The sequence below is a fragment of the Acomys russatus genome, chromosome 1 (assembly GCF_903995435.1).
Source record: "Acomys russatus chromosome 1, mAcoRus1.1, whole genome shotgun sequence".
Taxonomy (NCBI): domain Eukaryota; kingdom Metazoa; phylum Chordata; class Mammalia; order Rodentia; family Muridae; genus Acomys; species Acomys russatus.
The window spans coordinates 45,527,517-45,671,695 of NC_067137.1; the positions used below are offsets into that span (position 1 = coordinate 45,527,517).

Genomic DNA, 144,179 nt, shown 5'->3' on the forward strand with positions numbered 1-144,179 from the left:
GTTGTGCCCTCAATTCCTCAGCACACTGTGCAGTTTCTTGTAGGCAATGAACATTCAATAATGGTTTCTTAAAATAAAGAACTCGAGTTTCAGAAGCATTCGGAAGTTTAAACATTAAAAGATACACAAGATGTCAAATTCTTTTTTTATTTAAGTTAACATTTGTAGTTAAAATACAGGAGACTGCCTTAGCTTCCAGATAGGGCTAGCCACACATGTGCTTTAGAATTCCTTGGCATCTGTTCTGAAATGAGCCTTTGAAAACATGTGAACAGGCACTAAGACTAGAATTGAATGTGCTCACCAGAATTATTAGGCTGGTTAAAACTGGAAATAAGTCAACAGAATCTTTAAAGAAACTCCAGCTTATTTTATCTTCTTTGTCTTTTTAATCATAGCTGCTAATAATTTCAGAGATGTATTTTCTAATTTCTTATTTAAATATATAATCAATTACCATTACTATAGGACTAACAGCTTCCAAACCATGCTACAGAATTCCCATAACTGACCCTTAATGACTCATTACTGTACCCATAGATTAGCATATCTACTGTTTGCAGTAGATGAAGAATACCTCAGAGACGCACACCTGGCCATGGTGCAGAGACAAAGAGCCCTAAATGGAGCATCGACGCTGCACCCTCTCCTCCCAAGGCTCCTTGATCACTGGAAGAGGGATGGGAGAGACTGTAAGAGACAGAGGTGGTGAACAAATACAAGGAAACAGCATCCTCTGGACATGACAGAGCAGCTGCAGATATGATCTGAGCCATATGACAAGCTCCAGGGAAGTTCTACCCACATCAAATCCCAGCATGGAGACGGGAGGTGGGTATGGCATCACACCTCTAGCCAAGAACTATTGGCAATTGATAGTTGCCAGGAGAACAAGTTTTCTTTAATAGTGTTGCCACTGATGGGTGAAAAGAAAAGAAAAAGAAGACACAGGATGGGTAAGGAAGGAGGGTGAATCTTGGAGAAAATGGAGGAGTGGGTGCATATGGTCAAAACTCACTGTGCTCAATTCTCAAAGAACTGATAAAAATATAACAACACATTTCCTGAAAGCGATATACTTACTATACTTAATTTGCAAATCAAGAGGTTTTTTTTTAGTGGATATATTTTATCCATGTCTTTCTGTATTTTTTTTCAGAGCATCACCAAAGCTAGTGAAGTACAGTTATATTGGACCAAGTCTACAACAGCTGCTTTGTGTCTTTTTGTGTGTGTGTGTGACCAGTCTTAGATACACATGTAAGTTGCTTTGATCTGATCCATCTGTCTTGTGATCTATTTACCTCATAGAGATATTGGCAAGAGGACCCTACATCTAGAATATATTCAAAGGTAGAATCACAAAAGTAGCAAGCATGTGATGGTGATTTTTGATTGTATGCAAGTCTATGGAGTTAAAGTCGCATTCTTTGGAAAACGGAAGAGTGAAACTCAGTACGGGTCTATGGTGGCATGTATTTCAGCTTTATGGAAAGGCTGGCTCGTTTAAAGAACTAACATGTGTGGATATGGTGTCAAAAGCCAAATGCAGATATATTCTAACAGTATTATCATCAATCTCATCATGTCAGCAGGTCAGGTGGAAGGCCAAGTCTGCACTGGTTCTCTGGAAGCATGGGAACACTTCCTTGGAGTCAGAACGCACCATTCCTCCTGCACTTAGATTAGCGGGAAACGAGGTCCAGAAGTGCAATGAAATAGCTAACTTCTGGCCAGACAGAGAAACACAATTCCAGCACAGGGCATGGCCCTCTGTAGAGGAGACAGCATGACTTTGCAACAGCTTGTTGCCAGGGATGAGGAGTTTTTTTTGGAGATAGTTATGAGGCAGGGAAGGCCCAGTGAGCAAGGAGGCGGGATTAGCTACGCCTCCACTGGCCACATAAGGCTCCGTCCCCTGCATGTGTGTTAGATTTCACACGAGTACCTAGAAAACTATGCCCAAGCTCATCTCATACTAGTGAAATTATAATCTGAAAGTGGGGTGATTTTAAAATGCCAGGGCCTTTTAAAAATGTCCATGATGATTCTTATTTGCAGCAGAGTTATGTGCTACTTGGTTTAAGCATTCACAAAAGGAAGATTGGGCTCCATCTAATCCGAGTTTCTATTTTGAAAATTTAAAAATCAGAAAAAGTTACATCTGATTATATTTAAATACAGACATCATTGACATGGTTCTTTCTAGGGAAATAATAATAAGTAAAGATATTTGATTAAATAATTTACTGATCGCTCTCGAAGGTGAATCGACATTGATAACAAACAGCATAATATTTAAGAAATGAGTAAATACTTTAAAGAAAGATGGTTTGATTGTTTTTATGAACTCTGGAATGCCTGAAAAATTCAAAGTCCTTTAAGCTAAAAAAGGAATATGCAAGTATTGTTATAAGCTTAGGATACATTTAATAGCAAGCATCTTCCTCCATTTAAAAATAAAGGAAAAAACCTGTTCAGATTCAAAATGTAAAATTAAAGCATTTAGAAACTAATATTTTCAGGGACTTATCTTTTAATAATAATATAATTAAAAAAAAAACCATGGAGCACCTCCACAAATAAGTACCTATAATTCTCGTGAGCCTAGAGTGGACTTTCTTTTTCCAATCATTTTGAGCAGTCTATGATGATTCCCCAAGTCCAGGAAGAAGTAAGTGCTGGAGGGGGTGGGGCAGGAAGAAGGGCAGTGGGGCAATCAGGAAAGATGACATTTGCAGGCATCAGAGGGTCCAGTTAGTGACTCCTCCATTCCTGTGCTGGATAAGATGATACTGGTAGTCTTAGGTATTTGCTCTTAGTAAAAGGTCTTACCTCCATTTTTCATATCCATCGCCCTAGAACCATACCAGCAGGGGAGGGTCATGGCTCAGGCTCTGAGTTTGCATTCAGAGTCCGTGCCATCTCAGCTGCGCACTATGTGAGGTTAATTGCAGAAGGCACCCTGAAAGCTAACATGCACTCCTTGCTTTCTAGCACATCCAACATCTGTGGGCACAGAGGGGATGCTTAGAAACATCCTTTAAAGGATGCTCACTCCCTTTTCTGCCAAGAGCTTAAGGAACACAAAGAGAGGCAAAATGCATGGTGAACACATGTGACAGCAGGTGAGATACTCAATACGAGATCTTCAGGCATAATAGGCAAGAATATTCTAAGCTCTTTAAACTTAGACTATTCTTCCCCATCATGGAGACAGAGAAGGGGTTACAAAGTAGCGAAGGAGCCTCACACTGAATATTAACCAAACCATCAGTAATGCCAGCAGTTTTTCCTCCGGTGAAGCGTTCAGCTGGGGAAAGAGCTGTATTTCTGAAGTTCAGTGTTCAGTGAGAGTCCTACTGCATTTTAAATCTAACTCTGATGACTGACACGCTGATTAAAAAGTGTTAGAACGTGAAATTGCTTTTGGCTCTCTCACCAAATATTAAGCGGAGTGCTTCTCCCCTTGTTTGATGCCAAGAACAAGATGTAGGAACCAGTTAAACTGCACAGTCCATCCTTTGTCTCTGCAAACTTCAATCTGGTCAAGGAAGTACTTCTTAGCATCCTCCTCGCTCTTCCCCACTGTGAGGGCATCCCGGATATACTCAATGTCTTCTTTGCTCGTTAGCTGGGGCATTCCTGTCATCAGCATCATGGAGAACAGGATGATGAGCAGGTTCGTGTGGTGGCGCAGAGCCAGATAAGCCCTAACACAGACGTCCTGGGTAAAGGAGAAGGAAAATGCTGTGATCGGTGTTCCAGCTGGAGCTTAAGTGTTCTGGGTGGATGGTGCCTTTTTGGCTGTGAGCAAGGCGGATTTCTAAAGACATTGGGTTGTGCTGGAATTTACATGTTACTGCTCATGCAAAAGAATTCTTTGGGAGCAAGACAGGTCTCTGCTGCACATAAAAAGTGTGATGGAGAACTTAAACTACTTTTATAATCTTGTAAACATAGCAAGTGTGTTCCAGCCAGTGAGCTCAAGGAAAGCCAGCTGACTCAGTCAAGCCTTATGCTAGTTGTTAAGTCTACCTTTCAGATTCAAGTTCTTGCCTAGGAAATTGAAGGTAGAAACACTTGTCCTATCTAAAGAGATCCAAGACACTTTTGAACACCATACTGGAATCAGTAAACTTTGTGTCAGTGAAAGCAATGTTTGCCAAGAGCTAATGAGATCCAAAGAAATGCAGGAAATGTGTTGGATTTGGCTCTGACATTTATTTATTTATTTTTTACATTTGTTGTATTTTAGGAAACAGATGAATTTGCTTTTCACCATTTGATGTTCTAAATTGTTGAATGAACCTAGGAATTTTAATACAAATTCCCAATACTGAGCAAAAGAAAGTGCTTTAAAAACTTATGACTAGCCAAGCAAAGTGGCTTATGCCTGTCATCCTAGCACTCTGGAGGTGGAGGCAGGAGGATCACTGTGAGTTTGAGGCAAGCTTAGACTACAGCATAAGTTCCAGATAACTCTGGCCTAGAGTGAAATCTGCTTCAAGAAACAGACAGACAGACAGACAGACAGACAGACAGACACACACACACACACACACACACACACACACACACAGAGAGAGAGAGAGAGACAGACACACACACACACACACACATACAGAGAGACAGACAGACAGACAGACACACACACACACACACACACACACAGAGACAGACAGACAGACCGACAGACAGAGACACAGAGACAGAAAGACACAGAGAGACAGAGACAGAGACACAGAGAGACAGAGACATAGAGAGAGGGTGGAGTAGGAGGGAGGCAGACAGAAAGAATCAAAGGCGTTTGCAGCAGGTGATGATGAATCATGCCTACCTGTTAAGCAACAGGCTCATTTGTGCCATTGTTTTAAAGCATAGGGAAGGCAGAAGACACTTAGTCTCATAAAGTGAGGACTCAACCTAAACAGCATGTCCTGGAGAGAGCATGTACAGAGAACTAGTGCTAATGATTATAGATATAGTTTATATAAAAACTGAAAAAAGTAAAAAAAATCCAAAACTCTCCTACATCATTCTAGATAGGAATTATGCCCAAACTGTAGTATTTTCTGACTATAACTATATTAACGTTCATTTTTGACTTTTACAAAATGTGAAAATTAATATGACATTAAAATGTAATGCTGTGAAGTACTGGGTATTATAAAACATAATTCTAAGTTTAAAAATGCCCCCCCCCAAAAAAACCAGAAAAGAAAGTATAAAATCAGAGAAGTGGAGATAAAATTATTAGCAGTTATAAATGATATGTTCTTTTCCCTGGAACTCTGATGAAAAGAAAATTCAAATATTATTATAACCAGTTTTTGATAAATTATGTTTTATATATTTGTGTGTGGGTATACATATGGAGGCTAGACGTCAATGCCAAGACACTGGTTGCCTTCCTCAGGCACTCTTAGCTGTATTGTCTGAGACAGTCTTTCACCGTCCTGGGGCTCAGCAATTCATCTAGACTAGTTGGCCAGCAGACCCTCCGCATCCACCCATCTTTACCTTATCAGCTCTGGGAAGTTACAGGCTTGTGCCACCATGATCATCTCTTAGGCGGGTGTGGAGTATGGCGTGGGGAGAGGAGTGGGCGGGGGGGGGGGGGGGAGGGGAGACTTGGGTCCTTGAGCTTGTGCAGCAAGTACCTTCCAACTGAGCTGTCTATCCAGCCATGCAGACTTTTTATAAAACGGATAGCAAGACAGTAAAAAGTAATGTAAATACTGGCCACCAGTTGGCAAGTGTCATGAAAAACAGAAACAACGAATACTGATAACAAGAAGAATGCTATGCCTAGAGCAAACACATCACAGAACCATGCAGAACCCACAGAGAGAAGCTGTAGAATTGAAGTGAACTACACAAAGAGGAACTTCAGTACATGAGAAAACATAGCATGTTTCTCAAAGAGAAAACTCCTTTTAGGGTATTATTTATTATTCTTGGGTTAATCAGTAAGCAGGGATATTTCAGTAAAATGTCTCACTAATTAAATCCAGGTAGGGGTTTTAGCTCATCCTGCATAGCCAGGGTCTAAGAAGACATTTTGAGGTCACAGTAAGGAGAACCTGCGCTCACTACAACAAATATCACAGCATTTTATGTGGCTCGGTGGTTCGGAGCACTGGCTGCTCTGGCAGAGAATCTGAATTTTATTCCCAGCACTCACCTGGTGTTTTACCGCCATCCCTGGTTCCAATTCTAAGATGTGAAAAAAACCCAAAAAAACAAAAAAACAAAAAAACTCAACAAAACAAAATAAACCAAAAACAAGACCCAAAAAACATTTTATGAAGCTGGAGGCGAAAAGAAGGGTGAAACGGTTTCCATTGTTTAAAAACAAGGGCAAGGAATGTTGTGGAACAGAGTGAAACTGTGGAGACACAAGTGAACAGCAAATACAAAGTGTAATGAAGACAAGCTCTGAGATTAGTGAGGGAAAGATCTGTTCTTTGACAAATGGGGTCTGGATAACTGATTCATTATTTGGGGAAAAGAAAATCAAAACTTCACTCCCTGAGACATGCCAAAAGAAATTGCAGATGAATCAAAGGCTTATACGTAAAAAGGGCAAATACTGAATAATTGGGAGTAAGAAGGGACTTTACTGATATAGAAAAAAATGGAGAAATTATAGAAATGTAAACACATATAAGCGATTATTAAGAGGGAATAACAAAGGAAGCATTTACGCAAAGATGACTCCTCAATCCCAAGTACAGGCAAGGATGTGTGACAATTCCCACAGTCAGACCCGAGAGCGGATGACAAGCCTTGAGGAGGGAGAGTCGCCAACAAACAAAGCATAAAGTAAGACAGAAACCGCCACACACACGATGGAGAAGATGTGTCCTCTTAGCTTCTTACAGATAGAACCTGTTCAGCCATCATAGACGACAGGAGGGCATAAGTGTGGCTTTACCAGCAGACCACGTGATAACACAGCTGTAGTCATGACAGGACTCAGCTGCGGTGGTTACAACGCCACATTTGTCAAAACGCAGAACTGTACACCTCAAATAGGTGAAAACCTCTGGCTGGCGTATATGCTCCGAAAGCTCAGCCTTTGAGAGAATCCGTAAGCCTACCCCCAGGTTCTCCCAGGCTAAGAAATTGAACTTTTAAAAAGTTGGGGCACCATTCCCATTAATTTACCTATAAGAGAAAGTTCTTGCGAACAGTGTCCAAGAAGGCAGCAAACTCAGTGTCCTGTGACAGGGGATGGATAGGAAGGCTGAAGGCAGCCAGCTCAGTCACATGTTCAGACTGTGAGAACAGTACTACATGAGGGTCATAAGCATGTAGAAGCATGTTAGGAAGCAGACACAAGAACACAGGTAGCATTTCCCATTTTTGTCAATTAATACACATGGCTTTGTCTGTATCTCCCAGCCAACCTTTCCTTGCTTCTGTGGCAAAATGGCCGCAACCTAAGGGAGAAAGGATTTGTCCTGGTTCATGGCTTTAGAGGGAGAAGCTAAGACAACACCGCAGGAGCTTCAGGTGGCTGTTTGGTCACATTGCAGTGGACAGGAATCTGAGGACGCGGGTTGGAATCAGAAACAGGCGAAACCTTCAAAGAGCCTGTGGCATGTACCTTCCAGCTGTACCTTAAGGGGCTTCAACCCAGGACTAAGTGTAAAGACACCTGCAGGGGAGGGACTTTTCAGTCTCAAGCCATAACACTGTATCATTTGCCTGTGGCACTGTAACCACAATGATTTAGAGGTCAGGCCTGTGTCACACTGGACAGTGGAAGGTGGACATATTACCCTATCTAAGTAAAATGTCATAGATCATTTTGATGCAAGTAAGGCAATTTATATAAAACACAGGCACAGAAGGCTGCACAGACTGAGGGTGCTGGTCGTGTCAGGACCTTTCTTTCCTACCAGGAGTCAGAACTCTTCTGCTCACCACAGAGGAAGGGGCTAATGGTAGCCTGCAGAGCCTGTCGGGCTGTTCCAGCTGCAGCCCAGGTTTTAACAGTCCCCTGGCGGCAGCCCCAGTACATTAGTGCCCTTGCATTCTAAATGATGCCACTGATGTCCGGAAATCATTTTCTTTGCTCATCCAACCCACTGAGGCATTTTAGTAATTACAGGAGCTAAGTGCAGACTTTACCTCAGGCCACAGAGTCATTAATTTGCCAACTCTTGCGATTTTCACACAGACTTGGGTGGGTGGGGCATCTTTTGATTCGGGAGCAAAGCACATTTTGATTTTTAATTATTTTCTATCCTTCTATACACTAGGGGCTCCAGGCAAATCTTTTGCTGCACGAGACCACTATGTGTCAATCTCCTTTTAATGGAAAAAAATCTCCAGAATGGAAATTAAACCCAGACAAAGTTATTGTCACACTAATCCATAGGTGCTCAGCAAACACTTTCAGGTGATGGTAATAGATTCAACTATCCCTGTGCCCAAAGAGATTTACAGAGGGAAAGGAGCAGCTGGCCCACTTCTCTTGAAGACCATCCCACCCTGACATCATCTTCTGGTGTATGTTGAGGAGGGAACTTGGAGCCTTATGCGTGCCTGGCAAGGACCATCCTACTGAGGGCCATTACCGGCCTGCATGACTGACTTGTATTGGTTTTAGTTTGTTCGATGAATCCTAACTTTCAAAAGCAGGCTCTTCTATAAGAAAGAAACCTCTTCCCCCAAACTAACTGCAATGTTCCATACTTGGCAGACATGATGTGCAAGTTCCGACTGGCGGCACAGACTTGGAACTTGAGTGTAGATGTTACTGTCCTCTGTTGGAGGTAGAGTGGAATAGAAACTAACAGAAGGGTCACACCTAGGTGTGTGAATTCAAATTTTGCCTTTCTTATTGACACGCTGTCTTATTGACAATCAGAGAGGTCATATGACGCCTCTGGACTTCAGTGTTTTCATTTGTAGGATGAGTCCAATAGTAACAGCAGTACCAATACTTACGGCTGTGGTGAGATATAAGTGCTGTGTAACTGGTTGACTTTCTTTACTAAATACTATGAAGAGCTGCATCACTGAACACATTTTCCAAGGCTAAGGTCATCCGTTTCTTATGTAGACCATCTGCCAAAAATGTTTCTTAGACAGTTCAGTTAATGGGTATGCAAGTGGGTTATTAGCTTTTGTTTGTTTGTTTTTACGGCACATAGGAAGGGGCTGTCTTTACATTGGCTTACCCAGGAGGGGTACATAGGATGCCACACAAAGTGTATCTACAGGCGCTTCTTTGGGGACCATGGTTGGGTAGTGCTCCACCCACTCAAGCCCCAAAAGTTTCATTTCTCTCCTTTAGACTCAGTGACAAGGCTTGTGAGCATGTCCTGGTCACACTACTTCAGCCCAGGGGACTGTGGTTTGAGTGGCTTCAAGGATATGGCTGGGGAGCTCAGGGGAAAACCCAGAACACAGAAGTTGCTGCTTGTTGAAAGTGATTTTTTTTTCTTCCTGGGCTCAAACATTGTTCTTCGCAACTGCCTTTGAGAGGCTGTGTGCTATGGAGTTAAGAAGAAAGAGAGTCTGGTTTGGGGGGCTTGGTTTTGTGTACTACTTAATGTGGAAAACATTCCATTACCAATGAAGGCGTTGGTGGCACACTCTGCATTAGTAGCTAATAAATAGGTCGAGCCTGCAGAGCACAGCTGCTCTTAATTTCATTGTTGTCTAAATGCCTGAATTGTAGGTTCTAAGCCCTAAAAGGAATGCATGTTTTTATAAGCTACCACCTCCACACATCTTGAAAACAAAAGAATTCATTACCATTTCAGGCCCCGAACCCTGCCTTGATATAGTAACACTCCCAGCTGCTGACTCACTAGCCACTCCAGTCATTAAACCAACTAACCTTACACACCAAAGAGCAGTTCTAGGGTGTTCAAGGTCATATGGATACTTTTTTTTAACAACCCAGACTCTCCATTCCCCCTTAGTGATGAACTGGACATATTCACTTAAGTAAAGAAATGACATCAGAACCATGAAACAGAAACTCCAGGGAAAGATTCTAAGGCTGGGGGGTGGGAGAGGAAAAATATTCATCACTGAACAAAAAAATGTTGCCTCTGCCTGCACACACACACACACACACACACACACACACACACACACACACACGCACACACATACATACATACACACACATTCAGTGTGTTGGCCAACCAACGCTCTTAGTATTTATCTTGGCAAACAGGAAAGGTTGTTGATTCATAGACCTAACAGTGCAGGAAGAAGCACTCTGTAGAAGTCTGAACAGAGAGTGTCTGATCCTTTCCTTGGCTAGTCATTTATTGAGATAGAATTAGTAGTTTCATAACTATGGACTTGAACGAGATTCTCAAAAGGGATATACGATCATCTCTCAAATATTTAGATAAGATTCATTAGGAGTACAAAGGCTAGGATTACATTGTTTTCTTTTAGTCTGTATTAAGAATGTTCTCTTTCTGTGTGTCTGTGTGTCTCTGTCTGTCCCTCTGTCTCTGTCTCTCTTTGTCTCTCTGCCTTTGTCTCTGTCTCTCTGTCTCTCTGTCTCTCTGTCTCTGTGTCTCTGTCTCTCTGTCTGTATCTTCTAGCCTTGTACCAAGGAGATTTGAAGTGATCTATTTGAATATATAAAAGTAAAAATAATGTAACTTAACGGTAGATGAAAAAGGGAAAATATTTACAATAGGTCACAGAAAGAAAAAAAAAAAAAAAACCCCACAGCAACAACCCATAGATCATGTATATTTACAAAGAGTGATTTTCAGCTACATTTCTAGCCAAAGGAACTATCTAATCCAGTTCTCCATCTAATTTTGAGAAGTTAAAGCTCAAACTCAAACCAAACCTTATTTATGAGAAACAGTGCTTTTATAGAAACTGAGACCAATGGAAATTTCCCAAGAGGATTATTGTGGAGAGCTCACTTGGAAGATAATAGAAAACATACCTTATAGCGTTGCTACAGTAGACACAGCAACTCTTTAAAAGGAATGAGCCATCAAGAGGATGGCTTTGTTGACTGAGTAGTATTTAGAAGCCCAACACCCAGGCTCTAATATCTCAGGTGTTGAAGAACATTCATGCTGGTGGAATAACCCATAAATGAATTTACTGGTGCTCCAATGCTATGCCTCTAGCATTAGATTTGTATGCTTTCCAGATTAAATTTAACAGATAAACCAAGTCCTAAGAATCTGAAAACCCCAATGCGAGTCTTCATCTTGGGGAAATACCTTATCAATATATTTGAACTCTTACCCTGTTTTGTATGCATCTACTTACAGGTAACACGGAGAGATGGGAGGTACTTGGCCTTTGTGTTGGGATGAAGGAGGCTGCACCTGACCTCATTAATTGGCCAGAGTGAAAATCCCAAGAGGGAACCCATTGCCAGCTCTGGACATCTAATGTATTAGGTACACTTGTCATCTCCTACTTGACCTATATTAGGCAGTAATTAGGGTAATTTGTGCTTAACCAATTGTGTTCCAAGTGTTATTCTTTGCTCTACTCTTTCCCTCCCTACCAGCCTGGGGTCCTGTTTCAATGGATGTATATTTTCTTTCCCGACTCAGATTCTAAGACACACTCCACAGAGACCTATGTTGCACCCAGACTGGGCAATTGTACTTTTTGTTCTTCTTGGATGCTCCTTCCCCTCCCTGCATCTCAGACAGGATGAAACTAAATTTATCCCTAAAGGGTTCCTTCTAGGAATAGCCCTTTTCTATCTTCCAGGCAGGATCAATTGTTCCCTCTCTCAGTACATTGCTAACACAGAGCATTCCTTAGCGTGGAGTGGTGCCAGTCAGACTTCTGACGCTGCTGTGCCTTTGCTTTGGATCACCTGTGGCCAGCACAATGTTCAGAGCACTGCAGATAACCTGCCCATGTGAGATGGCTGCAAGTTTTCCATACAAAAGCTAAGTTAGGTCTTGGGAAAGATTCACCACTTCAAAATGATAAAGGTTGGAGAATAGTTCTATTTGAAGGGGATTAACTGGGCCCTCGCTTTTTCAAGAACAGCAACTGGAGTCTGTGACCTGGCCCAGTGCCAATGTCCTTCCTGTCTTACACACGGTGAGCACAGCTTGATGACAACAACAGGATGGAGCAGGAGGCTGGGAAGTGCAGTCAGCAGGTAGCAGACATCCACAGGCAGGAGACCTGCCATAGGCAGGAAAGGAAGCCCAAGAGGGGTAATAGGGATCAACAGTCCAAGGATGCCACAGAAGACTGTCTGATGGTAGGGGCTCCTTCATGCTGTGGCTGGGCTTAGGGAGAACAATTGTGTTTCAGTGAAGTGAAGCAAGAAGAAGGCAGCATTCCACCCCTAGAGGGAGGCTGAGGCAGGTGCCTCTGGTGGGGACACTGAGGCAGAAGCAATTAGAACAACTCAGGATCCCGGGGTTCAGCCTGATTCTAGCAGACATGGACTTCAGTCAAGGATCTTCAGGTTCTTAGCAACTTTCTGAGTCAGAGCTCTGTCCTTGGACATGTTCTTGGACCTGTAGGCTGAAGGCCTGGTGCACCCTGATATGGGGACAAGATGGCTGATTTGGGGACAAGATAGCAGGTCTGGGAAACAGGGCAGACTGGTAACATTGGCAAGAAAACTTTAGTGTAGATCAAAGTAACCATCTCTGGGCTTCCTAGGAAATGCTTCTTAACAGTGACATCTAGGGGCAAGTGCCTTTAGGGACACCCCTCAAACTGTCTTCTCTGCACAAATGAATGCGGTTTGGCTCTCTAGATGATCAGCACTAGCTCTCAGTGCCTGCAGCATGCAAAGAACCTCTTCCTTTACAAAGAGCTGGTCTTGGGAGATCAAGTTGCTCATGTTCCATGAAATGAACTTGTATTGACCATGTCCTAAAGGAATGTATCCCACATCCTGTGCTCTGCATATAGATGACTGCTTTGACACTCGCCTACCCACCTCCTCCCCACACACAGAAAGGGAGGAAGAATTCATCTCAGTAAAAAAAAAAAAATTCTCCACAGAAACATGGTAGGTAACACGTGATATCCCCCTATTTATATTATTAATTTCCTCTTAAGGTTTGGTTGTCATTCCTGGCATGGGGATACTACCTGCACACTAAAGCCTTCTAGGTGGCTTGATTTGATGGTGGTTGTCAGTGTGTTAATAGCTCCTTCACTCACACAGTACAAATGCATGCTGAGAATCAGGGCTCTCTGGAGGTGATTTCAGTCTGATTAACTCCTCCCTTGGAAGGAACTGCCCTTCGACCTCTTGCTCTTTCACTCAGCAAATATCTTCCAAGTGCTTCCTGTATCTCAGACCCACATGATAGACACAGGACTCATGCAGCCCTGCTGACATTTGCAAAGGGAGCAGCAAACAGGACAAAGATCTGTGATAGATGCAATGCAGGAGACCAAGTGGGCAGAGCGCCAAAAGACCAGCAGGAAGGCCTGTGCCAGAAGTCTGCCCTTTTGTAGGATATTTTCATTGAGACCTTCAGGGAGGGCAGGTCTTCTTAGTGGTTGGCCAAAGCAGTAGAGCAGCATGGGTTGCTGGGAGACATGGCGGAAAACTGCAAAGTAACGGAGTGTGGGGGCTGCTGTGGACGAGGCTGCAGGGACAGAGATGCACAACACGGGCCTTGCAGAGCACTCAGGTGCTAATCAAAGCGATGAATGTGCGGCATGTGGAAGGTGGGAAGCCATCCTCAGTTTGCAGTTTGCTGTAACCATCCCCCACCCTGCACACCATACACACTCACACACACACACACACACACACACACACACACACACACACACACACACACACATGAAATCTTGGTATACAGTCCAGATAGTCCAGGCTGACCTCTATCTAACCCCTGATTCTTCTGCTCCAACCACCCATGTCTATTTCTTAAAATAAGTTCTAAAGCAAATTCTGACTTACCTACAACCTTTGAAAAGATAAATATGAGTGGTAGGGAGATTATGAAATGCTGGTAGTGTTGTCTCTGGAAGGTGGGATAATGAGGTTTAATGTGATGCTTAAATGAAAATTGCTTTTGGGTGGGCATGGTGGTGCCTTTAGTCCAGCACTTGGGAGACAGAGGCAGGCACATCTCTGTGACCTGAGGACAGCCTGGTCTACGTAGTGAGACTCTGTCTCGAAACGCAAAGCAAATAAACCAAAGGGTTTTTTTTTTTTTTTAATAAAAAAATTACTGCTCAGAAAAATGGTAATATAATTCTTATTAAATAAATAGGAATCTAAATTTGTTTGGCCGTAAGTAAAATTGTGTGTTATATATGTTTATAGCTATCCACTGAAATTTAAAATATAGTGCTATTGAGGCAGGATAGAAAGAGAGAAAATTACAAGGACCTAGGAACAAAGAGGAACTTCTCATCTCAGAGTCTGAAGCCTCTTCCTGCATGACAAGGAAGAATTGCAGCACAATTAATATTTCTTGTGAAGGTTAGTGGCTTACAGGCAGTATTCCTTTCATATGTAGATGTCTTATGCTAAATAAAAGCAATGAACCAGGCTGGATACCCAATGTATGATGATGCTGTCCCAACATCTGCTGACTTTCACTTCACCCATAGTCACACACAACTCAGGAACCACCCTATGATCTCAGGTCCCTGAGCAACCTCAGAGCACAACGGCTTCAAGAATTACAGATCCTATATGTATTTATAACGTCAGTGAAAGTCAGAGCTTAGAGAGGCTCATATCTGTGCTCAAGGACATGTCTTCCTGCCTCTACAGTGAGGCTAGGCTTGGCTACTTCGTGATGCTTCTTTTTTCTACCCTTTATCACCTCACCCCAGTGTTACCATGGCTACTAGCAAACTGCAACCAACACGGACCTCCTAGTGGGGCTCTAGCATTTATGTATCCTCTGAAAAGTTCCCAGAATTCCAAACATCACACAATTTCAGAAACTATCTGCAGCTGGCAGACCATGCTTTTGTGAGTTCATGAAGCAAATCATAGTCAGCTGCTGTGGACAGTCTAAAGCAGCCCCACATTGCTACCCCTGGCATTAAAATGAAAGCACATTTTTATAATATTTCTGTGTTTTTAAAGAAGTCAAAATTCCAGAATTGCCACTACACTACAGCCTTTCCTTTTCTTAACATCCATGCTTAAAAGTCTACATTAAAATATCATTAATAAACCACAACTCTGTTTCATCCTAGTTTGTCCTCAAAATATTTTCTGCAGTGAAGTCAAAGATTTGTTTTTGTCTCAATTGCTGGCCCTAAAAGACGAAGTGAGTGCTGGAAAGATGGCTGGGTGGGTGAAGGTATTGTCCCTGCATATGTGACAACTCGAGTTTGACCCTAGAACCCACATGAAGGTGGAAAGGGAGCACCGACTCCCAGACATTGCCCTCTGACCTCTATACACATGCTGTGGCATGACCACACCCAACAATAACAAAATAAGATAACATTTAAGGATTAAGGGAGCTCCTTAGGCTGACCCACAGCACCGCACCATGCTTCTATCCCTGAAACAGCTGTTAATATAAAACAAGTCACTAATGTATTAAAAAAAAAAAACAACTGTTTGCCTTGTTTAAAAAATACATCTTCTCAGTCAAAGGGAGATGGAAATTGTCATCATTAAAATACACTTAACCCCTGCCTGTGGGAAGGCTGCCCTGAAGGCTACAGATGTTCATAGATCCAAGTGTGAGCTCCAGTTTTGTGTCACTGCCCTAATCACGGCTTGTTCCTAACATTGGCCGCACTCTAGAAGTAACTGATGGAATGACCTCAGGCTGGGCCAGTCTTCTCGGACAGGGGAGAATGGGATAAAGCCCAGCCTTCCTCTTTTGGTTCGACATTGTGATCCCCAGTTCCATGGCCGCCCATGTGTGTATTGTATATGGAAGAGGCTTGCCCCACCCTTAACGAAGAGCGGGCCAGCTCTTCTCTGGCCTGTCTAATGGGTTATTCATATATGCATCGATTAACATCATGAGGCCGAGCTAGCAAAGGGGACTTATCGTGCAAAATGTGAATGTGTACTTTTCCTAGTTTGCCTAAACATGATGACTTTATTCCACCAGCCTCTGAGACATTGCTGGGAGAATTTATGCATGTAGTTCCCGGGGGTAGACAGATAGAAGGACTTTTCCAATTACAAGAACAAAATAAGAAACACAATAAGAATTAGCAATATGAAAGAAAGAAAGAAAGAAAAGAAATGGAAAAAAAAAAAAAGAAAAGGCAAAGGAAGATTTGCCCAAGTCCACAGTTAAGTGATGGAGCTCGGCTGCCCATCTTTGTCAAGCTTTGGAAATCTTGCATGTGGATGACTTCCTGCTTCAGTGGTCAGCTTTTCTCCTGTAAGTGAAGAGGGTGAGTTGGGGGTTGGGTGAGGGGATAAGATGGTGTGAGAACAGGTAAGGGTGGGATTCAAGTACCTCTTTATAACAGGCTACTTCGCTGTCATATATATATATATGTATATATATATATATATACATATATTGCCTGAGATCTTCCTTCAAAAGCAGTTTTTTAAATATTTCCAAAGTTGGAAGACTTGCCTGATGTCTAAACAGGTAGTAAGCGAGCCTCTGCTGTGGTCTGAGATGGGCTAAACATTCTGCATATTTCACTGCAATAATGCTGAGCAGCTGGCTCTGACATATGCTCCCACCATTGCTACAGCCACAGTGCTCCCTATAGATCTAGAGCAATGGGTTCTAGCTTCCCGGTGAAACCCTCCCCCAATAAATTATTTTCATTGCTTCTTTGTAACCATAACTTTGATACTGTTATGAGTCATGATGTAAATATCTGATGTGTGGGATATCTGATATGCAACCCCTGTGAAAGGGCTGTTTGACCCCAAATGGGGTTCAACCCACAGGTTGAGAACTGGTGGTCTAGAGTCAATGGGGCTAATGCTCTTGGTCTGGAACCTTCAGAACTACGAGCTAAATAAAAGCTTTTTATTTATAATATTAACTAAATAAATAGCATCTAGAAAACCCATAAGCAGGTCATGTTCCTTCTTTACAGATGAAGGAAGTAAGGCTCTACAAGGATGAATGACTGTTGTTGCAGACACAGCTGTTAAGCATACTCAAGTCAGTCTGCTACGAAGAACTTTGTTCCCTGTGCTATGGGCAGTATGTAGGTAATACTCAAAGGTGTGTAAAATGCTGACCAGTCTTCCCAAAACACAAGTGTGTAAAGTACAACACAATTCCCAGAGATGTGCATTGGGCGGTTCACACTATATGGATATCACATGACTGAAGGAGATTTGATGGCTTAAGAAACAAGCTTTGGTTACAGAGGATGGAGAGATGTTCTTGGAGCAAAGAGCATAGACTGTGAGAGCCCCACACACAGGTGTTGCTGTGAGACCCCCCCCCCACCAGGTATTGCTGTGAGAGTCCTCTCCCACAGGTGTTGCTATAAGATCCCCAACACACAGGTGTTGCTGTAAGATTCCCCCCCCCATACACAGGTGTTGCTGTAAGATTCCCCCCCCATACACAGGTGTTGCTGTAAGATTCCCCCCCCCCATACACAGGTGTTGCTGTAAGATCCCCCCCCCCATACACAGGTGTTGCTGTAAGATTCCCCCCCCCATACACAGGTGTTGCTGTAAGATTCCCCCCCCCATACACAGGTGTTGCTGTAAGATTCCCCCCCCCATACACAGGTGTTGCTGTAAGATTCCCCCCCCATACACAGGTGTTGCTGTAAGATTCCCCCCCCCCCATACACAGGTGTTGCTGTAAGATTCCCCCCCCCCCATACACAGGTGTTGCTGTAAGATTCCCCCCCCCATACACAGGTGTTGCTGTAAGATTCCCCCCCCCCATACACAGGTGTTGCTGTAAGATTCCCTCCCCCATACACAGGTGTTGCTGTAAGATTCCCCCCCCCCATACACAGGTGTTGCTGTAAGATTCCCCCCCCCATACACAGGTGTTGCTGTAAGATTCCCCCCCCCCCCATACACAGGTGTTGCTGTAAGATTCTCCCCCCCATACACAGGTGTTGCTGTAAGATTCCCCCCCCATACACAGGTGTTGCTGTAAGATTCCCCCCCCATACACAGGTGTTGCTGTAAGATTCCCCCCCCATACACAGGTGTTGCTGTAAGATTCCCCCCCCATACACAGGTGTTGCTGTAAGATCCCCCCCCCATACACAGGTGTTGCTGTAAGATTCCCCCCCCCCATACACAGGTGTTGCTGTAAGATTCCCCCCCCATACACAGGTGTTGCTGTAAGATTCCCCCCCCCCCCCATACACAGGTGTTGCTGTAAGATTCCCCCCCCCCATACACAGGTGTTGCTGTAAGATTTCCCCCCCCATACACAGGTGTTGCTGTAAGATTCCCCCCCCCCATACACAGGTGTTGCTGTAAGATTCCCCCCCTCATACACAGGTGTTGCTGTAAGATTCCCCCCCCCCATACACAGGTGTTGCTGTAAGATTCCCCCCCCCCATACACAGGTGTTGCTGTAAGATTCCCCCCCCCATACACAGGTGTTGCTGTAAGATTCCCCCCCCCCCCCATACACAGGTGTTGCTGTAAGATTCCCCCCCCCCCATACACAGGTGTTGCTGTAAGATTTCCCCCCCCCCATACACAGGTGTTGCTGTAAGATTCCCCCCCCCATACACAGGTGTTGCTGTAAGATTCCCCCCCTCATACACAGGTGTTGCTGTAAGATCCTGCTCCCCACACATAGGTGTTGCTCTGACTTGCTGTTGCTGAGAGGAGCAGGGCTCCTCTCTTGGCTTACTCATTATAAGCAGCTTTTTATCACAAAGGTTTTAAAGGTGAAAAACCATTGCAGGAGCAACAAAGAAAGCTAAAGGGGGCAATCTGCTGGTATTTGGAGTGACATGAGCTCTGTGTGGGTCCATAAGGACATCACCAGCTCCTGGACAAAGTGACAGACTCCTAGGTACTATCACTCACTGAGAACATATATATATATATGCTCTGAGCCACTGTTTGCTGTTGTCATGTCCTCATGTCCTGTCCGAAGCTAGTCAGATCAACTCCACTTTCAAGAGAGTACAACTAAGTGCTTTCTCTTCTCTAGGTAGTGAAATTCTTCTGCTCTACCCCCACCCCTGAAATGTGTCCAGTTTCTGGAAATTGTCTGAAACCCAGCTGAGGGTATGCAGAAATGCACACACCCAAACTCCTAAAACCATGTGAGCAGAGAGGGCAAGTCTGGTCATTACTAACTAGACAACCAGCCGGTAGATCAAAGACATAAGTTACAAAACAGCACATGGGAGTAGCTGTTCCTCTGCAGTGCAAGGATCATGTCATCTCCCAAGATCATGCTGGACTCAAAGGGAACCCTAGAAAAAGCCTTGTCCTTGAGATGTGGAGTGCAAAGCAGACCACAATGAAGGCACACTGAGGAAGGTAGCTACGTGCAGACAAATCAAGGCTAAGGGGGCTTCTGTTTTGTGTTTGTTTTGTTATAAAATAGGTAGGTGTACTTACAGCTTTTCTGAATTGTATTCTTCACAGCTATTAAATTCACAAATATAAAATGCTTTCATTATGTGTTTGAATCTAAACACTCCCAGGTAGATGCCTGTGGGGACTCGTTTGCCAGTAAGTGGAACCAGAGCTCACTGCACAGCCAGCCTGTGGGCAAGCTGATGAGATTACCAACAAAACATAGAAACAAAACCAGCATGTGCAATGAGATTTTTCCTGTTGTACTATGATAATGCTCACAACAGTAGCAAAGCCCACGTGAAGCTCACAATTGTTTGAGACCCTGAAACATACTTGAAGTTTGAGACTTCTAGTCAAAGTCTGGAGTAGATCAATCTCCATGGCTGTCCTTCCTTGAAGCTCAAGAGGTTCTCAGCACCAGCATCACCTCAGGGATTGGTCTTCCCCAGGGCTGTCCTATATGGGACATTTTTACTTGCTGTTTGAGTTTAGTGAGCAATTCCCTGAAAGCATCACTTTGCATGTACTTGGGGGAGGGATGAGCAGAGGTGAAGAGGAGAAAGAGGAGGAGGAAGAAGAGGAGGATGAGGAGGAAGAGGAGGAGGAAGAGGAGGAAGAGGAGGGAGAGGGTCACCATAACATAAGGGGAGGAGGAGGTGACATCTATGGTGTGATTGGTTGGTATTAGCAGTAGGTGTAGTGAGGGAGAAGGAGGTGACATACCTGAAATTTCTGGAAGTGTGGGCTTGTCTTTTTTCCAGAAGTCCCCATCACAAACAGGAAGTCTGGGGTTAGGACAAATGGCACTCTTTCTTTATTAATGCCCAGGAAACTCTTGTAATTCCCAAGAATGTGTCCAAAGTCTATGTGAAATAGGTTCCCTTAAGAGAGGACAATGCCTGGCATCATTACATGGCAGAAGGGATTATGAACATTTTGCTTAAAAACAAAAACAAAACAAAACAAAACAACAACAACAATAAAAAGACAAAACAGAACCTCAGTTTCCTGAAAATGAACTATTTTGAGTGACAGCATTTTTATACTCTTTTATTAGCCTTTGGTGTTTCCTATCTTAAGAGGTGTATGAAAATAGCAGCCATAAAGTATTCTTTGAACCAAGTGTGGTTTTGATAGGTTTGTTCTTTAGATGATACCAAAATGTCATTTAAAAAAAATCCTTGTCTCTAAAATATTCTTAGACAGGTAAATAAAGACTGTCACTAATATGTGCCCATTGTGCCTAAGAGGCTCAATGTCCTCATGTAACTGATGGACTGATGTTGTATTTTGTCTTGCAAGATGGGTGTTAACTATTTACTTGTAAGTAACAGGATAGAAACACCATTTTGAATCTCTTTTGGGTTAGTTTCTACCAGTATTGCCATCATTACCAGCACAGCATTATTAGCTTTTATTTATTTCATCTTTTATCATTTCTGTAATCCACAAATGCGCTACTCTTTTCTGTTAACCCTGTTCTTGCAAAGAACAAGCAATTCACTCTGAGCACTGGTACTTTTTCCTAAACTCTACTCTTTTTTTAAAAAATGTTGTGATGTAGTCTTTCTATGTAGCTCAGGCTAGCCTTGAACTTGTGATCCTTCTCCTTTGGCTTCCTGAATGTTGGACTTACAGGCTACGATACCTGGAAGACTATAAAAATTGGTTCAGGTTTCGTATATGAACGCCTCATGGTATGGTGGCCATTGCAGGCCACTGTCAGAGTAAACCAGTAAAATGTAAACCAGCAAGGCTCAGAGAGTTACAGTGTCTCACACTGGAGGACAGCTCGCATTTTTATTATCTGTTCCAGTTGCTTTTTGTAACCTTTGACACAGTCGGTCCCTCTTATCGTTATCACCTTCTAGAATATACTCCCAAGTCTCTCTGTTTACTTCCCACTGCAACTTTCTCTCTTGTAGGCGTATTTCCTGCCGCTCCTTTCCTTAGGAGCAGTCTGTCTAAAGTGGCCAGGGTCCATACACAATGACTTCTAACTCAGCTCCAGAGTACACCCTTACTCTACTCCAGGAGGACGGGATGGTGGGGAGGCAGTGTTTCACAAGGACAAGTGTTTCAGACAGACACTGGTGATGGCTAGCAAAATAATGTGAATGATTTAAAGTACTTAACTGCACCCTTAGGAGTGATTAAAATGGATCATTTTAACAGTTGATGAGTGTGTGAAATAAAGATTGTCTTCATGAAATAATGACTCTACTGGGCATTGGACCAGTGGCCAGTCATTATATGGGTCTCACAAAAATTCATATATATTTTTCATGCCCTGAGACTCTGTGGGATGTAATGTAAAGTTAATAAAAATCTAAAATAAAATAAAATAAAATCCCTATTCTTACACACATACACACACACACAAAAAAAATAAAATGGATCATTTTACATTATAAATATTTTACCACAATAAAAATTTTTATCCTTACAGTGGGCAAACTCACCTGTTTCTGAGATCATAATGTTGTCGTTGTGCCTGTCACCTATTCCAAGAACAAACGTGGCCACGCAGTAGCCTGCACAGGAGTAAACAAACCTCTCGACTGCTGCCTGAAACTGAGGAGAATGCAACGACTGTTAATTGCTTTCCAGCTACAGAGAGCGGCCCGAATGCCTTCCAGAAAGACAGTGCTCTAGGAGCCATTTCAGACAGAAAGAAGGTTGAATCGGATCTCATTAGTTATGTACCAAGGAAGCGCCGATTGTCACGCTGTTCTCCTTGTATTTTCAATGAAGAGTCACTCAAACACCGTGACATGACCCAAGAATGAAAGGGCCACTGTAACTTAAGTTCCTGCCCTTTCCTTGTGTCACTTGCCCACAACTGTACAGAACTCATCGCAATTTCTGCAGTGATGCTTTGCTTGTGACCACTTAAGGGTATAGATGGTTTCACAAGTCTTCATGTGTAAGAGATTAATAAAGCTCCTAATTATATTCCCTCCACCAAAGGCTGCCAGCCATGCAAATGTGAAGCACTATTCCTGTGCGGTAGAACTCAGACCACCCAGCCAGCCAGTTTGTGAAGGATCAGTGTATACAGTTCTGCAAGATGGACACTTTCAACATCCACCATTTACCAGTGAGAGCCACAGGACTGAACTGTAAATTATCTTGTTGGTATGAAATAATGTATCTTTAGGTTGGACAACAAAAATAGCCATAAGAAGTGCCAACGGACTGTTTCATAGAACCAAATTCTATGCAAAGCCTGATTGGTAATCAAAACTGAAGCAAATGTTTTCCAGTACTAGAACTCTAGGCACTCTGTCTCGCAGAGAAGCTGTGTCACCAGGGGAAAACCCTCAAAACCCCCTCAGGAACAAAAGACTTCCCCACAGTGTTGGGAAACAGAGACTTCCATTAGGAGAGCCTGCCCAGGCCAGAAATCACTATTGTCTGACAGAAGACAAACTGTCTGGAGGGCAGGCCTGGGATGTGGAGGAAAGAGTAAGAATTCACCTTTTCTTCAATAGGGCATTTTTCCTTGAGCCAATGGTTCAGGACTTCATCCTTGAACGCTCCCGTGTTACCCACGGTGCTTTGCTGAATCTGAGCAATGGTTGTAGCATCCTTCACAATCTCAATCATTCCTATGAGAGGAGACACAGAATTCAGTGGAGGCTGATACTGCAAAGTCTTGGCCACATGAAAAGTGGAAGGTTTTTTTATTTGATGCTTTTTTTTTTTTTTGGGCCAAAGGTCTGTTTTCCAGGTCTGAGTTATTTTGTTGTTGTGGTTTGACTGATTGATTTTAGGGACGGTAATAAGAGCCAAGCTCCAGAAGTTGTACGGTCTAGAACCAGGCACTCTATCTAACAGATAAGCTGTGCCCATAGGGGAAACCCTCAAACCCCAATATCCTGACTAAGGAGAGGAAAGAGCCATGTTTGGAGGTTGGTACGTTCCCCTTTACAGGTAACAAGGCCACACATTTTGTACAGTTCTTATATCAGAACCTTGAATAAAAAATAAGTGTGATTAAAACTAAAATGTTAAATGTTCTATAAAAGTACCTGAGTGGAGTGTGTAATAGCTTCAGTACTGTGAATTCTGGAATTTAAAAAGAAGTGACAGCTCTTCCTACCTAATTTTAAATGTTACTTGAGAAAGAAACACTTAGACGGAGCTGCAGTTCAGAGCTGGAGGACAGCAGGAGAGGGAGCGAGTCTTCCCACCCGAGGGCACAGACCTGAGTCAGGTACCCGTGTATCCTCAACATGTTCTTATTGAACGGAGAGGCTCCCGCCAGCCTGAGAGTATCGCCTCCTCTTTGATTATAAGCATAGCTTTCCAGTTATGGATTGGTTGCACTGAGGGAGTGATGTTCTTTCAAAGCTAGCAGAGTGGCACGTGCATCTGCTGATGCATATACATACCTATCTTGTCACCAGTTGAGATGCAACCATATGGCAGAAGGCACAGGTCCAGAGACTCCGTCTCCCAAATGGACTCCATGATGCGTAGAATCTGGAAACCAAAGCACACACATTCCTACTATACACAGATGCTGGCCAATGCACTTTCCTTCTCTCTTAAAAAGCCAGTAATCCTATCTGATTACAGTATATGGGTAAATGTAAAACACATAAGTAATAGCTCAGTGTTCATTGATCAGTCTGATACTCAAAATCCTCCTGTCATTGCAGACCTGTTAACTTCAGCCCCTGGGGTATATGTTGAAGAAAAGCATAAAGAGTTTTCACTTGGGAGGCTTTTTGCCATGTTTCATAATCTATCTTATCAAAGCATTCCACTTTGTTATGTATATTTTCCCACAATAACTATAATGTTCTTATGTAAAATATCTATAAGATCCATGCTACAACCAAGGCAGTGAAATCACTAATGGTGATACTAAGACCAAACATTAACTGGTTGCTATTTATATGTGATTCCTTGTATTAAGCTTATATTGGGACTATTATTGCTATTTCCACCCAGTGGATAAAGGAACAAAGGCATTGAGAGTTTCAGTAAGCAGCAAAAAATAATAAATAGAATAAACAACAATAAAACAATAAAAGAAACAGAAAGTCTAAGTGCAAACTATCTCTCAAAATAAAAGAAACAGCAGAGTGATTGTTTTGTGGCTTTGAACTGTTCATCTTTGAACAATTCAAAAGACTCTATAGGTTTATTTAAAACTAACTTGATCTTTAAAAATATTAAAGGATTTCTTTCTTTTTAAAAAAATCTGTTCTTGGGCAAAAGGCAAAGCAAAACAACTGCAGCAAGGAAACAAACCCATCCTGGAAAAGAAAGCTGAGTACTATATTAGCAATAAGTCAAACCAGAACCTTAAGACAAATTGAGAACGTGTTTTTGAATAGGCTGCCTTTAGCTTAGCATGCTTTGTCTGTCATAAGTAAAGTGCCTTAGGTTTCAGAACTTCACCTCTTCCGTGATGAAGCACTAGAAGCCGGAGATCATAGATCCTCAGAAATCCGAAGCAATGAGGGCGTTGATGCCCCGACCATTCATCCCCTTCCCTCATCATTCAGCTACGTGGCCACCAAGATCCTCATCTTTTTTCTCCTTTGCATCAAATTATGGCTTGAGTTTGTGTATGGGTACCAAAAAGAGATGTGTTTAAGGAGTACGCCTGCTGGTGTGTTGACAGTCTGTGAATAGGAATAAACTAGGTACTGTAGACAAGTCATCCCACAGTCCACGTTAACATGCTTAGAGCGTGATGCTTAAAAAGTGGCCAGGTAAGGCAAGTGTATCTGGCTACTAGGGAACGTTGAACACCCATCTTTGAGAAGACAGAAAGAAATAAGGTGCTCACTAGATGGCGTGTCTGATGATCCACAGCAGCTACAGTCACCAAGAAAAACTTGTCTGTTAAGTACCCTCTGATTGCTGCTTATCTTACGGAAAGAAGAAAGAAAGAAAGAAAGAAAGAGAGAGAGAGAGAGAGGGAAAGGCATGGTTTAGATCAATATAGAATTCTTTCATTAGATAATTGCCAAAGCCCGCACTTCCTTCACGTCAGCCTACCTGTAAGATCAACATGTCTTGGCGCAGATCATCACCGTGTTTAAAGATGATTCCAATGGTTTCATTGGATAGGACTGTAGGATCAGCACATTTAAACTCAAGCCACAGGGGCTTTTTCTTGGAGGCCATCACTTTACACTTTTCAATCTATAAGGAAGTGGTCACATGGTCACATACAATGAATGCACACTGAGGAGGTGCTGGTTCTCTTGTAAAGCATTACTACTATACATAGGGGCAAAGAACTGGCTGGAAAATGATTTTCAATATTTGGATAAAGATATAGACGGTGTTCTCACCTAAACTGCAAATGCTATCTATGTGTGGAAGAACTTCACAACCCTTTGAACAATGGCTCTCAGATTGTACTCCAAGAAACTCCAAGGGTCTGTGGAGAGCCCACGGGATAAAGCTGGTACCATCTTGCCCACCCTACTCCTCCATGGCACACTGGTACTCCCACTAAAAGTGTTTAATTCAGAGCACTTTCATAGTATCTGCATTACCTTCCTAAGATTTAATTTGAAAAAAAGGAGTTCCAGTGCTACCATAGTGTCTGAAATGCTATTACTCCAGAATCAGATGTAGGCCATATCTAACTCAGGGAAACTTAACAGGAAGAAACGGAAAACCTGACACTTGGGCACAGGACTTCCAGGTCCCTCCCCCATATCTAAACAAAGCATGGTGACAGTGGTCGTAAAAACCAGCCTAGACCTTTTATGGGTTTTAGACAAAAGTGAATGCACTATGAATCAAATGTGTAATGTAGAGATGTAGAGATGGCTCAGCACTTAAGACCATTACTCTTGCTGAGGATGTGGGATCAGTTCCCAGCACCCACATAGGGCAGCTCACAACAGCCTGGGATTCCAATTCCAAGGGATCCACCACCCTTTTTTGGTCTCTTCAGGCATTGCATGTATATGGCAGGCAAGCAAAATACTCATACTCATAAAATAAAAATGAATAAAAAATATGATGTCATTTTTAAAGAAAGGCAAACAATTTGAAAGCTGTATTAATATATCATAATTCCTAGTAATATATAAATGATTACTCTGGATTGTATATGCGTTTTCTCTTAATTGTGTTTTGTTTTGTTTTTTTCAAGACAGGCTGTCTGGACTCACTTTGTAGGTGGGGCTGGCCTTGAACTCATAGAGATCCGCCTGCCTCTGCCTCCTGAGTGCTGGAATTAAAAGTGTGCACCACTACACCTGGCTTAGTGATTGTTAATAGAGTTAGACATGTGAAGGAGGTATTTCCCCTTCTTTTCATGAGGTTTAGCTGATGAAGCCTATCTGTCCTCCTGTAAGCAACTAGACCAGAAAAATACATGAACAACTCTTGTCACACATTAGGTGGCAGACAGGAAATCTGTGGCCCCCGAGCAATGAAGGTAACTGTGCTTGCAGGCATCTCAGCTTAGTGCTGGAGGCTCTTTCCTGGAGAAAGCATGGAAAAAGAAAGGCACCATGCAGAGCTCACGGCCTAGCAGTCTAGAGTATAGGAACAGGGGTCTCTGAAAGAAAGTCCAGAGAAGGGACGGAAAATAATAACAGTTAAACAATTTCCAAATGTGGTAGAACTGATGAATGACCACAAGCCCAAGAAGCAACATAGCCTGGTGCTTTATCACAAGAAACCTGTGCCAACACACATTGTAATCAATCCACTGAAAACCAGGGGGGAAAGGAATCTGAAAAGAAATAGGGAGAAAAGGATGCATTATAAATAGAACTTCAAAGACAAAGCCAGAGTGTCATCATCAGGACATAGGCCAGCCAGAGGAAAAATGGTAAGCTAGGAATCTCTGCCTAGTGAAAACAAATGCATAGTAAAACATTTTGGGCTAAGTAAACTCTGAAAGAATGTATTGCTAACAGCTTGCAGGATAGCATGTTAAAGATCAAAGAAACATGGTATTGGGAGAGTACCCAGCATAATAATATGTGGACAAATGTTTAAGATGGCTTAATCTATTTATTGTACATATATTTTTCTTTAAAGAAAAAATATCCTGTGGGGTTTACAATGCATGCAGAAGAGGTGCATTAATGGAGGTATGCCTCTCTAAGAGTCTTACATGCATACAAAGTGGTTTGTTACAGTGTGTGCTACTAACACTTAATCAACGGAAATGATCAGAGAGTCAAGGCACAGGCCCACCTACAATATGGCCAGCTGATACTGACTTGAAGAATTTCTGTTGTATTTCCAAAGGGATGTTAAGTGTCTTGAATTTTCTGGTGGTTGTATGGAAGCATTTATCTGTGAAAAACTCACTGAACTTCACACTATGAACAACTGTTTATATAAAGAATTCACCGATAAGCTGATTTAAAATACAATGGAAGGGCAATTACCCTTCCACTGGGGCATTGTATTTGGGCTTTGAGTACTAGAGATTAGAGAGGATCTTAGCAAAAGCCCATCTGGGGTTGCTCTAGTTTCCTGTGTCTCCTGAAGATGCATTGGGAAGCCCTGGCTCTACAAAGCATACTAGACATTTGCAAGGCATAAGGAACACACAGAGACATCCCACGGATACCTACCACCAGGGCACCTGCTTTCAGTCCAGGATCATAGGGAACTCTAAAGCTCTTGGGGAGATTGGAATTCTGCAGGTTCTCAAGCTTTTGCTTAAGCTGTGAAATAACTGCAATTATCAAAAGCATACAGAAGTTAAGTGAGCACAAGGCATTAACAGGACTATCTACTATCTCAACGTTTCCTAAGGTCACATCTCCTTAGTATTCCATGTATTTGATTTAGGAAGTTGGTAGTAGGAAAAGGGATATAGACCCCCTTTGGGGATCTAACAATTCCAAGTAAGTAAAGTAAGTCATGATTACAGTGAGCAACTTAACTGTAACTGTCCCTTCACAGGCAGAGGACATATGTTAACGCATGTGGAAACTCCTCCAGTCACAAGCATGTGCTGAGAGCAAGTCTAAGGAATAAGCACTGCCCTCGTCTTTCCAGCCAGTGAGACTTTCATCGGCCATGTGGTTTGTGGAGCAGACATCTGAATGCACTGTTAAATAGAGCTGCCTTAGAGTTCTGCAAATTCTCGAAAGAGGAAGTTAGGGTGTGTACCAAAGATGTGGCAACCTCAAAAGTCTCAAACACACAGAGTACAGACTACACACAGCGGCCAGTCCGAATGTAAGACTGTTATTACTACCATTCGTAGTTTGGGAGAAAGGCATGATCAAGGAGCTAGGAAGAAGTCAAGAGGGAAGGCGAGAAATTAAAAACCCTCAAAATCTTACGTCACTGGGCAGGGATGTTTGTCTGTTTTAAGCTGTAATGTTAGATCTAGGTTTATAAAGTGAATAAAAGATATTCTCTAGGTTCAAGTTTCATATACTTTATCACTCCAGAGAAATGTGTCAACAGATTAAAGTGGTATCAACCCAAACCTTATAGGAGTGATTAATTTTTCTAGAGCAGAGACAAGGGGTCAGAAATGGCTACAGAGAAGTGGGGTGTGTGTATGTGAAGGTGACATACATACACCTATGTGGATTATTCTGAGATGCAAACATGTATACATGCAAGCATTTTAAAACCAACCTAACGTCTCAATACTACCTTACAATTCTGATAATTTGAAATCAGTATGCACATATCAAAGATGGGGCAGAGGAAAATATTTGGAAATAACCTCTAATGTGTGAAACTGTTATTGACGATTACCTCTTCCATCCACACATGGTTCTTGAATTCCCCCAAGTTCCATATGCACAACTTCATTGTTTTGGGAATATATACCTTTATGGTCATACACATCATGTCTTATAGAGGGAGTGCTTTAAACCCTCTTACTTCGTGCAGACAAGATGCCAAAACAATGTTTTCTTGGCTGACTTTAGCAAAATACAACTTGAATTCCAGAAAGAACAATCAAAACAGTTATGGCATTTGGAAAGAGAACTGAGAAAATGCAGCCACTGTACCTTGGGAACTGACGTCATACTTCTCAGCAGAGAGAGATTTAATATCAATGGTGACTTTCTGTAACATCTCGATCACCTGGACCTGCTGTGTGAAGTCCTGCAGCATGGCCGAGCCGCAGCCCCTCAGGTATGCTTCCAGGATCACAGCGAACCTCTGCTGGTAGTGTCTGGACTGGGCTATCTCACTTCGCAAGAACCAGAACAAGAAGTGACCGATTCTTTTGTTCTGAGATGGGTACAAGATGGTTGAGATGATGATGACTAATGCTGTAGGTTTACCGGGCAATTCCTGGTGGCCTATACTGTTAGGCTGCTATTAAAGTGGAAGTACTTACTCTCAAGGCACGCTTCAGCAGGAATCTGGCCAGCGCGCTGTCATGGTATGGCTCAAATTTCACAGCCTGAAAGGAAGAGCACATTGGCATTTGAAGGAAGCTGCTCTGCAGTGGTCAGTCGGGAGAAAGGAAACGGGGGAAACCCATGGTTCCACACGAATGGGTCTTTCCAGCTAAGGTGGTGAGAATCTCTCCGACCACTCAAATCCAGTTCCCTGTTTAGTGAACACTGAGGGCAAGAGGAGGTGCTTGCTTAGCATCCTAGAGAAGATAAAGACCAAACTGGGGCTGGAAGCCAGAACTCCTGATGCACAGTGCTGTGGTCTGGGTGCTGACAATGCTGAAGTCGCAAAAGCTTTTGCTCTTAAGTTAGAATGACTTGGGTTATCGGAAGGGGGAGGGGAGAGGCAGACACAGCTGTAATAATTCTTTAAAGAGCAAGGTGTTATGGGCTGGAGAGATGGCTCAGCTGTTAAAGTCTAGGCTCACAATCCAAAAACTTAAGAGTGGTTGTTACAAAGCAAATGGACGGTGGAAACTCAATACTCATCAGAATGCTGTTGCAAGGAAGGGCCAAGTGTGAAGATCCAAAAACCCTGCTGCTTCCTTTTGGGCAATCCCACCTTCTTACTGTAGGTAAGCCACAGCCCCTGCCCCCCACACTGTGGCATGGAGCTGGGTGTCAGGGTATCTATCCCTGATTTTCTATGCAGAACTTGACCTTCATGGTTAGTGTTGGATCGTTTTCACACTGTTGGTTCCGGGTTGGCTATTAAGTGAAATGACAGCTCTATTACTGAAGAAAAATAACAGATAAAATGGGAAAAGTAAACTAAATCTTGGTGGGTGCCTGTATGTTTTCCATATTTTATTTTTCAACAAGCTTAAAAAAATAGCTAACAGTATTGAAAGCAACAATGTTATTTAATCATCAATGCATAGCTTAAGTTAGAAGGTAGGTAGTGTATATACGTCTAAAATTAACTACCTTACAGAAGACATTTCCACCCTCACATATGTTTTTGAGCCTTGAAGTCTTCGCATCTCTCGCTTTGGGTTTCCAGTTCAATCTAATCAATATGATCTTAGTGTTTAAATTTTAGCCCTTCTTTCAAAAGTGCTTCTCTTGGGTGTGGTCAAGTAGGTGCCATAGAGCTGCATCTGAGCCGAGTTCTGAGAATGTGGTTACTCAGTCAACAGGACTTGCTTTAAATGCGTTTGAAGTTTCTAGCCTTAGAGCTGGCCTTTCTTCGTGTTTCACTTCTATAGCAATGATGCAGATCGCAACCAAGAGGCCATTTTAACCAATGGTGAGTCATTTAGCTGGACCTGAAAATGTTTCAAATTGCTGCACAGATGAGTACCACTCTTCAAATTTAAGCCCACAGGTCCAATTTTAATAAGACCAATTGACCTCTTTCACCTAAAAAATTTTCAAGAAAATATTCATCTTGGAATTCTGCAAAGTTTACTTTGGAAAATGACAATGAAAAAAAAAATTGTCAGATCAAGTATTGCCTCCTCAGAACTTTCCCTAGATGTAATAATCAAATTTAAGTGTCACCTGACCACCCCCGCCCCCGCCATTTGCTCATAGTACCCTGGGTTTCCCAGAAACCCTTGTTATAACTTCATAACTTGTTATTAAATACAGTGTGTGTGTGTGTGTGTTTGTGTGCACTGAAGCAAATCTGAAGGTTTGTCTTCTTACTGAAGAAGCTGTTAAACTACTGAATGAGTGCATCTGTGCTGTACACTCCCTTTTCTATCTTAGTTTTTGGTTTTCCTTTCCTTCCCTTTGTCAAGCAATACAACGTAAGTTGAGAACTAAAGTGAGCAGGACGGTCACCCTTTAACAACCCAGCTAAATAGCAGGCATATCGCTGACCCCACAGGACCTCAGAGAGCATCATGGGAACTGAGTGAAACACAGTCTCGTGCCTGTTACAAGAGGGGGGGCTGTCCAGATTCTACTCAGCACAACCAGTTAGCAAAATAACAAGAGCATGCTCTACTCTAGGGCCTATGACTCCCCCAGCAATGGGTCTCTGACCAGGAATACAGTACCAAGCACGACTTTTCCTCCTGTGGAACAGGCCTCAAAGCCATCATGGGCTGTGATGTCATTGTAGTCACCTGCACACAATCTGTGTAGGATCGAAGCAGCCAAACTTCTGCCACGGATGGGGTGGAGGATCTCCAGGCCCCACCTCTTACTGAGAAGCTATTGGCAGTGGGTAGTTGCTAGGAGAGGAAAAATCATTCCCTTCAGAAGATGCGGATTCCCATGCTCTCACGGATGACCCAATACCCATGAACACTTGGACAGTGCCAAGTGGATTTAGCAGATATTAGGGAAAAAGTGACATTAACTTGAGAGGCAGACATATTAATAAGGACAGGAAGAGAATTTGAAGGGAAATAGAGGGTATATATGATCATGTTTCATATAATATGTACCTGTATAAAATTCTCAAGAATTAAAAAAAAACATTTTAAAATTTCTACCTAGATGTTGTTCTGTGAATTGTAATAAGCAGAGGCAGAGATTAAGAATTTATCTAGCCTGTATTATCCTGCTGCTGGATTCATGTAGCATATTTGGAAGCCATAAAAAGAATAAAGCCTGGAGTTAGTCAGCCCTTTAATTCTGGTCCATTTCTTTTTTTAAAATGTATGGTTTTGGATACATAACTTATCTTCTTGTATCTCAATTTCCATATGTATAAAGCACAAATCCAAATTCTAGTCTGACCACCATCACAGTTATTAGTGGAATCAAATGACACAATACACAAAAAACATGTAAATCAGTGGGGCCTTGGCACAAGGAAGCCTGCAACTAGTTCATTAAAATAACCAGTGAGGACAGTGTTATTTCCACGTGGGCAGTTCTAAAATGTGAAGTACAGCACTGGTGTCTTTCAAATACTTGCTGGCAAACCCAGAAAAAAAAAAAAGTTAAAAAAAAAAAAAAAGTCAATGGAAGCATTTACTACTTTTTGGCGTGGCTTCACCAGCGCTAAGCTGAGTGATCATGAAACTGAACAAAGGATATGGGATGACTACTGAGGAGGGTGCCTGTGGGCATGCAAATAAGCTCTCTGAGAGAGCAGTTCCTGCCACCACCACCAGCCCCTACCTGCACCAGCTGGAGAAGGTAATGAGACACGTCATCATCCTCCAAGCTCTCCAGTTTCTGGACTGCAATGGCTCTTACGTTCTCATCAGAAAAGTTGCAGTCCAGGAGCTGCATGGTTAAGCCAACGTCCAAGGCACTTTGATCCCAGATCTCCCTTCTGGCTAACAGCTGGTACGTCTTGGCGACAATTTCTTGCTGTCCCCATTTCACTGAGCTGAATAGCTTAGGATAGGCTTTCGGATGCTTCAGGCTTTCGTATCTGAAATGCCAGAGCAATTCTTTGTCCTCCGCTGTGAGCGGGTTAAGTGGATCTGTGGCTATGATGGCCTCCAGCTGCTTTCGAAGCTGATTGGGCATTTCAGCTCGAACCCTGTCTCCTTCTGGGTCTGGGGTGGGTCGATGTTTAGGCAGGGCTATGGGGTGACAATAGTTGTCCAGGAGGATAGAGATGGACATTGAGTTTTCCTTGTCAGGATTGGTTGCTGATGTGAGCTTGTCAGCATTGAAACTGCCCTGCTCTTCGGCCTTCCCAGATATCTGCCACATGTGGAGCACATAGTCCCCGTGACGGAGGAGGAACCGGTGGTCTATTAACAGTAAGTTCACATAATAGAGAAGTTGGGTTTTGCCCTTGGACTCGGAGCCTGGCGTCTCTGCAGAAGCCTTGCTGGACAGTCCTGGAGTTTTGCAGCAGTAGATCTGGAGGTTCAATAGGGCGCCTTTGGGCAAGTCTTTGATTTTGATGCCAAACTCCAGCCACACATTCCAGAGTACCTCTTCGGTGAAGGGTTTAGGGCTGGTTCTCCTTTGGCAAAGAACCTGTTGCCCGTGCTGGATGTTAGCTTCTACAAACACAGTGAGGTCGCTGTTCCGAGGCAGGACAGGGATATCAATGCCTCTGATCTTGACTCTGAACTTTCGGTCACAGTCCCACAAAGACACTGTGAACACACTCTCGTGGTCCTTGCCATGGATGGTCAGCTGCTCATGGTAGCCGGTGACTCCAGTGCAGTCGTCCACGAGTGGCCATTCTTCCTTTCTCACCTCGTCTAGGGCTGGGTCCGGAGGCGTGTCGAGGACCAGGTGTATTTCATCTCCGTTCTTGAGGCACTGCCTCACCCACTGGAAGTTTTTGAGGGGCGTTTCACCCACTAAGTACTCATCGCGGCCACAGACTCGCAGCACAAAATCCTGCTCACTTTGACTTTCTGGGATATTCATTAGGGACTTCTTCTTGGCCATCTTGGTGAAAAAGCTCTGAAGGATGGTGCCAGGAGTATCATCTGCCGAGACCTTGATGGTTTGACTGGTGGTACTGCGGTGGATGACGATGAAGATGCAATTATTGGCAATCTTTTTTGACAGGTAGTCTGGGAGAGGTTTGGATGTCACCCAAGGGTGCATGGCGTAGAGTTTGGCATCCCGGCCAGCCACCTCAGCCATGCGGGGTGTGACCAGACGGCGGCGGGTGAACTCCAACTCGTCATCGTGCACGTTACTAATGTCAGTGACGTCGTAGCCAATCAGGGAGTTGAGCTGCTTCTGGAAAGCCAGGGTCTCCTCGGAAGGTGCGTGTCGCTGTACCACGTGGATCTGGCCAGGGCTCTTGTGCATCATCTTCCAGTAGCGCAGGCAGTCTAGGGTCTGCACTACCTGGTACCTGTCGTAGATCTCATACCATTGTCCCTTCTTCTGGTAGAGCAGAAGGAAGTGGTCCGGGCTCAAGCGGTGGTAGAATTCCGCGGACACACTGGTCTCCAGTGCACGCAGCCACACCTGAGCTTTCATCTGCTCCACATTGCCGTGGCCAGCCACGTGCAGCAGCGCTGTTTCTGGAGTCTTGCTGATGCGCTGGCTCGTCGGCAGTACAAACTCAATGGGAATGAGCTCCATGGAAGACAGGCTGCCTACTGCGCTGCGCGGCTTCATCCTCCGGCGCCTGCGGAGGTTGTCTTCTCTTAGAACCACGGGCTGTTCATAGTCCTCCAGCTCCATGCCCTATGCAACCTGGGAGTGGAAAAACAGAGCTAGAAGACGCTGTTCCCTGTACATTCCTGTATCATGGCAGGGAGAAGTTGTAGTGGGTTGGTGTGAACACGAGGCCTAGGGGGACCAAGTAAGCTGGAGGCAGCGCTGTGTTTAACAGCACGACTCTCAGCCAGTCGCCTACCGCCTAGGTGATGTGGCCTACTTCACCTCTGAGCTTGTTTCTTTTTGTTTTGTTCTACTTTTCGAAACAGGGTCTCTCTGTGTTGCCCCGGCTGTCTTTTTTTTTTTTTTTAATTTTTTATTATTAATTTATTCTTGTTACATCTCAATGGTTATCCCATCCCTTGTATCCTCCCATTCTTCCCTCCCTCCCCTTTTCCCCTTATTCCCCTCCCCTATGACTGTTCCTGAGGAGGATTACCTCCCCCTGTATATGCTCATAGGGTATCAAGTCTCTTCTTGGCAACTTGCTGTCCTTCCTCTGAGTGCCACCAGGTCTCCCCCTCCAGGGGACATGGTCAAATGTGAGGCACCAGAGTACGTGAGAAAGTCATATCCCACTCTCCACTCAACTGTGGAGAATGTTCTGACCATTGGCTAGATCTGGGTAGGGGTTTAAAGTTTACCGCCTGTATTGTCCTTGGCTGGTGCCTTAGTTTGAGCGGGACCCCTGGGCCCAAATCTGCCTATCATAATGTTCTACTTGTAGGTTTCTAGGACCCTCTGGATCCTTCTACTTTGCCATTCTCCCATGCTTCTCTCATGCTCCGGCTGTCTTGAACTTGCTTTGTAGACCATGCCTGGAATGCCACAGTGATCCGCCTGCCTCTGCCTCCCGAGTGCTGGGATTAAAGGTGTGCGCCACCACACTCGGCTCTTGAGCCTATTTCTTATATGTTGGTTTGGTTATTTACACTTAGAGAGTGGAGGCAGAAGTTAAATAAGGCAGTGTACTTTTAAAAAATCGGGTAATGCGTATATGCCAACATATTTTCTCGTGTGTGTGTGTGTGTGTGTGTGTGTGTGCGCGCGCGCGCGCGCGTGCGTGCGTGTAATGTTTTCATTTAAAAATTGTAAAGCACTACAGGGTTGGAGAGATGGCTCATTGGAAAAAATGCTTGCTGTACAAGTTTACATCCTACCACCACATAAGTTGCCCACCATGGGCCTGTAACCCCAGTTCTCTCTGTCCCTCTCCCTTTCCTTCTCCCTCTCCCTCTCTTCCCACTCTCTCTGTAGGAGGGAGGAGAACAGAGATCACTGGGGCTTGTGGGCCACCAGCCCAGCTCTAGGTTCTGTGAGAGACCCTGTCTGAAAGGACTAAGGTAAAGAGTGTCTCCTTTGTCCTTCGCAGGTGTACTTGTGCACATGCACACATGTGTGCTTACACTGCACACATATACCCCACTCACACACACGTGCACAAAAATATGTAAAACACTCATCTAGCAGTGTCTGACATTTACTGGCTCAAATGGTAACCGCATTAAGTACCCCGAAGTGCACAGGAACATGGGACAACACAACCAAGAACACAGTCCCAGTTTCTAAGGTGCAGTGCAAGAGACCCTGAGTGTCATTTTAGAAACAAGTCAATGTGTTTCCTTTGTTCAGTCTCACACTTCTCTAACCCAGACACTCAATCTTGCTTCATCTTCTCTATTTTCAAACTGTCTGAGCCCAGAATGTTCTCCCTAGTCAACTTCCTGTCTTTTTTCTTTTCATTTTTTTCCTTTCCATATAAGACAGAATGTTATTTCATTCATAAAACTCAAAAATAGCAAAACTGGCAAAGGTTGTAACCAAAGCCACTTGGAGACACACGGAACTTGGAGCATTCCAGCTATCCTTGCTACACTACAGGTGAGGGAGGGGTCCCCATACTTGGATTTCCCCATTGTGAACTTTTAGGTAATTGTAACTGAGCCAGTTGGTTGGACCTGCCTCAGCATTACAGAAGACCTGGCAGAGGACATGATTGCTGCCCTCCAATGGCCTGCTGTTCAGACCCTAAATGATAATTCAGTTTCTTTTTGTTCTAATATTTTCATCTCCTTACCAAGAATTTACAAATTTATTCCCATCATATTTCCCATATATAAGTACTTGCCCTCTACAAAGCGATTAAGTGCAACTATGACCTTTCCAGCTAATGAACCCATCAAGTAATGACTGAAATGCTCAGAGTACTAAGAGCGAAAATTGATTCATAAAACATTTTGATTTTACTATTTAGTATTGCTTCATTGACACAACATTATATTCTAAACCATGTTCAAATATTGAAACAAAACATTTCAGAAAATATCATTTACTCTCTAACTGATGTTAATAAGACCCATAATTCATTATTTCCTGAAAAATAGTGAAGTATTAATTATATGCCCAAAGAAGAGTTTAATTAAAAGCTATAAAAGACAAGTTTCATTGGATCTTAACTTATATTCAATTCTTAGGTCAAGCTATTTATTTATTTATTTACTTACTTATTTATTTACTTTGAGACAGGGCTTCTCTGTGTGGCCTTGGCTGTCCTGGACTTGCTTGTAGACCAGGCTGGCCTCGAACTCACAGAAATCTGCTTGCCTCTGACTCCCAGAGTGCTGGAATTAACAGGCATGCACCACTGCACCCGGTCGGTTAAGTAATTTTTAAAGTCAATCTCCCTCCTCTTAAAATACATTTAAGTTATACTTGGCAAATAAATGGAACCAACTGTCCCACACAACTGTCGCTTTGTAGCTTAAAGCACTCACTTTGGTCTTTTGGTACATTATAGAATAGATAACAGAGAAACCATGAGCTATATTCATACTGACATAGATTTAAAATAAAACATGTCCAAATTTAAGCATACAAGCACAACTCAGGATCTGCCTCAGTGACACCAAGAACTCATACTCTGTCATGATACAAGGTACGGGAGAAAAGAGGCTGACCAAATACTCACTGGTTCTCCTCATGTCTGGGGCTAAGCAGCTTTGTCTTCTTACAAAAACACTGTACGGAATTCCCAAGCATGCACTTGTAAGACTACCGAGCCTGCCCGTCATGGGCTCTGAGGCCTCCCCCTTCCTCACAAACAAAAGCAGAGAGAAATAATGCACCTGTGGGCTCTCGCCGGAACCTTGTGGATACACACAGTCTAGGCTGAGTGAGACAAGGAAACTCGGACGGTCAGCGCTTGGCTCATTGTGAACCCGCAATGGTTCTAGACAAAAATATCCCAGCTGAGAAGGAAGCGTCACTGTTCCGAGTCAGCCCGAGCAAACAACAGACAGCAGCAGTAACTGCTAGAGCCCTGCAGACGACACTGCCCAAGGGTCATTTGTTTACTTTATGAAAAGAAAACAAATTCAAACCTACCCGGGGCACCTCTCGACTCTTCCGCTTTTCTGGGGCTCCCTTCATATCCAGATGCAGAGGAAGTGTTGCAGTTACCAGGAAGGAAGTTTTAACCAAGTTGATTATACATGTGATTGCTCATTTTAAAAGTGTCAGAAATGCATTTCCTGTAGAAGCACACGGAGAGGAGCCGCACAACAGAGAGCACTGTTTACCTTACTGTTTTCTCACCCTGTGAATTAAGTTTTCAAAGACTGTGGGCGACTCAGACAGATGATGAAAATCCAAACCAAAAATCTACCCAAGGAATGAACAAATGAAGTGTGTGTGTAGCCAGCTGTAAGCAGAAGAAAGGGCTGTACAGGCACAGGATTAGATAACTTGTTAAGAGCTGAGAAAAACCTGTTAGCAGCTGAGAGGTCACATAAACCCTGGTGTGTGTGCTCTAACTGTGGACTGGTGGGCTCAATCTGGATGTTTGTAAGAGCAATGTCTGTGAGCTCTCTTCCTTCGAATAATGACTCTCTCTCTCTCTCTCTCTCTCTCTCTCTCTCTCTCTCTCTCTCTCTCTCTCTCTCTCTCTCTCTCTCCCCTGCCTTCCCTCCCTCTCCTTCTCTCTCACCATTTAGGTCTCAAAATATCAAACTGAAAGTTCTGCAGCATGTGTGTGCCAATTGCTGTCTTGCTGGGTGTGCTGATGTGTGCTGGGGGGGTGGGGCTTACTGTAAGCATTGATTACTAATCAGACAAAATAGGAGGAGGTTGCTATTGAGACTTCAGGGAGCTAAAGCCTGTCAGCACCAGGCAGGTAATCCCTGAGAGATAGCTTCCAGTTGCCACAGGCTTGGAAAACATGAAGGAGACTGGTTCTGAAGTCTTTGTAAAGCACTCCTATATTTTCCAAGTAACTTCCATTCCTTCTAGAACCCTGAGCTAACTCCCCTGTCTCAGGCATCTCTACCAGAGCTTATTCTCCCCCACTAGGCTGTCACAGATTCCAGCCTGTCCCCAGGAAGAGCAAGAAGGACAGAGGCAGCCTCACATGCCCCTTGGAAGCACAGCTTCTCTGAACTACTCTGATATCAAGATAAATGAGTCTCTGATCTGTTCTACCTCCTCTCACACAGTCCTTGCCATGACTGATACAGACTGATAATCTGACAGGATCTAGAATCCAGGAGACAAACCTCTGGGCATGGCTTTAAGCCAGTTTCCAGACAGGATTAAGTGAAGTGTGGGGAGATCCGTTGTAAACATGGGTGGAACCATTCATGAGCTGCAGTTCAGGATTGGAGAAAGCCAGCGGAGCACCAGCTGTTTGTCGCTTTCTGCTTCCTGACAGCAGATGTCATGACAGCAGCTGCTCCATGAGCCGGCCACCATGTCTTTCTTGCCACGATGATGAACTGTGCCCTCAAACTGGGAGCCAAAATAAACCCCTTTCTTCCTTAAATTGCTTCCATTGGGTATTTTGTCACAGCGACAGGAAAAATAGCATAGGTGCTTCTGGTCAGCTTTTAAACAGTTGGCTAAGAGTCAACATCAGCAGGTTAAATCTTAATTCCAAGGCCGCCTTCCACATCTGTAGAGGGCGCATCTCAGCCTCCCAAGGTGTATTTCTTTGTAAGAATACTTTCTTGGGATTGTATGTTGGGAAAGTGTTGGTGTCTTTACACATCTCAAGGTAGTCCTGTTTCTTCAAGGGAGAAGACTTGCCAAGATATGCCTCTCCCAAGTATTGTGAGGGCCATGGCAGCAGGTGATGTGAGTAAGATTCTTCAGAGTGAGTGCTGACCTGAGGGGACTGTGAGCTGGCCTTGGCTTTCTGGGCTTCACACACACACACACACACACACACACACACACACACACACACACACACACAATTTCAGAAATGCTGAGACTAAGACTAAGCTCTTGGGTTCCTTTTCTTCGGAGAAGACTATTCAGTTAAGTTCACTTATGCAAATATTGTCAATTCTATGACTAAACCTTCAAATACTTCAGGCTTATTGGTGATTTGAGGTTAAAAGTGCCCTGATCTTCCTCAGTTCCTCACATAACCACTAAATTTTACTATCTGTAGTGAATGTTTTTGGGCAGAGGCAATGAGATATGCCTCATGCCTCCTTTCTTCATGTGGGTACTTTTCCACATGGAGCCTCATTCTCCTAGTAAGGAAATTTTATCTCTAGAATTTTTGGGTCATCAGATCCCCAGGCTTCCTCCTTCTTCCACTAGCGTGTTTCCACTCTGTCCACTCTTCGAGTCTCATGCATCTAGCACTATATTCTGAGTGTAGTCATCAAACAAGTAACAAATGCAGAGATCCTGTCCTTCTACACGTCACCTAGCTATCACAGGAGTGACAAGATAGAAGAGCTTCAAATCAGAAGACACAGTAGGCAGTGTTCATCAAGAAACAGGTTAAGCATTAGTTGTTCGATATAAGGAAGGCTTTCTGCATGTGGTCCCCAGAGATTGTTTACAGCATTTTTGGAGAGGCAGAATATCATTCAGATGCATTTTTTTTTCATCATGCAGAAAAAAATGAGTACATGCAATGTCATTTGTACAGTAGCCCCACCGTCATCCTGGTACCATGAGGGCACTGATTTTTGTGGTATATAATTATTCTTGCTCATTCAGGGGGGGGCTAATATATCAATTCATCTGTTTTAACTTTTTTAATTTGCTCAAATTCACACACATAGACACACAGACACACAGACACACAGACACACACACACACACACACACACACACACACACACACCCTGTTTACATTTTAGGAAGTTGCTAGAAACCTTTAATTTTCCACAGAACAAAACTAATCTAACTATTACCTATATAATATCTTGCACATTTTGGGTGTGAAAAAGGACACATGACTCTGGGAGTCATAGTATAAAGAGGAAGCAAAAATTGTGGCATCTTGTGCTTTGTTTTTAGTGAGAAACACTTTCCCAGAAGCTCCTTTGTTCCCTCAGGTCTCTGGTCAGAGTTTTGGCAAGTGCCCGTCCTTACTGCAGCCAGTCAATAGGAAGTGGGATGATTGTTAAAATGATTTGAGTAGATCAGGAACTGTCCCTGAGTGGCCAGCTGTCCAGGCCATTAGTAGATACAATAGTACCCACTGGAGATGCAGGCTATAATCATGGCATGTGGGCTGAGGGGAGCCACTTCAAATCCCAACAACAGCAGCAACAACAAAACTCACACAGGAAAGCAGCTATTGTTAATCAAATCCCAGAGAGCTATAGTAGCCACGACCATGTGTCTTTGGGACATTAATCACACTGAATTTTCCATTCTTTTAAAACATTTTTCATTTATTATAATTTATTCAGATTATATCCTGAATGTTGTCCTCTCACTTGAATCTTTAGTTTTCCATTCTTATTAGCAAAATGGACCATGAAGTAGACTTTCCTTTGTTTCCTTGTTCAGTTCAGTTTTCCTACCATGCTTAAAAAGCACTTCAGAAGTAATTGTTTTGTAAACGGATTTTTTAAAATCCAAATTCCTTAACATGATCTGTTAGATTCTTTATCCTTAGCCCTTTGCCTCATCTTCAAAATCGCCCCTACAGCTAAAGCCAACTGGTCTCTGCCTTCTACTTGCTAAGCTCCTGCACATCCCAGCTGTGTGTGCAACCTCTGACCCCTCTTGCCTTTCCCTTTTCCCTGCCTCAGTTCCCCTAATTGCCCTAGCCATTAGTTACTGCTCAGGTTGGGTAACCTCCTCTGGGAAGGCTTTCTGGTTTGGCAAAGCACACTGTTTAAGAATATTTTCCTTACAGTAGTGAATGCAATAACAGTAATGCTGACCCCACAAGAGCAGACTCCTCTGACTGTGTGTGTCCTGCACAGTTGTGAGCATTCTGCACATTCCTCCTTGTAGCCCTTCCATCATCCCAAGGAGAGGAGTGCCACTATGGTTTTCACTTACAGAAGATGAAAACCAGGTGCCGAGAGGTCAAGTGGCTCTGCAGCTGACCAATGGCAGTCACCCTACTGCTTTTCCCACGGGCAGCGGTCTCCTTACTCCACTGCTGCCATCCTTCCATCCCCACCAGTCGCTTGATCTCTTTAAGATGAGTGTCTGCTATGTTCACCACTGTTTCTCAGTGTTTGATACAAAGATATATATTTTCGGAATGAATAGTTTGTATTTCTGGAAGGTCACCACACTTCGATGTACATACAAGAGAGTTGAGGGACAGTGAGGGATAGTTCCATATCTTTCAGACCAATCAAAATCCAGATAGTTTCTAATTTCCTTCCAAGAATCTTTCCCAAGGCCCACTATGCACCCCTTTCCAGTGTCAGAACATGGAAGAGACAGTGGAATTAGAAGGAAACACTATGAGGACCCACAAGCCCTTCAGAGCCTTTGTGTTGGTCCCAGCTGACAAATTTCAATGCCATTCTCCTGTTAATGTTGACTGAATTTAAAGACCCCAAACTGCAGTTCCCATACCCTACGGGCAAGTATCTCTTTGTCAAAGCTTTCCCATAGACTCCCCTGGGACTTTGCCTTCAAGATTATCCATAGTGTGCTAAGGGTTTTACCTGCCTGCTTACGTGCACCTCTAAGCCATTTCCTACCTGGCTCTCCCTCACTCACACAGACAAAACTGTAGGAAGGGACTGTAGTTTCCAAATCAGCTATGGTTTCTTCATGAGTGGAGTTTTTCCTATATATGGACATTGGCAGAAGGATGACAGGATGGAGCCTGCTCTCAGAGTTCTGGCAGCATTGTAACAGCAGCTGCTGCTCAAGCCTATGGAAATGTTGTGCTTGCCAAACCTCTGGATTCTCCACTTGGATTATAGCAGGAGTCACAGGCCACTGAAAGGAAGCCAGTCAGACATGCAGCCTCTCCAGGTTCAGAGAAAGAGCTCTAGGAAGTGACTGGGGCTGGGGTTGGGGTATGGGGGATGGTGCTAGTCAAAGCTGCACTTTCCTGGCCTTGAGAAGGTGACAGCCCCTCCATCCACAGCCAGATTGGCCTTCTGCAATACAGTTGACTGTGAGATCCACCCTGAAGGAGCCACTCACTGAGGGGTAAGCTAAGGGCCAAGGCCTTCTCTGTACCTGCTTGCTTTGAACTGTATCTAGGAGGAGTCCTCTTCATGGCTAAGAAAAGTTTGGAAATACTCTTTGTCTATCTGGTCATGTGAAAAGTTCTCTCTCTCTCTCTCTCTCTCTCTCTCTCTCTCTCTCTCTCTCTCTCTCTCTGTCTGTCTGTCTCTCTCTCTCTCTCTGTGTGTGTGTGTGTGTGTGTGTACTTCAGGTTCCCAGAGCTGGCCTCCTGCAACTAAAAACCCTCTTCTCTGTGGTGTCCACCCTCCTTTCTCCTCCCTTCTCCTCCGTCCTTTTCTTTTAAAGTGGTATGATCTGACTTGAAGGGGAAGAGCCCGTTGGGTCAGTGGTCCTGTGGTTTCTTGATGGGATGCTGCCTTCACTGGTGATAAGTAAGCTTCATCTGACCACACTCACAATGGCCACTTTTCTCTATGAGTATTAGACACAAAGTCATTTTACCAGGTCTATTCACTGGCAGAGGCCCAGTCAGGAAGCCACTTCGAAACTTTCTTAAACATTTGCATACCCCCTGTTCTTGCAGATTCCTCTATGAGTCCTTTCTTCAAGTGGGGTAATTCTTACCAACCCTGACCTCTACACAGGTGCTACATTTTATATTAGCTGCAGACCCATGGGGCTAGGAAGGGTATCATGAAGGGAACAGGATTACTTTTGGGCTCATACGGAGGGAAATGGGGGTGGGTGCCTTCCATTCAATGTGTAGAGCTCCACCCACATATCCATTGACGTGCGTATTCATTTCCACTTGTTCATGAATTCTTTTAGCATTGATTATTGAATAGCTTTAATATGCTGGCAAGTTTTTGCAAAGAACTTGAGAGTTAGCAAGACAGTGATGCTTTGGTGTCATTATCACCCAGTACAGGACATGAGATGTCCATGGAGCCACCCAGGGAAAGGGCTAGGGGTGCCAAGCAGGGCTCTGTCATTTTCAGTCAGCCCGTCAGAGGGAACTCCTCAGTAAGGTAGCACAGAAAGCAGGTAGGATATGAGTAGGCAGACGCAGTGGGAAAGAACATTCTGGCAGAGTGACTCATGAAAGACAGCCAATTCTTGAAAGAACAAAGTTCATGTAAGATATTCATAATATAAGAGAAGCAAAAATTGGACTATAGCCAAGTCGCCATGTTTTTTTTCCTTCCTAATTACTGCATTTTTAATCATGTGTCTCTGTGTGGGCCTGTGCTGGATGAGCGAAGCTGCTGGGTAAGGCCAGAAGGTGGTGTCAGATGCCCTGGGGCTGGTGGCCATCTCTAACGCCTGTAAACCACCTGACCCAGCTTCTTGGAACTGAACTGAGGTTCTCTAGAACAGCATATGCTTTCTCTTGGCCAATGAGCCATCACTCCAGCCTAGGTCGCCAGTTCTTGACAAAGCCATGGCAAGAACTGTGGACTTTACATTGTAGGATACAGGGATCCACAGAGTTCCTAGGCTGGCCCATGCTTAAAACATCTATGATGAAAAATGTATTCAAGTTTGTCCAGCCACTGAAAATGTGGCTTGTTCTGAAACTGTGGTCTAATTTAGCATGACACAATAGGTCATTTCTTCTTGAAGAAATAGCCTGGTGTGTCTGGGACCAACTTTTATAAAGTTAGTTTTCCTTTGGTGAGATTTAAAGCCTTTTTGGTGGAGGTTTGTTAAAATTGGCATTAAGGGATATAAAAATGTTTATTTATTTATTAAATAAAACACTTCTTTTTAAGCACATAAGAAAGTGCTATAAATTGATATTTATAGCAGAGAAACATTTTAAGTGGCATTTAAGGCAAATGTTTTTTTTTTTATAAAAATAATTAGCATATGCCTTTCACCATCGGCTTTTAAAAAGAGTAAACATCTTCAGTGTTGGGTAGCTTTTAGCAAAATTAAGTTATACCAAGTTCTTTTTTTTTTTTTTTTTCTTCATGATATCTGTTCCCCTTACCTACAGGGATTTTGTGTGGCTTTTCTCAGAATCTTCTTCTCCTGTCCTTTCTCCTTTTGTCTCCTCAGTTCTGCTTTGAAAATCCTACTACTGTCTGCAAGTTGCAGTATTAGAGGCGGGCAAGATGTCGACCAAGGAAGAGCCTCTCCACAGAAGCATCAAGTTCAATAGCTGCATATACACCAAATGACCTCCATGGCTGCTGAGGAAATCAGGGCCATAGTGCCCACTTCCAGTAGCAGGAAATGAGAGGACACATTGAAGAAGGTGGAAAGGATTGCCTGCATCATCCTTCCTCAGCCATAGACAGTCCAGCATGCCACTTAGGGAGAAGAAGGGAGGACTGAGTTCAGGCTTTGGACTTGAAACTCACCTCCAGGCTGCCCATCAGGGCTTAACCCAATGCTGGGAAGATGTCTGAGACTCAACTACCATCATTTAAACTGATCCATTGGAATTGCATTAGGCCTTCTCTGTTTTGGTAGAAGAGCTGGGGAGGAGGGCATTAAAGCTAGCATATGTTTTGTTTAGGAGCCCAGTGCCAGACCCATCACACTGAGACTCAATGCTCATAGAAACCACGGACAGGGTAGACTTCACAGATGGGGTCTCTCAGTTCCCTTGGTATCACCTTTGTGGTGTCAGGACAGACTCAAGTACTATTCTCATGATTTCTGGCTTTAGAAACAGTCTGGTACATACCTACTCATGAGCTAGATAGACCTCTGTAACAATGAGAATGACCCAGTGCAGTGTCAACACAGTGTCAGCCTCGATGGCTAAGGAAATGTCTGCACCACCTGTCCTCCAGCCTCTAGCATCACTGCTATTGCCAGGTTAGTGGTCCTCACGTGAGCCTTCAGAGTGGCACCAGTATCAGTCAGAAGCCCTGTGTCCAATACAATTGACTCCATTTTCATTCTGTTTCACATCCAGTGGCCATATGGGGACTCTGTGCACCCCAGTGACTGGACAAGTCCTTGAAGCTGTGAGGGTCAGGTATAACCCATCAGGGGTCAGCGTAGCATGGTGAGGGAGTGACTACCTTCATTAACATTGCCCAAACCTCAGGAGTGCCAACATGATGCAAGATCCCCCCTGTGGGCAGGGCAGTCAGCACCAGGCTTTACTGTGGAATGAATGCTAGGCTGATGAAACCTAACACTTGGGCAATAGGGTATTTGCACAGTTGCCACAGGCATGTCATCAGGTTCACACTGATGTCCCAGAGGGTGGTTCTAGCACCCAAGCTGCCATCAGCCTAAGTCATATGGTCAGATGTGGCACCAAGCAGCACCCTGACCCCTTCCAACAGCTTTGGAGTGCCATGTTTAGATTGTGTTGCAACCTGGAATTTTCATGAGATCTTGACCCTCAGAATACTCACCATAGCAGCTCCCACAGTTGGGGTGGCTACTTCTAAGGGCTCCTGTTTTAGTACATTTATCCCCAAAGGCTGATACATGGAATCCTTGGCCTGCAGATGGGGTGCTATTTTGGAAAGCTCTGGGACCTATCTAAAGGATATAAGGAAGTAAGGGCTAGAACAATCCCCTCTGTGTGTTTCTCTGCTCCTTGTCCACTGTGAGGCAAGTAGCCCTCACATCTTTGTTTCTGCTTCTGTGATAGAGACACTAAATGCAGCCCTAATACATTTGAAACTGTGAGCTGGTAAATTCTCTTTTAAGTTGCTCACGTCAAAATGATGATAAGGCTAACACATCAAACCAAGACATTTCCTCACAGAAAAGGAAACCAGATTATCTGTTCTTAGTGCACGTGTCCTTTGCCTTCACAGCTAGCATCTGGTCTAGGCCGTGAGCACCACCACAGGATGGCATGGTCTCGTTGAATACACCCCAAATGCCTGTGTGTTAAAGTCTTGGTCTCCAGCCTATGGTGTTCTTGGGATGTGGTAGGGCCTTTAGGGAGTGTGGCTTAAGGGAGGACACAATAAAAATGTAACAACGAAACACCATCTTACCACAGTAAAAATGGCTGTTCTCAAAAAGATGAAAGATAACAAGTGTTGGCAAGGGCATGAAGAAAAGGGAACCCTAGCATCCCATTGGTGGGAATGCAAATTAGTACAGCTGATATGGAAAACAGTATGGATGTTCCATAAAGGTTAAAAATATGTCTGTCTTATGATTGAGAAATACCACTATATATATCCAGAGGAAATGAAACTGCATGTCAAAGAGATCCTGCATGCTCACGCTCAGTGTGGCACCACTTATAATAGCTAATCTACAGAATCGACCTAGCTGTTTATTAATATATAATAAAGAAAATGTGATATATGGGCCCATCCCAGATTATGCTAATTTTAGGTGAAAAGTCTGAACAAAAGCCATCAATCCCTGAACAGGAAAACCCACCAATCCCTGAACACAAAAACTCGCCAATCCCTGAGCTTCCCCACAAGCTCAGGACTTGAAATTCCACCAATCCTCACTTTGGAAGTCACTGCTCTAGAAAGCTCCGCACTACCTCCCATTAGTCCCTCCTCTTCCTGGATTTGTTCCTCCAATAAGTCTCTTCTGCCTGGTATGACTATGAAAAGAAGGAGAGAGAAAGCAAGGAGGTGGAGCAGGGCTGCGGGTCCTGAGCTTCCCAGCTCAGTTGGGGATACCTTCCCCTGGGAGAGCTGTGTGGTTCCTGGAATTCCTTATCCCGGGATGCATTCCAATTGGGACATTGTCCCACCTCAGAGCTGGGTGGTTCCTGGGCTCCTGTGTCTCAGGATACCCTTCCACTAGGAAGCCTTTTCCCCTCAAAGCTGTGTTGTTCCTAGGTTTCTGAGACTCAGGATGCCCTCCCGTCTGAGCAGGAAGGCCGAAACGACTGACTCCATCCATCATCAGCTGACTCCATCATCATCAGCTGACTCCATTTATCTTCCACTCCTTTAAAAAAGCCAGTGCTTTATATGCTTCTAAGGATTTGTTGACAATGGTACCAGGATAAAACTAGTATTTAAAAGATATAACTGAGGATTAAGTCTTCTTAGAAATGGATAATTGTTGCTTATATTCCAGAGTATGAAAGACATATAATCCCTTTAGAGTCTTAATGCTCAATGACATAAAGTTGAAGCATGTAATAAAATAAGCAAGTGAATAGAGCCAGGACACTTATCTAATCCATTTGGGTTATCACATAACAAAACATCCTGAGCTGAAAACCTTCCAACACAAGTTTATTTCTCATGATCATAGAGGCTATGAGGTTCAAGATCAAGGTCAAGCCACTGGCAGACTGGTAAGGGCTGTGGACAGGTTGACAAATGCTTTGCCCTTAGATGGTGAAAGGGCTAAGGGAGCTCTCCACTTCTTTTATAAAGGTATCAGTCTAGGCTGAGGAGATGGCTCAGTTGGTAAGTGTTTGCTGCCTCAGCAAGACGACCAGAGTTCAATCCTCCAGAGCCTGTGTGGGGAAAAAAGCAAAGCTGAGCAGCACAGAATGCACATAAAACTAGTGCTGGTGGGGGGCAACAGAGATAGAAGGATCTCTGGGGTGTGCTTTTAGCTGTTCTAAGAGTTTGTGAGCTCCTGGTTCAGTGAGAGATCCTGTCATAAAAACTCATGTGTGAAGGAGGGCGCTGTTCTTAAATTATCTGGTGTGTGTGTGTGTGCGTGTGTGTGTGTGTGTGTGTGTGTGTGAGAGAGAGAGAGAGAGAGAGAGAGAGAGAAAGAGAGAGAGAGAGAGAGAGAGAGAGAGAGAGAGAGAGAGAGAGAGAGACCTTCACTCTACAATGACAAATCCAAGAGACCAGTGAAACAATTTTTTAAAAATACTAATTCTGAAAAATAAAATAAAATACTAATTCTGCCAAAAGGGACACCAGCATAGACAAAAGGCAAAGTGACTGGTGTGCTAACTTGTCAAGAGACAGTAGTGCCTGTCTCAAGAAATTTCTCCCCTCTTGAGGACATCCTACTGGGACTCTAGATGAGAGAAGCATGGAAAAATGGCAAAGTAGAAGGATCCAGAGGGTCCTAGAAACCTACAAGAAGAACCTTATGATAGGCAGATTTGGGCCCAGGGGTCCTGCTCAAACTATGGCACCAGCCAAGGACAATACAGGCAGTAAACTTCAAACCCCTACCCAGATCTAGCCAATGGTCAGAACATTCTCCACAGTTGAGTGCAGAGCGGGGACTAACTTTCACACGTACTCTGGTGCCTCATATTTGACCACGTCCCCTGGATGTGGAGACCTGGTGGCACTCAGAGGAAGGATAGCAGGCTACCAAGAAGAGACTTGATACCCTATGAGCATATACAGGGGGAGGAGGTCCCCCTCAGGAACAGTCATAGGGGAGGGGAATACGGGGAAAATGGGAGGGAGGGAGGAATGGGAGGATACAAGGGATGGGATAACCATTGAGATGTAATATGAATAGATTAATAAAAAAATAAAAGCAGGATTATAAAAGAAAGAAAGAAATTTCTCCCCTCTTATCTCCATGAGCTGACACTCCACACAGTTACAGCTTCATGTTTTTCTAGCAGGGCCCCCTTCCCAAATTCTCCATTCTACTGTTTTGGGATGTACAGCCTTATCTAATGAGTATCCTGGGGTTTGAGTTGCCCCTTTTCAAATCATGGGCTCATTGACAAAGAAGATGACCTGCAGCTTCCTCACTCTCACAGTTCTGAGACAAGAAGACACCAGCTGCAGGCTGCGGGAGAGAGGCCTATCCTGCTCACCTGTGACTCTTTGACGAGCTCTCTGCCCACCTCACAGTGAAGCAGACCAGATCAATCTGTTTCTTACACTGTTCCAGAGGGCTTCACCCTCACTCACATCCTAGCGCCCTCCCAAAGGACCTATCCCCTAGCAACGTAGCAGTTAGGATTTCACCAGAAGAGGCTGCGACTGGGGACACAACATCCACTGTGGTACTGTGAGTTTTCCCAGAGAAGGTGATCAGTGATCGGGGAGTTGGGGCGGGGGGTGGGGGGAGGGCGAGGAGAGGCAGAGGGTATAGCTTATTGAACTCAGGAAGTGTTTCATCCTGATGGGCATAAAGCCATTCCAGCAGGGAGACATGACATTCTGGTGAGGTGAGGGAGGATGCAGATGTGTGGCTGTGAGAGAGCAGAGGAGAAAATAAAGATGGCTGCAATTCTGAAAACATTTCACCGCCATTAGCCCAGATTCAAGGGAAATGCTGCTGATTCCCTTGAAATGCTTCATTTACTTCAGTGACAAGCAAACTAGTGCTGGCTATAAATCATATTCAACAATGTTATATGTAAATACATAATAAATGTATATAACAATAATATAATATACAATATCATATATTATTTCCATTAACTCTCCCAAAACAGCAGCTCATTGAACAGTGACTAACACTGATGATCTGCTCATGGAAGTTTCTAGTGTGGTGTTATTAAAACATCTTGGGCACTCACTGCTCAAATATGGTGCTGTCTGTTCACGGAGATGGCAGAGGTTGCCAACTTCATGCATATATATATAAAGTTCAGAAGGAAAACTTTAAATGGGAACAAGGTTCAGAGATTGCAAGAATTCTGAAAATTGTATGCAATGCTAATAAGAGTCCTCACTGGGATACTGTAGACATTACCTTTAGATTCCTTCACCAGTCCTTCTGTGACAACCTTCATGGCACCTGAAATTGTTGGCCATGTTCTCAATTGAAAACACATCAGTGCATGTCTTTAATCCCAGCACTTGAGAGGCAGAAGAAGGTGGATGGATCTCTGTGAGTTTGAGGCCAGCCTGGTCTACAGAGCTATAGTTCCAGGACAGCCAAGGCTACATGAAGAAACCATGTCTTGGAAAAAAAAAAAAAAAGGACAGAGAGACACACACACACAGAGACACAGAGGCACAGAGAGAGAGAGACAGGGACATACATACATACATACAGACAGACAGACATACAGACATACATACATACATACATACATACATACATACAGACAGACAGACAGAGACACAGAGTCCCAGGGCTCTCTGGGTTCCTTCCCTTTTGATGCCTCCATTGAGCCTTCTTCTCTCTCTTTTCTCTGCTGACTCCTCAGAGGGCGCTTCCCTCCTGCCAGCACAGCCAGACACTGTCCCCACCTCAAGCATATTCTGAGAACATCCCATACCTTTGCCTAGAATTAGGACTCAGGTCATCTCTATACGGCTAGTTTTATAACCCCAGGTGAGCATGATTGTGCGCACTTGCAACCTCACTACTTGGGTGATGGAATCAGGAGAATTAAAAACCCAAGCTCATTTTCTGCCACATAGTGATTTTAAGGACAGTCTGGGCTATGTGAGGCCCTCACTCCATTGCAAAAAGCTAAGCGAACAATAGCAAAAACCCTCACCTATCCATATTCCTTGCTGAACATTGAGCCACTTATCTGAAAGTGACCTGAATATGGCTAAGTCCAAAACCAAGCACAGTCTCTCTACTTGCTTGACACTTCGTTTCCTCCCAAGCCTGTTCTGCCTCTCTTGTTTGATGACATCAACAACTGAGCTAGAAGCTGAGAAGATCTTGAAGGTGTCCAACACCCACATTTGTCTCCAGGTTATCCCTAATTGGCTTTAATATTTTCCTGCAATTGCCTCCATGTCTGTATCTCCATCTATCTGATAGCATATCTCATGTTTCATAGGCAATAGAGATACAGAAACATAGAGCTGTAGGAAAATGTTAAAGCTATATTTATGTTTTATTTATATCATTTAAAAGTATATATAATATGTTATATACATATATTTAACATACATTTCATAAATTTACACAATAATTACATACATATTTTATATATTTATATCATATATTTATAGATATAAAGTGAGGGAAATGCTAGAAAGAAAAATAAATCAGTAAGAGGGTACAAAGAGAATGATAGAAGGAGGTTGTCACTTTTAATCAGGTGAATTGAGTAGAAAGGACCTCTCTGATGAGGTCACGAACTCAGCTGTCTGTAGTGAGTGAGGTGATGATCCTGTGAGTGTCTGTGTTCGACTCCTGCATCTGTGTTGCTCCTGCCTGGGTCTAGTCTTACCTGTAGCCTTCAGGATCTGTATTCAAAGTTTATATTTCTTGGTATCTAGTGAGCTCTCACTCCCCCACTCCTTTTCTGCCTTAGAACATTCACCATGACACCCAGTGTGTGGAACTCTCTATGCTCTTCTGAATACGTCATCCTTTTCATTTCCTTAAGAGGTGTGTGTGTGTGTGTGTGTGTGTGTGTGTGTGTGTGTGTGTGTGCGCGTGTGTGCGTGTGCATGTACCCGTGTGTGATTTTTGCTTGAAATGACCATCAACACTTCTGTCTAGACAGTTCTTATATATCTTTCCCAAATCATTGTAAATTACCTTAAATCTATTCTCAGACAATTATATTGCCAACAACAGCAGAGACATCTCTCAGAGTAACCGAGTTTTGCTTCTGATACTAGTATATTTATACACAGGGGGAAAATTAATCCACATCCACTTTGAGGTGAGTTTGTAGAGGATACAGCATTGATTACTTCTGACATGATGGTTATTGATTGATCAAATTATTCTATTCATGGTTGCAATACCAAAATATTGGTATCCTTTTCCCACTAAAGCACCATCAAAATGTTTCTCAGGAATCATCAGGTTTCAATATCAGCAAAAAATTGTGAGAATAGTTTCCCACATAGGGACCATTGCTGAGAGGGTGTGCCAGACAACATAATTCACACCACTCATTAATCAACACTGAGCCCCATCTTTTCTTGGATTTGCACTGTAAGAATACCCAGGCTCGGCCTAGTTTGTGGTTTAGAATTACCGCTTCAGAAAGGCAGGTGGATTAATATAGACTGCCCAGGAGAAACCTCTTAAGATCCACGAATGATAAGGTGAGTCCATGAGTGCTGCTATCGCTTAGCTTGTTCATCCCCTTGAGTGCCATTTTGTTTGCTTCTCATGCTACTGAAAGACAAAATTTGATTTTCAGATTTCACGTACAATTTCACTGTATGTGAAATTGACCTTCAGCTTTCTTCAGGCACTCTTTGTTGGACTTCTGCAAAGTTTCTGCAGACTTAAAAATGTAAGCTGTTGAGTTGTTTGCTGGCACAGGAAATGTCCAGAGTGAATACTCTAGCTGGTCAGCAATTCCTGTCTCTGACTGATGATCCTGGTGGTGGTGGATCACTACAACTCACAGTAGGACCATTTGATGTCTTGCACCCAGCTGAAACATCCAAGTTACAATGGTGCCCCTCGGGCCTGGGAATGTAGCATAGTTGGTAGAATGCTCACTTATCATGCATAAAGTCCAACCTCCAGCACCACAGGAAACCAGGCTTGATGGTTTATGCCTGTGATTTTGTGGTTCCTGTGTGGGAAGTGGAGACAGGAAGGAGGAGGAGGAAGAGGAGGAAGAAGAGGAGGAGGAGGAGAACAACAACAAGAAGAAGAACAAGAAGAAGAACAAGAAGAGGATTATATGGCACTGGGGCAATTTAATGTTCTTTCTGAGTCAATGTGTTCTCTTAAGCTTTAAGAGCCATGGTGTACTTGGTTGTGAGAGGCCTGGTTATTTTTAGTAAGTGTTTGTCAAATTACACGAAGAGCGGATGAAATTAAATCTTGGAGTTATTCTGTATCTTGTGACCTAGTTTCCCAAATACGCCTCCAACAAATTTTAAATATATATATCTTGCTTATAGGCTTCACTAAATTATGAGACTTTTAAGGGTAATAGTAAGATTGCCTATACATTTGAAACAGTTACTACCTACTTCTTGCCTTACTGATGGCTATTTATATATAGCATACATATGTGTAAAGATAGGCAAATATATGTGACATATAGCAATCATCATTTATAATATACGTGTCTTTTTTTACTTTTAGTTCATCATTTGTGTGTGTGTGTGTGTGTGTGTGTGTGTGTGTGTGTGTGTGTGTGTGTGTGTGTATAATATGCTCTTATCATGGAGTGTATGTGAATGTCAAATGAAACTCTGTAGAGTTGGTTCTCTCCTTTGCCTTTCATGTGTTTCAGGGATCAAAGGATCAAATTCAAGTTGTCAGGCTTAAGAAGGAAGTGCCTTTACTCACTGAGCTATCTGGCTGACCTGCTCATAACGTTTGCATTAATGAGAAAATTGTGTAGAAAAAACAGAAACACAATATGTTCAAATTATTTTATATTATTATAAACATTTCCTTCCAAACCACTGCCTTAGTTGTGTATCTCAAATACTATGAAATTACTAAGCTGGCTCACTTCGGTTCTCAGTTTTAGCAAGCTCATACCAGTGTACCACAAGGGAGTTGCAGGCAGTCCCACCTGGTGTCAGAGAAGTCCCTGAGCCTCACTGACTGTGAATCATGTCTTCATGGACCAATAGATAGGGATAGTTCTCTTGAGAAGAAATTCAGTTTAACTGAAATTAAATAAAAGTCAAGGAAAGATATTTTAAACAATTTGAATCACCTGGAGAAGTTTGGGGCTATAATAAGTATCTGGAAAATCATGAATAAATACAAGCCATTGTGAACTGCTGGAGACAATGCAAACCTAGAGATAATATTTGCAAAGCAAACGTGATATGCAGAGCTTGTGCAACTTAATCAAAAATGCAAATGTCTGTGTGTGGCTTTGCTAATGGTGCTCTGAAGAATGCAAAGTAAACTTATTTTACGTACATTTTAACTAAGAAATGAAGGTATCAGCAGGAAGTTGTGAGAAGCAGACTCAAAGCAAATGCATTGAAAATTTCCTGTGTTACATAGTTCTATTGGTAAAAGAGCAGTGCTTTTCAAATCATAAGCTTAATCCAAAGAAGACTTACTCTTTAGCCCTGCTGGTTTAAAATTACTGTTTTTGAAATTACTTATGAAGGTGACCCTTTTCTAAAATGTTCTCTTGGCATTTAATTGTAGCACAGATTCAAGTTGTAAATCTCAATTTGTTACCACTTTGAATAGAATTGAGGGAGATGAGATGGAAGTATCTGTTATTATTGAGACATTTTCAAGGGATAATTGCATTTGTGCGAAATCTCACAGTGTACTCACTCAGTGTTTCAGACCAGGCTCCTCAGAAGCAGGGCAGAACTTACGGGCAAGAGAGTTCTTACACTCTTAAGTCAGACATTGGCTGCAGGTGGCTCAGGATACTCTGTGAGAGCTGGCAAACAGTTGCGGTAGCCCCACAGCTGTGTTACTAAGATGAATTGGATGGGTGGACACTTTGCAACCAAATAATGAAGAAAAGGACACAGAGACATTGCAAGGAGAATAAAACATGGTACAATTGGGAACAAGGACAGAGGACATCTGTTGGGTTCAATAACCACACAGTTCTTAGAAGCTGCATATTCTTTATCCTTGTATGTAACTAGCCTAAGCCAAAAACACTTACAAAATGTAGCATCGGTACTGAGCATGTGCAGACTTCTCTCCTGTCATTGTTTTCCAATCATATAGCTATTCGTATTATATGAAGTACAATAAATAAAGCAGAGACTATGTGTATATACAGGAGGATGTGTGTGGATGGGTATAGGTTATATGTAAAAACCACACCACGTTACATAGGCACTTGAGCATCCTGGAATTTTGATACCTGTCTGAGGTCACTGAGCTAGCCCACCAAGGGATCTAAGGCATGATTGTGTCAGGCACCTTCTCTATGTTGGATAGTTTTCAAAATTCTGGGAATTCAGTGGAGTAGGAGGTTGTGGGGTTTTCCATACTTGTGGGAAGAGGCAGGTGATATGAAAGCAATTTACTACAGGAGTAGCCCACACCAGGGTGATCCGGGCCATGGAGAATAGCACCAGGGGAGGGAAGAAAGAATGATCAGGGTGCTTTGTTACAGAGTAACTGGGGAAGGTTGAATAAACAAATTCTATAAAAAATGCTTCAGGCTTTTATGGGACTCTTCCCTGGGGAAGTATGTGCATTGTGCATTGTTCACCCTGAGCCCTGGAAACTTCTCTCACCAGCGCTAGTGGAAGGGAAGTGAACCTTCAGTGAATGAAGCCTTCACAATAGGTATTCTTGACACAGAGCAACAAACATGACATTTTTTTTTTTATTTTTCAAAGTTTTTTTAAACACATTTTTATTGAAAAATAAAATAATTCATATTACATCTTATTTTCTATCCCATCCCATACATCCTCCCATTCCTCCCTCCCTCCCACTTTCACCCCAATCCCCCTTCCCTATGACTGTGAACGAGGGGGACCTCCTCCCCCTGAATATGGTGCTAGGGTATCAAGTCTCTTCTTGGTAGTCCGCTATCCTTCCTCCGAGTGCCATTGGGCCTCCCCAACGAAGGGACATGGCCAAATATGGGGCACCAGAGATCCTGTGGAAGTCAGTCCCCAGTCTCCACTTAACTGTGGAGAATGTTCTGTCCCTTGGTTAGATCTGGGTAGGGGTTTGATGATGGCTGCACGTTTTGTCCTTGGTTGGTGCCTTTGATCAAGCAGAACCCTGGGCTCAGATCCACCCATCATAATGTTCCTCTTGTAGGTTTCTAGGACCCTCTGGATCCACCTACTTCCCTATCCCCTATATTTTTCTCACCTAGAGTCTCAATAGGATGTTCTCACCTCTATCCCACTTTCCTGGTTCTCAACTTTATATGGAAAAACAAAAAACCCAGAATAGCTAAAACAATTTTATACAATAAAAGATCCTCAGGAGGAATCTCCATACCTGATCTCAAGCTGTACTATAGAGCAATAATAATTAAAACAGCATGGTACTGGCACAGCAATAGGCTGGTTGATCAATGGAATCGAATTGAAGACCCAGATATGAATCCACACACATATAGTCACCTGATTTTTGACAACGAAGCCAAATCTATTCAATGGAAAAAGGATAGCATCTTCAACAAATGGTGCTGGTCTAACTGGATTTCTACATGTAGAAAAATGCAATTGGACCCATACTTGTCACCAAACATGACATTTATAACACCCACATCCACACACATTTGTTTCTAAACATTTAGGTATTTGGGAAAGCAATGGAAAAAGGAAATGGTTTTGTATGTTGTGTGGAGGGGATAACAGCAGATAGAAAAAAATGGAGGGAATGTATTTACCTGTCTTGGAACATGAAAATACCTTTGGTTTTGTTGTTGTTGTTTTGCAGTGGTGGGGGTAGGGGGGGAGGTTGACATAAAGGAGATTAGACTGAAGGCATTGGGCGTACTAGGTGAGCACTCTACCACTGAGCTATCCCCAGCTCTATCTTTGATGTTTTTAATTGAAAATCTAAGACCTTAGGAAAGGTATGTTGTTGCAGAAGTGACAGCCAAGTCCAATATTGCATCTGGTTTCAGAGGTTACTGAACTAACTAAAACTCATAAATGACTGTCTGTCTGTCTGTCAGCTTCTGGATTTATATTTGTGGGGCATTTTACTGAAAAGTGTAATCTTAGATTATTTTCCCTTCTAAATTATTTTCCCAGAAGTCACATCTGGTAAGTTCAGGCAATGATTCCCTTATCTCTCCTTAATTTCTCTCCAGCTTTCGGGTCAGGGAGAGGAACAAGAGGTAGTAGCTGACAGAACCCAGCATTGTTTGTCAGCAGGCACAGCTTCTGGCTCCTTTTTAAATTCTGCTCCATAGGAAATGTTTCAGGTTCTTTCTAGTAGGAAAGGGAGAAGATGGGGTATAGACGAAAATTGTCCCACTGTGTAATTTTTTTCATAGTTAAATTTTTCCAGCTTTGTTTTTTTAAATATATATATTATCTTATAGGATAGTCTATGTTCCAACCACTCTGCAATGAGAGCAGGAAAATAGCTATGGATAATTCACACAAATTAATGCTCATGGCTATGTTCCAATAATAGTTTATTTATAATGTAAAACAAAAAAAAATGAAATTTTAGTCTGGGGCGATAGCGCAATAGGTTAAGGTGTTTTTAAAAATCATCAAATGAAAAGTTATTATCACTACCAACAAATTAATAATTCATAACTCTAAAGTTAAATACCATTCTAAAAACCAAAGTAAAAGGAGGCTGACATGTACTGCAGTGCTCAGCTCTATTTAGTGCTCCTATGACAGAATACTTGAAATTGAGTCATTGGTGAAAAGCCAAAACTAAAACTTACTTTCTCACAGGAGCCTGGGCAGCCAGGACGAAGGCACTGGCAGGTTTGGTTGTCTGGTGCGATTCCTGCTTTCATGGAAGGCAGAGGGTGTGCTAGCAAAATGCAGAGTGAGTCTCTTGTACAGAGGCCACGATCCAACCACCTTTAAAGGCTCATCCTTTCATGAGTTGGTAACTTGCGAACTCCAGTCTGCCCATTATCACATCCTAACCATCTTCCCACTTTGGTTTGTCTAACTTTTTGAAAATAGAAAATTTGCTGGAGGTTTGGGAAGTCAGGGTGAATTGAATCAGTTCTCCCTCAACAAATATTTATTGATCACCTACTGATCATAGTGCTATGCGTACAGTGGTGAAGACTGCACATAAAACTGCTAAGTAAATGTGAATGTTGTCAGAATCGAAAGGGAGTCTTTGTGTCAACCCCAACCACTGCGTCCATACGGGAAGCAAATCTGAGACGTTATGAAAGATGTACTCCAACACAATTGCCGGGAGACGATGCTCACAGGGCTGCTACAGCCATAGCCTGCACACAGACCACCACAACCTCACACAAATTACTGCACAAGGACACCTGTTCAGTAACTGTGTGTTTAATCTTGACCTGACACCACTACTCTTGTCACTAGTCATTGTGCCCAAGGATTGTTGTTTCAAATTATCTGATGCAAGCTTCCTCCTGTCTCTGAAAAGTCCCCCTGCCTCGCCCTCTTTGATAGGCCCATGAGATATCTTTCCATGGCAATGCCTTCTAGTCCCATTTCATTGCCGTTCCCAAATGCTACCATTCTTTGGAAGTTATCTCTTAGAGGGTTTTTAACTTAAATTGACAAAAGTCTACTCTCATGGAGCTTATATTCGAGAGCTAGAATATAGACACTGACGAAAATTTTGGCAAGTGTGATGAAAATAAATAGAGCAATAGGGTGAGGCTTGGCAAACTTTTCCTATTAAGGGACAGATAGTAAGTATCAGGGTCTCTGGCCCTACACTCTCTGTTTCAGCCACTCAGCAATTGAGGCAGGAACTTAACTATGGATAGTACATGAATGAACTCTCATGGCTCTGTTTCAATAATACTTTTATAATGTACAGAAAACCCCTCTGAGCCTGAGGAGATAGCTTAAGTGGCCGTCCTATAAGCATGAAGTACTGTGTTTTATCTCCAAAATTAAAAACAAACAAGAAGATGTGTTCATGAACGCTGATATTCCTAGCCCTGGGGATGGAGAAATAGACATAGTCCAGGGATCATCAGCCAGTTCCAGGTCAACCTCAACCTAAGGCTTGAGGTTGACTTCTGGCCTTTGCTTGCATATGCACATGCCCACATGGGCTATAGTACCTGAACACACATAAGTGCTTGCTCTTGCTCTCTCTCTCTCTCTCTCTCTCTCTCTCTGATTTTACCTGAATGTTGAAATGTTCTGACTCCTGAGGTGGGGGTATGTGCTGCTCTTAAAGTCACCATCCTGCACACCTGAGGGAGAGCATGTTAGCATATGATAAACTCAAATGTAGAGTGTCCTTGACTGATTGGACCACTTAAATTTCAGTTTATTATTAAAGCTTTATGCTAGAAGATTGTCATGCTGGTGACATTTGGACATTAGCAAACACATTAGGCAGGAGTGTTTGTACTCAGGCATATGCATTGGCTGCACTGCTGGAGTTGGATGCTAAGGCTGATTTCATCTACATGAAAGGTCAGCCCTGGAAAACAACACAGGTTAACTTGCTACATAAAGCCAAGAAGGCAGAGTGGGCTATTGGCTTCCATGGAAGACAGCCAGAAAACATGCCTGTGTTTTGGACTGTCCTCCCAAGAGAGCCATTTCCTTGGCACAGGCTAACTTCAAGAAGCAATGAATTAATTTAACAGAAAGAGATGCAGTCAGAGATGATTTCTAGCTTAGATCACGCAGATTACAAGACAGAACCATGAGTGAGTTCTTGCTTTGATAGCCAAGGCCAATTTCTGTTCATTGATTTGATTAAAAAAAAAAAAAAAACCTACAAGAAGGCTTATTTTGAAAACTTCAGTTTCTAGTATCAGCCATCACACTCCCTTCCATCTTTCTCTATTCACACTCCTTGCCAGCAAAACCACAGCCCTGGATGGCTTCAACCTTGCCCTGAGCCTGCTCAGCTGACTGTGGTGGGTGAATAATATATGTGACACCAGCGTCAGTGATGACCATAACTGGAAGCGGTCCTGCAGAGCACACTTCTCTTCTCTGTTCAGTTTTCCCGAGTGCTGATTTCTCCTCCTCCCCTTGCACAATGCTCCTCACTTCCTTTGAACTGAGATGTAACTGACCTCCAGTGACTTGCCCACGGTATAAGTATGTAGTTTGATAATTTTGAATCCATACTTGGAGCCCACACTCTGAATCAAAGTAGAGAACACCACCTAGAAAAGTTCTCTGAGTTTCCTTTCCAGCTAGTCTTTCTCCACTGCAGACACCCAGTCCTGCCAAGCCTCATTCTCTGCTGATGACTTTAGTTCAGCAGTGCACACACTATTCCGTGCCTACTTCTACACAAGTACCAGCGTGTGTGTGTGTGTGTGTGTGTGTGTGTGTGTGTGTGTGTGTGTGTGTGTGTGTGTGTGAAGACATGGTTTCTCTGTGTAGCCTTGGGTGTCCTGGAACTAGCTCTGTAAGACCAGGCTGGGCTCAAACTCAGAAATCTGCCTGCCTCTGCTTCCTCAGCTCTGGGATTAAAGGCGTGTGTCACAACTGCCAGGCTCCAGGTACCAACGTATTTCCAAAAAATGTCCAGAGCCAGACATATTTTTAAAAAAAGAAACATAAAAGACCATGTTAAGCTTTTTAGTTAAATAGCAGTCCAATAAGGGTCCCAGGGAATAGATAGAATGCGGTGAAGAGGTGCTAACGGCTCCTCTAGACCTTGGGGCATGTGGGATGGAGAGGATAGTTAGGAAATAAGAGAGAGAGAGGCACAGTGTTCTAAGAACCTCTGATCATTTGAAAGTGTAAAAGTAAAATGAGAACAGCAACAGAAGACTCAGCTGACTACGAAATACCTGAGCACCTGTGATATGCAATTGGCTGTTACGTACTGGAAGTTTAGCTCTGACTAAGATGATGTACCCATCCCCTGGTCAGATGCAAGGGAAAGGGGGAGCTAGCCTTTACAGTAAGTGGGTTGTTGTTGCTATTATTATTATTATTATTATTATTATTATTATTATTATTATTATTGACAGGGTTTCTCTTTTTAGCCCTGGCTTACCTGGTACTTGCTCTGTAGACTAGGCAGGCCTTGAACTCACAGAAATCTGCCGGTCTCTGCCTCCTGAGTTCTAAGATTAAAGGCCTATGCCAATTCCATCTGGCAGTATGCTATTTAAAAAAAAAGTTTGTATTTCTTGAGATTGTATAATACAATTACATAATTTCTTTCTTCCCTTTCCTGCCACCAAGCCCTCTCATGTGCCCTGCCGTGCTCTCTTTCACAGTCACGGCCTCTATCATTACACACACACACACACACATACACACACACACACACACACACACACACGCGCGCGCGCGCATGCATGCACACACATCCCACATTTCTTTTTTTATTTAAATAATTTATTCAGATTATATCTAAATGGTTATCCCCTCACTTGTATCTTCCTGTTCCCCCTTCGTCCATCTTTCACCCAATTCCCCTCCCCTAGGCCTGGGACAGAAGGGGACCTCCTCCCTCATCATATGATCATAGTCTATCAGGTCTCATCCTGGTAGCCGGCTTACCCTTCCTCTGAGTGCCACCAGGCCTCCCAACCAAGGGGAAGTGGTCAAATAGGGGCACAATCGCTCATGTCAGAGTCAGTCCCTGCTCTCCACACAACTGTGGAGGACACACTGTCCATTGGCTAGACCTGAATAGGGTATCTAGGTTTACTGCATGCATTGTCCTTGGTTGGTACAGTAGTTTGTGCAGCCCCCCCCCCCCCCGGGTCCAGATCTGCTAGTATTGATGGTTTTCTTTTAGGACTCCTGGACATCTGGGTCCTTCTATCTCCCCATTCTCCCATACCTCTCTCACCTGGAGTCCCAGTAGGAAGTCCCAGCATCTGTCCCAATCCCCTGCTGAGTGAAGACTCTCAGGATACATCAATGTTGGGCTAGTGTCCAATTATAAGTGAGTATATACCATGTGTATCTTTCTAGGTCTGGGTTGTTTAACTCACTCAGGATGATCATTTCTAGTTCCATCCATTTGCCTGCAAAGTTCAGGATGTCCTTGTTTTTAATAGCTGAGTAGTATTCCATAGTGTAAATGTACCACAGTTTCTTTATCCATTCATTGGCTGAGGGACATCTAGGTTGTTTCCAGGTTTGGCTATTATGAATAAGGCTACTATGAACATAGTTGAGCAAATGTCCTTGTTGTGTGGTGGAGCAGGGGTGGAATACCTGGATCTTGAGGAAGCCCTATTCCCAGTTTTCTGAGAAAGTACCAGTTTGATTTCCAAAGTGGTTGTGCAAGTTTGCACTCCCACCAGCAATGAAAGAGTGTTCCCCTTTCTCCACATCTTCATCAGCATGTGCTGTCTCTTGAGTTTTTGACCTTACCCATTCTGATGGGTATAAGATGGAACCTCAGAGTCATTTTGATTTGCATTTCTCTGATGATTAAGGACATTGAACATTTCTTTAAGTGTTTCTCAGCCATTCCATATTCCTCTGTTGAGGATTCTCTGTTTAGCTTTGACCTAATTTTTAATTGGGTTATTTGGTTTGGTGGGGTTTAATCCTTGAGTTCTTTATATATTTTGGATATTAGACCTTTGTCAGATGTAGAGTTGGTGAAGATCTTATGTTGTTGCTTTGTTCTGTTGACAGTGTCTTCTGCTTTACAGAAGCTTGTCAGCCTGATGAGGTCCCATTTATTAATTGTTGACCTTAGAGCCTGGGCTGCTGGTGTTCTGTTTAGGAAGTTGTCTCCTGTGCCAATGAGTTCAAGGCTCTTCCCCACTTTTTCTTCTAACAGATTCAGTGTTTCTGGTTTTATATTGAGGTCTTTAATCCACTTGGACTTGAGTTTTGTGCATCATGATAAATATTGATCTACTTACATTTTTCTACATGTAGCCATCCAGTTAGACCAGCACCATTTGTTGAAGATTCTATCCTTTTTCCATTGTATAGATTTAGCTTCTTTGTCAAAAATCAAGTGTCCATAGGTGTGTGGATTTATTTCTGGGTCTTTGATTCTTTTCCATTGATCAACCAGCCTATTGCTATGCCAGTACCATACTGTTTTAACTACTGTTGCTTTATAGTACAGCTTGAGATCAGGAATGGAGATTCCTTCAGAGGATCTTTCATTGTACAGGATTGTTTTAGCTATTCTCGGTTTTTGTTTTTCCATATAAAGTCGAGAATTGATCTTTCAATGTCCTTAAAAAATTGTATAGGTATCTTGATAGGGATTGCATTGAATCTGTAAATTGCTTTTGGTAAGATGGCCATTTTTACTATGTTAATTGTCCCAATTCACAAACAAGGAAGATCTTTCCATCTTCTGATGTTATCTTCATTTTCCTTCTTCAGAGGCTTGAAGTTTTTTTTCATAGAAATCTTTCACTTGTGTGGTTAGAGTTACACCTAGATATTTTATATTACTTCTGGCTATCATGAAGAGTGTAGTTTCCCCAATTTCTTTCTCAGCCTGGTTGTCATTTGTATACAGGAGGACTACTGACTTTTTTGAGTTAATTTTGTATCCAGTCACTTTGCTGAGGGTGTTTATCAGCTGTAGGAGTTCTCTGGTGGAACTTTAGGGGTCACTTATGTACATTATCATATCACCTGAGAATAGGGATAATTTGACTTTCTCCTTTCCCATTTGTATCCCTATGGAGAGAGTAGGCAGCCTTGTCTAGTCCCTGATTTTAGTAGAATTTCCTTGAGTTTCTCTTCATTTACTTTGATGTTGGCTATTGGCTTGCTGAATACAGCCTTTATTATGTTTAGGTATGTGCCTTGTATCCCTGATCTCTGCAAGACTTTAAACATGAATGCCTGTCAGAGTTTGTCAAATGCTTTTTTTTTTTTTTTTTGGCATGTCAGGAGATTATCATGTGTTTTTTTTCCTTGAGTTTGTTTATGTGGTGGATTACATTGATGGATTTCCATATATTGAACCATCCCTGAATCCTTGGAATGAAGCCTGCTTGGTCATGGTGAACGATATCTTTGATGTGTTCTTGGATTCAGTTTGTGAGTATTTTATTGAGTATTTTTGCATCAATGTTCATAAGAGAAATTGGTCTGAAATTCACTTTCTTTGTTGGGTCTTTGTGAGGTGTAGGTATCAAGGTGACTGTGGCCTCATAAAATGAGTTTGGTAATGTTGCATCCATTTATATTTTGTGGAGTAGTTTGAAGAGTATCGGTTTTAGCTATTTTTTGAAGGTCTGGTAGAATTCTGTGCTGAAACCATCTGTCTCTGGACTTTTTTTTTTTTGGGTTGGAAAATTTTTGATGACTACTTCTATTTCTGTAGGAGAAATAGAACTGTTTAATTTGGTTATATGATCTTGGTTCAACTTTGGCAATGGAATCCATCAGGAAAATTGTCGATTTCCTTTAGATTTTCAAATTTTGTGGCAAATAAACCTTTGAAATAGGACCTAATGATTCTTTGTATTTCTTCAATGTCTGTTGTTATGTCTCTCTCTTCATTTCTGATTTTGTTGATTTGGAAAGTGTCTCTTTGCCTTTTAGTTACTTTGGCTAATAGTTTGTCTATCTTGTTGATTTTCTCAAAGAACCAGCTCTTGCCTTTGTTGATTCTTTGACTTGTTCTCTTTGTTTCTAATTTATTGATTTCAGCCATGAGTTTGATTATTTCCAGCTGTCTACATCTCTTGAGTGTTTATGCTTCTTTTTTTCCTAGGCCTTCTAGATGTGTCATTAAGTTGCCAATATGAGATGTTTCTAATCTCTTTATGAAGGCACATAGTGTTGTGAACTTTCCTCTTACCACTGCTTTTAACGTGTCTCATAAATTTGGGTATGTTGAACCTTCATTTTCATTGACTTTCAGGAAGTCCTTAATATCTTTCTTTATTTCTTCCCTTACCCAGTTGTCATTGAGTAGAGAGTTGTTCAGTTTCCATGTGTGTGTAGACTTTTTGTTATTTCTTTGTTGTTGAAGTCCATTTTTCGTTCATGGTGGTCTGATAGGATGCAAGGTATTATTTCAATCTCCTTGTATCTGTTGAGGCTTGCTTTGTGACCTACTATATGGTCAATTTTTGAGAAGGTTCCATGAGGTACTGAGAAGAAGGTATAATCTTTTGTGTTTGGGTGAAAAGTTCTGTAGATAACTGTTAGATCCATTTGATTCATGACATCAGTTAGTGTCATTATTTATCAGTTTAACTTCTGTTTCATTGACCTATCCTTTGGTGAAAGTGGGGTGTTGAAATCTCCCACTATTAATGTGTGGGGATCAATGTGTGGTTTAAGCTTTGTTAATAGTTCTTTTAAAAATGTGGGTGTCCTTGTATTGGGGTAGATGTTTAGAATTGTGATGTCATCTTGGTTGAATTTTCCTTTGATGAGTATGAAGTGACATTCCTCATTTCTTTTGATTAATTTTGGTTGAAAGTCTATTGTATTAGATATTAAAATGAGTACACCAGCTTGCTTCATGTGTCAGCCTTTTACCCTGAGGTAATGTCTATCCTTGTGGCTGAGATGCATTTCTTGAATGCAGAAGAATGTTGAGTCTTTTTTACGCACTCATTCAATTAGTCTGTGTCTTTTTATTGGAGAATTGAGACCATTGATGTTGAGAGATACTAATGACCAGTGTTTTTAAGTCCCTTGATTTTGATGTTGGTTGTGGTAGAGTTCTTGTGTGGTTATGTTTTGTTATGGTGAAGTTATATATTTCTTATGTTATCTTGCTTGTATTTTGTCACTTTGGGTTGGAATTTTCTTTCTAGTAACTTCTATAGGGCTGGATTTGTGGATAGGTACTGTTTGAATTTGTTTTTGTTATCAAATACATTGTTTTCTACATCAATGGTTATTTTAAGTTTCATTGGGTATAATAGTCTGGACTGGAATCTGTGGTCTCTTAGGGTTTTCAGGACTTCTGATCAGGCCCTTCTGGCTTTTATGGTCTCTGCTGAAAAGTCAGCATAATTCTGATAGTGTTTTGTCTTTTTCCTTGCCACCTTTAATATTTTTATTTGTTCTGTACATTTTGTTTTGATTATTATGTGGTGGGACGATTTTCTTTTTTGGCCTATTCTATTAGGTATTCTGTAGGCCTCTTGCATATTTATTTGCATCTCTTTCTTTAAGTTGGGGAAATTTTCTTCTATAATTTTGTTTAAAACATTTTCTGGGCCTTGGAGCCAGGCATCTTCTTTTTCCTCAATTCCTATTATCCTTAGATTTCATCTTTTCATGGTGTCCTTGATTTCTTTCATGGTTTGTATCAGGATTTTTCAGACTTAACATTTTCTTTGATGGTTGTTTCAAGTTCTTCAATTGTATCTTCTACTCCCGAGAGTCTTTCCTCTGTCTCTTGATTTCTGTTAGTGAAGCTTACCTCTGCATTTCCTGTTTTCTTCTCTAAGTTCTCTCATTCTTGCTTTCTTCTGTATGTGTTTTTATCATTGTTTCTATTTTTTTTTTTTTTACAACCACAGTTAACATTTATTTACTATTTCTTCTGTTCCAGGCTGCATTTTTTCCTGCAATATACCCAGTAGCCCCATGGTGTAGTGTCACTGTTATTATTGCTAATTTATGTACAACCAAACTGATGCATGGCGAAATCCTTGTGCCAGTGGTAGAATTGGGGTCGCACGAACTTTTCTGCCCAAGTGTAGCTTGAGCTTGTAGGCTCTCCCTAGATGCTTTTCTATGATTGAATCTGTCATTTTCTTTTGCAATATTCTACTGTAGCCATTGAATGGCTTTTAATAGCATTCATGGCAACCCTTGGTTGTTGAGACGATTTCTGTCCTTAGTGCTGTGAGATCTTTTCTTTCTTTCTTTCTTTTTTTTTTTACTATACACATACAAAAGCAATTTTATTAACTTCTCTCTACGTTTCCAGAAAGTATAATTACATTTCCTATACAACTGCCTTTTGCTTTTTGAAATGTATATTTTAAATATTTAAAACGATGTAATTAGGAATACTTATATAAAACAGTGTTTCTCAACCTTCCTACTGCTGTCACCCTTTAATACAGTTCCTCATGTTGGTGACCCCCCAAGCATAAAATTATTATTATTATTATTATTATTATTATTATTATTATTATTATTATTATTATTATTATTATTTTTCTGTTCTCTTTTTTTTATTAATTTATTCTTGTTACATCTCAATGTTTATCCCATCCCTTGTATCCTCCCATTCCTCCCCGCCCCCATTTTCCCATTATTCCCCTCCCCTATGACTGTTCCTGGGGGGGGGATTACCTCCCCCTGTATATTCTCATAGGGTATCAAGTCTCTTCTTGGCTACCTGCTGTCCTTCCTCTGAGTGCCACCAGGTCTCCCCCTCCAGGGGACATGGTCAAATGTGAGGCACCACAGTATGTGAGAAAGTCATATCACACTCTCCACTCAACTGTGGAGAATATTCTGACCATTGGCTAGATCTGGGAAGGGGTTTAAAGTTTACCTCCTGTATTGTCCTTGGCAGGTGTCTTAGTTTGAACGGGACCCCTGGACCCAAATCTGCCTATCATACTGTTCTACTTGTAGGTTTCTAGGACCCTCTGTATCCTTTTATTTTGCTATTCTCCCATGCATCTCTCATTTAGAGTCCCAATAGGATGCCTTCCCCTCTGTTTCAGTTTCCTGGTAAGTGAAGGCTTTCGTGGGACATGCCCCTTGGGCTAGTATGCAGATATAAGTGAGTATATACCATTTGATTCTTTCTGCTTCTGGGTTAACTCACTCATTATGATCATTTCTAGCTCAATCCATTTATCCACAAATTTCGGGAATTCCTTGTTTTTAATAGCTGAGTAGTATTCCATAGTGTATATGTACCACAGTTTCTTTATCCACTCTTCTACTGAGGGACACTTAGGCTGTTTCCATGTTCTGGCTATTATGAATAAGGCTGCTATGAACATGGTTGAGCAAATTTTCTTGTTGTGTGCTGGAGCATCTTCTGGGTATATTCCAAGGAGTGGAATAGCTGGGTCTTGAGGAAGCCCTATTCCCATTTTTCTGAGATAGCACCAGATAGATTTCCAAAGTGGCTGTACTAGTTTGCATTCCCACCAGCAATGAAGGAGTGTTCCTCTCTCCCCACATCCTTGCCAGCATGTGGTGTTGCTTGAGTTTTTGATCTTAGCCATTCTGATGGGTGTAAGATGGAATCTCAGAGTTGTTTTGATTTGCATTTCCCTGATGACTAAGGAGGTTGAGCATTTCTTTAAGTGTTTCTCAGCCATTTGATATTCCTCTGTTGAGAATTCTCTGATTAGTTCCAAGCCCCATTTCTCAATTGGGTTATTTGGTTTGGTGGTGTTTAATTTCTTGAGTTCTTTATATATTTTGGATATTAGACCTTTGTCAGATGTAAGGTTGGTGAAGATTTTTTCCCAGTCTGTAGGCTGTCGCTTTGTTCTCTTGACAGTGTCTCCTGCCTTACAGAAGCTTCTCAGCCTCATGAGGTCCCATTTATTAATGGTTGACATTAAGGCCTGGGCCGTTGGTGTTCTGTTCAGGAAGTGGTCTCCTGTGCCAATATGTTCCAGGCTCTTTCCCACTTTTTCCTCTAAGTGGCTTAGTGTCTCTGGTTTTATGTTGAGGTCTTTAATCCACTTGGGTTTGAGTTTTGTGCAAGGTGACAAATATGGGTCCAGTTTCATTTTTTTACACATAGACCTCCAGTTAGACCAGCACCATTTGTTGAAGATGCTATCCTTTTTCCATAAAATGGATTTGGCTTCTTTGTCAAAAATCAAGTGACCATACGTGTGTGGATTCATATCTGGGTCTTCGATTCGATTCCACTGATCAACCAGCCTGTTGCTGTGCCAGTACCATGCTGTTTTAATTACTATTGCTTTATAGTATAGTTTGAGATCAGGTATGGAGATTCCTCCGGAGCACCTTTTATTGTACAAGATTGTTTTAGCTATTCTGGGTTTTTTGTTTTTCCATATGAAGTTCAGAATTGAACTTTCAATGTCTTTATAAAATTGTGTAGGTATTTTGATAGGGATTGCATTAAATCTGTAGATTGCTTTTGGTAGGATGGCCATTTTTACTATGTTAATTCTCCCGATCCATGAGCAAGGAAGATCATACCATCTTCTCAGGTCATCTTCAATCTCTTTCTTCAGAGTTTTGAAATTTTTTTCATACAAGTCCTTCACTTGCTTAGTTAGGGTAACTCCTAGATATTTTATATTGCTTGTGGCTAATGTGAAGGGTGTGGTTTTCCTAATTTCTTCCTCTGCAAGCTTGTCATTTGTGTATAGGAAGGCTACAGACTTTTTTGAGTTAATTTTGTATCCAGCCAATTTGCTGAAGTTGTTTATCAGCTTTAGGAGTTCTCTGGTGGAATTTTGAGGGTCACTTATGTACACTATCATATCATCTGCAAATAGGGATAATTTGACTTCCTCCTTTCCCATTTGGATACCCTTGATCTCCTTTTGTTGTCTTATTGCTCTGGCTAGAACTTCGAGTACTATATTGAAGAGATATGGAGAGAGTGGGCAGCCTTGCCTTGTTCCCGATTTTAGAGGAATTTCCTTGAGTATCTCACCATTTACTTTGATTTTGGCTATTGGCTTGCTGTATATAGCCTTTATTATGTTGAGGAAAGTGCCTTGTATCCCCGATCTCTCTAAAACTTTAAACATGAATGGGTGTTGAATTTTATCAAATGCTTTCTCTGCATCCAAGGAGATGATCATGTGGTTTTTTATTTTCAGTTTGTTTATATGGTGGATTACATTGATGGATTTCCGTATATTAAACCATCCCTGCATGCCTGGAATGAAGCCTACTTGGTCATGGTGAATGATATCTTTGATGTGTTCCTGTATTCGTTTTGCACGTATTTTATTTAGTATTTTTGCATCTATGTTCATAAGAGAAATTGGTCTGAAATTCTCTTTCTTTGTTGAATCTTTGTGAGGTTTAGGTATCAATGAGACTATGGCCTCATAGAATGAATTTGGTAATTTTCCATCCATTTCTATCTTTTGGAGTAGCTTGAAGAGTATCGGTATTAGCTCGCCCTTGAAGGTCTGGTAGAATTCTGCACTGAAACCATCTGGCCCTGGGCTTTTTTTGGTTGGGAGACCATCGATGATTGCTTCTATTTCTGTAGGGGAAATGGGACTATTTAGCTTGTTTATTTGTTCTTCATTCAACTTTGGCAAGTGAAATTGATCAAGAACATCGTCCATTTCCCTTAGATTTTCAAATTTTGTGGCGTATATGCCTTCCAAGTAGGATCTGATGATTCTTTGAATTTCTTCAGTGTCTGTTGTTATGTCTCCCTTTTCATTTCTGATTTTGTTGATTTCAATACTGTCTCTCTGCCTTTTAGTTTGGCTAATGGTCTGTCTATCTTGTTGATTTTCTCAAAGAACCAGCTTTTGGTTTTGTTGATTCTTTGGACTGTTTTCTTAGTTTCTAATTTGTTAATTTCATCCCTGAGTTTGATGATTTCCAGGCGTCTACTCCTCTTGGCTGTTTCTGCTTCTTTTTTTTCTAGGGCTTCCAGTTGTGTTGTTAAGATGCTTATGTGCGATGTTTCCAATTTCTTTTTAAAGGCACTTAGTGCTATGAATTTTCCTCTTAGCACTGCTTTCAATGTATCCCACAAATTTGGGTATGTTGTTTCTACATTTTCATTGAATTTCAGAAACTCCTTGATTTCTTTCGTAATTTCTTCCCTGACCCAGGTGTCATTTAGCAGAGAGTTGTTTAGTTTCCACGTACGTGTAGGCTTTTTTTTGTTATTTCTGTTGTGGGTGAATTGTAGCCTAAGAGCATGGTGATCTGATAGGATACAAGGTATTATTTCAATCCTCTTGTATCTATTGAGGCTTGCTTTGTGACCTACGATGTGATCAATTTTGGAGAAGGTTCCATGGGGTGCAGAGAAGAAGGTGTATTCTTTCTTGTTTGGGTGAAAGGTTCTATAGATATCTGTTAGATCCATTTGGCCCATGGTATTGGTTAATGATGTTATTTCTCGGCTTAGTTTCTGTTTCAATGACTTATCCTTCAGTGAGAGTGGGGTGTTGAAGTCTCCCACTATTATTGTGTGGGGATCGATGTGTGGTTTAAGCTTTTTTAGGAGATCTTTTACAAATGTGGGTGCCCTTGTATTGGGAGCATAGATGTTCAGAATTGTGATGTCATCTTGGTTGACTTTAGCTTTGATGAGTATGAAGTGTCCTTCCTCATCCCTTTTGATTAATTTTGGTTGAAAGTCTATTTTGTTCGATATTAAAATTCCTACGCCTGCTTGCTTCTTGTGACCATTTGCTTGGAATATTTTTTTCCAACCTTTTACCCTGAGGTAATGCCTTTCATTATGGGTGAGATGTGTTTCTTGGATGCAGAAGAATGTTGGATCTTGTTTATGTACCCATTCAGTTAGTCTGTGTCTTTTTATTGGAGAATTGAGGCCATTGATGTTGAGAGATATTAATGACCAGTGACTGTTAAGAGTCTTAATTTTGATGTTGTTTCCAGTCGAGCGTTTGTGTAGTTGTGTTTTTGCCATGGGATAGTTATCTATTTCCTGGGTAGTTTTGGTTGTAGCTTGACCCTTTGGGATGGAGTTTTCCTTCTAGTACCTTCTGTAAAGCTTGATTTGTGGATAGGTATTGTTTGAATTTGTTTTTGTCATGGAATATTTTGTTTTCTCCATCAATGGTTATTGATAATTTTGCTGGGTAAAGTAGTCTGGCCTGGCATCTGTGGTCTCTTAGAGTTTGCAGGATCTCTGTCCAGGCCCTTCTGGCTTTTATGGTCTCTGCTGAGAAGTCGGGTGTAATTCTGATAAGTTTACCATTAAATGTTATTTGACCCTTTTCCCTTGCAGCTTTTAATATTTTTTCTTTGTTCTGCATGTTTTGTGTTTTGATTATTATGTGGCGGGCAGTTTTTCTTTTCTGGTCAATTCTATTTGGTGTTCTGTAGGCCTCTTGTATGTTTATAGGCATCTCTTTCTTTAGATTGGGGAAATTTTCTTCTATGATTTTGGTGAGAATAGTTTCTGGGCCCTGGAGTCTGATGTCTTCTCTTTCTTCAATGCCTATTATCCGCAAATTTCTTCTTTTCATGGTGTTCTTAATTTCTTGGATGTTTTGTGTCAGGAGTTTTCCAGATTTGGCATTTTCTTTAATGGTTGATTCAATATCTGTGATTGTATCTTCTAGACCTGAGATTCGTTCTTCCATCTCTTGGATTCTGTTAGAAAAGCTCACCTCTGTGTTGCTTGCCTTCTTCTCTGAGGTCTCACGTTCTCGTTTTTCTTCTGTCTGTGTGTTTATCATTGAATCCATTTTCATTTTCAGATCTTGAACTGATTTTTTGATTTCTTTCATCTGATTTTTTGTATATTCCTGAGTTTCTTCCATTGCCTCTTTATAGGTCTTCAGAGCTTGAACCGTTTTACTTATTTCTTTCATCTGGTTGTTTGCATTTTCCTGCAATTTTTCCAGTTCCACTCTATGTGCTTCTTTTATGTCTCTCACCTGTTTGTCTGCGTCTTCCTGCATTTGATTACGAATTTTATTTGTTTCCTCCATTATCATCCTCATTACTAAGGATTTGAGGTCATTTTCTTGTATTTCCGTTGTATTTGAGTTCTCTGGGTTGTTTTCTTTGGGATAGCTGGAAACTGGAGACGCCATGTTGTTTTGGGTTTTTTTTGCGTATGCTTTTTCGTTGTCCTTTAGACATCTTGCCATCTTTGTTTTTGTTGGGTAGCTTCCAGAGTTGGATGGAGGGTGTCTGACGATAGATTCACTTGTTTTCTCACGATTTCCCTAGGCTGCGAGCTCAAAGCTTCACTGGTGTGGATGTTAGGAGGTTAGCCCTGTTGTTCTGGTCTCTCACAGCCAGTGATCTTCAGCCCCCCTGTGCTGTGGATCCTGCAATTGTTCTGGGTCTCTGAATGAGCGTTGGGTCAGGCCAAGGTATCCACAGCCTTCTGTGTTCCCTGCCAAATCCAGCCAGGAACACTGGGCCTGAACCACGGGCTGAACTCAGCTAGATTCTCAGGGCCTGAACCGTCTGCCAAGCTCAGCTAGGGATTCTGGGCCCAAAATGCCCACAGGGTCCAGCCAGAATTTTTGGGCTGGGACTACGCACCAAGCTCCGCTAGGGCCTTTTGGCCCAAAGTGCGTGCTGTGGTCAGTTATTGACTCAGGGCCTGAACTGACCACCAATCTCAGCCAGGAATTCTGGATTCAAACTGCACACTGTGTCCAACCAGAGTCTTAGAGGTGGTGGAACCGAGCGCTCTGTCCAGCCTGGGCCACAGAGGAGAGCTGCGGCTGCTCTAGTTAGTGCCAGTGGTGGACCAAGTGCTCCGCCCAGACTGTGTCACCGCAGGGGAGCTGCCACTGAGCTGAGGTGGTGCCTGGGGTGGAACTGAGTGCTCAGCCAAGCCTGTGCCACAGCAGGAGAACTGCGGCTGCTCTGAGTTAGCGCCAATGGTGGAACCAAGTGTTCCACCCAGACTGTGTCACTGCAGGGGAGCTGCTGCTGAGCTGAGGTGGCGCCTATGGTGGAACTGAGTGCTCAGCCAAGCCTGCGCCACAGCAGGAGAACTGCGGCTGCTCTGAGTTATGCCTGTGTTGGAACCAAGTGCTCCGCCCAGACTGTGTCACCGCAGGGGAGCTGCCGCTGAGCTGAGGTGCTGCCTAGTGTGGAGCTGTGGGCTCAACTAAGCCTGCGCCACAGCAGGGGAGCTGTGGCCCAAGCTGAGTTAGTGCCTCGTGTAGAATTGCTTGCTGGACTGGGCCAGTACCCGGGACTCTGGGGCCGAACTGTCCGCCGAGTCCAGTCTGGGTCCGAAGGCTCCACGCGACCCAAATCCTGCCCCAAGTCCCCTCTCCCGCAGCAACTCCCACCAGCCACCACACCAATCACCTCCACCGGAAGGTTATGAGCTGCAAACCTCAGCCACCGCTGCTGGTGCCGCTGGTGCTGCTGCCTCTGCCGCTGCTGCTCCGATCAGAGAAAATCCACGCTCCTCCTGTGTGCAGGGGCACGCAGGTCCTCCGCACCCTGGTCCCTCCGAACCGTGGAGCACTCCCGCTGCCGTGATGTTCGGACCTCGGTGTTCCTGGCTCAGAAATCTGTGCACTGGAGCCTCCAAACACGGTCCACACTGCTCGCCGCCATTTTGGATCCCCCCATTGTTTCTATTTTCATCTTCAGATCTTGAACTGTTTTATTGATTTCCTTCATCTGATTGTTTGCATTTTCCTGAATTTCTTCTAGTGATTTCTTCATTTCCTCTCCATAGGCTTCTTTAATGTCCTCTGTTTGGGTGCATCTTCCTGCATATATTTATGGATTTTGTTAATTTCCTCCATTATTATCTTTATTACTAAGGATTTGAGGTCATGTTGTCGTGCTTCAGTTGTGTTTTAGTTCCCAAGGTTGAATTCTTTGAGATATTTGGGTTCTGGAGATGCCATATTGTTTTGGTTTTTGCTGTTATATTTTTATGTTGGCCTTTGGTCATTTTGCCGTTTCTGACATTGGGAGGTAGTTTCTGGTATCCTTCACTGGTCGTTGAGAGTAGTTTGTTGGTGAGTGGTGAGGCCAAGAATTCTGGGGGCACTGCTTGACAAAGTTCCAGTGCCCCAACAACCAGGTGTCCTTAAACCTTGCTTGACAAAGTTCCTGTGCCTGGATGCCATGGATTGAAATTACTCTTAGAGGCTTCTCTTCAAAGGCTAGAATTGAAAACTAGTAAAAGCTGATACTAATAAATACTAATAAGGTCATTGGTGATCGCCTGAGAAAATACAGCTATGCAGAAAATTGAATCTTACATAAAATGTATTCAGAATCATTGTTAGATTATTAATAAATGAGTTTGGTAAATGATTTAGTGGATTTTAGAAGAATTAATAACGAAGAAAATTTTAGGGAAACTTTGAAAGCTAACAAATTATAATTAAAATCACTAGGTCTTTATGCTCAGCTTTGGAAACAAGGAACTAGTTTAGAAAGAAGAGAGATCCCAACCATGCTATTATCAACAGACCTTGGTGCCTACCTAGAAGCAAAAGAAGACCGTTTAAAAATTCTAATGATCCTTCACAGGATTATAATAAAGATAGAAATTGCATTGAAGTAAAAGCTCATAATGAGGTTAAAGAGAGATATTGGAAACAGTCCTAAAGTCCTGATCGTCTTCTATTCTTCACAAAACTACAGTAAAAATAGAAATTGTGTTGATACAGAAGTTCAGGACAAAGTCGCAGAGACAGCCATGTTGTCTCAGTGAACTGCCTGCCCTTCTGAGTAAACATGATAGGCCAGGACTTTCCTGATGTTCTGGAAAGCCAAAAGGACAAGCTGCTTCCAAGTAAAAAGGCTATATAATATTTTTAAATGATAGTTTTATTTTAAATATAAAATAGAAAAAGAGCGGATTAATTAAGGGTCAGAAAGACAAGTTTAGGGTATCAGGTGGAGGGATTTATCTTTGGTCTATTAACTATGTGCCAACTTAAAACAAAATCAAATAGAGTCGTTTTGTTTAATACCTTTTGTACCCATGAGGCTTTAAGATACCAATCATAAGGAAGAAAGTTTTAAGTTAAATGAAAGCTGATTTTATCCTAAAGTTAATTTTTAGTTCTCAGGAAATTTGCTGTTTGCTTGCTTTGTTTCCCTTGTTCCTACATACTTATGTAACCAAAAAGATTTCAAGCTGTGTAATCAATGATTAAAATTTTTAAGGAAATGATTTTGTGTATAAATAAAGCTTACAAGACACAAGTTGTCAGAGCAGGTAAAGCCACTATGGCTTCCTCTCAGTCCCATCTCTCATCAAAAGAATTGAATGGTGTCCCGTGTCTGATTCTTTCTTCCCTCATCACTCTTAAATACACCCTTCTTCAGAGCCTGGCCCTCATCCGGAGCTGGACTCTGGCAAATGTCTATAGGTTGAGACCCCTCACCTGTGGGGATCACGGAACTCTTCCCTGGATCAGGCAGGTGACCTGGTTTCAGCTCCGGGGGTGGGGGTGGGGGTGGGGACTTTGCTCCATACCTTGGCCTCCCCACTAGGCTAGCAGAGCCTTGTGCTGGTGCTCTGCAGCCCAAGGTTCAGTCCAAGATAGTGTAGATACTATATGCTTTTGGATGGGCTTTGGAGACCCTGCTCTTGGTCACTAGGGCCCTGGGACTTCAGTTCAGGCTGCCAAAGAGTACAGGATCCTCCCGCTGCCTTAGGCTTCCACCTGCTTTCGCTCTGGCTGTGGAACCTCAGGTCAGTCCTCCAGAGAGAGTGGGAACCATGCCATAGCCAAGAACATGTCTGCAGCTGCCTGGGACCCCTGCATGGGCGCTGGATACCTCTGTGGACTGGCAGGGTGATCTGAAGTCAGATCTATTCCAGATCCACACTCTTGTCTCCCACCGCCCCCCCCTCCCGGACAGCAGACACTGAGGCTGGTGCTCTGTAACCCACTGTTCAGTCAGAGAGAGTACAGGTACTGCACTGACTGGGCTTTGGAGACCCTACCAGTGGCCACAGGATAGATGGGTTTTTTGTGGACTGGTGCAGGTGGTCTGGGGTCTGATCCACCCGTTCTCCTGGGTCCTCCTTTGGGCCAGCAGATCTAGATGCTGGTGTTTCAATGGCCACAGTTCAGTCTCAGATACCGTCCAAGATACAGAGCACAGCTGCAGTTCTCTGCCAGTCTCTGAGGACTGGGCACCCATCTTCCCTGGACCAGTTGGGTTGCCCAAGGCCAGACCCACCTGTGCTCTGCACTGTCCAGACCCATCTCACCTAGGGCTCTCCTGGTCTTGTGGTCTGTAGCTCCCAGCCCTGTTCCTAGGCTCCGTCCTGCCGCTCAGACACCATACTAGTCAGTGCCACCATCTTAGATCTACCTTTCACCACATTTCTAAATATATGGATACAATCTACTCAGGCCCCGTGTGTGTGTGTGTTTGTGTGTGTGTGTGTGTGTGTGTGTGTGTGTGTGTGTATTATATCTCTACCATCTATCTATCTATCTATCTATCTATCATCTATTGATTTTAGGGCTGATCATTTGGTATTAGATAAACAATTTCCAATTCCCAAGGTGGAATTCTTCCCCAAGGAAGACCATTTCTCCTGCTCTTGGTATTCCTTAGATGCCTGCAGCTCTTTGGCTAGGGTTGAGGCACCATATGGTTTCCCCCTCCATGTTAGCATGCCTATTCGTCTCTTGGTGTTATCCTTGTTCAAGTTTTGTTTAGGAAGTCATGTTGATGAGATCCCATGAGTATAGCTTCTCTGACATTTGAAGGAAACAGAATCTTACAACAAGCTCTCTGATCCTCCGGCTCTCACAATCTTTCCACTTCCTCTTCTGAAATTCTCCTTGAGCCTCAGGTGCAGGAGTTGTTTTGTTGCTCTATCGGTTGAGACTGGGCTCTACAACTCTGCATTTTGTCTGGTTGAGTTTTCTGTCTGTTGTAAAGTGAAGTTTCCTTGTGGAAGGGTGAGGACTCAATTTACCTATGGATATAAGGAAAACTTTATATAATGTAGTTAGGAATTATGCTGGCTTTAAAAAGTAATAGGTATAGGTTCTCCTTCAAGATCCATGAATTCACCAATCCTGAGTAATTGGTTAGGTTTCCAATACCATGCACAATTTCCTTCTTGTTTATTGAGTATTAAATTCAATCAAGGAGCTGTTGGTTGCTTTCAAATTATCCATACCACTATTACACCCTTAGGGTTATTTGTTCCATGCTTGCTATTGTTGTTCATAGACTTCATAGCTGTACAGAAATGTTTGTTGCTTCCCTCTTTGGAAGCTTGCATGGTACCTTCTGGTACCATGAAAACTAGACCTCAGAAAGGAGGCTTTCCTCCACCTGAGGTTGCGGAGGAACTCTGGCCCCTATGTCTAAAGTGTCTGGTGCCTTCAGCAATTTACCTTCCACCTCTGGGGGCAACAAAGGACAATAGCAATATCTTGTACTGTTTGGGGCGTGTCTTAGACAACCCTGACCAACAACTACAAAAACTCTAAATAGAATTTCTCACGCCTAGTGTTGGGTTTTTGTTAGATAGTCTATGGCTCTTGAAGGGAGCATTTTCAGACCAAATGATTGATATATTTGTACCCTGTTAGTCTCTTTCCTGTTGCACCCATCATGGTCCCTTTTTAGTTTCTTGGTTTCTACAGTTACTCAGAGTATGTACTCACATCTGAAAATATGGAGCTAGGAGCCTCTGATGACAGAGAAAGTGTAATGCTTGTCTTTCTGAGTTACTTCACTCAATATTATCTTTTCTAGTTCCACCTATTTATCTGCAAATTTCAGTTTTTCTCTAAATTTGAATAATGTATATATATATGTATATTTCATTATCAATTCATTAGTTGAAGGATATTTAGACTGTTTCCATTTCCAAGATTTTGTGAGTAGAGCAGTAATGAACATGGCTGGGTGAGTATCTGTGAAGTGGGATGTCTAGTCCTTTGAGCATATGCCAAAGAGTGTTAAGGTTGGGTCACATGAGAGATGCATCAAAGATTTAGGTTTGAAACCTGAAATGCTGAAACTATTAGAAGAAAATGCAGGCAATGCCACACAGGATATTGGTGTAGGAAAGAACTTTCTGAATAGGACTCCATTTGCCCAAGAATTAAGGCCAACACTTGACAGGTGGTACTTCATAAAACTAAAATGCTTCTGCATGGCTAAAGAAACAGTAAATTGAGTAAAAATGAAGCCCTCACAATGGGAACAAATATTTGTCAGCTGTAAATCTGACACAGGATTAATATCCAGAGTATATAAAGAACAGAAAATACAAAGAGTCAAAGACTAAACAACCCATTCAAAACACGGGCCTGGGATCTGAACACTTAGAAGGAGGAGGAGGAGGAAACCAAGATGAAGATGAAGAAGAAAAGAAGAGGAGGAGGAAGAGAAAGAAGGGGCAGCTAAGAAATATCTCAATAAATATTCATCACCACTAAAAATTGGAGAAATGCAAATCAAAACAACTTTGAGATTTTATCTTACCCTAGTCAGAAAGGTGCCAGCTCTTCTCAAAGCTCTCTCTCTTATGGGTCAGATACACTGGGGATGTTCTGTTGGATATTGCTCCAGTTTGCTTTCTGTTGCTGTGACCAAAAGCAACCTGGGGAAGAGGAAAGGGCGTATTTAGCTTACAGGTTACAGCTGATCATCAAGAAAGACAAAACAAAGCCCTGGGGGCAAGAACTGAGCCAGAGACCACAGCAGAAGAAATTCCTTATGGCCTTGCTACCCCTGGCTTTCTCAGCTATCTTTTTAATATAGACCAGGCCCATCTACCTCAGGAGGGCACCTTCTGAAGTGGGGTGGGCCCTCCTACATCAATTAGCAATTAAGAAAGTGCTTCAAAGACACAGCCATACAGGCAAATCTGATGGAGACAATTACTCAGTTAAGACTATGTTTTCCCAGGTGTGTCAAGTTGCCAACTAAGATTGGCCATCGCAAACATAAAAATGCAGACCACAGCCCAGTCCATTTCTATTGTCCAGAACGGCTCCAACCTGAACCAAGGCACCTGTCCTGTAGCTGAGCTCACTGAATAGTTCTGCACAGTCCATACCGTGAGAATCCTTGCTACTACGTGGATGCAATGTGAATTAAAATTGGAATTTTGGGTTTAAGTGCTAATGGGGACAGATAGTTTCAGGGGGAGAATTTGAACTGAGGCTTTAGCCTGGGTTTTATGTAGTAGGGTAATGACCAGGGAGTATCCCAGGATAGAGAAATGATTGGCCAGGGAAAGAAGCACAGAGCGCCAGCGGTTGTGGGGGGGGGGGGATGCAGGGGGGAGGGGAAGATCTGTTTCAATCAACCACCTACTTACTTCAAGAACTGCCAGGGCTGTGTCTTTCTTCTGTCTCGGTCTATTCTGCAGCACCCCCGGCCATGCTCTCAGGTGGTACTGCAGAGGACTGAAGCATGCAAAGCTGGTTTTTGCTTTCTGCTCTCTTGTCATGGACTGAGCTAAACTGGCTGGCTTTCTTCCTTCTGTCAGCTCGGCGGTTCTCTGAATCCAAGCAGAAGTATAAGAATTTTTTTTTTTTTGCCACCCTGGCTGCAATTCTGCTGTTCTCACTACTTTGAGAAAGCCACAAGCTGACTTGATTTCCAAATGAAAAGCAGCGCTTTCCACAGTACCCTTGCAGTGTAGCCAGGAGGCCAGCATATGTCCTTAACAGCACCTTTAGCAGCTCTGCAGCCTTTGGGGATGATTGTGTGGCATGCAGGGAGTGGCTAAGTTGTCACAAAGAACTCACATACCTGAACCAACAGTTGCACCTGGGAGTGGGTTCCTACTGCCCTTTCTAGGCCACATGGAGGCTGCCGTTAAAGGAAAAGCAAGTGTTTAATGGTTGGCTTGTCAGCCTTTCGCTATTTCTAGCTGATGTTATGTGTGACATTGAAAGAGGGTAGAAGCATTCATGTCCCTGTGAAGTCTGGGGACTGGCTTCACCATTCAGCAAACACTAATTCTGCCCTACTCTGTCAGTCCATTAAACACTTCCCTGACAGCCCTCGCTCCACAAGTGGGCAGCAGCAGAAAGACCACGGTCAGCTCAGATGGAATAAGATGCAGATGCCAGCATGATGGACATGGTGGTGTGCTGTTGGGCGCTCTTCCAGGAGAAAAGTATCCCAATTCTAGGAGTGCAGCCGGTTATCAGTTGGCAGCTGTGTAAGGATTGCCGCACCCACACCGCCATAGCCACACTGGTCCATAGCCAGTCAGTAAGATTGGGGCAGGTGGAGCAAAGCCTGACGTTTTAGCCAATGCAGAGGAACATCTAGTCCTGCTTCCCACCCTCACTTCACAGGTGCTAACCCAGGAGCATTCCCTAATTGCCATGCATAGCCTTGGCTTATTGAGAGCCTGATTCCTGGCACACTGTGGTTTAAAGTGAGGCCCAGCTAGTATGCTTCCGAGACTCAGGAAGCAGAATCTTAATTCCCTCATTTTCAAAGCCAGAGTGCTAGTTAACAGATTGGCTTGCTACGAATGCGCATAGCTTCATATACGGTGAAGACTAATCCTTCATGAGTATTAAACACCATGATTCCTGGTCAAGTTATCTAATATTTTTGAGTTTCTTTATCCAGAATGTTCAAACATGCTGGTAGCTTAGTGGTAGAGCCCTGGCCTGGCATGCAAGAGGCCCTAGAGTCAATCTCTATATCAAAAATAAAACTCAAAGCTGCAAACAGCGCCACTTACACCTGATAATTTTAGTAAAGATCATCTAGTATAAAGCATGCATATGTCACACACTGAACAGACACACCCCTCCCCTTATCCCTTTAAAAGCATGAGCAATAGCTCTGTACAGTGGATTTTTGTAATTGTCTGATTCCTTTCTCTTTATTGCTCACATTTGATTAGGATTCAGGGCATTTATATTTGAAGGAGGAGTTCTGGATACAGAGAAGAAATATAAGGCCAGAGTGGAGACCAGGGTACGTCTTTGTTCGCTGTCTTCATCAACCCTGTGGTCAATTTCTCCAGGAAGTGCTCTCAAACTGTCCCAGCATCATCCACAGACTTCTCTTACAGCCATGGTTTGCCTTCTCATTTTCCTTACCTTGCTTTTGTAATCCCTAGACTGCTATGTTGAGTGAATCAAAGGTCTCTCTCTCTTTTTTTTTAAATGTACATTGGTGTTTTGCCTGCATGTTTGTCTGTGTGAGAGTGTCAGATGTTGGAGTTACAGACAGTTGTGAGCTGCCATGTGGGTGCTGAGAATTGAACCAGGGTCCTGCAGAAGAGCAGTCAGTGCTCTTAACCGCTGAACAATCTCTCCAGCCCAAAGGTCTCTGTTTTTACACTGCAAGCTTCCAAGAAGCAGAGATGTTGCCTTATTTATTTATTTATTTATTTATTATTTCCTTAAAAAAAACTGTGTAGCACAGTGTGTAGGTTAAATCCCTTCTCAGGAGGAAGCAGAAACAACTACCCTTCCTCCTAAGGTCCCATTGATAAACTGATACACCATTACTCTGAAGTCCCAATGACTTTACTGAGTTTCCTGATAGAGCACAGTGAAGGATTACTTACAAGAATGTGGGGTGTGCCCCCCACCTACATACTCTAGTCCCTTTCAAGGCAAAGAACAGGTGGCAGAGAGTGTCTGGACACTGAGGTGAGGGTTTCATGACACCCCTTGCCCCTTCATCTGGTATAATTCATTTTCAAGAGGGCCCAGCCAAACTCCATAAAATGGCAGTTGTTTGGTGCAGAGGAGACAGATGAAACACTTCCTATAATCCCTCCCTGAGGGTGCTCACTGGTTACTGTTCTGTCATTCCTTGGTGGTCACTGAGCATTGGCCCTGGGATACCCCGACCCCCAGGAAACCAAAACCTGTGGGAGATATTCAAGTCCTTTATTTAAAATGGAACAGTATTTGCTCATATCCTGAGTACACACATTCTATTGTATACTTTAAGACATCACTGCTTACTTATAACACCTCATGCCAGCGAATTCTGTGTAGATAACTCTATACTGCATCATTTATTCAACCATCCTGGCAAGAAAGAAGATATCCTACAGTGATACCTGGGCCCCTCCTTTTGGCTATGAGATAATGGATCTCAAGAAATTGCAATTTCCCCAGAAATCTCACGCTGGGGAATGGGAAAGGCTGAAACCTGGCGCTAGAGGAAGAGATTTGCAGGGGCAGATGGAGCCTAGACAATAACGGGCCAGTGATGGGCAGGACCGCACGCACCTTCAGCAGACCTGCTTAGTTAGCTATCCCTCTGTCCTCGGTTTAAACCTAACCCTCATGTCAAGATCCTGAGGATGGACTCAGGAGTCTCTAGACTTCTTTACTTCTTCTTCTTCCCTTTTCTGTTTTCAGTATTACTTGGTAGTTTAACTAGCCTGTTGGGGACAGGTGGCTGAAACCTAGCTTGTTTCACAGCCCAGATTCTGACTCTTACATCTCCAGAAATATCTAGAGAATGAGAATCGTGTTTTGTGCAGGTACAGCTTTCTCCAACACTTTTGGTCCATGGTCTCTGGAGTCTGAGGAAATTCAGATGCCCACTGTGTTTGCTGACACAGCTGGATTTTGGCCACGCTGAGTTCTCCTGGGTCACCAGGAATAAGCTCCAGGAACCCCTGAAGATAAGGAACAGACATAAAAGCCAGGTTGGGCTGTGTTTTCCCCCTTCTCACATTACTTCTTATTATCTTACTCAGAATTGAGCCCAGATCCCTTTAAAAATTAACCCTTTTAGAAGCTCATGTGGAAAATTTGTCACCCTACCTTCATTACTCATCTGTCTTAAAATTTGAGACTTTCTAATGTTACATACATTGCAGTATTACAGTCTTAGGAACATTGTCTTATGCTGACACCTGCTGGGCAGGTGGAAAGTAACAGTTACCTGTAATTTACCAGGGCCAGGAAACAATTCTCTCACTCTTTCATCACATGCCTTTAGCTCTTTCTCCTTTTAATCCTGGGGGTCTGTGTTAGCGTTTAGGTTTCTGGAGTGTGGGAATTCTATTGACACAGTTATTACACATGGATGTAGTTCTGTATGCGTACCCGTAGAACCACTGTCCCAGTCAAGCCAGCCCTGGGAAAGGTCTGCAACCACTGTTCATGTTAGAGTCACCAACCCATGGGCACAGCGAAGAGCTGTGACATCTGGGCCAAGCCTCTCAAGGACAGAAGCAGCAGCCCGGGCTAGCTATTTTTTTTTTTGCAAGCTCTTCCAGGGAGCCACACCAACAGACTGTTTCAAGTGTTTCGCCATCCAAAGAACACCTTTGTTACAACGTTTCCAACTCCTATTTAAACAGCGCGTCTGAAGACGGTAGTTAGCCAACGTATGTGTCTGTGTCACAAAGTTGTTTAACGAGTACTTGAGAATAAATCTATGCTGTGTTACCTGTGGCTTTGAGAAATAGCCTCTAGCTGAAAAGAAACTGGGCAGTGTGAGTGCCTCAAGATAGGACAGGCCTGCTCAGGGACAGGAAAGGACATGGGGATCGGATCCAGTCAGATCAGATGTGACAGCTGCCTACTTCCTAAGTCCTGATGCTTCTGTGTCCTCACCTCCACATGGGTGAACACCACCACCATGTATAGCGCTTTTGGTAATTTAGTGGCAACATTCCTGGTACATCAAGAGTACAAAGTCATTTCCATTCTTTGTTTCAAACTTAACTTTGTGTGTGTGTGTGTGTGTGTGTGTGTGTGTGTGTGTCTGTGCCTAGATCCACTCTTCCGTTCCATGCTCACAATGGCAGATGCTATTTCTGAAAGGTCCTGAAAGGCCCGAGCTTCCCTCTCTTTCAACTTTCTGCTCCCGACAGCTCCCTGCCACAAATAATGCTTTGTTCTTGTCTTCTCAGACTTGCATTGGACTTTATAATGTTTGTTTTCAGGAATTAAAAGCTGGTCTGGGGGATTTGTTGATTGAACAAATATTTATTGCACTCTTACACAGTAATAGCACCACAACAGAGCATTGAACACAACAGATCTAAATTCCAACTTTTATAGACCCAGGGTAAAGAAATATAGGAAAATAAAACATAGGGTTTGTCAAAATGCTCATTAAGTGTTAAGTGAAAAATAAGATAGTAATGGTGATGGAGAGAGGGGGAAGGGAGGGAAGGAGGGAGAGAAAGAGAGAAGATGAGAGAGAAGGGAAGAGGAATTTATGTGAATGTATGTTTTGGAAAATGGCTGACTCAGTGCTCATGGAGAGCTTTAGCCTGGGAGCCCTGTATCTCTTGTGGTGACATACACAGGTTCAACCTCCACTGAGTTTGATCCTGTTGGTATCGAGGAGGATAGAGGTATGGAGCGTGAACCAGTAAACTCTGCCTTAGCTGGAGCATACACATTCCATCTTCACTCCTGTCAAAGTGAACATGGAAGAGCATGTGGGAAAGGAGTTACTGATATTACAGGATCATAAAGAACAGACAGGCTTTCCTCTTTATCCCCCCTTTATGTCTTATGATAGAATAGGGAGTGGAGACTGTAAATACGATTCTTGCTTGACTAATATGATGAAAGGGCAAAGGAAAAATGGAGGCTGAGGAGAGGAGGTCAAGGAGGCGGAACCATTCTGAAAGACACTTGTGCCCTTCCCTTTAGCTACTAGCGTATAAAAATGAGGAACTTCAACTTCCCCAAGAATCTCCTGCCAAGAAAAGGGAAAGGTTGCAACCCTAGTGCCAGGCAGAGGAGAAGCGTGTCTTTCAGGAAGACAATTCACACAGTTTGGCACTTGTTAGACCACCTCGAGGGACAAACTAGAGCCCGGACAATGAGAGGCCAAAGGGACATGAGCCCATCCCCTGGGAGCCTGGGTTTGAGGACCAGTTATAAGTCAGAGAACCCAAGTCGGTGGCCACAGCAGGAGCCAGGGTGAAAAAAAAAAAAAAAGACTGCTAAGCAGCTAAAGCAACTGGGAGGAATTGATTGGCCATGGTAAGAGGCAGGAGGCTGGGCCCAGGCATGAAGTGGGTGGCAGTAGATGGTCCCATCAGTGGCTAGCAGCTGACTGCATCTCTTTAAAGTCTGATAGCCTGTAGTCTGAGGCCAGTGCATGAAATCAAGCTTTGGAGACACCTATCTGTCTCAAGTTTCTTTGCTGTAGAAAGTGAAAACTGACTATGGCTGCAGCCATTCCTCCAGCAGTGGCTGCTCTATGCTTAGTAGGCTAACACTAAGTTGGGTCTGCCCCAAATGGATATCAGTGCCTTTAGTCCCCCTGTCCCCCGCCCATGTCCTTTCCCATCTCCAGTCTAGAACATAAGCCACATAAGTGCCACAGACTACAAAGCCGAGTGTGGCGAGCACAGGCCCCTGCTCCACGGAGAAAAGGAGCTACTAGGAAGAGGACTCTGGAGGGTCTCTGAGCCTCTCCAGGACAGTCTGTGCAGTGCCCAGAATTCAGCAGATGCACAGCTTACTTAATAGACTCTAGACAGAGTAGATACAAAGTTTACAGGGCCCGGGGAAATAGCTGCTCGACGCTCATCTTCTTTCTTTTGTTTCTTGTTTTTCATCCCTTTCAAAATTACCGTTCTTTTAGTAGCATTAATTTTGACTCTTTTATTTTAGTTTTTTTTAAAAACTTTTGTATTTTAATTTATTTATTTTTTGTTTATTAATTTTTGTGAATTTCACATCATGTACCTCAATCCCACTCATTTCTCCCTCCCCTCATACCCACCACCCGCCTTTACAACTTCCCTCCAACAGAGGGGGAAAAATCTTGTTATAGAAGCTGTAGTGTGTCACAGTGTGTCCCACAGTTTACCCTTTTGTCCACACGTCTTTGCTTGTAAGTGTCTGGTTCGAGACCTCTGGCTTTGGCCACCCTATCTGTATTGGAACTTCAGTGGAACTCCTCTCAGATATCCTGTTGTTGCCTGTGTCATGGAAAGCCTGAAACTTTGGTTCTGTAACACCAGCCCCTTCCTGTGCCCCAGCAGTTCATTAATGGGTAATGTTGGGTTGGGTCAGTTCAAAGCCCTGGATCGGGGCTTGAGAGGTATCTGAGCTGGTCAGCTTGCCAGGCTTTTCCTCTATTACATCCTTGGTGTCAGCTCACCTGCAACAATCCCCACCCCACTCCTTGCAACCAGGGCTGGCTCTGCCCTGCAGTCTAGGTGAAGGATGGAGCCTGCTATCCTGAGTGTTGCAGCCTGTAAGGGACATGGCCAGTTCTCCAACTCTCATGACTCCCAGGGCCAGCTCTACCACCTGCCATAGTTGACAAGGGGGACAAGGAAGGGGAGGAAGGCATCTCTCCTTCCACACCACCTCCCAGCAGACAGGAAACAGGGCTTGATCTCCCATGCTCACTCCATCAGGGCCCTCAGAGGGCAAAGGTCAAGAGTGTGGGCATCTCTTCCTTGCCCATGTCACCGCATGGCAGACGAGTGTCAGGACCAGCTCTCTCATGGCCTTGGGACCTTCTCACCTGTGTTTCCCACCACCAGGATCAACAGCAATGACCAGGCAAGGTACAATGCCAACTCTCCTGAGTGCTGCATCTGATGAGGCCCAGGGACAGCTCCCCTGCTCTCATAACCCCAGGGCCAGGTCTCCTATCTGCCACAGGTGGTGAGAGATGAGGGAGGAGGATGGTATCTCTTCCTCATTCACACCACCACACAAGAGACAAGTGGCAGAGTGGTAAGGCCAGCTCTCCCATGCTCATATCATTGGGGGATGGCTCACCAGAAACTTCTGCAATGTGCAGGTACTGGGGGATGGGGTGGGTGGGGCCCTCTCCTAGTACTGCAGCTGGTTAGGAGTGGGGTCAGCTCTCCTGCATTCATGACACCAGGGCCAGCTCTCCCAGGATGCCCAGGTGAGAGGGTAGGGCAAGTTCTGCACAGCCCTCAGCCATCAACATGTCCCTGGGCAGCAGCCCTTGATGGTAACAGACCCCAGCTGCAGGGTCACACACTCAGACATTGCCTCCAGTAGCAGCACAGGCCAGGACCCTACCAAGATCCCAGGTGGCATCACCTATCACTCACATCAGGCTGTTCCTCACTGCCCTTGGGTCTCGAGTTCTGCCTCTCTTCTTTGTGCTCACACCCTTCTGTTTCTCTTCCTCTTCCATTTCTTTACCACCTACTTGTTCCTCATAGTAGCCCTGGGGTATCTGAGTGTCTCAGGGATGCTATACCCTGCTTGTGCATATGGCCCTGGGCAGCGTTCATGTTGGGCATGGTCTGCCATCCTCGAGGAATATGTGGCACTGGAGACTGAAGGTCATCTCAGGCTAGCTCCTTGTCCAGGCTCTATGGTGTTGGTCTGGTGGTTGTCTCAGGCTTGCTTTTTTCAGGGAGTGTTAGGTTACTAGTTGTTCAGATATGCACAGGTCAGGGCACTGAGTGCACACAGAGCCTCTCTCCTTTCTGTGCACATGTGCCACAACAGCCACACCCACAATGCTTCTAGGGGCAGGATTTTTTTTTTTTTTTTTGTTTTAAAATATTTCATGTTTTAATTTTTTATTTTCCTTCTGATATGCATAGAATTTTATACATTTTAAAAATTGGGGTGGGGGGAATAATTTTCTCTTAAAATTTATTTGACTGTTTTGCTCTTTCCAACCTCACATTTTTCTCCACTATTTTTTTTCTTACTTTGGCTTCTCAACTATCTTTAATATGGCTCATAAATATGGGAAAAGATTTGTCAGGAAGGAGAGGACATTGACTGGAGGTAAGAAGGTATGGAGAAAGAGTATGAAAGCTGTACTGTATACACGTCTGCAGCTATCAAAGAACAAGCTTAATTAAAAAGAAAAACAGTTGTCACATAGGTAGATGGGCATAAGAATCTTTTCACTATTTCCTGGCTCTGGTTTTGTATGGGCCTAACAGTCAGGATTTATCTCCATATCAGCCACTTTTCCCACTTTTCCAAACCAGAGCATCTGAAAGGTCTCATGGTCTGGAACGCTCTGGGTTCCAGAGGGTCAGAAATGTAGAGACTCAAATATGAGAAGAGAGAAAGATTGGCATATAGCTAAGTTATAGCAAAGAGGCTCATGGGCCCTTTAAGCCTGTTTTTTGTTTGTTTGTTTGTTTTTTGTTTTGTGAGCCAGGGCCACACCATTTATAAAATCCTCCATTTCAAATGAACTGCAACAATTCTAGTAACTATGAATTTTGATTTCTGGAAGTAAAACGACATGATTTTCTAGATCAGTGTGTCTCAACCTGGGGGTCACAACCCCTTCGTGCCTTTCACAAGGGTTGCATATCAGATATCCTGCATATCTGATTTACATAAAGATTCATAATAGCAAAATCACAGTGGTGAAGTGACAACGAAAATAATTTTATGTTTGGGGGCGGGGAGTGGGTCACTGAGAGGACCTGACATTGCTAAAAGGCCTATGGCTAGAGTCATGTTGGCAGCCTGCCTCCATAGGAAACAGCCAATCCTAGTCAGAGTCCTTGTAGCTACAGATAGGGTTCCCCCAGAAGCCTTTGAAACAGCCTGCCAGCTCCCCTTTGGGGTTGGCGCCATTTTGTTATGGATGGCTGACCCCTGCATGCAAGCTGCTTCTGCAGAATAAATGCTCCTTGTTTTTACCTACTATTTGAGTCTAGGGTCTTTCTTCAGCAACTTTCACACCCTTACAGTCACCACAGCATGAGCACTGGGAAGCTGAGAACCACTGCTCTAGACCCTTGACCGCCCTGCCCCATGGATCTTAGTAATGGCTACCAGGAAAGATGTTTTCCAACCACTTAACAGTCTTTACCTGACTTCTCACCATTACCCTTAGCAATGGCCAACAGCTAGCTAGAAAAGGAAACTTCTGACCCCCTTCCCCAATGCCTCCTTCTGCCCTGTGGCTACCCAGTTTGTTAGGTGCTGGGCCCTACAAAGACACCTCCGAACACTATGGCTCCTCCTCCCCCAAACAAAGGCCTGCACTCACTCTCTTAGGCCTCTTGTTCCTTTTCTGTTTTTCCTTCTGATGATCTTTTGGTTTTGGACAGAGCCCAGACTTTAGGAAAGAAAGAAACAGCAGCCCCTATGTCAGGGGACGTAGGGGCCTGATCACATGGGGACTTCTGGCTTGCAAAGAATTTTTGGAAAGCCTGAAACAGCTTTAAATGTTTTGCCTTTTTGAATTTTGGGCATTGGAGCCAAAATTCCACAGGAAGTAAGGCCACAGTAGACATGCCCGTGTCTCTTGCTCTTTTGTGTACTCTGCCATGCCTCTGCTGGTGGCCACTCTACTGTATATTACCCTCCTGCAAACTCTTCTTTGTGTTTAAATAAAGGAAGAGGAAAAAGAAAAAGGCAGCAAATGAGCACAGAACCCCAATGCTGGCGGCTGGCAGCCTGTGCTCTGGCCATGGGTGGGGAGTCCATGGCCTCTCACTGCAAGCAGGCACTGCTCTCAAAACTTGGGATTAGGGATGCTGCCATTTTGACCCTCTTGTTCTCATTTTCAAAAGGCACAGCTCTGTTAGCTTAGTGCCCTGCTCTTATGACCCCATTTAACCCTTATAAACCCCAGGCCTTATTTCCAAATATAGCCACACTAAGGATTAGGGCACACACATGAGTTAGGGGACACACAGTCTAGGATATAGCATTAGGTTTCAGTAACTTAACAGGGGTATTTTGCATGTTGTTTTCCAAATGTCACGTTCAATCTTCTCTTTTTTATTAGTGTTTATTCTTTTTTTTATAAAATAATGGGTGCCTTTATGTTAATCTCCTAAATGTACATTATATATTTTGATATTATTCATCTCTTCTCATTGCCATCTTCCATCCAAGCTCCTCTTTCTATTGGTCTTCTCACTCTCCCCAAATACTCTCTGCTTTCAGTTCATATTATTTTAAAATCTATGGTAGATTCTACATATGAAAAAAATATACATGAAATTCTTGTGTTTCTGAGTTTGGCTTATTTTGCTTAATATGGTGGCCTCCACGTCCATCCCTTTCCCCCAAAATGATATTTTTACTTTTTACTTGTAGCCATAAATAATATCCATTCATCCATTCATGAATAATATCTATTCATCTGTTGACAGACACCTAAGCTGATTCTATAACCTGGCTAAATAGTGACACAATAAACATGGACGTGTGGCTAGACTATTGTGTGCTGGCTTAGATGCTCTTGGATACTTACTGAAGAGTAGCATGGTTGGATCATGGGATAGTTCTATTTTTAGTTTTTTGAGGAACTTCTGCAATGGTTTCCATAGTGACTTTTCTCATTTATATTCCCACCAGCAGTAGAAGAGATCGTTTTCCTCCTGAATCCCCACCAGCATCTCCTGTTGTCTGAGTTCCTGGTGATTGATAGCCATTCTGACTGGCATGAGATGAAATCCCAATTTAGTTTTAAGTTGCATTTCCCAGATGGCTAAGGATGTTGACTACTTCTTCAAATGCTTATTGCCTCCTTCCTTTTTAAAAAAATTTTAAGGACTTTTTATTGAATACTTTATTTATTGATTAGATTTTGTGTTTGTTATAAATTCTGGGTATTATTCCCCTGTCAGATATAGAAAGGATTTTCTTCTATTCTGTCTCTTCGCACCATCATTTCCTTTGCTCTGTAGAGCTTTCAACCTCGTACAATCACAGTTGTCCTTTCTTGTTATTTCTTTGTAGACCACTGGGGTCCTATTTAGATAGTCCTTGCCTATGCTAATGAGTTTGCTTCTTGAAATATTTTCTAACAGCTTCAAAGTTTCACTTCCTCTGTCATCTTTGGTCTATTTTGGATTGACTTTTGTGAGGAGTAAAAGACATTTTTTCCATGCAGATATTGCATTTTCCCAGCACCATTTGTTGAAGACATTTTCTTTCTTGCTTTTATTTAAAAATCAGATAGCTTCAGCGTGTAAGCTCATTTATGATTCTTCTATTGGTCTGTGTTTCTGTTTCTATGCTGGTACCTGCAGGTTTTGTCACTATGGCTCTGCAGCACAATTCAAAATCAGGCATTGTTCAACCTTCAGCATTGTTTCTTTACTCAGGATTTCTTTAGCTAATCAGGGTGTTTTATTATTCTTCATGAAGTGTGTGTGTGTGTGTGTGTGTGTGTGTGTGTGTGTGTGTGTGTGTGTGCGCGCGCGCTCTATTTCTGTGAAGAATGTCATTGAACTTCTAGAGCAGATTACATTAAATCTATAGACTGCTTTCAGTAGAGTAGTCATTTCACAATATTAATTCCGATGATACATGAATGAAGTCTTTCCATCTTTTAGTGTCTTCTTCAATTTCTTGATCACACATGTGTGTGATCAAACACACACAATGAGTAAATGTAAAAAAAAAAGTGAAATAAAAAAAGTCATGAGAATAGATATGTGTCTTAGTCAATGTTCTATTGCTGTGAAAAGACACCAAACCACAGCAGCTCTTATGAAGGAAGCGTTTAATTGGGGTCCAGAGATTTAGTCAGTTATCAACATGAAAGGAAGCATGGTAGCATACAGGCAGACATGGTGCTAGAGAGGGAGCCGAGAGGTCTACATCTGGCTCTCAGGGCAGCAGGAGAAGAGACTGTGGGCCTGGTTTGGACTTCTGAGATCTTAAAGCCCTCCCCCAGTGACATACTTCCTTCTACCAGGCCACACCTACTAATCCTTTCAAATAATGCTACTCCCTACGCATTCAAACGTATGAGTTTATAGGGGCCATTTTTTATTCAAACCACCCCATTCCACTTCCAGACCTCCATGCAAAAATACATCAAGTCCAACTTCAAAAGCCCCCACAGCCTGTAACAGTCTTAACACTGCTTGAAAGTCCAAAGTTCAAAGTCTCCTCTGAAACTCAAGACATTTTTTTTTTACTATAACTCCCTATAAAATAAAAAAGCAGATCACCTGCTTCCAACATACAATGGCACAGAATATACACTACCATTCCAAAACTGAGGAAAAGGAACATGGTGAGAAAAAATTGGACCAAAGCAAGTAAAAAACCTGAATAGGCAAACTCCAAACTTTTATCTCCATGCATGATGTCAAAACACTTTTCGTTTTCAACTTTGTTGACTACAACATACTTCTCTCTCTTGAGTTGGCTCCAAACCTCGCCTGCAGTTCTCCTTGTCAGGTATCCCATGACTCTGCCATCTCCTATATTTTGGGGTTTCTAATAAAAAAAACCTAGGCTTTATTTTTACAGCTTCATGTAATGGCCTCTCTGGGCCCCCATGCAGGGACATCTGGAATAGACACCTGGCCTTAGGGACTTTCCTTAGCCATGGAGGAAGATTCCACAATCCCTTTCTTGTATTCTTAAGTCTAAAACCAGAACCAAGTGGCCAAAACTGCCAAGTTCTACTGCTTGCTGAGGCTAGAACTTGGCCCTCTCCTACAGACACATTTTCATCGTCTTTCTGTTTTTCATTACTTCCTTCATGGCTTAAGCTTTTCTTTAATTCCTTTGCACAAGTAGGAAGCTTGTCTGGGTGGGGTCTTGTCCTGAGGTCATCACTCCCTTTATTCCATTTAGTATCAAGCTTTTCTTTAATCTTTTTATCTCTTTGAGAAATGGATTTAGCTCCATTAAATGTCCTGGTGCTCTTTTCTCTTCAAATTGTACATTTTGTAATTTTCCTTTCTCAGGTTGTTCCTTCTCATTATAGATTTGCTTAGGTGTGGTCACTGATAACTATATGACACAGTTAATACTAGGCTGCCTTGAAATATCTGCCAATGCCATTAGTCCAAAACTCTTCAATTTAGACCCAGGCAGTTTTCCCCTTTGTTTTGTTTTTGTTGTTTGTTTGTTTGTTTTGGACAATGGCAGAAATCAGACACTTTCTTTGCCAAACTATCACAAGAATGGTATCTAGGCCACTTACTAATATTCTTGTCCTCTGAAACCTCTTGAGCTGGGCTATCATAATCTACATTTCTCTCAGCATCCCTGTCTTCCATGCTTCTACTAGTATGACACACAAACCATTGAATTGCTTTCTGCCAACAAGCAACATGATCAGGCCTATCACAGAAATACCTCACTCCTGGTACCAACTTCTGTCTTAGGCAATGTTCTATTGCTGTGAAAAGACACCATGATCACAAAACTCTTAAAAAGAAAAGCATTTAATTGAGAATGGCCTACAGTTTCAGAGGTTTAGTGCATTATCAACATGGCAGGGAGCATGGTGGCACACAGGAAGACATGGTCCTAGAGAAGGAGCTAAGAGTTCTGTATCTAGAGCAGCAGGCATAAGGAAGAGAGAGTCTGGGAGTGGCTTGGGCTTCTGAAACCTCAACTTCCACCTCCGGTGACATACTTCCTCCAACAAGCCACACCTACTAATCATTTAAAATAGTGCCACTCCCTAAGCATTCGACTATATGAGCCTATGGGAGCTATTCTTCTTCAAACTACGGCATGGTTGTCTAGTTCCTTATTTTAGGGGAAATGCTTTCAGTTTTCCCATATTTAGATTATTACTGGTCATTATTTTGTCACATATAGCCTTACTATGACACGTCATTTTCTATTTCTAGTGTCCTTAGGGCTTTTACCTGAAAGAGTATTAAATTTTGTCAAGATTTTTTCTGAATCTATTGAAATGATCATAAGATGTTTGTCTATGATTCTGTTTAAGTCCTATATTACATTTCTTTAATTATATATGTTGAACTATTCTTGGAACCCTAGAATAAAGGTAACATGATCATGGTATATGATCTTTTTAATATGTTGTTGAATTTGATTTGTAATTATTTTATTGAGAAATTGTGTATCTATTCATTGGGAAAATTTGCTTATCTTTTCTATTGTATCTTTATTTGGTTTTGGTATCTGAGTGATATTAGCTCTGAGGAATGAGTTTTCAAACTCTCTTCCTTTATATTTGTGGATTCATTTTGAGGAACATTGGTCTTAGCATTTTTTGTTTGTTTGTTTGGTTTGTTTTTGTTTGTTTGTTTGGCTTTTTTAAAGACAGAATTTCTCTTTGTAGCCCTGGCTCTTTTGAAACACATTCTGAGGCCAAGTGCGGTGGCATATGCATTTAATTCCAGCACTCAGGCAGTAGAGGCAGGTGGATCTTTATGAGTTCAAAGGCGGCATGGTCTACAAAGAGTTCTAGGATAGCCAGGGGTATTACACAAAGAAACCCTGTCTCGAAAAACCAAAACAAGAAAAGAAAAAAAAAAAGTCACTCTGTAGACCAAGTTGGCCTCAAACCTGCTGTCTCCTGAGTGCTGGGACTAAAGGCATGTACCATCATGCCAGGTTGGTCTTAGCTATTTTTTTAAAGGTTAAGAAGAATTCACCAGCAAATCTCTACTGTGCTGCTTTGTCATTTTTTGTTTGTTTGTTTGTTTGTTTTTTCTGAGAGACCATATTTCTGCTCTAACATTACTGCTCATAATATATCTATTGAGGTTGTTTACATCCTCTGGGTTTAATTTTAAAAAGTTCTATTCAGAAATTTATCCATGTGCTTTCAATTTGTTGAAATCAAAGTTTTCAAATTATCTCCTCACTGTCTTCTGAATTTTACTGGTTTCTGTTTAATGTTCCCCTTTCCACTTCTAATTTTATTAACTTGTATATTTTCTTTTGGTTATTTTGCTAAGGCTATGCCAAATCTTATTTATGTTGTCAAAGAACTGGCTTTTTGTTTTGTTGATTATTTGTATTGTTCTTTTGGCCTCTGGTTCATTAATTTCTACCCTGATGTTTATTATCTGTTTGTTCTTGCTTTGCAAGTCCTTGAATTGGTTAGTTATTTGCATTGTCTCTGGTCTTTTAGATCAGGCACTGGCAGGAACACTCTTACTTCTTAGAACTGCCTTTGCTGTAGCCCTAAAGTTCTGACAAGTAGTGTTTTCTCTGGTGTTTGAAGTTTCCTGATGACCCAGATCATCCAAGAGTGTATTCTTCAATTGCCACCTTAATGTGCTTTTCTTATAAGCCTGTAGTCAGTAGGGGCCAAGTTCTTTCTCTTGTTGACAATGTACATAGATTATTTAAATTGTACCGATAAAAGAAGAACATTTATTTAGGTTAAAGAACAAATAAAAGATCCCAGCCCACAGCTCTAGCAGAAGACTCCTGCCCTACTGAAGGCCACACAGGTTCTGTGGTAGCACACTGGCCCCTAACACTCCTTAGAGCCCTCCCAGCAGTCGGCAACAGCACACCCTCCCCTCATCTCCATCCTGGACCACAACTATGGAGGAAGATGCCTAGTACTGGCCAAGCCAGTACTAGGAACACCAGAGACAAAGCCAGTACCCAGAACTCCAGAAGTCACACAAGTATCTTGGAACCCAGGGACTACACTGGTATCCAGAACCCCAGAGGCTATGCCTGTTCCAAGGGCCTCAGAACCCCAGAGGAAACATGGGAACCCCAAAACCCAGAGACCACACAGGCTGTCAAAGACCCTTGGGAGATTCTATTTCCATTTTCAGGTCTTGAACATTTTTATTCCTTTCCTTCAATTGTTTGTATTTTTCTAGATTTCTTCATTTAAGGGATTTTATTCATTTCCTCTTTAGGGGCCATTATCTTCCACATAAGATTAGTTTTAAAGTCATTTTCTTGTGCTTCAGTTGTGTTGGAATATCCAGGGCTTGCTGTACTAGGATAGCTGGGATCTGGTGGTGCCATATTGCCCTGGCTGTTGTTGATTGTGTTCTTAGGCTGGCCTTTGGGGTTTGGGTTTTTATAGGGTTAGGTGCCAATTTCTGAGTTTATGTCTGTTGGATTTTTTTTCTCTTGATTTCTGTTTTCTCTCTGATCCTCTGGCCAGAGTGTCCTGTGGTTCTGGTGACCAGCAAACTTTATGTCCACGAAATCTGAGACACTATGAAAAAAACCAAACTTAAGAATAATAGGAATAGAAGAAGGAGAATATTCCCAGCTCAAAAGCCCAGAAAATGTTTTCAACAAAATCATAGAAGAAAAAAAAATTTCTAACCTAAAGAAGAAGATGCCTATTAAAGTACAAGAAGCTTACAAATAGATTGTACCAGAAAAGAAAGTCTCTCTGCCATGTGATAATAAAAACATTAAGTGTACAGAACAGAGAAAGAATATTAAAAGCTGCATGGGGAAAAAGCCAAGTATGTATAAAGGCAGACTTGTTAGAATTACACCCAATCTCCAAGTAGAAGTTCTAAAAGCCAGAAGAGCCTGAAAATGTGTCTTACAGACTCTAAAGGACCACAGATGCCAGCCCAGGCAAAACTTTCAATCACCATAGATGGATAAACCAATATATTTCCTGACAAAATCAAATTTAAGCAATGTCTATCCACAAATCCAGCCCTACAGAACGTATGAGAAGGAAAACTCCAACCCAACAAGGTGAACTGTGCCCAAGAAAACACAAGAAATAAATGAATTCACACCAGTAAAGACAAAAGAAGGGAAACACACACACACACACACACACACACACACACTCCATGAAAATTACTCATTGGTCATTAATACTCTCAACATCAATGGACTCAATTCTCCAGTAAAAAGAAACAGGTTAACAGAATAGATGCAAAAACAAATGGATACAAATGGATCCATCCTTCTGCTGCATATAATAAACACACCTAAACATCAAAGATAGACATTATTTCAAAGTGTTGGAAAAAGATTTTCAAAGCAAATGGACCCAAGAAGTTTGCTAGTGCAGCTGTTCTAATATCTAAAATAAACTTTCAACCAAAATTAATCAAAAGACATGAGGAGGGACATTTCATACTCATCAAAGGAAAACTCAATCAAAATGACATCTCAGTTCTGAACATCTATGCCCCAAATGCAAGGGCACTCATATTTGTGGAAAAAAAAAAAAGACAAAAAAAAAATACTAAAGCTTAAATCACACATCTAACCCCACACATTAATAATGGGAGACTTCAACACCTCACTCTCACCAATGGACAGATCATCCAGACAGCAACTAAATAGAAAAATAATGAAGCTAACAGGTGTTATGACTCAAATGGACCTAACAGATAGCTATAGAACATTTTACCCAAACACAAAAGAATATACTTTCTTTGAGTATCTCACAGATTCTTCTTCAAATAACCATATGTTTAGTCACAAAGCAAGTCTCAAAAGATACAAGAAAACTGTAATAACATCCTTCATCCTATCAGACCACCATGGATTAATGTTAAACTCCAACAACAACAGAAACAACAGAAAGCTTACAAACTCATGGATACTGAACAACTCTCTACTGAATGACTACTGGGTCAAGGTAGAAATAAACAAAGAAATGAAAGAATTCCTAGAATTCAATGAAAATGAAGGCACAACATACACAAACTTATGAGAAACAATGAAAGCAGTGTTGAGAGGGAAGTACATAGTACTAAGTGCCTTCATAAAGAAATTGGAGAGTTCTCATACTAACAATTTAAAAGTACACCTGAAAACTCTAGAACAAAAAGAAGCCAATAGACCTAAGAGGAGTTGACAGCAGGAAAATAATCAAACTCAGAGCTGTAATTAACAAAATAAAAACATAGAGAACAAAACAAAGAATCAATGAAACCAAGAGTTGGTTCATTGAGAAAATAAACAAGATAGACAAATCATTATCCAAACGAACTAAAAGGTAGAGAGAGACCATCCAAATTAACAAAGGGAGACAACAACAGACACCTAGACACTGAGAAAATCCAAGGAATCACTGAGTCATATTTCAAAAACCTTTATTCCACAAAGTTGGAAAATCTATAAGAAATGATCAATTTCTTAATACAAACCACTTATCAAAGATAAATCAAGATTATATTAACAATTTAAGTATACCTATAACTACATAAGGAAATAGAAGCAGCCGTTAAAAGTATCCCAACCAAAATAATCCCAGGGCCAGATGGTTTTAGCACAGAACTCTACCAGACTTTCAAAGAAGAGATAATCCCAATAGTCCTCAAACTATTCCACAAAATAGAAACAGAAGGAACATGGTCAAATTCATTTATGAGGCCACAGTCACCTTGATACCCAAAGCCACAAAAAGACTCAACAAAGATGGATAATTGCAGACCAATTTCCCTCGTGAACACTGATGCAAAAATATTTAACAAAATACTTCAAAACTGAATCAAAAAAAAAAAAACATATCAAAAAGATCATACACCATCATCAAGTAGGCTTCATCCTAGAGATAGAGGGATGGTTCAACATAAAAAAAAATCTGTTAAGGTAAATCCACAATATAAACAACCTGAAAGAAAAAAGCCACAGATCATCTCATTAGATGATGAAGAAGCATTTGTTAAAAAACAAAACAAAACAAAACAAAAACCCCCCACCACTTCATGATAAAAATCTTGGAGAGATCAGGCATATAAGGCACAGATCTAAACTTAATAAAGATAATATACAGCAAGCTGATAGTCAACATCGAATTAAATGGAGAGAAACTCAAATCAGTTCCACTAAAATCATGAGAATGTCCACTCTCTCTGTATCTATTCAATATAATACCTGAAGTTTTAGCTAGAGCAATAAGACAACTAAAGCAAATTTGAAAGGAAAAAGTCAAAGTATTATTACTTGAAAATGATAAGTTAGTATATACATAAGCAACCCCAAAAAAATTCTACCAGGGAGCACCTTCAGCTGATAAGTACCTTCACTGAATGGCTAGATACAAGATTAACTCAAGAAAAAAATCAGTAGCCTTCCTAAATACAAATGATAAATGCACCGAGAAAGAAATTAGGGAAACAACACCCTTCACAATAGCTACATATATAAAATACCTTGATGTAACTCTGTCAGGAGCCATAGGACCTTGCCTGACCTGCCCCAGTGGCTGAGAGGCCCTGCTGGCTGAAAGCCACAGCTGACTGCATACTTGAGATAATTATTCTGCCTGGCTACCACAAAGATCCAGCCTGACCTTGAGAAAGAGAACATTCGGTGTATCGAGACTTCTGTATAGTCGCCCCACTCCACACCTGCTGTCCTTGGGCCTGGCCCAGAAGATTTTGTAACTTTCCACTGCATTCCTTCTCACCCCCGCCCTTTCAGAAGCTTATTATAAATTTGGATACCCCCTTACAATAAATGGCCCTCGATAAGCAAAGTTTTTCCTGGGCTCGTGTCTTTCTCTCGCCTAATTCTTTATTCACAGGTCGCGACCCTCCTCGCCACTCCACGAATAACTGAACCCGCGGGTCGGGAACATAACTCTAACCAAACAAGTGAAAGACCTGTATAACAGTAACTTCAAGTCTTTGAAGAAAGAAATTGAAGAAGATATAAAAAGATGGAAAGATTTCCCGTGCTCATGGATTGGAAAGATTAACATAGTAAAAATGACCATTGTACCAAAAGCAATCTACAGATTCAATGTAATTCCCATCAAAATTCAATTCAAAACATCATTAAAGAACAATTCTCATCTTCACACAGAAAAACAAAACCTCAGGATACTAAAACAATCCTGTACAATAAAAGAACTTCCAGTGGAATCACCGTCTCTGATCTCAAGCTCTACTACAAAGCTATAGTAATAAAATCACATAGTATTAGCATGTTGTTCAATGGAATCAAGTTGAAGACTCAGGAGTAAATGCACACCCAGGAACACCTGATTTTTGTCAAAGAATCAAAAAGCTATACAATGGAAAAAGAAAGCATCTACAACTAATGGTGCTGGTCTAACTGGATGTCTGCATGTAGAAGAATGCACATAGATCCATTCTATCACCCTGCACAAAACTAAAGTCCAGTGGATTAAAGACCTCAACATAAAACCAGATACACTGAACCTGAGAGAAGAGAAAGTGAGAACCAGCCTTGAACACATTGGCACAGGAGACAACTTCCTGAACAGAACATTAGTAATGCAGGCACTAAGATTGGCAATTTTTAAATAGGACCTCATGAAACTGAAAAGCTTCTGTAAGGCAAAGAGCACCTTCAAGGGGACAAAACAGCAGCATAGAGAATGGGAAAAGATATTCACCAACACCGCTTCTGACAGAGGGCTGATATACAAAATATAAAGAACTCAAGAAACTAGAATTAACAAACCACAAACAATCCAATTTAAAAAAATGGTGCATAGACTTAAACAGAAAATTTTCAATAATTTTCTAAAGGCCGAGAAGCACTCAAAGAAATGTTTGACATCATGATCTGTCAGGAAAATGCAAATCAAAATGACTCTAAAATTCCATCTTATAACTGTCAGAATGACTAATATCAAAACCAGAACATGCTGGTGAGGATGTGTAGAAAGGGGAACCCTCCTCCATTGCTGATGGGAGTACAAAGTAGTACAGCCACTTTGGAAATCAATATAGCGGTTTCTCAAGACAATTGAGAATCAATCTACCACAAGCCTCAGCTATACCACTCCTGGGCATATACCCAAAGGACAATCCATCCTACCACATGAGCACTTGCTCAACTATGTTCATCAACTTTATTTGTAATAGCCAGAAACTGGAAACAATCTAGGTGTTGCTCAGCTGAAGAAGCGACAAAGAAAATATGTTACACTTACAGAATGGAGTATCACTCAGCTGTTTAAAAAATGACATCATGAAATTCGGAACCAATGGATGGAACTAGAATAGATCATCCTGAGTGAAGAATCCCAGACCCATAAAAGACACACATACTATGTACTCACTTAAAAGTGGGTATTAGCCAGAAAGTAAAGGACAATCGTGCTACCATCCACAGACCCAGAGAAACTAAGTAACAAGGAGAGCTCAAGTGGGACACATGAATGTTCCCAGGATGGAGAAATGGAATAGATTTTGAGGGTGCACTGGGGGTGAGTGGGGAATGGAAACAGGATGGATCAGGTTGGGGGGGAGAGTACTGGGAGCGATCACTGAAATTGGAGGTATCTTGGGGGAAGAGCTAGATAGCTAGGACAATGGAAACTCCCAGGAATCGATGAGGGTGCCCCTAGATGAGATTCCTAGCAATGGGGGGACACAGTGCCTGAACTGGCCATCTCCTGTAACCATGCAAGACTTCCAGTGGAGAGATTGGGACACCAACCCAGACACAAAACTTTTGACCTACAGTTTGTGCTGCCTACAGGATGGGCTAGGGTAAAAGAGGCACAGAAGTTGTGGCAGTGGCCAATCAATGACTGGTCCAATTTCAGCCCTGTACCACCACAAGAGGGTGCCAACTCCTGACACTGCCTGGAGGGCCCGAATCCAGAGGCTGGATAGCCCAGAGACCCAGGATAGAATCAAACATGACTGGAAAAAAAAGTCAATGAAATGACTAGACTCACAGATTGGCATCTAGCCCAATTGTCATCCTAGGCTTCACCCAGCAGAGAACCATAGCCTGTGCAAGAGGGGGAGAAAGGGTTGTAGGATGAAGAGGGGCCAATGACACCACACAAAACCCCACAGAATTAAATAACTTTGGCTCATAGGGGCTCACAGAGACTGAACTGGCAACTAGGGAGCCTGCATGGGTCTGCCCTCAGCCCTTGGCATGTATGTTACAGTTGTGTAGCTTGGTCTTCTTACAGTGATAGACCAAAGTAACTCCATTTAACTTAAAACTCCCATTTCTTTATTTGAGTGACCTACTCTAGAACTCCAGAACTAAAAAAACCCATAGAAGATACATTTGGCACCAAAATATAGAATACCAATCAGCTGGAAGACAGAAAAGTACTAAAAGTCCGGATGCTCTCCAGATCTCCCAAGAATTATTCCTTAGAAGTTCATTGTCTGTGGTTTGATATTGGACTAGTACCAGACAAATACTAACTAATTCAAAGGACAGTCAATCGGATGCTTGCCAAGCAAGAAACTCACTTACAATCTATAAAAGTTCTTTCTTACTTATACTCAGGGCTCACACCTGATCTGCTGTGTCAGTGATAGTGTGGGCCCAGCTTAAGCTGAAAGCTAAAAGACCCTTGTGTGTTTGGCTTCATATCAGCTCCTAGTGTTTGTTGGGTTTTATTTAAGCCTGGCACAACAACAGGACCCCTAACAGTGGAAACAGAGCCTATCTCTAGCTCTTTTCCTTGTTTTTGGGACCCTTTTTGTTATACTGGGTTGCCCTATCCAGTTTAAGGGAAGGTGCTTAGCTTTACTGGAACTTGATATGCCATGTTTGGTATATCCATAGGAACCTGCTCTTTTCTGAAGAGAAACAGAGAAAGAGTAGTTGGAGGTGGGTGGTAAAGGGGTGGAGTAAGGAGGGGGATGGTATGGGGGAGGGCATGCTGGGAGAGGGACTGGGAGGAGAAGAGGGAGTGGAAACTGTGGTCAGGATGTAAAATATGGAAGAAGAATAAGTATTTTTAAAAAGAACAAATAAATGATTTCTCTAATGCAAATCTAATATTCTGTGAGCATATTAGGCAACTGGCATGATTTAACCAGGTTTAATCTTTCCATTTCAGATGTTAATATGCTGAGTCCAATTCTTCCAAGTACATAATTATATAAATCTAATTGTCTTCAATCATCTTTTGAAAGAAACTACTGACATATGTAGACATGTCCTCAACTGTCATTGTTTGTCCTGCTTGTCACATAAAGATGAAGTGTTCTCTAAAAATAAAGTCTGGCATTTTGCCCCATTTATAAGTCCGTGCTTTTCTTTTTATTTCCTGCTTCATCTAGTTTAGGCCTGTAAGGAAAATGCTTGTAAGTTAAAGAAGACCAGCATAGTCAATGCTCACATACTAAGACTCAAGGCTTTTCTTTTTCTTTTTTCTGTATTGGGGATGGAATCTAGGGCCTTGAGCATGTTAGGCAAGTGCTTTACCACTGAACCACACTCTGAAATTAATTAAGTATTTTTTGAAGGAGAGATTATACTTTCTAGAAACCAAAAGTGACAACACTCTAATGGCTTGTAAATAGCTATCTCATCATCTGGGTCTGTCCATCTCAATCAGTCATCTATCATCTACTTATCTCAGAATTTAGATGATTTTTAATTTTTAATTTTTAATAAAATTCAAATGAGATCTAACCAACTTGTCAGTGAATATGCAATTTAAAATGTTTTGATAACTGTGCACTTTTTGACTTATAACTAAGATGTAATAAAAGAATAAACCAAAGAGTAAAACATTCCTAGGAAATGCCTGGCATCCCATTACTTACTTAGTTGATCAGGCTTTCTTAAGACTTCTGTGTATAAGAGGGAAAACAGAAGTAGAGCTGATACCTACTTCTGTTTAATTTTGACCAGTAATAGATATAAATATACAAACTGATCAAAAAAGATACATCTATTCATTTAGTATTCTATTAATAACTATTCTAATAAAACTACTAGGCTTAAGATTAATCATTTATCAAATTTCATATATATATATACACTTATGTTGATTTTATCAGTTGGGTACTAAATTTTATTGTAAAGTAAATCTATAAAACTTTAAAATTCCAAGAAGACAAGGTATACAGTTTCTAGTTTTCAAGAAAGAATTTTTAAGTAACAAAGGTCAGCATGTAAATTCACAGGAAACAATGCATTTAAATATGTACTTAAAACATGGTATTTATAATATGATAGAAAGATTTTTTTTGCAGTGGTTTAAACTTGTGATTAAAATTTTAATTATCTCCTGAAAATGTGCAAAAGGGGGTTAGACATTCAGTGGGTAAAAGTGATTGCTGCCAAGGCTTTTGACTTGAATTAGGTTCCTGGGATCCACAATGTGGAAGGAGAGGAGCAATTCCCACAAGCTGACCTCTGACCTCCATGCTTGCACTATGCATGGCGTGTGTGTGTGTGTGTGTGTGTGTGTGTGTGTGTGTGTGTATGTGTGTGTGTACCTTCCCCATATGCACACACAAATACGTAAGGGAAATGAAACAAGTGTCCCTAGAGAAAAGAAGAAAATGTGCAAGGTGTGTATGTGGAAGACATAAATTTCTAAAGTTCCTTTAAGAAATTTGAGAGAAAAAAAATTGAAGACCACGGATTTAGTTCATCAAATCTTTACAGTTTTTACAGTTGACAGTGACAGACTTCATGGAAAAGGAGTACAACAGAAAAACTAGTTCATAAAAAGGCAGATGTAAATATAATATTGATAATAATTCTTATGAAAGAAAATAGACTTGAATTTTTAAAATTTACAAAATAGCACATAATTTCCAGTTTTCAGTTTTGACTAATAACTGGAGACAGTCCATTACTTATGAACTTTGCAAAGCATATTAGTGAAGTCAATTTTCTTATGAGTTTAATTATGTTGAAAACTAAAATTCTATTATTAAAGTTATGATTACTTCAGTATGTTTTGCCTCTGTACTCATTCCTAGTGATAGAGGCATGATCGATAAAAAAAGAAACTCCAAAACCAAAATGGCCAGAAGAAAGAAGAATTAATATAAACTGGAAAGAAATGACAAAGTGATTGTATACAGAATCCAGAGGCCTGTCAGGTTTCATTCCCTGAGATTTTGAACTAAGTTACCTCACTGAACGTGGAGATTATCAGTGTGTCTAGATTGACGGGCCAGCGAACCCCTGCACCCCTTCTGCCTCCACCTCCACAGTGCTGAGAGTACAGGCATGCTTTACCTGCAAATTCAGCATCTTTACGTGGGACCCAGGGATTGGACTCATATCTTCATGCTTGTGTGCGGAGTACTTTAGTAGCTGCAGCGCTCTCCAGTCCCAACAAGGAGTTTTGAATGAAACATTTAAAAAAATTCTTTCTCCATATTTGTGTTACAAGGAATTTGAAGAAAAAAGAAAACCACCCTTACCCTCATGTGTAGATGTCATTCACTCTACTGAGAGACTAGATAGTTCAAAGTGGTCGAGAAGAGCTGAGTTCGAGCTTTTGGAGTTGGGAACACTTGCATCTCCTGCTCCCTTGGTGCTTCTAGTTCTTATCTCTTTGGACTTGCCCTGAATCATTCTCTAGGCTCTCCTGGATCTTCAGCTTCTAGGCTACCGTTGGAGGGATTTACTCCTTAACTGTTTAAGTTGACACTATAGATAGGATCTATCATCTATCTTCCTATCTGTCTACTCACATATCTATCCACCTATCCGTCTATCCCACCCACTCACCCACCCACCAACACACTCATCCATCTACCCTACCTACGCATCCATCTGCCCACCCAGCCCACACTACCCACCCATCTAGCCAGCTATCCATTCATCCATCTCCCCACCCACCCATCCACCTCACCTATCCATCCATCCATCCATCCATCCATCCATCCATCCATCCATCATTTCCCATTGGTCACATTTCTCTGGAGAATCCTGATATAAGGATTATACAAGGTTCTCTGAATCCCTGGGTTGAGATCTTGATATTTAAAGTTAGTCTCTGAAGTTTAAAAAAAAATAGGAAAGAAAAAGGAGCAATCCTCTCTGTCTTCTCAAAGCCAGCCACTCCTTTTGGGGCTATTGTCCATAGAGTTTGTTCTACCTGGGTGATCCTACCCTGAAGGTGATTCATATAGAAATTGCTTGCCAACTGCTGAATGGAGGTGAAAAGGAAAAATGACAGACCAAAAAAAAAAAAAAAAAAAAAGCCGCTGGTTGAACAATTGACAAATCTGTCCCATTTCAGTTGGGAAGCCATGGGTTCCTGGAAAAACTCTCCCATCAGGAGGCTGTAGTATTTCCAGGAAACAGGATGGCAGACTGGCTAGGAAAACAGCATGTTGAGTTGTCTGGAAGCTTGCCAGGAATTCAGTCATAGGTCTCCTGGAGCTACAGAGCCAGAGTGATCAGTGTTTATGTGACTGTGATGAGTCCAGGTGAAAGAGGACCAACAGGTTGTCTGGATGGCCATGGCTTTAGAACGGGAGCCACTCACCCAGGGGTCTACTCCTGTGGGCTACAGGGTTGCTATACTCCCTTAATACCTACTTCTAGTTGTTGACCAACAGTTCTTGAATTCTAATGAGTCATCTAAAATGATTGTTTAATAATGTAGATTCCTGGGAACTCCATCCACAGAATCATATTAGTGGGCCTTTCTTGGAGCTGTTCCTAGACTTTGTTTTTCAGAAGTTAGACTGCTACTTAAAGAGGCTAGAGCAACAACAACAAAAAGTCCCCATCACAGGCATTATTACCCTTAGATCCAGGCCAGAGTGTTCTTGCCCATGCTTTGGGCATCTTCTGGCTATATCCTATCCCATGCGTGAGGAATGCGAGGGCTCAAGGGCCTCTGGCTGTGTGTAGCCCAGCAGTTCTCAAACTGTGGGTCACAAGTCCTTTGGAGGTCTCATATCAGACATTTACATTATAACTCATAACAGTGGCAAAATTACAGTTGTGAGGTAGCAATAAAATAATTTGATGGTTGTAAGTCACCACAACATGAGGAACTAGGAAGGTTGAGAGCCAGTGTGTAGACAGTTACTAGTATCTCAGATCATGAGCTGGAAGAGGAGAGAGAATTATTAACTTATTATAAGATACTGGCCTATGTGATTACACAGGTTCAGAACTCCCACCATCTGTGGACTGCTGCGGCCCAGTGACTCTGGTGATATAATCCAGTGTGGGTCAAATGCTCAGGCCCAGAAGTACTAACTGGGTAATTCTCACTCAGGGGCCCAGAGAAGAAACTGGGGAGAGATGTCTTAGCATAAGCAGGCAGGCAGGAAGCAAACAGGGATTTCTGTTTTCATCATCTGATTTTTTTGCCCTGGCCTTCAATGGATTAGGTGGTATATTGGCATTGTTGAGTCCACCCATTCAAAGCTAATTTAGAAAAACTTTCCCTGACACATCCAGAAGTAATGCTCGATCTGGGCACCCCAAGGCTAGTCAAGCAGCCACAAACAATCACCCTCATGATCTCTGTGCTGGCCCCTACTGGTATATGGACTTCCTTGGTCTGACTGTTGGGAAGCACATCCTGCTGGTCAAGAGATGGGCATTTCTTGTATATGTCTATTAAGGATATCCAAGGGTGCAGAAGCCAGGAGACAGGAATGGGTTTTTCCTTTCAGACTTGTGCTGGCTGGTGCCACCTGTTCTCTTGGCCTCTAAATCCCCAGGGCTGTACACTATAGATATCTTGTCTTCATATTCACTCTGTCTGCTGGCTAGCTCAGTCGGTCTTGTGTCTAAATGCTACCCACCCCTCAGTGTTATGTCTCTGGTATTACTTTTTCTGAGCATTAGGCTGGTATCCTATATCCTATTACTTAACTTTCCATTTGGACGTCTAAAATCTCAAATCACCATGTGCATGTTCTGAAAAGATTAGACACCTACTCAAGTAGGCTACCGCAGAAAATATAATAATCATGGACACACCACCCTTAGATCCACACATCTGTCTAGAACATTCCCTTGTCCTGCTGGCTTGACCAACCATCAGCATCCCACAGGATGAACTTCCAGGCTTGCCGGACACATCTTGGGTCTGACCTCTTGGAGTCATTGTCATTTTCTCTCACACCCCACAGGATTTCTGTTCCATTTCTTTAGAAGAGTGCGTGTGAAGTTTGAGTCCACCCCTGTTTTATCACCACCCTTGTGACTTCCCCAACCCACCTGCCATCACCCTGATAAAGCCACAGACTCTAACTAGTCTCCCCATTGCTGTGGGCAGTTTCAGAGGTGGCAGCCACTGTAGTCAACAGGCTGCTCCCATAAGTTCAGACACCCCCTCTTCTAGAACCCTTCAGTGGCTTTTCTTCCTCACTGAATGGGGGATAACAACATCAGGAGGCCACGTGGAATCTTGGAAATGCCTTGACCTTCTGCATCTTCCTCCTTCCCTTCCCTCTTCTATCTTGCACATTGGTCTCTTCCTCACACACAGCAGACCAGAACTGCCCTTTCCTCCTTCTCCTGCTGTGAGGCATGTCCCTGTTATGTTCCTTGGTTAATCAGTGTCCCTCCAGAAGACTGCAAGCTCCAGGATTTGAGTGGTATGTTTTCTCCACAGAGCACAGTACATGTCTAACACCTTATAGGTCCTCAACACATATTTGGTGAGTGAGTGAATGGAGAGTTAGTTGGAACTAGGCAATAAGAGAAAACCAACTCACAAAGGAAGCTGGGCATACTTGGCTATGAGTGTTGGTGTGGGAAAAAAGGACCACCAAGAAACAAGAGAGCATGCTAGAATTTTCTCTGGATATTGTTCAAGACCTTTTAGATAAAGGGTAATATTTGATTGTTAGGGGACCTTAACATTGTTTGCTCTTTAAAACATCTGGGTATGGTGGTACTTGCTTTTAATCCCAGAACTCAGAAAACAGAGGTAGGGAAATCTCTGGGTTTTTGTCCAGCCTGGTTTACAAAGTGGGTTCTAGGATAGGCAGGGTTACACAGAAAAACCCTGTCTTAAAACAACAACAACAACCCCAGCTGGGCTTGGTGGTGGGGCATGCTTTTAATCCCAGCACTCAGGAGGCAGAGGCAGATGGATTGCTGTGAGTTCAAGGCCAGCCAGATCTACAAAAGAGTCCAGGACAGCTAAGGCTAACACAGAGAGACCCTGTCTCGGGGAAAAAAAAAAAAAAAAAAAAAAAAAAAACCTCAAAACGCACAAAACAAAACAAAAAACCCAACACACACAATTAGATTAAAACATATTCATCTTTATGTGTATGGGTGTCTTGCCTGCATTCATGTCTGTGTACAATGTGTATTTAGTGCATGCACATGCCAGTAGATGGGACTTGAGTTACAGACAGTTGCCAGTGCTGGGAATTGAACCCAGGTCCTCTGGAAGATCAGTAAGTGCTCTTAAGCGCTGAGCCAACTCTTCAACTCCACATGTATTCTTCAGTGTAAGTCTGTGACTAAACATTTGTTGCTTTATCAAATTTCTGAATGGCACAGGTTACCACCTCCCACAAAAGCCCTTGTGTCTGCAGAAGAGAAGCAGTTGGGAGGACATCAGGTGGAGTGCAGAAACTGTGAGTAGGCAGACCATGTTGTGGCCCCTGCAAGGGGGCATCTCAGTTGTGACTACGCATGCCAGGGTCTGTGTCAAAATGGGCTTTTAAAAAGCATGCTTTCTGAATGCCTTCTGCTTGGCCTGTGGTAGGAGCAGATTGTGCCTGCAAACCGAAGGCAGTGCAGCAGCCACTCCCATCTAGGGCATCCTATGTCTCACTTGCTTTTGCGAAGCATCACTTTCCCACAGGATGATGAGCTCCGATTTCAGCTGAAGAGAGGAATGAAAATGGCTAATGTCATGGTGCGGTTAGAGAAGCCCCTCTCAGTGAGAATGAGCTGTGAGAATGGGTGCTGCTGATTTTTAAGTGTATAAGTCTCATTTCAGGCTCTGTGGATTGCTGAGAGTTTCCATGAAGTCCACATTGACAGCAGGTGCCATTGGTGGAGATTGGGCAGAGAGAAGAGAAGTCCTTGGGCTCTATGGTTGTCTTGCGCTGGCTCACTTCCTCATCATTTAATCCAACATCTGGATGTTTTGCTTTGGTTTTCAGTGACAAATGGTATGCCATTTTGAAGGATGTTTTCTATGAATGCGTGCGCGCGCGCATGTGTGTCTGTGTGTGTGTATGATATGTATGTACACACACACATACACACACACTATATGCACACATGCACACATATAATATATAGATGTCAAAGGTCAACATCAGGTATCTTCTTATACCCTAGTTTTTGAGACATGGATTCAGCTAATGAGCTCCAGGGAATCTGCCCATCTTGGCAAATCTCCCACTTCTTTTCTTCTCAGCACTGGGGTTACAGAATCATGCCACTGTGCCCAGTTTTTCTGTGTGTGCTGGAGACCCACACTCAGGTCCTCATGCCTGTACAGCTCCAAAAAGGACGTTTACTGGTACTGGTGGAACCTTTTCATCCTGGAGCAGAGATAAAGTTAAAACAAGCTGACTACTATTTATTGGATGTGTTAAGGGATGAGCTTTGCATAAACCTCAGGGAAAAAATAACAGAAGACGAACTCATAAGGGCTAGAAGGGTTGATGGGAGAAGCACAGAGAGAGAACAGGCTGCCTCAGAGATTTCATTTGCACCTTGAGGCTCTACTCACATGCAACACTTGGGTGGGTTTACACTAACCATTGCAGGTTGTTTGTGAGCAACTTTCCTGACACACCCACATGGAATGGCAACCCAAGGGTGGAGGGTGGAGGAAGTTTAGTGAAAGAAGGGATAAGAGGAAAGAAAGAAACAGTAGATCCAGGCAACGTGTCTGTGGATATTAATTAAGTTAATAAACTGCTTTCCCATACTGTTTATTAAAAATACAAATTCAAAACACATGTTACAAAATTCACAATTTTTAAGGCCATTGGTGTCTGGTATGATGTAAGAGAGATCAAGTCCATCTTCACAGTTCATGGCCTTTCCTTAAATTAGTATCTTTAAAATTCTTCACAGACAACTAACAAAGTACAACAGGAGAGCTCCTGGGATGCCACTGTTGGCTTGAGACAGAGAGCCTTTGGTCTGGGAGATTCATGAGTTGATGCAGTCTTTGTGTTCTGACTCTATTGGAACCCACAGTTCAAGGGTGTTTGACACCATGGAGGCAAGAGATCAGAGGACTTTAAACATCCAGAATGAGTGAGGGCTGGTACTTACCTTTGCATGTGCTTCTTGCACCAGCAAAGTTAGGGAGTCACAGAGAGAATGGATACTACTGAAAAGCCACTTCCTAAAGTCTTTAAGCCCCCAGAGATCCAAACACTTGCTCTCACATGGGCATTTGTTTAACTGAAGTCTTTACAGTAAGTACATGATAAGGAATGACAGGAAAGAAACATTGTGGGGGTTCTCAGTAACCCAAATAGAACAGACACATAAACAAACCCTAATGGTGCCACTGACACCTAAATACCTGGCATTTTTCTATGTATTTAGAAAACCTTACATGATGTATACAATATCCAAAGAAATTAAGCAAACCATCAAGGCCACTGAAATTATAAAGTTGGAGAAACACTGAGGTCTGTGTAGTCCAAGTCCTTCATAAATACATTTAAAAAAATTAAGGTACAAAGTCAATATGATGTTGGTGGCAAAGCTAGGCTACAGTTTGACGCCGAATTCTTAGTTGGAGGACATTTATTAGTGCCATGCCAACCCCAAGAACATAGGTGCCTTTGCCAATATTCTATGTAAACATGACTCAGCTGATGGCCACTGAATTTGCATAGGATTAACCTGATCCTGTAGGAGTTTCTGGGGCATGCTTGGCATCACAGAGCTGTTCTGCCTAGTGACAAGGGAGGTGTGTCCCTTGTGCTCGGTATCAGTCACTGTGGGTGGCTCAGGACCTTGGTGGGATGGAAAGGCACAGTCCTTACAAGCATCTTTAGGTGAGGCAGCTCAGTGGGAGCCACTTTTTACGTGGAGAGCACATACTTTATAAATTCCAGCACTCGGCAGCTGCAGGTGGAGGCCTTGGGCAGATGAGGGGATCCCAGACCGCTGATAGCATCTTCCACAAAGAGAATGGCAGGCTACACTGCAGAACAGAAGTGAACGAGGAATCAGAATGTCAGTTTCCCAGCCTTTGTTTTTCTTTTCTGATGCATCACCCCTAGTATTCTGTAAAATAATGATATTGAAAGTTGTGACCGGAGAAGTCTGCTTCCCCGACCCCATTCTATTATTCTTGGGCTTGTTCTTGGCATGTAAGATAGAGACCCATCGGTGGGGCTGCTGAGAAGATGAAGGCCATGGCTATTGCTTTTCCACGGTCTGTGAGCACACACACCACCAAGATGCTGTATTCATATGTAACGAGTGAATTGTTTACTGTTTTACCCATATTTTCTGCTTTTTCATACATATGTAAACAGATTTTTAAAATTTAAGTGTAATATGACATTTATACTGGTTGTTTTGTGTTATGTTCCCTCTATCACTAGCATCTAAGAAATTAACTTTCATTATTAAGTGTGGAAAGCACAGAATGGAAATATGAACGAGGGAAAGCCTAAGAATTCACAAGACCTTGGTTACATTGTGGGTTTCCTCGTGGTAATGTAAGGCTCTCTCTCTCTCAGCCTAAGCCTGGGAACGTGACCCAGACAAGCTTGGGAAAGTGACCCAGAAAGAATTGAAGGCCAGTTTCAGTTTCTGAGATCAAGGTGGCCAACCAAGATAAACAATTTCAACTGAGGTAAACAATTCTCAGAAAAGTACCATCTGGAAATTCTCTGGAAACTCCCCAACACCCCTCCCTGCCAAGAGTAGCCCCCAAGACCAACGACCCCTGCAATAGCCAATAACATTTAGACAAGCACCCTTAGCGACCACCAGGGCCAATCCTAACATAGGGCAAGCAGCCCCTCCTAACCTTTGCGGTTTTAGCCTTTAAGAGTAGCCTGTAACAGTGACTCGGAGTGCCTTCCTCCCGAGTGAGTGCTGAGGTCCCCTGACGCGCGTCAGCAATAAACCTTGTGCTTTTGCATCAACACTGTGGTCCTTGAGTGGTCTCTCACGATGACCTCCTACCCGAGTGGACTCTAGGGTCCAACAGTAATATTACAGGTGCACAATCATCCCTGTCTATGGATATTCAGCAACTGACAGTAGAGATAATTGTGAAGTGGATCTTCTCCTCTGAAGACTGGCATTTGAGAAGTGGAAGACTTATTGTAGGTGACTGGCCTTTCCTTGTCCTGGGAGGAAATTAAAGAATCCAAGCTATGCTGAGATTCTTGGACTCCCAGGTCAATTATTTCCATTGTACCATTAAGCAGATAGTTTAAATTGTGAAAAATGACAGGTGTTTGGTCCAGAGCATATGTACCCAGTTAAAAGTGTAATTAGCTGATGACATGTGGTGTCTGGATAGTAGATGACACTATTAATATGGGTCCCTGGTGCCCATTTCCACATTCTGTTTACTGCAGTGTAGCATTCTCCCTGAGTCTCTATTTATAATCAATTCCTTCCTTCCCCACAACAAATTCCCTTCACATTATTCTCTAGCAATAATATAAAACCAGCATCGTATTTTTATCTTTAACTGTTTACAAATAAAGACAATCCTTTCCTAGGGTGTTACAACATTGAAGAATAAAGGAAGTGTTACAGATGCAAAGGCTGAGTGTTTCCATGAGAGCCATGTTATTTGTCTCATGAAAATAATGCTAATGCTTATTATTTTGACAGTCTCCACTTTTGTGCTTATGCTTGCTTAGCAGCTATAGTGTCCAAAGGCTGTGTGTATGTGTGTGTATGTGTGTGTGTGTGTGTGTGTGTGTGTGTGTGTGTGTGTGTGTGTGTGTGAGGGGAGGGCAGGCAAAGGTGAGGGTCATGCTGCCAGGATCATTGTGCTCTTTACGCCTTCCCAAGGAAACTTTGCTTCTCTTTTCACACTTAAAATATTGTGAACTTCAATTTTTATGTGCATACTAATTGTAAAATTAATGGATTTCATCACAACTGTAGTGGATGTAAACATGTTTTGTTTTGTTTGTTTTTTGTTTTTTTGATCCCAAATGTGGGATGTGATACAGACTTGTGTGAGGGTGTGTGGTGTTTTTTTTTTTTTTTTTTAATTGAAGGAGACTTGTGAGAGAACAGGTGATGTCTGTCCACTAGAATAGAAATCGCCTCTTGCATGGGATTGGTCTTAACCAACTGACAAGCATCCTAGTGAGGACTCTGAGAGGCTATATCAAGACAAAAGGCTTGGCTGTTTTGGCTTTTTTGTTTTGGCACTGCTTCTTATTGTTTGGCTATTCATTGCTCCTCTTCGAGATGCAGCTAGAGAGAACAGCTCCCGAGAACACTTCGCAATTCCAGCTGCTGCTCCAGGTTCTGGCTGCTGCACTTGCAGTCACCTTTGCTGAATCGCTGATTTGCTGTTTAACAGGTCTGCTAGAATCCTGCCTATGGAGAGTGGAAACACTCCAAGGAACTGAGTCTAAGAAGGTCTAATTCCCCTGTTCCAATTAACCTCTTTTCTCTCCTATCTAGGGTGGGTGGGTAGGAAGGGAGGTATAAGCATTAAAGAACCCCAAATAAAGTAGGTGTGAAAAAAGTTCAAAGCCGACACACACTTCCACATATATATTTAAGGTGGTTTGATCAGACTTACCCTCCTTATTTCTCACATGTACTCTCTGCTCTGCTGGGGCTCCTCCTTTCTCTTCTCCTACTTTCATTTCTTCCCCCCTCAGATTGTACGTCCATGAAAAATGTCATACTTCTCTTTCTGATTCTGGGTTATTTTGCTTAATATTAATAATAATAATAAAAAAAGAAAATAGGAGCCGAGAACTGTAGTTCTTGCTGTTATAAACCCCACATGTTGTTAGGTGTTTGGGGCATCTGCACTGCCATTTTCACTGCACCCACAAAAGCAAAGAAATGGAGACAAAGACAAAGAAGATGTAGCTCATATACACCATAAAACGATATTATGTGGTCACAAAAAGAATGGAATTCTATCATTTTCAGCAATGTGGAAGGACCTGGAGATCATTATGTTAAGTGAAATAATCCAGAGACAAGTGAACAGATGTATTTCACATTATCTGTGGAATCTGAAAACACTGACTTCATAGTCCTTCAGAGAAAATGGTGGATACCAGAGGCTGAGAAGAGTAGAGGGAGGGATGGTTGAGAAAAAGCTGGTTAAGGGTACTGAGAGGTGCTGTAGTTAGATGAGAGAGAAGTGTGTGTGTGTGTGTGTGTGTGTGTGTGTGTATGTATGTGTGTGTGTGTGATATCTACATTTATATCACTGTGGACAGTTAAATATATGTATATCAGCTAATCTGTGACTATAACAGCAGGGAACTATGGGTGTGGATAAATGTAATATATATGCAGGTCACTGTTTATCTATCTATCTATCTATCTATCTATCTATCTATCTATCTATCATCTATCTATATATCTATGTAGACACACAGACACACAAACACACACACATATAATATAACCTATGACTATAACAGCAAGGTGAGTAGAGGTGAGACTAATGTATCTTCATATATATTTATATATTTATGTATGAATGAATGAATCTATGAACAATACAACAGGATGCCTATTGGTATGAATGTGTAATATATATGTAGACAGATCTTCACATATGTCAGCTTATCTACTAATATAACTGGTTAAGAAAGGAGTAACTGAAAAAGAACATTTGAAAAGCTTAACATAACACTTATAACAATAACAGAAATGACTGTGTGTAAGCCAGGAATGCAAGGGCTCTACCCACACAGTGAGCACGAGCTGGACATGAGCAGTGATGCCTGGATCATATCTTCTACAGACATGACAAGCTCAGTGTCTCTGCCTCCCATTTATACTCTGTTGGGCTTTGTAAAACACAAATAGGAAAGAAATAATATTGCAGAAAGAGCCAAAGTGTCACCATTTGCATGTAATATTTCCTTACCCAGAAAATTTAAGAGGCTTAACAGCAAAGCCATTTAAATTCATATGAAAGTCTAAAGTATAAGAACAATTAGAAATTTTGTGTATACACACATACACAAAAAAGAAAGAAAAAGAAATCAAGAAACAAAACACAATTAGCAATAGTAGTTATTAAATTGTGATTTAAAAAAATCACATCAGTGTCAAAAGTCTGAGCCTCTCATACGCAGAATAGATTTATTAAGTCATATGCAAAACTCCTAAGAAGACAACAAGGAAACTTACTGGAATTATATATATAAAAAAAAAGATCCTGAGAAAGTGGAGGGGCACAGCTTAGCATGCGGAAGAACAAAATGTAAGTGGTAATCTGGACAGTGACACATGCCTGTAATCCCAGCAAGGGAGACAAGGGTATGTTGCAAGTTTGAAACAAGCTTGATCTACAAAGAGTTTTAGGCCAGCCAGAGCTAAATAATGAGATCCCGTCAAAGAAAAAAAGAAAGAAGGAGGGAGGGAAGGAGGTAGGGAAGGAAGAAGGGAGGGAGGAGGAAAGGAGGGAAGGAAGAAAGAGAAAGGAAGAAAGGAAGGAAGGAAGGAAGGAAGCAATCAAATAAAGCTCTGGAGAGATGGCTCATTGAGTAAAAGCACCTCCTGAACTTGCATGCGGTGCTGAGTTTGGATCCTAGATCCCATGTAAATAGTCAAAGCTATGCAGGTGCCTATAACACCGTGCTGTGGGGACAGATGGGAAGACTTGTGTGGCTTCTTGGCTGCCAGCCTAGTTCCAGGTACAAGTGAGAAAGCAGGATCCCAAAGGTTCTCCTCTGGCCTTCAGGCACACATGGGCATGGTCAATTGTACACACATACGCACACCCAACCTGCGTCCTGCGAATGGAATTCAGGTCATCTGCAACAGTGGCAGGTACAGGTGCTGTCACTTGCTGAGCCACCCTTTAGCCCCTTACTGTAATATTGCCTGTAATATTAATAATTCAATAATAAACTAATTATGCTGAACTCTTTGACTCGTTTGACCATAATTACAATTATTCTTTTGAGTTTTATGTCTGAACGTTCTTCCAGGTCATTTTCGATAGGAGCCATTATTTTACAATTTGTAGTTTTTGTAGGAGACATGTTGTTCTGGCCTTTCGTGTTGTTTTTATTTCTGCATTTGGATTTGTACATCTGGAGGTAATTTATTGGTTGAGTTTCCCTTTCTTTTTATGTTCAAGTCACTTTTCTTCTTTCCGCAGAGGTGTTTACAATGTTCAGGAGTGGGGCTAATTCATACAAGTTTGGGATGTCGATTTTCCCTGTGTCTTCATTAGGGTTAATATTAATGTAACAAAGTGTCATGACCAGGAGAGTCTTGAAGACGAAAGGGTTTAACTGACTTATGCTTCGACATCCCTGATCATCACTGAAGGAAGTCAGGACAGGAACTCAAGCAGGGCAGGAACCTGGAAACAGGAATGGAGAAGAGTTACTTACTGGCCTGCTCAGTCCTCTTTCTCATAAAACCCAGGACCTCCAGCCCATGGACGGAATCACTGAAAATGGCATGGGCCCTGCTACATCAATGACTAATTGAAAAAATCCCTATAGGCTTGCCTGTAGCCCAGTCTTTTGGAGGTATTTTCTCAGGTTGAGGGTCCCTCCTCTAGACAACTTTAGCTTTTGTCAAGTTGAACTAAAACTAGCCAGCACACTCTGTCTGGTATTTGCATCTACTGTTTCTTTCCAAGGTGTTTATTGGCTACAGTCTGGTGCCTTCAGCAGCTTGGTCAAAGAGGTTAAAACAAGCTTCACCTGGCAGTGTGACTAGTCTTGGCTCTCAGGTCCAGCCTGGAAGCTGGCAGGGCTTTGTTGAGTCTTGAAGGGATGGAGTGATCTGGGGCCAGAGTCCTTTGTGGGGAGCAGACTGAGAACTGTTGAGTCCTAAGCAGAGGAAAAGGGGCCAGGAGCAAGAGGAGGTTATAATTCCTCGCAGCAAGCCTTGAGAGGCTTGAAGGGGCCTTCAGGTAACTTACCTGTGTCTTTTCACTATAGGGCAGGTTAGACAGCATTGTGTGGAGAGACATCTGGGATCTGACAAGTCTCAAAGGGAGGAAGAAGGGCTGGAAGAGTCTCATGGTCTACAACAAGCATCCATGGGGTTACCAGAATAGAGAGCAGCTTTGTGTGTGTGTGTGTGTGTGTGGTGTGTGGTGTGTGTGTGGTGTGTGCATGGTGTGTGGTGTGTGTGGTGTGGGGTGTGTGTGTTTGTGATTCCCCATTCCTTCCGGAGGGTCTGTGGTTAGTTATGGGAGAGGCAGTTTCCTCGGAAAATAGGTAAGGCTTTCATGTTCCCTTCCTCATGTTCTTATAATAAGCAACCTAATTTAACTCATTGGGTTACAAACACACACCATGAAGGTAGAATAAGAACTAGTTGTAAAGAAAGAAAATATTGGATGGAGTGGGAAGAGGCTCACAAGAAGGTAGTAGGAGTGAATATAATCATGTGTAAAAATACCAATGAAATCCATCCTGAATGTAATCAATACCTGCTAGTAACATTTTTAAAGGAGAAATAAGGAAGTAGCTGGTTATCATAGGTTAATAAGAGGCAGGACATTTGTGCTATGGAATGCCATGTAGCCATTTAAAATGAAACAAACTATCCAGGAAATGGATAGAATAGCTTTTGCAAGTATTCTATGTGAACAGCTATGTGGACTACTGCTCATAGAACTTTATGTACTTACAGTTTTTGTTACACTCTGCAGGATGTTATGCCTGCACGTGTCTGTGCACTGAGTGAGTGCAGTGCTAATGGAGGCCAGATGATGGTACCGGATTCCCCGGGACTGGAGTTTACAGACTGTTGTGAGCTGTCCTGTGGATGCTGAGGATCAAGAAGAGCGGCATGTTTTTACAGTTAAGTTTTAAGAGTTAGCCTGTGTTTTTAAGTGCTGAGCCATCATTCTAGTCCGACTGCTCCTTGAAAAGCAGCAAAGTCTGTTAAGTGTTTAGAAGAGAGAGAGAGAGAGGATGGGTGGGCAATGAGAACTGTGCACAGTTTAGTCTGAAACAATAGGATTCATATATTGCTTATTATCTATTTGACTTCTTATTTTTTAAACCAGAAGTTAGTAATTTATGGAACCCTTCTGTAGGGTCAAAGTCTGGCATTTCCACACAGCCTCTGAGCTCAGTACTTGACAGCAGACTCCCTGCCTTGGTGGGGTCCCCTCCTTGCCTGATCTGAGAAACCCTAGATTCCCTAAGGAGAGTCACATAGCCTTCAAGGAAGATTACAGGCCTAATCCTTTCCTTCTGAGAAACATGGTCAGCAAGTACCTGGGGATCCCTGAAGATACCCACCCTTAGCTTTCAACCAATGACCTTTTAAATACATACTGGGAGATTCTCCCCGACCCATAGGATAATTAAGTACTGCTTTTTCCTCTTATGATAGGACTGTTTTGTTACATGTAGATTAAGTATCCCTGACACCCCTAGCTCCAGCGAATCAAACACCTCCCATTGTCCAAGGTTTATGATGTCCCAGATTCACGAAAATAAAGGTTTGCTCTCTTACTCCACTCTTCCACCATGATCATCTGAGACTAGTTTATTCTGGGAAAGAATTGCCACGGAACACCCTGGGCTTGACTGCTGGTCAGGTGGCAACGGCTGAGCTGCCTGGGCTGTCCGCTGAAACCCACTCCATTGCTACAAGATCGGTGCTGACCACCATCAGAGCACTCACCCGGCCTGCATCTCACTGGACCTGCCAGCTGGTCGGCTTTGGGCATCCACTCACATCCTCTGCCATGCTTAGCAGGGCAGCTTAGCAAAGGGCTGTAGCACTATTGGTATCATCTTGGGCTTTAGAAACTCCCGAGTTTCCACTGCTGTCTGATACCAGCAATCTCATTTTAAAAGAGCTATCTGTAACACCCAGTGAAAAACTCATTTGCACCTTCTCCCCCCATGCCCCAACCCCCACCCCGTGAGACCCAGAACCTTGCCTAGTGCATGGGCCTCACTCTGAGCTCTCTAAGCCACTTCTGAGAGAGAAACAAGATCTTTGATCTTGAGCTCTCTGTTCCCCTCTGGAGGCAAGCAGTGCTTGGACCAGCTTGCCAGACTTGGAATCCAGGCCAGATGCAGAACGACAGTAAGTCACCAGATTCAAGTTGGCAATCTGGGAATTTTAAGCAGAGACTCTTTCCTCTCTAGTCCTTATTGAAAGCATAGAAAAATTCACATTAAATAAGCAAAATCAATGGGCACATAATGACTATACAGATTTATGGGTAAGCACGTGTGTGAAGTACGTGATTGGTATGCAATGTGTAATGATCAAACAGAATCAAATCAACCCCCAGACATTTGGTGTGTGTGTGTGTGTGTGTGTGTGTGTGTGTGTGTGTGTGTGTGTGCGCGCGCGCGTGTGCATTTAAGATCCTCTCACTATATTTTATATATTTTAAATATATAATATACTTTTATTTTATATTTTAAATATATATTTTAATATATATTTTAAATATATAATAAACAAACTATATTTTAAATATATAATAAACAAACTATATTCTCCCTACTGCTCTATGGAATGTGAGGATGCTTTCCCCTCTTTTAACTCTGTATTCCCTGCTCCTGATCCTTCTGGCCTCTAGGGACCACTATTTTACCTTCCACTCCCATGAGATCAGTTGTTTTCATTTCCACATGTGGTAAAATACATAAAATGGTGAAACCAAAATGGCACAATGGAGGACGAGACAGGCCTAGGGTAGACCAGACAACCTGGCAAAGTCCTAGAACTTAGAAGTCAGGCAGGACCAATACACAAATCAAAAGAGAAAGCAGCATAAGACAAACCAAGCAACACTTAAAGATGATGGAGAGCCTTCCCAAAGACCAGGGAGGGCCCACAGCCAGGATTTATGAATATGACCAGTGCGATAGTTTGTAAAGTTGTCATGGGGCCATAAACTGGTATGAATGGGGTATTCAGCATAGAGGATCAACCTGATTCCAGAATCCCCCCCAATAGACCCCTGGAATGTGACCCTGTGGCCGACCCTCCGAGGCTCCCCTCTGAAGAATGTGGGGAAGAGGAGGAAATGGGGAGTGCTAGATGGAAGCTATGGTCTGATGAATGTACAGAGCTGGGATTGAGCTAATCAGTACCAGCGGTCCATGACGACAGCAAAGGAAAAGAAAATGCCCCTAACCTTGTTTTGCTCAAGATTCTCTCTCTTTGGTATCCTTGACCATGCATGACCTTGCAGAAGAGTCAACCAGATACAACCTAATGAAATCCAGATACAAGGAGCCCGAACCCAGTCTTCTCACAGGGAGAACTAGGACTGCCTCCTGCGGGGAAATCCAGACTATCAACCCAGGCCAATCTGTCCGGCCCTCGCACCCACAGCCACAGACAGATATGAGCTCCCCAGCATGTGTTTGGAGTATAGGAACCGGCTCGGCCGTGGCAGGCAGGGTGTAACATGCAGAAGGATGAACAAATAAAGGTGCAACCAAGTCTGCAGGAATGTTTGGGTACAGTGAGCTCATATTAGGAAAGCCCTAGCATTGCATCCTGTATGCGCTGATGTGGAAAAGCATCTGTGTGGTTTTAGTAGGGAATGGAAAGCCAGTTTTGAGACAGCATATATGCTTCATGATACTTTTAAAAAAGTCCATTTATTTAATGTGTGTGTGTTGGCGGGGAGTGGAGGTTGCAAGCATCCCAGCACAGGCTGGACGACACAGGATGATTTTTCAGGAGTTGGTTTGTGGCACAGTCTCTGTTTCTGTGGCTGTTCTGCTTATGGAAGCTTCTGGCTGATCCGGCTGCCTCCCTCTACCTTCTTATTGTAGAAGTGATGAGATTACAGATGTGCACCACTGCATCTGGCTTTTTTATGTGGAGGTCTTGGGATTCGACTGAAGTTGTCAACCTTGTGCAGCAAGTGCTCAGCTTTTACTGGGTGGGCCATCTCCCTGGCATGGTGTTGCTTTTACTTTTAAGAATAAAATAAACCTATCTTGGATCGTGTGAAAGAGTATGCCACAGACTGCGGACACTATTGAGGAGTTTGGGGACAGAGTAGAAAGAGGGGGAAGGTGACTCCAACTTTTTGCCTAGACTCAGATATTGTTTGAAATAGTTCCATTAGTAAATGTTGTGTTTTGTGAAAAAAATTAAAATAATAATTGCACTAAATATAGATAACACACACACACACACACACACACACACACACACACACACACACACACTTGGAAAGAAAGACAAGAATATTAGCAGAATCTATCCTTAAACCAGTAAATTTACAGTAATAATTCGCACTCACTACACTTTTCTGTATTGTGATATTTTGGGAACTCTGCTTTTAGAAAATGTGCTTGGGGCTATTTGAGGCCTTCAGTCAAGCACAGAATGACCATGGTGAGGTTCTGGTGCTTGGAGAGAGGAGAAACCAGCAGCAGAACCCTGGAAGGTGCAGGGGATGAGCCCAGCAAGAGCAAGGCCTTCAGCCTCAGCACCCTGGTTGGTAATAGCACTAATGTCTACATCAACATCCTCACCCTATGGGCACCCCAGCAGTGATGGAGAAAGCCAGCGGCATGGTTGGAAACAGCCCCTGCCACACTCATTTGAAGATACTGCTGATAGGAAAGTTGTGGGGAGTTGGGATTTCTCTCTGCTTCATACCAGCCTTGATTTTAGCCCTTAAACCTGCCCCTCGGTTATATGGAGCACATCTGGGAAGAAGAGGTAGAGTTAAGAGATGAGTGTGGAAGAGACAGGAGGCAACAGGCCTCATTGGGCAGACAGAAAAGATGCTCTGGATGGTCTTGAAGGTGAGAATGTCCTTTATTTTATTTTATTTTATTTTGTCTATGAGTGTTTGCCAGAAAGTGTCAGTGTGCCACGTGCATGAAGTCCCTTTAGAGGCCAGAAGAAGACATTAGAAAACCTTAGGTTTGGATTTACAGACTATGAGCTGCCATGTGTGTGAAGGGAACGCAGGTCCCTTGGAAGAGCAGCCAGTGCTCTTAACCACTGAGCCATCCCTTCAGCCACATCTTGTTTTTATTAAGAAGCAATTAGTGGTTGACCTTTCTTCTTACAAGCCTGCTCCCAGGTTTCAGCACCCTGAGGCTCAGCTGCAGACATGGTTGTCTGGAAGTGATTATTGAGTTGTGCTGGGCACTTGTCTCATGACTAGAAGAACTTAACGGAAGAAGGGCTCACTCTGGTTCACAGTTTCAGGGTACAGGCCTTACGACAAGGGCATCACGGTGCCAGGAACTTAAGGCATCAATGGCCAGAAAAGAGGAAGAGAGGAAGAAAGGAAGGGAGGCAGGGAGGGAGGCAAGGAGGCAGGCAGGGAAGGGGAGAGGGCTGGGGTAGGTCTAGGACCCTAGCCCCTAGACTGGTACTGCCCACAATTAAGGTGGCTCTTCCCATCTCAGTCAACCTAAATCTAGATAATTCCTCACAGAGGTGCCCAGAGGCTTGACTTCAGATCTTGTCAAGTTGATGACATTAACTACCACAGAAGTGGAGGTGAGTCTGTTAGGTGCAGACATATGGAAAGTAGAAGATAACATTGGGTCCACCTTTTCCATCCCAGGAAAGGCAGTCTGCCCAGAACACATTTCCCGTACTTGTGCTTCCATTTTGATTGTGTCTGCTTCCTGGCCGCAGTCTGGTCATGACAATCTTTGGAGTTGCCTGTTGTGTAGATGGACTGAACTTGAAAAGTGAGGCTGACCAGGCCCTTTGAAACTATAAAAGCCAGGAAAGAAGCATTAACCATGATTTGTCCTGCACAACAGCCCCTGGGGTGGAAAGCTTAGAGTTCCCACGGCCCCAGCATCTCACATGACACGGAATAAGTCAGCATCCTCCTGACTCTTGTGTTTTCTTAGGTGTGGCAAAAAGATGAGAGAGACCACGAGTGTGGCTGCAGAGCAGCTGTGAGACAGATACAGCCATCTACATAGAAGGGACCACAGGAGGAAGTGTGTGGCTGACTTCTGCAGTTTGGTAGCTCAGGTCTAGAATAACCATTACTTTTTAAAACAAAAGCCTTGGGAGACTGGGGGATGTCATTGGCTTGCTCTTCCAAATGCAGAGTTAGGTCCTTGCACCCACATGACCACTTGTAATAGTCTAAATGTCTGTTCCAGGGGATCTGGCATCTTCTTCTGGCCTCCTTGGGACAAGGCATGCAGGGGGTGCACTTTCATACATGTAGACACCACACGCACGCACTTAAATAAATCTTTAAAAAGAAAAGCTGTGTACTTTCAACACCTACATAACATATTCTACATAATCATATTGACAGCCCTTCCCAACTCCTCCAAGATCCTGTCCCACTAAACTTCATGTCGTGTCGTTCCCCGCCCCCCCAGTCTAGTTTTTGCTGACCACTCTTGGGTACTGGGTATGCCCTGGTAAACACACTAGGTGTCACAGCAGTAAAGAGAACCCACTTTCCCTCTCCCAGTAGCACTTAGATGCTAATAGCTTCAGGCTTGAATCTTCATGCCTCCTTACTCTTCTCCAATGGGAAATTTTGTCTGGCTTGAGCGTGTGCGTTACTGTGAGTTCATACATGTCTGGCCTATCGTGTCTAGGCAACACTGTTTTCTTAATGCTGCCTACCAGCTCTCAGCTCTTACACTCTTTCCTCTGCCCTTTTCCATTTATATCCATGAGCCCCGAGTGGGTGGAGCACTGTTAAGTCTCTAGTCTATGAAAAGTGACCCATTGTGGGTCTCTGGTAGTCACCATTATAGCAGGAAGAAGCCTCCCCAATGAGAGATGCACTGGTCTGTGGGTACCACAGTAAGCTGTAGGAGTCACTTGATTGTTGTGCCCATGTATCAGGAAAGTATTAGTACGGCCATGGCCTCATTAACAAGGTCAGGTATGGGTTCCATCTGCTGGAGCTGGCTTTACAGTCAATAAAAGGTAATAGGTTGGCCCTGTAGCATCCAGGACACTATCACACCAGTGGGCATGTCTTCCCAGGCTACGATTGGAGCTCTCAGCATTTACAGCTGGGTGGGATTGACGATCACTTTTCTCCTTCAGTAGTATGCACAGCACCTTCTAAGCACCATGAGAAGCTTTGTTATCTTTTTTTTTTTTTAAGGGGAGGCAGGAATGGAATGATAAACATACGCACATGTATCAGAAACATTTTTGTTTAGATACATTATATGTCAAGCATGAATATTTTTACGTAGAAATGTGAATTTCCCCCTAATTTCTAATTTGGATTTTAGTAAATTCATTATCAGTGAATGATGGAGTTTAGAAATAGAATTCTATAGAACAGCTGTGTTTCCTTGATAGGAACGGCAGACCACTTGTGAGCTGGGAGGGCAAAGCCAAGTTCTGAGTCAGTAGAGCACATATTTCTCCTGCTGAGCAGGCAGAAGGCATGTCAGATGGTGCTCGAGGACAGTGGGTCACCGTGACCAGGGGCTCTAAGGAGCTTGTGCCGGGGCAGTGATGAGGTGGTGGGGGTGTTGGTGGGTATGTAGTGGCCTTGCTTAGGGAAGCTTAGCAGGATAAAGTGGTGGAGAGGGATGAAAAGGACAAATTTTAGGATTTAATTACATCCTGTGCACTAACCCAGACCCCCAAAGGTAAACATTGCATAGTCTCTCTTATTTGTGGGTCTTAGCTCCAAATATTCAGATGTGAGTGTACAACGTGAAGTCACACAGAAATCTGGAAAGAAAAAGAGAGCATGCAAGTGGGAAGAAAGAGCTCTAGAGAGGATGACAATAGAATACAAGGGCTATTAGGTGGACCTGGGGCCAATTGGAGGCACATTAACTGGGGAGGGCGAGGGAGACCTGAAAGAGGAGGAAAGGGATAAATGTCACTAAGGATGTTTTTAAAAGCCATAGAGAAAGACATTTATTTATGTTTATTTAAAGCAAATATATTTTATGTTGTCATATTACAAATATACTGCATATGCAATGTTTATTATATCAGTATATAAGTATATATAATTATATAATGCCACTTGGGGGTAATCATGCTTCCCCAAGACTATCTAACAAAATACTCAGTTTTGGGCATAAAAAAAAATTCTATCACCTTTCAAATTGTTGGTCAGGGAAGCCCAAGAGACTCCTATACAATATAGGCTATTACTCCTGACTTTGATTACCTGCCAAGGTTTGAAGGTAAAACTCTATTGCAGAAGACACCATCCTCTTAAGACACAAGACTTGGAGGAATCAAGCTGGAATTGGCTAGGAAGTGTCCCTGAGGACTGTCTCTCATAGTATCTAAAGGTGCTATGTAAACTGCCAAGGAAGAAAACAAACAGTCCTACCCAGCTGTAGACCCTATGATCAACACAACAAGGTATCCCCAAGGGTGCAATAGAGGCACTTACATCGTGGGAACAACCGATAGCTATCTAATTGGACTTAAGGACCACTTAATAGAAAGGAATGCATGCCTAGTACTGTAAGCCTAGCCAACTATGCTAACGGGGAGACCCTACCACTGCCACTTCCCTAAACAATGTAATTTCTAACCGCATTCTAAATATAATTCTTATCCTACAGATAAGTTAGCTCCCCCTCATCAGACAGAAACACACCTCACTGGTAAAACACACCCAGAGAATGAGAGTCAGAGGATAGGATAAAAACCTGTCAAGCAGAAAGTAAAGTGATGTAGCTAACTGATATAGTCTGGCAAACTATAGACTTTAAGTCAAAATTAGTCAGAAGAGATAAGGATTAATAAAGGAAACAGTTCATTAAGAGGATGCAATTGTAGGTGTACACACATTAAATTCTCGGGCTCCCAGTTTCACAAAACAAGCGCTAATGTACATAAAAGCCATATAGGTGCTGATATGTTAGTGGGTGATTCCAATATCTGACTCTCAGCTTCAGATAGGTCATTAAAACTACAAAATAACTCCCCTCCCCAGCTAAACAACATCATAGATCAAATGTACTTAACGGAAAAAGAATAAGCTGAAGCCCAAAGCAGCCCATAGCAAGAAGAACAATAACACCAGGGTGGAAATTCATACGACCAGGACAATGAGAACTGTGTGTAGAGCCCAATCAAACACAACTGGTTCTTAGGGAAATAAATGGGATTGACAACTCTCTAACCAACAAAAGGGAGAGAAGACTAAGTTAATAAAATTAGACGCAATCAAGGGAAGGAAGGGCATTAGAGATTCCAGTGACATCCATACAACCATTAAAGAATACTCAAAAATCCATGTTCCAAGACTGAAAAATGGAAGAGAAATTGACCAATTCCCAGATACATATAACCTGTCACAGTACTGGATTTATTTATTTATTTATTTATTTATTTATTTATTTATTTATTATACAATGTTCTGCCTGCATGTAACACCTACAGGCCCAAAAAGGGCACTAGATCTCATTATAGATGGTTGTAAGCTAACATGTGGTTGTTGGGAATTGAACTCAGGACCTTTGGAAGGGAAGCCAGTGCTCTTAACTTCTGATCTATCTCTCCAGCCCAACTTACCAAATTTAAAGCAAGGGTATATAAATAAAAGTGAGACCAATAATGAAGTGTCTCCGTAGAAAGGAAAGTGTGGGACTGAAAGACCCAGTGCCAGCTTCTATCAAAGCCTTAAAGGGTTAACATGAATGCTCTGTGAATTGGAAATTTTAAAAATTGTTTCTCCGCATATCATTTTTATTGACTCTCTGGGAATTTCATTTCACGAACCAGAATCACAGTCCCTTCCCAATTCCTTCATGTCTATCCCCATTACCTACCCCCACCTCAAGAAAGAAGTAAAAATATAAAAATAAGAAAAACAAAACAAACAACAATGAAACCAACCCAAAAACTAAGTCCACTTCATGTTCTCTCTCTCTACTCACTGGAACATGGGCAAATTCTTAGTAACTTGTCCCTTAAATAAAACTGAGTCCTTCCCCTCTCGCCAGAAGCCGCCAGTTGTGGAGAGCTACACTTCAGCATCCCATCACACTTTCCTGCATTGGGGGCCATTGAGACAGGGTGTCTCTGTATAGTCCTGGCTGTCCTGAAACTTACTCTGTAGACCAGGCTGGTCTCAAACTCAGAGATCCACCTGCCTCTGCCTCCCACTGTGATTAAAGGTGTGAACCTCTGCAGTTGTGACACCACCACCTGGCTCCATCAGTGGCCGCTGCCACCCTGCTCCATCATACTTTTTAAGTGTTCTCTTCATTGGCTTCCTGTCTAGGCTGTTACATTTTGGGAAGGTGGGGTGTTGGGAGGGTAGGGGTTGTCACAGAAGCTTTCCATGTCCTTCCCTTTCAACTGTGCACCTGCAGTCATCCATATCACAGAAAAAGTAGCTTCCTTGCTCCTCACAGTCAAGGGCAGCACAGCTCATGGGCTTCCATACAGTTTCTGGTGACAGCACAGACCATGAACATGGACCCTGCTGCGGCAGGATCCCAGACCCAAAGAAGGCCCTCAGTGGTTGCCTGACTCAAGCGGCAGCACAGACCATGGACTTCTGCCTGGCCTTTAGTGGTAACTCAGACCGTGAACATCAGCACAGACCTTGGATGCAATGGGACCTCTGACTCAGATGTAGCCCTTGGTAGCATCAAGGACCTGGGCATCTCCATGGCCCCAGGTGGCAGTGCAGCCCACTCACATCAATGTGTTCGCTCCCCACACCATGAAACATCGGAGCCCATGGACATGGCTTTGGGCTGCAGCACAGACCACAGGACATCTGCATGGCCCTCAGTGGTAATGTGCCACAGATGTCATCCCTACCCACAGCATGCCTGGCTAGCTCACTTGGCTGCTGGCTCTTCTGCCTGCAAGCCTGTCCTGGATAGCAGGGCACAAAATTTTTTAAAAAAGATTTTATTTTATTTTTTGGTGTTTACATTTATATTGTTACACCCAAGGAGAAAAATTACATACAGCAAGAAGAACCATGAAACAATCAGGGATCATATGAATGTTACATTCAAGGTGTTCCGGCTAATTGCATTTGGCAACCTGGTAGAAAACATCTTTCCTATCTTGGTGAGTCTAAAATTCTGAATGAGAATCAATATCTATCATATATCATCTCTGCCAACACAAACCTCTATCTAAACCTAAAAACATCTTAAGCCCTAAACAGCTAAGGTTAATTGTAAGACTAAGATATCTGGTCTTCAGTCCCATCAGAGACTTGAGAAGGAATGAAATTTAGTTACTTGAGTGAACCAGAAGTGCAGGTTAGCAGCATCCAAAATGAGAAAGAAAATAAAAATGACAGAGACAGTTTGCTGCTTGAACAGTCAGCCAACACTCTCTATAACACTGGAGCATCATCTTCAGCCTTCTGGCCCGACATAGCTGACAGACATATTTGTGAGACAGGAACTATTGAGGACTTGCTTACTATGTCTTGGCAGTTTGGCCATTGACTCTGCCTGTATCCAAGCTTGCCCTTTTTAAGGCAGAATTCTGTCAGTGGCAGAAATGAGGACATTTTGTCCAGTGGCTTGTTTGCCACAGTTGAAGCCATCTCCATAAGGAGGATCTTTGATGCTCATCATCTTCTTGAGGTAGGCTGGGTGTTGCCAGAAGTTAACCTGTCTTGTTGTCAAATAATCTTTAAGATATTAAAAGTTTCTTAAATGCCGTGTTCTGTAGGTCGCGGCTTTGAAGACCTTATCTAACTATTTTACCTTATCTCTCTATAGGATCATATCTATCTGTTAAACCTAGGATGTATATTCTTTTGATTAAAAATAGGCTGGTAGTTGACACGACCATAATTTGATCAACTAACAAATGGCTTTTATTACTTAATTATTCTAATCAGCCTGCAATAGCACTTTCCAGGTACTGGAAGTAAGCTTTGAATTATAACCGAGTTGTATGGGTTCAGTGCCTCATATTAGAGTATATATATATAACATGTGTGGAGAATAGTCTTAAATTTGAATTCTATATCAATGTATCAAATTTAATCTTATTTTGCATCAATATTCTATACTAATGAAATAGAAATAACCTTTTTTGTTAGTAACAAATAAGGCCTTAGTTGAGGAGTAGATTTAGTAATCTACTTTTTATCCTTTCATCCCTATATATTTCTATATCCCCCCTTCTTTCTTTTCAACCTCTGTCTCCTTATCTACAAAAGAAAGATAGACATCCCTGAGTCCAACCTAGTTTTCTTTCTGAATAAGACCAATCATAATTTATAAGCAACTCCCAATGAAAACAAGCATCTGTAGCCCAAGAGAGCAAACATAAAACTACCTAACCCCTACTTAGGGGAAATAGTGCTTTATTCTCTTAAGGTTTCTTTTGGCTGCTTTGGGGCAAATAGTACCTTTGTAAGGGTCCAAATAAAATTGGGGAACAAGGTTAATCAATCCAGGAATAACATTTGTGGTCCAGTTTCCAAATGTTGAGAAATTCCAGGCTTAATAGAAGTCCAGTGTGGGGTAGTCTAAAAAACTGGACCAATTTGTATGGCAGCTTTCTTTAAAGCTAGCCTGGGAGCTGTCCTATTCTGTCCTGTTCTGTTAAAAGCAAGAAGAAAGTATAGCCTGACTTCCCTGATGAGTACAGATGCAAAAGTTCTCAAATCAGTGCAAACTTAGCTGGGTGTGGTGGTGCACACCTTTAATCCTAGCACTTGGGAAAGAGAGGCAAGCAGATCTCTAAGAGTTTGTGGCCAGCTGAGTCTACCTATGTGTGTGTGTGTGTGTGTGTGTGTGTGTGTGTGTGTGTGTGTGTGTGTATCTGAATTCAAGAACACATTAAGATTATACAATGTGACCAAGTTGGCTTCATTCCTGAGATGCAAGAATGACTCAACATGCACAAACCCAAAAGTGTAATACAACTTATAAATAGACTTGAGGTAAAAATAAAAACACACGATCACCTCAATCAGTGCAAGTAAGACCTTTGGCAAAGCTTGGCATCTCTTCATGTTAAAAATCCCAGAATAAACTAGGAATCGAAAGGACAGACTTAAACACAATAGAAGCTGTATGCGACGGACCTGTAGTCAGTATTGACCTAAATGAGGAAAGGCTTAGGATGTTTGTCCTACGGTCTGGATGGAGTGAAGGTTTTTTGCCAGAGCAGTAAGATGGGAGAATTCTGTTTGTTATAGCTATCTGTCTACAAGATTCTGGGTGGACAGAAGTCCTTCTTACTCTTGAAGCATACACCCAGGACTGAAATTGCTGGATCATAGAATGAGTCTATGTGTCCTACCTGAAGTTTGAATATGAGAGGGAAACTCGTTGCCAGAAGAATAAAGGACAATGTGACAGAAGAATAAAGGACAGTGGGCAAAGTGTTGCAGCTGTGCATCTCCTGGATTTCACAATGCCTGCCGCTGGGTAATGAATCAGGAGTGACGACTCCACAGACTGTTAAAATATTCTCACCCAGTAAAACCAGTTTTTCAGGTTCTCATTTCTAGGGTGTGGCGTAATATAGACTGGGCTGGAGGTGATGAAATATTTGAATTTCAGCAAGAAAGGAAAAAAAAAACTGGTGGAAATACCCACATAAAACCGAGGGACGGCCCTTGAAAGCCGTCCCATTACAGCGAAGGACTATGAAGTCTTTACTAACTGAAAGGCTTTTATAGCTAGAAGTACAAATAGCATAGATTAAACCACAAAATTCAGTGCCCACAGGAGCCAGAGAGGTGATGAGTGAGTTAACAAATCAGGCCTCTTTGGGCGTCTTGTTTCAGGGAATAGTGGAGAATGTGGTAGTTTCCGAGTACACGCCATTTAAACCCGGACTTCCTTAAAACACAAATGATGACCAAGGAAAATATGCGACTATTTGTAAGTCCTTGAAGTAAAGAGAAGAAGAGAAAGGAGGCCGAGAAAGAAAGGGTGAGGGAAAGTGGCCACAGGAAAACTAGAGACACCATCTGATAAACTTTGCAGGAGGAGCTGCAGAGTAACAACTGCAGAGTGCAATTGGAAGTGAGGAGCAAGCTCTAAGCTAGCTCGTTTTTAAATAACAGATGATTACCACAAGGTGGCGCGCTCGAAAAACTGGCAGTCTAGACAACCCTGCTTTCCCTGAGGCTCTGCTTGCTAGAATGTTGGATAGAAAGAGGTGAGCCCAGCATAGCTGCGGTGTCTTCTTTCAGGGCCTGGGGTATTTCAGGGCCTGGGGTAGCAACCAAGCTTAATATTACTTCCGGTGGGTGTGAGAGCAACTAAAAAAAAGATCTTGGCGGTGCTGCCAACCTCCACAGACCACACTTGGGAAGAAATGAATGCTCCGATCTCTGTCATTTTTAGAAAAGTTAAAAGTAAGAAAATGACCCAGGTAGGTGTTTCCCCTTACCAGTGCAGGACATTCTCTGAGTTTCATAAGATATTTCAGGATATCAGGCAAAAAGGCGTTCACCAGTCCTAGCAACCAAGTGTGCCTCCGTTCCGGCCAATGCACCGAGGCGTGACTTTTGGGTCATGACTTCAAAATACACGGGTATCCTCTACGTATTTCTGGGTAGACTATCAATGTAAGACTTAGTTCCTTTGGGCCACAGAAATGAGGACATTAACCTAGGAATGACTAAGCAAAACCACACAAGACAGGCAACTTCTCCTTCCTTCCTCTCTGCCTCCTTCCCTTCTTTTTCCTCCTCATTCCTTCACTCCCTTCCTTAACAGAGTCGCACTAGGTTGCCCAGGTCGACCTCAAACTCACAATCTTCCTGCCTTGCCCTGTTGAGTGCTTATATCGAGAGGGATGCTCCCATGCTCCCATGCCTGGCTCAGGTATTTGTTTATAGAGAAATCTGAAGCTGTAATTTAAAAACTACTGCTCTTCAGGGCCTGGCAAACGTAAATAATCCTCCTCTGCCATAAACCACGTTGCCCGATTATTAAATTCAGTTATGGGGAACAGAATTCACTCAGCTTAGGATGATTATTACAGGAAGCTGGACGTTTTGTAGAAATGTCGAGTGTGCTGAGGACCCAACACTAGGTGGAGCTTTCAGAAATGATTCTGGAAATCACTGCAAAATGGTGTCACCAGGCAGCTGTTCTGTTGGCCAGCCATATCAGAAGAGTCCTGATGAGGATGTCACTGTGAGCAGGAAGTTGTCAGCACTGCCCTGTGTGCCACACCCCAGCCCCTGATGCAATCTGTACAAGGAAGGAAACGATGCCCTGTGGCTTCACAAAGCCAAAACGGAAGTGACTGACACCGAGATCTTGGTCTACTCAGTGGCGGAAAGATCCACTTTTGGAGGTGCCTGACAGCTAAAGTTTGTACTGATGCACCCAGCTGGCTAAATTTAAGTCTAACTTAATACCAAATCTAAGCCAGGCATGAGGGCACACACTTGTAATCCCAGCGCTCGGGGAGGCAGAGGCAGGCGATCTCTGTAGTGAATATAAACATGTTTTTGTTTTGATTCCAAGTGTGGGATAGTAATGGATGTAAACATGTTTTTGTTCTGATCCCAAGTGCGGGATGGGGAACAGACTTGTGAGAGAGCAGGTGATGTTTATCCACTTGGAGGTGGAACCACCTGTGGGGGCTTTCTTTTTGCCAGCTGAAAAACATCCTAGTATAGACTCTGCCCAAAACAGGAGGTGGGGCTTTTTGAGTCTTGGTATTGTTTGGCTTTTCCTTGCTCTACTTCAAGATGCTCCCAGAGAGGACTGCTTCAGCGAACGCTTCAAGGCTTCGGGTTCTGGCTGCTGTTCCAGGTTCCAGCAGCAACTTTGGTGGAATTGCTGGTCTGCTGAAATCCTGCCAACTATGCCAGGGAATCACCTCCCAGGAACTGAATTCAACAAAGTCAACTTCTCCTGTTCCTATAAGCCTCCTTTCTCTCCTATCTAGGGTAAGTGTGTTGGAAGGGAGGTATAAACATTTAAAGAACCCCAAATAAAGTAGGCTTGGAAAAGGTGAAACCTACAGATCTCTGTGGGTTCAAGGCCAGCCTGGTCTGCAAAGTGAGTCCAGGACAGCCAAGGCTACGTAGAGAAACCTGTCTTGAACCATGCCCCCACCCCAAAAGCCAACCAAACCTAGGCCCAGTACCTAGGAGACAGAGGCAAGTGGATGAAGATCCAAGGCCATACTTGGCTACATGGCAAGTCTGAGGCCAGCCTGGATTACTGGAGACCTTATTTCAAACAACAAAACAACCCCCAAAATAACATCTACTGGGGAATATTGGAAACCCCAATTGTTAGCTTTCTGTACTCTGAGGTTCAGGAAGACACTGTACGAAACCAGGACAAGTCTGGAAAACTATGCCTTCAATCTTTATAGTTCATCAAAATCCAGGGAAAAATAGAGAAAAGCAATAATGAAAATGACACTGTACTTGTAAAAGAATAAATAAATGGGTGTGATGGATAAATGCATGAAGTAAGAGACTCAAGTCTTGTGGTTTGAATAAGATTGACCCTTATAGACTCATATTTGAATGCTTAAGGAGTGGCATTAGGAAGTGTGACCTTGTTGGTGGAAGTATGTCACACGGGGTGGGCTTTGGGGTTTCAAATGTTTAAGCCAGGCCCAGTGGCTATCTCTCTTCTTGCTGCCTGTGGATCCCGGTGTAGAACTCTGAGCTGCCTCTCCAGCACTGTGTCTGTCTGTGTGCTGCCATGCTTCCTGCCATGATGATAGTGGACTAAACCTCTGAACTGTAAGCCAGCCCCGATGAAAAGTTTTCCCTTATAATAAGACTTGCCGTGGTCATGGTGTCTCTTCACAGCAATAGAAACCTTAACTAAGACAACTACCTATGGGAGCTCAGTATGTGCAAAACAGCACTTGAAAACAATGGGATAGGAAGGATCTTTCAGTAAATAACAGTGTGACAACAGGCTTATTTCTGAGAGCATGCTGGGAAAATTCCACATAAATTAATAATGTAGATGTGAATTGCACAAGCATAAAATATGCAATTGTATATGATAAAGGTATTTCTAAGATTACTTTTTGGGGGAATTTTTGGCTGATCTTGTGATTATTTGTTTACTGAGATAGTTTCATGCTATAGTTCAGGCTAGCCTGGGACTTATCCTGGAGGCCAGGGTGGCCTCTAACTTCTAAATTCAATACTGCATTTTCAATAAAAGCTAGAATTCGAGCCAGGTGTGGTGGTGCACACCTTTAATCCCAGCACTCGGGAGCCAGAGGAAGGCGGATCACTGTGAGTTTGAGGCCAGCCTGGTCTACAAAGTGAGTTCAGGACAGGCAAGGCTAACACAGAGAAACCCTGTCTCGAAAAAAAAAAAAAAAAGCTAGAATTCATAGACAGAAAGGAGTATTAAAACAGCGGACTTGTGTGAGGCCAGTAAGCTGTGCGACCAGGGAGAGCAGGTCCAGAGCAAAAGTGAGGTCGAGACATTTCCAAACCCCAAAAATCTCACCTGGGGTGAGCAGGAGTGGGACTGCTTTGTCCATCTCTGGGCTGGCATATCCCAATGCATGTATCCTAGCAATCCTACCTCTGCCACCATGAGGTAGTCATGCAGCCTGGTGGCCAGGTTTCAGGTCAAACTTCCTCTCTCCCTATAAGGTCATGTCCAGAGCACCCAGAATTCCTCTTCATGTAAATGAAGTACTCCCAGAACCTCAGTCCCAGCCAATGATGTACACTCACCGCCCCCTAAAAGCCCTGCCTACTTCCCAAGGTTTATAGCCTTTGTTCCTCCCCAGTAAAGGAGAGCAGTTTCACTGAAAAGCATCTCTGGAGAAGCCTATTTCTCCTGAACTCATGCTGACTGAGACCCTGCCTGCCCCACCCGCCCCCGCTCTGCACAAAGTTGCCTGGACACCCCAAAGGGAAAATAAGACCCTGGTCGGCTGTTCAGCATCCAGAAGGTGGACTGGCTTCCGCGGGTCGGTCCAGGTGCTGCTTACTTCCCGATGAGAACAGACGGACCTTGAAATCGAAGGGCCTGTTTCTCTCTCAGGAGCGGCTGGAACACGTTAGGGTGAGGCTCTTGGGACAGGCTAGATTCCTGTCTTACCGGGAAAGTTGGAAATGATTTTCCACTTGGTGGTACAGGTCAGCTCGTTTAGAATGAAATTGCTGGTATCAGACAGCAGTGGAGACTCAGGAACTCCATTAGCCTGTGAAGATACCAAAAGCGCTACAGCCCTCTGTCGAACCGCTAGGCTAAGCAAGAGGAAGCAAGTGGGTGTTGGGAACTGGCTGGCAGGTCTGGTGAGATGCAGGCCCTGCCGTGCTTCACTGGCAGTCAGCACTGAGATTGTGGTGATGGAGTGAACTTCAGTGGCTGCCAAGGCAGCTTTGCCATCGCTGCCTTGAGCCCCGGGCATCCAGTGGCAATTCTTCCCTAGAATAAATAGAGTCTCAGACGATCATGGTGGAGGCATGGCTTGAGCATGAGCGAGTAAGCACGCCAGCAAGCCTTTATTTATAAACCTTGGGCAGTGGAGAGGGGTTTGCTGGTGAATGTGTCTGATTTCCTGGGGCTAGAGGTGCCAGGATACTTAGTCTATGTGTAGTGGTACAGTACCTCCGTCACATGCAGTAGCAAGGGGTCTTATCTCAAAAAGGAAAACAAAGTACTTAATTATCCTATTGGTGGAGGAAGAACGTCTAGGTACAATTAAAGGTCATTTGCTGGAGGCTAGAATCTCCGTGGCATAGGATGGGGTAATCCCCAGGCACTTGCTGAACAGATTTCTTATCAGGAAAGGGTGGGTCTGTAATCTTCCCTGAGGGCTATGTACTGCTCCTTACAAGATCTGAGGTTCCCCAGATCAGGTGAAAAGAGAACCCCGCTGAGAAAGAGAGTCCACCATTATAGACTGAGCTCAGAAGCTATCCAGAAACATCAGATTTCAACCTTACCAGCAGCACCCCACATGGGGTGTCAGATTTGAACCCAATTATAGATAAATAGCTATAATAGACATATAGAAGACATAACTCCCAAAGGGTTAGAATACACCTGTTCTCTAAGTACAGAGACCATTTTATAGGTCTCAAAAATGTAACACAACTGAAATTGCACCAGGAATTTTTCCTGACCACAGCGGACAAACTAAACAGAAGCTACACTACAGAGTGCTCACATACAAGTGCATTTAGAAGTCACTGCAGGGGTTATTTCTCTTCCTCCTTTAATCTTAATTCTCATTAAACACTTTAAATCAAATTACTTAGGATATAAGACATTTGAAGGCAGGATCTGAAGTAATTTTGTATTTTCAGTGTCTCGCAGCAGTAGCTAGTAGGATCCAGGGTCGGGAGAACAAAGGAGTCATGCTTCTTGTTGAGCCCCATTATTCTACCTAAGAACCCTAAGTTCATTTTACTCATCTGAAAAATTCTACCATTATCCCAAATTCAGAACTAATGTCCAGAGGTTCCGGGAACCTATTCAAGCTCTAAGCCTATTTAGAGTTGGTCCTTTGTTGATTTGGAGAATTCATTTAAGCACATTCAAAGCTTTAGATTTTTAATTTTCAGTTACATTTTAAAGACCCATAGGATAAAAAATTTACCATCTTAAAAACTTTAAAATAGTTTATTGGTATTCAATATTTTCACATTCTTGCATGACAGATTTTTAGAGTCTTCTGTTTTACTGAACCTTTTTTATTCATAAATTGAACATTTATAAATGATATAGAATAGTTTCCCCATTTCTTCCCTCCATGAGGTCATGACTAGCATTATTCCACTTCCTTTGTGTCTGACTACTTTAAAGCCTTCTTGTGAGTAGAATCAGACAACACTTATCTTGATGGGCTCAAATCACTATTGCAGAATCCTCAAGCTTGTCCGTTTTGTCCTACTTTAAGGATTTCTTTCATTTTAAAGGTTGTATACTATTCTCTTACATACATGTTACAGTCTTTGCTCATTTGTCTATTGATGGACAACTATACAGGATGCTTTCACTCCTGGCTACTGAGAATAATGCTATCATGAGCATGGCATATCTAGATATCCCTCTGAGATCCTGTTTTCAATAATTTGGAGAGAAAAATAATGATTTTTAAAAAGAAACAGTCCATAAACCAAATAAAATAGATTTTAGCTAAGTCAGCTGTCAATTTGCAGCCCATGTTATTTATTTGTTGTGTACATAATACATATTTTTGTTATTTATATGATAGAGGATAGCAGGGAGGCTGTAGTCCGACTGAGAAGGAAGAGAGAGCTCAAAACCAAGGCTGACAAGATGAGGTATCAAAGCAAATTGTTTAGGGTACTTTACTCTGGGCAAAATCAACAGCATCTAGAATAAAGGATTTGGGGGATGGGTTGGAGAGATGGCTCAGTTACAGCAGAACTTTCTGCTCTTGCAGAGAACCCACGTTTAGTTCCCAACACCCAGGTCAAATGGCCCATAAATGCTGTAACTCTAGCTCAAGGGGCCCTCTTCTGGCTCCCACAAAAACCTGAGCATGCATACATGCAGACATAAAACAAAAATGAAAATTACACCCTATAGAATAAACTATGGGAGAAGATATGTGATTGGAGGTTTCTAAATTTGAGCTGTCACTGATAACAGTGATAAGATACAGGATGGAGTTGTTAAGTAGAAGTTGAATTAAATGTCTTTGACCTTTCACAATAGCTACAAATATAAAGTATCTTGGTATAACTCTTACCAAGCATGTTAAAGACTTGTATGACAAAGCCCTCAAATCTTTGAAGAAAGAAATTGAAGAAGACACCAAAAGATGGAAATGTATCCTGGGCTCATGGATTGGTAGGATTAACATAGTAAAAAATGGCAAAATCAGTCTACAGGTTCAATAGAATCCCCACGAAAATTCTAAAACAATTCTTCATAGACCTTTAAAGGGCAATTTTCAACTTCATATGGAAAAAAAAAAAAACCCAGGATAGCTAAAACAATTCTATACAATAAAAGAACTTTTGTAGGCATCACCATTTCTGATTTCAAGCTGTACTACAGAGCTGTAGTAATAAAAACTACATGGTTATCAGCATAAAAACGGACAGATTGCTCAATGGAATTGAATGGAAGACTCAGAAATAAAACCACACAACCTATCAACACTTGAGTTTTGACAAAGAAGCCAAAAGCATACAGTGGAAAAGAATAGCTGTTCAACAAATGGTACTGTTCTAATTGGATGTTTCCAGTTAGAGAATGCAAACAGATTCATATTTATCACTGCCCAAAACTCAAGTCCAAGTGGATCAAAAACCTCAACATAAAACTGGATACACTAAGTCTAATAGAAGAGAAAGTGGGGAGTAGCCTTGAATGCATTGGTACAGGAGACAGCTTCATGAACAGAACACCAACAGCTCAGGCACTAAGATCAACAAATAACAAAGGGAACCTTGGGGCTGGAGAGTTGGTTCAGGAGTGAAGAGCACTTGATATTGTTGCAAAGGACCCAGGTTTGATTCCTGGCACCCACAGGAGGCTCACCACCTCCTCAAGCATCAGCACATGTGGTGCACAGACACATGAGGACAAAACACTCATACACATAAAATAATAAACATGAGTATAAAAACAAACAAACAAAGGGGACCTCATGAAGCTGAAAAGCTTCTGCAAGGCAAAGGACACTTATCAATAGGATAAAATGCTAGCCCAGGAATCACTCAAAGAAATGTTCAACATCCTTAGTCATCAGGTAGATCAAAATAAAAATGACTCTGAGATTCCATCTTACACCCTTCAGAATGGCTAAGATAAACACTCAAGTTCTTGCTGGTGAGGATGTGTAGAAAGAGTAACACTTCTCCATTGCTGGTGGGAGTGCAAACTTGTACAACCACCTTGGAAATCAATCCGGCACTTTCTCAGAAAATTAGGAATAGTTCTACCTCAAGACCCAGCTATACCACTCCTGGACATATACCTAAAAGATGCTCCACCATACCAAAAAGACACCTGGCCAATTATGTTCATACCGGCTTTATTCATAATAGCCAGAAACTGGAAACAACCTAGATGTTTTGCAACCGAAGGATGAGTAAAGAAACTGTGGTACATTTACACAATGGAATACTACTCAGCTATTAAAAACAGGGTCATCATGCAATTTGCAGGCAAATGGATGGAACCAGAAAATATCATCCTGAGTGAGGTAACCCAAACCCAGAAAGACACCAATGATATGTATTCACTTGGAAGTGGACATTAACTATAAAGTATGGAATAGCCATGCTACAATCCACAGACCCAAAGGAGCTAAGAACAAAGAGGTCCCAAGGGAGGATGCTTGAACCTCACCCAGAAAGGTGAATAAAATAGACATCTGGAGTAGATGCAAGGAGGGACCTGGGTGGGAGAGGGAGTCGGGAGGGGAATGGGGCTGGGAGAGAGAGCACATACCAGTGGGTGGGCATCTCTGGACTAGAGGAGGCTCCCAGGAGTCTATGTGGGTGACTGTAGCTGAAACTACTAGCTGCAGAAGATATAGAGCCTGAAGTTGCCACCTCCAGTAGCCAGGTGGGACTTTCGGTAGAGGAAGGGGCACCAACTTACCCATAAAACCTTTAACCCCAAATTTGTCCTGTCTACAAGAAGCATAGGATTAAAAATGGAGCAGAGATTGAGGGAATGCCAACCAATGACTGGCCCAACTTGAGATCCACCCTATGGGAAAGATCCAACCACTGTTCACTATTAATGATACTCTGCTATGCTTGCAAACAGGAGCCTACCATATCTGTCTTCTGAGAAGCTTTATGCAGGAAGTGATGAAAACAGATGCAGAGACCCACAGCCAAACAATAGGTGGAGAGCTGCGAGTCTTGTAGAAGAGGTGGGAAGTACTGAGGTAGCAGGAAATATCAAGGAAACTACAAGAAGACCTACAGAGTCAACTAACCTAGGCCCATGGGGACTCACAGAGACTTAACCACCAACCAAAGAACATGCATGGGCTGGATCTAGGCCTCCTACTCACTTGTAGTGGATGTGCAGCATGGCCATCATGTGAGAAGAAAAAGAGGGGATGGGGTGGGGGATGTGAGGTTGGGACTGGGAGGAGAGGAGGGAGGGGGACTTCAGTCAGGATGTAATGTAATTTAAGAAGATTCAGATATTAACACTCATGAAACCACACATACATGAGATAGAGGAACTGTCAGTCATTGATAAGACTCTCTTGAAAGATCAGGGAAGGTGCCTTCAAGTGCGGAAATGCCTTGAAAATTCAGAGAGCACAACTCCTTACTTTCTTCAAAGAAGTCAGCAGTCAGGGACTTTCGAGGTGAGGACTCCATGATCTTGTGGAATTTTGGAGAATTCCCCCTGTCTGGCATTTATATTGTTTCCTGTAAGGATTGTCAAAACAATTTTACACAACGAAAGGCTGGGGATCTAATCAGTGGGGTAGTGAGCACGTTTGTGTCGGATATGGCTGCTTGGTGCATGTTAGGTATTTTAAAATTCTTTTTATTTATTTATTTTTTATTTAGGTGTATGTGTATATTTCTATGTGGGTGAATGTCACAGAGGCCAGAAAAGGTCATCAGAGCTGGAGTTATTGGGTGGGGGTTGTGAGTCAGAGTAGAACTGGGGTCATCTGCAAGAGCAGCAAGTGCTCTAAATCTGTGGGCCACCTCTCCAGCCACAAAATAGTTACTTTTGAACTCTGGTTAATGTGGTCCTGCACCTAGATGGGATGCTGGAAAGAACTGTTTCCTAGGCTTTTCAGGCTGTGTTTGTTATGCACACTTTTGAGTTGAGCCTGGGGAGCAGAAGAGAAACAGGAGCCACCCTTCTAATGGCTAAGTTTTTTTTTCTCCTGCTTAACAACATCATGGAGCATGCCCAAGATCTTAAGCTTTTCCTAAAAAGGGGTTCTACCTTCCAATAACACATTTTGTGGCGTGTTGAGATGCAATAGTCATTTATCCTGACTTTCTCACTGATGTAAGACAGTGACTTCTCTGGACACTTCAGCTCTGCATTGCTTGAGGTCATCTTCCTGGGACCCCTAATGGCTTCTCCTCTAGCTATGTGGTTGGCTTGAAGACACTCAATACTTTCTGCTAAATCCTTTTGTGCTTAATATAACCAGACTGCTTTCTGTATTCTGGCTTGAACTCTGTTATGTGTATCTTAGCTGAAGGTCAGGATCATATTGGAGAAATGCTGGACTCCAGACTATATTTAGAGATGAGGGACAATGGGGGACCTCATCGATGACAGAAATGTTGACTGCTCTGGAAGAATAGCTATAACGTCTGAAATTTTCATATGGGTTGTGTGAAGGGGAAACTTTTAGGGTTCCCAGAAATCCTCCCAACCTTGGGACTGTAAACAGAGAGGAGCTGAGGTGGGGTTCTTGAATCAGTAGAAAAAGGTGCTCAGTGTCATTTTGTGTATTCATTTGCTTCTAGGTTTCTGAAAGCTACCGTCCCTAAAGAGCACAGGCAACTCAGCACATCTGTGCACATCTGGAGCACCTCTCGTCTCTCCTTCTCTTTCTACAGGTAAGAGCTAGTTAGTGGGTGGCCTCCATTTGCACTCGTCTGTCTACGCTGAAATTAGTAAGATAAAAGGAAATTTTCTTAGGCAAACAAAGTGGCAATTTCCAATATTTAGAAGTTGTTACCAGTGCCATCAGGCACAGCATTAGCAAAGGCAGTCATACTTGATTCGATTTCACAAATGTGTTTGGTGGGTACTAATCTTAGGACATTCTATGATTCTGGTGCCCCTCTCCCTCCACCTTGACCACCCACTCTCATGACACACCTTGACATTTTCTGTCACCTGGAACTAAAGCTCCGCAGCGGTCCTTGCTTCTGACACTGTTACGGTGGGAAACTCCTTCCTAGAAGTTGGATTTGACTTCTATTTCAGTGGGAACTTATATATGTACATTGGGGAATCTCTTCAATTACTTTTTTTTTTTAACTTCAATTCTTCAAATAACTTATAGTCACTGCCTTTTCTATGTTTGTTACTCAGTATCAGGAAGAAGTAATTTAGAATAAATTTCTAAGAAATATATGAAAAATGTTCAACATCTTTAGGCATCAGGGAAATTAAAATTAAAATAGGAATTTTATCTCACTTCAGTCATCAAGGAAAAAAAATTGGAAAAGAAGGCCAGGCAGGTACCTGGATACAGGTAGAGCTCAGCAACTATGGAAAAATTTCAAGGAAACTGAAATAGAACTCTATTCCCAAAGGAATCCAAGTCAGCGTTATAACCATGACATCTGCTTACAAGAGTGGACCTGGATGCCCATGACGAGGTACTGTTAAGACTAATTTTTCCCTCATATGGGGAGTTTAGGAGGAAACTAAAAAGACGAGAAGGTAAAGTGAGAAGCATGAAGGGAGAGGAGTCAAGGAGAGGGAATGGGGGCTAAGAAAGGATACAAGCAGGGTGAATATAACCAAAACATATTATATGCATGTATAGAAATGTCATCATGAAACCTATAGTTTTTTTTTAATTTAAAATTTTTATTTTGTTTTAAATTTTATTTTATTAATTTATTCTTATTATATCTCAATGGTTATCCCATCCCTGGTATCCTCCCATTCCTCCCTCCCTCCCATTTTCCCCTTACTCCCCTCCCCTATGACTGTTCCTGAGGGGGACTTCCTCCCCC

General features: G+C 42.6%; 1 protein-coding gene and 1 pseudogene across 4 annotated transcripts; both read right to left on the reverse strand.

Moving 5' to 3' along the window:
* Positions 1-3,308: 3,308 nt before the first annotated feature.
* Pik3cg (phosphatidylinositol-4,5-bisphosphate 3-kinase catalytic subunit gamma) lies at positions 3,309-79,792 on the reverse strand. Of its 4 annotated transcripts, none has more exons than XM_051144790.1 (11): positions 79,701-79,792; positions 32,914-34,920; positions 29,772-29,837; positions 29,437-29,662; positions 28,030-28,133; positions 25,472-25,618; positions 23,848-23,938; positions 22,931-23,061; positions 21,913-22,024; positions 20,174-20,331; positions 3,309-3,727 (listed from the first exon to the last, which is right to left on the reverse strand). In XM_051144790.1, exons 2-11 carry the CDS (start codon positions 34,906-34,908, stop codon positions 3,449-3,451), a joined length of 3,309 nt encoding a protein of 1,102 aa, XP_051000747.1. In that variant the 5' UTR covers positions 34,909-34,920; positions 79,701-79,792; the 3' UTR covers positions 3,309-3,448. The 4 variants fall into 4 exon arrangements, with proteins under 4 accessions (XP_051000747.1, XP_051000730.1, XP_051000738.1 ...); XM_051144773.1 differs by lacking the exon at positions 79,701-79,792 and adding an exon at positions 38,269-38,559; XM_051144781.1 differs by lacking the exon at positions 79,701-79,792 and adding an exon at positions 38,010-38,262.
* Positions 79,793-88,552: 8,760 nt separating this feature from the next.
* Positions 88,553-88,673, reverse strand: LOC127197548 (uncharacterized; annotated as a pseudogene).
* Between the last annotated feature and the right edge of the window lie 55,506 nt (positions 88,674-144,179).

What these genes read in the sequence shown, in the direction of transcription:
- Pik3cg (XM_051144790.1), bottom strand. Translation starts at nt 34,908, where the DNA reads ATGGAGCTGGAGGACTATGAACAGCCCGTGGTTCTAAGAGAAGACAAC. An exon ending in TGAAAGCAGGTGCCCTGGTG is followed by an intron (nt 25,619 to 28,029) that starts GTAGGTATCCGT and finishes ACTTCCTTATAG; the next exon opens with ATTGAAAAGTGTAAAGTGAT. An exon ending in AATGCCCTATTGAAGAAAAG is followed by an intron (nt 22,025 to 22,930) that starts GTGAATTCTTAC and finishes CATTCTCCTCAG; the next exon opens with TTTCAGGCAGCAGTCGAGAG.